Here is a 144,179-nt window from a genome sequence, read left to right on the forward strand (position 1 = left end):
CAATTAGACCTAGTTTTCCAACGTTGAGATATCAACAGTATACAATGGATCATCCCAATTGTTCTATTGATCGGTCGTATAAACCACTTTAAATAAGCAACAAATCAAAGACAATACCTAAACTCCTCGCTAATAACCCAGCTCATACCACAGCAGGCCCCTTGGTATTACGACTAACGCATGCAAGTAGGAGTGACGACTTACACATGCTGGTAGGTATTACGACTGACACATGCTGGAAGGTATTACGACGGACACATGCTGGTAGGTATTACGACTGACACATGCTGGTAGGTATTACGACTGACACATGCTGGTAGGTATTACGACTGACACATGCTGGTAGGTATTACGACGGACACATGCTGGTAGGTATTACGACTGACACATATTACGACTGACACATGCTGGAAGGTATTACGACTGACACATGCTGGTAGGTATTACGACTGGCACCTGCTAGCAGGAATTACGACTGACACATGCTGGTTGAAAAGACCGGCTGGAACGGATGGTCGGCTGGTTAGTGCCTGCAAAACTGCATGGCTGATTGCTTGTCACTGTGACCAGGATAGCGTGCAACTTTGCTCACACTATGCCTGGCTTTCAACAAGGTTCATGGCAGACATGTAGGGGGCATTTCTAAATCTGATGCATCAGTGACAGAAATTATATCGCATGGAATTCCTTACCTTACGTTCCCGAATTATTTGCATATGTTTTTGACGGGTGCCACCGGTGGGACAGGCACGCTCTCCTATTCGCGAGCACCTGGTACCATCACTATTGCATAGTGACTCATAAACATATGCTCTGTCATCGTATCGAATGCTGACAATCACTGGGTTTTCTAGTCCGAAGCCAACTGCTGTAATACTGCTCAAACAGTATCTACAGATGATATATTCACAATGGCTCAATCGACTCTGCTCTTAGCAGTGATTTCTTTTGATTATGGAAAATACTTTGTCGCTCTCATTCGATTCCATTTTATTCACGCTTTTGTGATATTGCTTGGCCTTTGATTACTGTGGCGTTAAACAACAAAACTACACGCAACGTGTGATATTGATATTCATAACTTGAGCAGTTGAGGAACCTGTCAAAAAAGGCGTTACGCATATAATCAAACAATGGTTTTGAGTATGGTTAAAGTACGTCAACGTATAATGATAACCTCATACAATGCGTCAACCAACTCCTTCAACGAAACGGCCGTGCGCTCTCCCTCTCTCTGTCCACGAACGAATGAATGAATGAATGAACGAATGAATTAATAACCCTGCCTTGACCTGTATTCGTTACATCATGACGTGTCCATTTGATGTGTGAGGAAAGTTAATCATGGACAGTTACAACTTCATTGTAAGCCTAGGAGTCCCATTCGGCTCCCCGGAGCCTGTGACTGCTGGACTACCGTCTTTCAGCTCAGTATAGATGCACGTTGGTCGGCAGGCGCTAGGGTTACAGATATCTTGTAGTTCATTTCCTACAGTAGTGTGTGCTTGTGTCGATATATTTTATATGAAAACAAGCATGTACATGTTTACGTCGCAAATTCACCAAATGATGATACATTTTCCAAATACATGTTCAAATAGAATGCATATTATTGGACATTCCGTCTAATCTGGGATGGAAGAATTAAACACCTTTACCTGCTAAACAACGGCAGATCTTGAATGTGTCTTGAACTGAAATTATGGGCCAAGGAACGAGTTTTGGTTTCGTGTTTAGCATTTAAACACGTGTTTTCCCCCACTGTAATTACATTCCCAACGTGATGAAATGTAAACCGTACAAGACCTGACCCAAATAACGCTGTAGGAGTTGAAACGTTAAACTTCATCCCAGTATCCCAGGTTGGTTTGGTTCCAGACTCATTAAGATCCGCCATTGGTCTGTAGGGTTGTACCACAACGAATACTCAGTGTAAGAGTATACTGTATCTGTCATAGAAATAAGGAGACAGAATCGCGTGAGTTGGCCTATAAAATTGTAACAAATCTGCCCACATCGTGGAATGTCAGCCTCTACGTGTAGATATACACGGTGACGTTCAAGACGAGTAGTGTATATTTCCAAAATAAAAGTTAATATTCTTTTGATGACTTATTTTTTGTAAATTCGGTAACTATTGCAGAGAACCAGACAATGTATAGTTTTAGTCACGAAGGTACTCATGGTAGGATCCATACTCAAGCGTTCCGCGATCCAATGGTGTTGCATAACCTTCAAGGAAGGATCACTGGAACGATCCCTCCCCAGCCAAGTTGGATTGGACACGCGTTAGACAGGTGTAGCGGCGAAGGTCTCCACTGGGCGGATGAATGGGTATTTGGAATTCGGTTTACCAGTGGTAAGAATGTGTCTGTTCGTCTTCACTGAATTTGACTGCATCACGCTTGTTTCCTTTTTATGTCCAAACTCAAACCCTAAGACGTTTGATATCGATGGGATTTACTTGTCTAGGTTTGTGTGTGTATGTTCGTGTGTGTACGTTCATCCAATGTTGTTTTTCAGTAGGAAACGTCAGTGTAGTGTTAGGTCTGTTTGTGATGGTGTTTCAGTTTGTATGTGATGATTGCTTTTAAATCATAGAAACATGAAACACTGATAATGATTGTGCACATGGTGGACCATATGTAAGACATATGAACACATGGTCGTTCGACTGGAGCAGATGGTTGGCAGACTATCACCTATCAAAATTATTAATGTTTTCCATTGTTTAACATTTACATTGTATTTACCATATCCAAACCCAATGTTTGCATATGCTTAACTCTTAGATTTAAAGAAATATTTCCATTTACATTTTCAGCAGACTCCAAATATTTAATATACTGAATTTTAATTAATATTTAGATTGTACTCTTCATTCATAGTCTCAGGCACTGCCGATGTATTAGTACAGAATATGACTGTGTAATTTATGCAGTAATCAATAGACCGTTTCATTAACAAGAAGTGCTACCATGGACATCTAAAACACGGATTGTTGTTTTTAATTCAAGGATGATGAATTCAGGTTCCCCTGTATGTTTCTAGGAAAGTCGCAGTTGAAAACAGCTTGAATACATTCTTATAATAAGTTCGGTTAATAGGTCATAAATGTATACTGTAGTATAATCCTTCCACACATGGCCATGCTATATTCATCCAATCCCTCACCAGATTTCTCACAAAACATCCTCCTGGATACTGACACATTAAACCTTGTTGGTTAAGTGTACATAGCTTAGGTCACGGGTAGCTTTGCCCTTGTGAAGAGTGGAACGGATGCCTGCACATTCGAGCTCAAAACTAGGACCCTTGTAATAGACACCGCCTTGGACATTAACGCTGGATTCAGAGGCTCGTGGCATCTCAAAGGGTAGCATTCCGTTATTGATATTCGTATATGAGGCTTCCCTTTCTTAATGTACACCTACAGATTGTAGACAGGTACAAATATACGCACCGTAAATCCAGCTTTTGAGGTATTCAGAAGGAGGATTGACTGAAATGTAAAACGTAAACGATATGGCCAGCCTCGGTTAGCCTAAAACAGATTCTATTTGGCGTTAAGGGCAAAACAGCTCTAAAATGACATAAACGGATTACTAAGAACAACCAGACGGAACATATTCTGAAACAGAACTTTTCCTGTTTAGGCCTATTCGCTACGGTCCCTCTGTCTCGTTACGATTCTAAAGGTTCTTACCAATGACACTTTATATCTTTAATATACTGGATCACATGCAACACTGGTCAACATACTTTAGTCTTTCTCTTAATATATCACTAACAGGTAAACGGAGTATTTTACTAACGGAAAAATGAGGTCATAAACAACACCGAAAAATGTCCAAGCAAAAATACCTTCCTTTACATTGAACTTAACTTTATGTACATTCCACTGTTGTTCTGTGTACCTTTCAACACTCTGGATACACTTTCCATTTACGGCAAAAGACGTACTGGAAATTTGATCTAAGGTCAAGCAGGGATTTACAGTACCAGCTGAAACACGAACAACTTCCGGTTATTGAGTGAGGTTCTTGAAAAAGAGCAGAATGTATGGTCTGATCTTCTTAAAGGTTCATCATATATACATCATGGGTTTAAATAGGTCGAGGTAAAGAAGGTAGTTTATACGAAATATTGAACGACTCTTCTGTTCAATATCATTGTTATTGATGTAACTGCACTGATAGCAAAAATCAGTGCTAGAAAATGTTAGTCAATGGGATATTGTTTAATCTGACGATTTTATGTGTCGTTTGTAAATGAAAAGATGTTAAAGAAAAGCATTGCTGTTGACAGCGTAGATATTTTGGTCATTTGTTGTGTAGTGCCGGTCTCAGAATCATCCCTGTCATTTGACATCGGCCTGTAAACAGTGAAATCTGGAACAGACAATCCAGTGATTAAAATCATAAATCTTGATCAATGAATTTGTGTTAGTAGTCATTTCATGAGTTACTCATCAGTATTCCAACTTAGTGATGACGGTCTGAGCATGATGGAGTTTGAATCTGACAATCCAGTAACTGACATCATAAATATCAATGTAAGCAAGCGTGCTTGACCACCCAATCACCTCAGTCGCCTTTTAAGAAAACAAATTCATGGGCCGTACATACCGACGCCCTAAATCATCATCATCATCAGCAGCAGCAGCAGCAGCAACATCAACAACAGCATCGGCGGCATTGTCACCATTGTTTATGGAGAAACTAGCATTAACTTAATTTTCAGTCAAAAACCAAAGCATTGTTGTAACAATAACCGAAATGACGTTTACAACATCATGACATATGTCTTAATTTGTCGGCATGATAAAATTTCATTTTGTGCACAAAAAGAGAGTTTCACGAGATCTTGCTCATTTTACGGAAAGTCTGCAGTTTTATCATTTATAGAAACACGTTTTGCTACCGTGAAATTGTATCCAGTCCGCTTTTGTGAGAGGAATGTGTCACTCTTAAAAGAAAACCCGATCTGATTCGGACATCAAGTGTACCACCCACAGCTCACAAGAGTCTACTGTGTAACTTTTAAGACCGCTTCAATCCTGTGTTTGTGATGAAAATAGCTGGGCTGGCTGTTTTTGTTTCAGCCTATGATTTGTGTCGTAAGCATTAATCTGCACCTCGTGGCTTGGCCACAAGTGACAGTTACACTTGATATGACATCGTAACGTGATGCTCGCGTCGCTAACCATGTCAGTTGTGTTGAGAATTAAAGGCGATCTTGGATGCTATATCAAAACTGTGCACGCAGCACCGGGAAAGGGCAAGAGAGATCTGCGCATATTAGCCCCATCACCACTCAATTTGATTAGTGCGATATATGAATTTGTTCGGACAGACTGATAATTAGCTGTTACCTTGACCATAGATGGTAAAGTGTTTCTTTAAGTAAAAACGGCAAAACCTATTCTATAAATCACGTGTACGTCTAAAGCAGAATCCATCGTCCGATTCTGAATATGATATGAACATGTGTTTATAGCGACCATACCAGGTATGTGTAAAACGATGAGCGTATCCTGTCTCACCACATGCCTCAAATACACGTGCATTTGCCAACTGCATAGTCAGAACTATCAACGAACACTATCCTATAGACCCTCTTCAAAGACTATTATCTAGGTTTAGGTTTATTGTCGTTCGCCATGAAGCATACCATGTATTTTGCAGTCTTAAAAGACATTGTCGCGTTAGTATTTCATGTCAGTATATGTCTATAATACCCCTTGCTTATTTCCATAATTGAATACATTGTTGGCATGCTTGTCTCAAAATGGAATTTCGGGTAGGATATTCACGATAACCGCCCTGTGGCCTTTCGAAGGAATTCCGAATCAGTGTAGGTGTCTGGTACCCCATGCTTGTCTCCCCTTTAATCCAAAGTCATTAATACCCCATGCTTGGTTTTATGTAGATCCGGCTTTCACTCAGAACAGTCCGGCTTCCAAGCATATTAGGGTACCCTCCAGCCTCTACTTGCCTCATTGTCGGTCAGTGTTAGACAATGCTTGCCTACCCTTGAATTCCGGTCCAGAATTGGCCTTATAGCTGTACATGTCTGGCGTAACAACCAATTCAAATATAACCGATGGCACCGTACCATCGTAACGTACGTAGTGACGTGAACCATTCCTCATTCCCGTATCAAAAACCGATCATACTGACTCACTCCGGGGTGAGATTAGTTGGGTTAATTGAGGCGTTTTATACACTTGCTCTGAATGCTCCCAGTTACACAACGATGGTTTACGGTTTTTACGTGGATGTAAGTAGGCTGTTGTTGTTGATGTTATTCTTAGATGAAAGCCAAGTTGTCAGTCATCTGTTAACCTACAACATGCACCTTTTCGGTTGCGTTGTACGTCTCCAGCCAGTCGTTATTGTGTCACATAGTCCCGTAAACTGCTGAAAAAGAAGGGTAGAAAATAACCATCTTTGATCAGCCGATCGTGATTACGTTTTGTTAGGTGAGCTACAGAGCCTCCAGTGCTGTTCCGCATATGTCAGCTATAAATCACTGGTCCCTGTGTTGGGGGATTAACCGTGCATCCGATCGTAGGTTATACATGTATTTCTTGTGGCATGGTTCCTCCTTGTAAGGCATCCGACAGTCGTGTCACATGAAACGTACTGACCCCCCATGACGACATCAGATTGAAATGTCATGTTTCGAAGAAACAACCTCTGCGTCTTTCAATAGATTGCCGTCTCCTGCTTTTTAACACATATTTCTTTTTTAAAAAAGGCTCGGGGCAACGATCTCTACATTATTCACAAAGGCATTAGGCATAAAATACATACATACGTACGTACGTATGTACGTACGTACGTAGACACACACACACACACACACACACACACACACACATACATACATACATACATACATACATACATACATACATACATACATACATACATACATACATACATACATACATACATACATACATACATACATACATACATACATACATATTATATCCTTAAGCCTTTGATACTCTATGAGCTTGCCGCGAGTGAGTAGCTTTTTCGATCGCTTCCAAAGATGTGCAGGCACGATTTGTAATACCAACCCACCGACATTAGGATATAATACCGCAGTTTGACACGAATACCCCCGCAGAAACAGTACATTGGCTCCAAATCAGACTGTTCTTGTTTCATCACCGATATTTTTAGCATCAGGCAGGGTAACAACAAGCACTATTTTGAACGGTGTGACACGGACGTGATTGCACGAACAATAGTGTTCCTATAACTAAAGACGCTCTATCTACTATATAACGCTAGTGTAGACAAATAAGAATCGATGAATGCCTCTTCTACTGTATGCCAGCCTATGCAGGCAGTCAGGATCGCCGTTCATGTTGTCAACAGATGTTTCTATCCTCACTTATTTTATGACAGTAATGACATTGGTAAGATGCCGCGGCGCACAACTGCATTCATTCACTTACTTCACTCATCTATACTCCTATCAGTGGTTATCTTCATGACTTGAAGCATGAAAGTGTTTATTACAAGTATTATTCCAGACAATATGACAGTATAAGCATCCTGTTACCTATATAGGTACATACAGCATGGCAATGGGGCACGGTTTAGAAAAGTTGTGGGACACTCCTCTTGAGACCACATGTTTGCATTAGATATATAGGCCAGATAGAAGCACAGCTAAAACGTCACTCATGACCAGACTAATTGATAATCAGAAAAATATCTTTGTAACTTAAAGGGGTTAGGAAGTTCCCATCAGAACAAAACGTATGTGTAAATCTTTACAGTCATGCAGGTTTGCTTTCATGCATGCTCAGGCAGGTCCACATGTATATTTTTAATGTTTTGGTTCAAAGACCTTTTATCCCTTTTTGTTCACTATTTGTGGTTGTTCAGTGGTTAAAGCGTTCTCTCGTCACTTCTATTCACACAATACAATGTGTGTAGTTTATACCCGGTGTTCCACGCCGTCATTTAACCGGAATATTGCTAAAACGGCGTAAAATCATACTCATTCACTGATGATTTAAACACCGCTTCCTAATACGTTACGTTTGTTAACACTTACGGCGTCTTTAATGACGTACAGATGGACTAGAATGTCAGTAATAGGCCTGTATTGGGTTACACCTAAATATGGTTGTACAACTGCCATGTCATTTGCGTGTTTGCTCTAGAACCCGGATGTATGTTTGGGTGGCAATATTCGATCGCCTGATTTTCACCTGTTTGAGACTTACTAAGGTCAAACCATTTGTTTATTTCGAATTTCCGGAGAACTGGATCAGAATTATTTCCGTTCGTCGTTTCTATTTTCTATGTGTTTATTCTTTCTTGTGTACCTGTGATTTACAAATCTGGTAGTTAACACGTGCCTTTTGGTGATTTTTTATCTTATTTTAATTGCTTTATTGCGCTTCCCTGACATTTATTTCCTGAAACTGGTCAGTCTTGTGTTGAACTAATCATTACGTCTTTGGTGGTTTGGGATATTTACAAGTAGTTTTTACGTGTAACGAAAAGACGCGTTGGATTAGCAGACAGACAGACAGTACTTTATTACCTTTAAAGGAATTCGTTTTTTATCACAGAACTTGATATAAATACAAATGAAAAGGAACTTAAAACATAAAATTACTGAAAACATAAAAGGAGATACATATGTGCTTAAATTAAATGAATACGATGATAGAACAAGATGATGGATGTTCAAGACTTGTTTACTCTTGTAATACTTTGAGGACATTCCAGGTCGTTAGGTCTTGGAGATTGGCACTGTGAAGCGGCGGTACGAGGGTAAAAGCTTATACTCTTGATTTAAAAAATGTGTTGAGTCATTAATGAGATTTTTCAGAAGTTGAAAGTACTTGCCGCTCATAGAGAAGTGAAAGGTTATCTAAATTAACCTCAGCTATTTTACTAGGTACTGTGATCTTAAGTTTATATGTTATTTATGTTATCTTTTGACTGAAAGCGACTTCAACTAGCACCGAGAAGAAATAGTGAGCATATTCGAAATAAAACTGATTATAATCAATAAATTCATAGTAAAAGCATGTCATCCTGTCAATTAATGTTTCATGGGGAGTATAGTTACGCATATTTGAGCTGATTTGTGTAATCAGGCATCGCAACCAGGAAACCAAAGCCTGGCGTGTTCCGTAAACAAGCAACAGAAGTGCGATATATGGAGTCAAATGGCGCTGAATCATGTTTTTTCCCCCGTGCATGATGTATCCATTGCTTCGCCTTCTAAGAATATGAGAAATGCTGACGCCTAGTTTGGGAGCATGTCATTGTACTGTCACTGCGCCCTGACTCCGTTTATAGGGCAATGTCTGGCACATGTGCTCTTCTGAAGAGACGAGGTATTGAAAATACCTTCGAAGTGTCCGATGAGGAGAGTGTTTAAAAATAATCTGATCACTTGTCCATATCTGTAAAGAATGTCATCATGTCTCGTGTCTTTTATAATCATTACCAAAAGCAAAACGTATTTCATTCGAAGACATTTCTTTACGTCTGAGTGAGGGGTATGTAATGAATGGATCGGATTCAGACTAGAACCTGATACCTCTAACACATCTATACGAGATAAAGTTTGTATAGACGAGACTAATGAGATTCCTATCGTATGACAGGACAGAAAACAGCTACGCGTTTGTAATTGAAATCTTTGTACAAGGTGATTATATGCTTCTGTTAGACATGTATGTATTCCGATTGATACACAAACACATTCTTTCGAGCTTATTTTATTAATGTGTTTATATGTACCGTGCACCTCTATAGCAGTTGCATTGGGTGAATATTATATCTGTTACAGTTAAGATGGGACCTGCTTGTGTACGCCCGTGCGTGTAATGTGTGTGCATGTATGCATGCGCGTGAATGTATGTGAAAGTGCCTGTGTGTGTATGTTTGTGTCTGCGTGTGGATATGTTTGTATGCGCATGTATTTGTGTGTATGTGTATGTTTGCGCGCGTGTGTGTGTTTGTCTCCATTATATACATGTGGTACGAAACAGATGAAAGGCCATGCGTTTTCTTCACTTCCATGTCCGAAACACAAGAGAAGTCTAAAGGAGCAAGAATGTACCAAGAATGCCCCGTCACTGACCCAATTCTTCTGAGGACGTTGTCCCGTTGGGGCAAACAACACTTTTATCTCTTTAACGATTCTGTTTGGTTTAAAGCACCATAAAGCACCGGAAAATATAGAATGGAGATGATCTGTTCCGATCTCCAGGACGCGGCAGTAGAAGTGTTAATGGTCTGACCCTGCCTATGGGGTCGCGGTTTCCGCCTGATCTCCTATCCGGCTGTATAGTAAAGCGGCCGTGAAAGTAGTCTACAGGTTTAAGGTGAGTGATAAGGGCGTATCGGGTGGACTGTCTGACAGCGTCCCCGCACCGTGAAGGATACAGTTTAGTTTAAGATCATATCGAAAACGTTCACATTAATGTGAGCTGCTACTCCATAGTGCTGGATTGGTCAACCACAGAGCATTTTCGCCAACCCCGTATTATCTGTACTGGGTCAGGTAAAGCCGGTAGGGATAAAGGCTGATCTGATATCAGTGTCAACAACTATCGTACTAAGTTGATTGTCAGGCCCACATGGTACCGACCTGAGTACTTTTCCTTTACTCCTATGTGAGAGTATGGTTTGCCGCAGCCGTTAGCAAATATTCCAGCAGTATCAGGTGATATCAGAAATTGGTTTCTTACATCGTACCTGTCAGGGGAATCCAAAACAGGTGTTTGTCTGGTTGGTTGTTTGACTCCGCAACATTCCAGCTGTATGGTGGCTGTCTGTGTATAATCTAGTCTGGAGATGAAAATCCACAGATCAACGTCATTGACATCATTCTACGCACACGTTCTTCGGCGTAAAAATCGCTGGACTAACTAGGCTAGGCATCCGTCAACTATTAGGTGGATGTTGCGTTCCTTTCAAAGAATATCCCCTCATAATTCTTTGGTAACTGGTTTGCTCGAAAATCTCCAGTTCGATTCCCCACAGGGATTCGCGAGTAATCTGTGTTCGATGTCCTCACCTTGATCTTACGGGGATATCATTGAAACGGCATAAACCTACATTAACTCACCCATTCAAGAAAAAATGACCAATTATAATATATTTCATATTACGTTTCAATATACAACCCAGTGGTAAACGTGAGAGGGCTCTAGTTTCTACTCAAAATAGTTAATCAAAACAACATGTCACTCGTAAAATGTATTTGATTCTGAAACGAAATACAGGAAGATAAACAGCTTCTTTCGAGGTGACAAGTGTAACTTTATACAACTATCAAAGCATCTTTAAGTCACTGAGGACAGTATCACATAAATGTGAAAAAACCTCTTGGATTCAGACTTAACTCACGCATATGTTAGTTACTATCGTGATATCTTAATGACAACGCACCTGCTCTGGCATGCATAAGTAAGGAAGTCGGGTCTGTTTGCGGGAAACCAAAACTGTCTTGATGCTCGCAGAATATATAGTAGTTGTAGTTGTTTGTGACCTGAGCATTTATTAACAGCGGCGCGATATATGTACTACATAGACGTATTTGCCATTGAATATTTATTAGCTGTAGTATTTTTGTCTGGAGACTTAGTACGTGTCTGTACTATGTGGGTAGGGTAGTGTGAAATATTGACGAAACGTACCTGCTTCAGTCTGTGATAATATCAGCATCCCAGTGATCAACCTCATGAGCATCGATCTACGCCATTTGGATGCAATAACATGTATGTGGTACAGAGTATGACATTAACAATCGCTGTGTGGTGCTGTGTGTGATATCCACAAGCTCTACGAGGTGCAGTAAGTGATATCCACAACCTCAATAAGGTCCAGTGTATAAGATCCACGATCTCTATGAGGTCCAGTCTGTGATATTCACAATCTCTCTGAGGTGCATTGAGTGATATCCACAACCTCTATGTGATGTACAAAGTGATGTCCACAACCTCTATGAGGTCGAGTCTGATATTCACAATCTCTTTGAGGTGCAGTGAGTGATATCACAACCTCTCTGAGGTCCAGTGTGTGATATCCACTTCTATGAGGTGCACTGGGTGATATCCACAACCTCTATGAGGTGCATTGAGTGATATCCACAACTTCAATGAGGTGCAATGAGTGATATTCAGAGCTTCTATGAGGTCCAGTGTGTGATATCCACAACCTCTGTGTGGTGCACTGAGTAATATCCACAACCTCTCTGAGGTGCAGTGAGTGATATCCACAACCTCTATGTGATATAGTGAGTGATATCCACAACCTCTTGGGCTCTCTTAGATGCAGTGAGTGACATCCACAATCTCTATGAGGTCCAGTGTGTGATATCCACAACCTCTCTGAGGTGCATTGAGTGATATCCACAACCTCTCTGAGGTGCATTGAGTGGTATCCACAACCTCTCTGAGGTGCATTGAGTGGTATCCACAACCTCTCTGAGGTGCAGTGAGTGGTATACACAACCTCTATGAGGTGCAGTGAGTGATATTCACAATTTCAATGAAGTGCACTGAGTGATATCCACATTCTCTATCTCATGCAATACGAACATGGATAATATAAGAACTAATATCCGTTTCTCAGAGCACTATTTGCTATGGTTCTCACATCACTCATTCTCTACCCTGAGACCAAAATATATTTTGTTTTCAAACTCTCAGATGAGTTACTGTTTGATAAGGATTCACAGACGCATGCTTATGACATAGTATGTTTTGAAAAGAGCTGGAGGCGGCTTTTTTACCATTGGAATCACACGTAGATCCAAAAACAAGTTCAATGCTCACAAACACACTGAAAGATATCGAATGTAAATGCTGTCTGAGTATTACCAAAGATAAAGCAGTCACTTGATCGGGAAATATATGACTTGAAAGGATGAAACCCTGATTATGCAATTTATGCTCTAGTTACTCAGTATTCAAATGAGTCCATCACGAGGTATGTTACCAGAGCTGGTTGCTAAAAATACGTTCATCGAGGATAAAAAGAGAACGTAGTGATAGTCTTACTAGAACTTCCTAGCCAATGAGATGAACGGGGTGATGACAATGGCATTTTCCTTTCAAACAAAACTTTGAAAAAAAATTGTGATCCATGTATCTCCATATCTGGACACTTCAAATGACGATCTAATAATGTATGTACCTTCGATTTAAATCGGCAGTTGCAAAAGACCCTGATTCATTGCTTTAAAAATACTTTTTTGTGTATCACAACATCTACCTCCTTGTTCTCAAACGCCTATACTACTGTAAACACTAAACACGTGTGAAAGGTATAACCCATTAAGATCGCCCCACCACTCCCCATTATAGCTACTATATTGCTGAGCGTGGTGTTAAAGAACATACAACAAGGATATGAAAGGTTTACTGAAGCATCCACCCGAACTACGGTTCTACCGGACTCAAGGGGATGTTTACTTCGGTTGTGCGCTTTGCGACTAAGACACCAAGTGCCCCCCAAAATCCAGCTCGTTATATCGGTCAGGGTGCCGTTGTATAAAACAACTTTAGTACTAAGACTATCTTAAGTCTATGTTAAGCTACGGCAATTACTGTTACCTTTGCGCTGAGATCGTCTTGAACAAGGGCACTCAGTTTTCTGTGTGTGATCGGTACAATCGTACTGTACCTGAGCACCAGTTTTGTGTATCAAGTTTCACAATAATGCTTCATAGCCAACGAGTACGGTAATTTGTGGTTATACAAAACCACGACGGTGGCCATGCTGATCACAGAAGCCCGATCCACAAAATTTCTTATCTAAAGTTTTCGCTTGGTGCATGCTGTGCAGAGTCCTGTGTGTGGCAGTAATTAGAATATGGTTGATTCCCACTGGTGTGTATCAGTGCACGGGCATCTGATCCAAAGTACAGTACTTAAATGGCGTTTGGTAGTCTAGCGTCAGTGGAAGGAACCGGAAACTGACTAATCACTACAGGTGTTACAATTTAAAGCGATGTAAAGCGAGCAAGCAATATTTCATTATGAACTTGGTCCGTTGCATAAAGCTATCTAAACGGAGCGTAACTCCCATGTTTAAATACAGGCTTACTACTCTAGTAGTGTTAGGATCGCTTTGCGCAAAGGGGTGCAGGTGGTTAAATATAATAACATATAATGATACCCAGGAGAAAATTTAACTTGATGATCCATTGAACAAATATTGGTGTCAATTTTATGATTGGATCTCTAAAACTAAGTGATCAGGCAGATGTGGACGAAAACACATTTAGGATTAGCATGTTCAGTTCTCAACTCGTATAGAAACTAGGCAGACAGCGTTCATGTGTATTGTTCATGAGTCCTCCTAACTTAGCCCTCGTCCCCTAATGCGATCGTAGAGCTAGGACTGTCGTAAACCTATCTTACAAAAGCGATCGTAGGGCTAGGACTGTCGTAAACCTATCTCATTAAAGCGATCGTAGGGCTAGGACTGTCGTAAACCTATCTTACAAAAGCGATCGTAGGGCTAGGACTGTCGTAAACCTATCTCATTAAAGCGATCGTAGGGCTAGGACTGTCGTAAACCTATCTTACAAAAGCGATCGTAGGGCTAGGACTGTCGTAAACCTATCTCATTAAAGCGATCGTAGGGCTAGGACTGTCGTAAAGCTATCTCATTAAAGCGATCGTAGGGCTAGGACTGTCGTAAACCTATCTTACAAAAGCGATCGTAGGGCTACAACTGTCGCAAACCTATCTCATTAAAGCGATCGTAAGGCTAGGACTGTCGTAAACCTATCTTACAAAAGCGATCGTAGGGCTAGGACTGTCGTAAACCTATCTCATTAAAGCGATCGTAGGGTTAGGACTGTCGTAAACCTATCTTACAAAAGCGATCGTAGGGCTACAACTGTCGTAAACCTATCTCATTAAAGCGATCGTAGGGCTAGGACTGTCGTAAACCTATCTCATTAAAGCGATCGTAGGGCTAGGACTGTCGTAAACCTATCTTACAAAAGCGATCGTAGGGCTACAACTGTCGTAAACCTATCTCATTAAAGCGATCGTAGGGCTAGGACTGTCGTAAACCTATCTTACAAAAGCAATCGTAGGGCTAGGACTGTCGTAAACCTATCTCATTAAAGCGATCGTAGGGCTAGGACTGTCGTAAACCTATCTCATTAAAGCGATCGTAGGGCTAGGACTGTCGTAAACCTATCTTACAAAAGCGATCGTAGGGCTAGGACTGTCGTAAACCTATCTCATTAAAGCGATCGTAGGGCTAGGACTGTCGTAAACCTATCTTACAAAAGCGATCGTAGGGCTACAACTGTCGTAAACCTATCTCATTAAAGCGATCGTAGGGCTAGGACTGTCGTAAACCTATCTCATTAAAGCGATCGTAGGGCTAGGACTGTCGTAAACCTATCTTACAAAAGCGATCGTAGGGCTACAACTGTCGTAAACCTATCTCATTAAAGCGATCGTAGGGCTAGGACTGTCGTAAACCTATCTTACAAAAGCGATCGTAGGGCTAGGACTGTCGTAAACCTATCTCATTAAAGCGATCGTAGGGCTAGGACTGTCGTAAACCTATCTCATTAAAGCGATCGTAGGGCTAGGACTGTCGTAAACCTATCTTACAAAAGCGATCGTAGGACTACAGCTGTCGTAAAATTATCTTAGAAAACGGAGATTACGATTGTCTTAGAGTTATGATATCATTGAGGTGCGATTCACAACTTTATGTCGCTGCAATGTTGCTAACCGCAACAACAAACAAATCAAGACAATTATACTACATTCACATACAGAACAATGGATCGGAGTTTACAAAGACTTTCACTAAGCGATAATTCTCGATTTGTTCCGGGACAATTCTTGTGAACTACATACTTTTGATGATAAAACATGCGAAATATGTCAGGGTACCATTTTGGCAAATTGTGACGGCAAAACTGCCCACATCATTTGTCGTGTAACCAGTTGACACCCAGACTCGTCGTATACTCAAATTCGTGTGGAAATGATACCAAGTTTCCCCATTTATTCTTCCGATGAATAATGTAAGCTAATGCAGGTGTGTTTGACACATGTCTTGGGTTACCTATGTGATTTATTGAGTCTTAGTATTCTATCTGTAGCATCTCCGCGCCTGGATGTTTCTGTATCGTATGACAAGCTTTACATACATCCAAGTTATTCCGTTTAAGAACTAGCAAGTGTAATGCCAGTCAGTGCAGGCGTTCACCCTGTTGTTTTGGTGAACTAAAAAATCTTGAATGACCAGTGCCACCGGTATCTTATATAGACATACTGTTTCAAACATTTGGTTGGGTTGTGTCATTACAGAGATTCTTACTCACTTACTCACTCGACCATTCACTTACTCCTGTACTCACTAACCCATCCTTTTGCTTAGTCACCCCTTTGCTAACTCACTCGGTCATGACTTTAGTGCATATTCACCGCTGTGATATATGCAGTTTGCAAGTGCATTTCAGAAGATTTTCCCCATGTAATTGAAAAACAAGTGTTTTTGTATCCATAACAAAGTGTAGTTATCCATCCATGGCCTTGCAGTGCCGCATATTCCAGGCCAATGATATCCATTCTAAACGTTTCTATAAATATTGGTCATATTAATAAATGGAATTAATTAATTAATTAATTAGTTAATTAATAATAATAATTGATTAATTAATTAATAGCTAACATAGTTTTCACTGATTTACTTAATATTTTCCATTGAATAGTTGTACCTATTCTTTGTTATGGCTTTGAAATGTAAGGAATATGTCACTCTAAAATAACAGAGGCAGTGGAAATTAAATTTTGTAGACAATACTTTAGGGTATAAAACTACATCAAACGATATGGTTCTTGGACAGTTTCAGGCACTCATTACAGCACGAGTCACGAGTAATCAGATTTTGGTGCAGACTCATACATACGCCACAAAATAGACCTCCCCATCAATGTTATTTAATGTTAAAATCACTGGATAGCTTAGGCTATAATACCTGGGTAACAAAAGTTAGACACATCCTGTTTCAATATGGATTTGGTTATGCTTGGCTAAGCCAAGAAATTGGAAGTCAGGAATATTTTGTCTTCCTTTGCAGGCTAAGGCTGGGTGACAGGCTTGTTTCTCGTCAGTTAATGAATCTCCTAAATGTACATTTTACAAGGTGTTCAAAACTTTGTTAACTGGTGAAAGATAATTGTGTTGTGAAGTCTCTAGCAATTTACGAACTGCTATACGAAGGTTTAGATGCAGTGATTTCAATACGGCTGTTGAATGTGGCAGGTTTCATGGAATTGAAAACAACAAAACGCTAAGAAATGAATATTTGTAATGCCTATGACCTACTTAGAACGAAATATGTAACAATGTTCACTAAAGAACCACTTACTCATTACTCTGTCGTGAATCATTTGCAAAGCAAGAATGATACTGTTATATACTAGGCACATAAAGAAACTATGCATGCAACAATTTTAAATCTACATTTATCAAACCTGTGTAGACACATAAGGATTTAGGAGATTAGTGACATGTATCCAACGTGCATGCACGAGCCACATTCCGTGGCGTCAGTGGTTTCGTCCTTGAGACGTGCAATACGTTGTTGCACGTGCATTCCGGGGAAAAAGAAACAGCAAATGCACGCCACACAATACTGTCACTTTGGTAAGCCCAACCAATACCCTTTCGATCGTTCAAAAATAAACGGCTATTGATACACATAGCATGCCAGGGGTAACGACAGCACAACGTCATGAGTCCACTTGGATGATCCGTGGGGGAATGTCTCGACGACAAGTGGCTGCACATTTCCACTGCCACCGGAACACCCATTTCTGCACCATTTTGGCGAGACGCTACCTAAACACAAATGACGTCTTCGATCGGCCAAGTTCTGGACGCCAAGACAAGACAGATGGATAAAGGTGACCCATCTTCGCCTCAGGTTTCAGACTGCATTAATGACTTCCTGGACCATCCCAGGACTTCGCCGTATTCACTCCAACACAGTTCGACAACGTTTACGTCATCAGACCACGACGTCCCGCGATACGACCGTTCCTGACACAACGTCATCGACAAGCTCGCCGAATGTGATGCCGAAATCATGTCTGCGGATCCTTTTTGGTGGAGAAATGTTGATTTTACAGATGAATCCACGTTTAACATTTCCCATAGTGTTGGACGTCAACGTGCCTATAGACGCTTGGGAGAACGGTATGCACAGGTTTGTGTCTTGGATAGGAATCGCTTTGGTGGTGGTTCCGTGTTGATTTGGGATGGAATAACAGCACCCCAAAGAACAAAGATTGTTCAGGGCAACTTAATTGGTGTGGGCTACAGGGATCAGTCTTCGACCTGTGTCAATTCCTTTTCTGCAACGTCATGGCCGTGGGTTAACATTCAGGGCAATGCCTGCCCTCATACGACAAGGGTTGCTATGGATTTCTTGCAAGACTACAACGTTGACTTACCACCTTGGTCTGCTGTTCTCAATGCCGATGATAGACATACCCGTTATTGAGCTTGTGACATGGTCGTTTGACTCCTGTCCCACTTGCGAACTCTTGACGACTTTTCAATTGAAATTCTCCCGACTTGTCATGGTCTCGAGATCCCTCCATTAAAGTTTATATGTACCTTTGACATTGTTATCGTACTTATCAACTGGGTTAATATTTTGACAATGTACAGTTTCTTTATTTGGCTAGTATACTATGTGCAGAAATTGATAAACTCTAAGATATGGAGCTGCAGAGTTGTTTTGTGCATACCCTACATATGTCAGTCTCATTGTATTATGGGCGAAGGCCTCTCTACTGAATAATACTGTCTGTCTGTCTCTTTCTGTTAATACATGCAGTCAGATGGATAGGAATATTTCACGCCGTTGTGTTTAAAACAAAATCGAAGATAAATTATGAAAGCGATATCCCATGTCCAATTCCATTTTAAAAGGCAGCAAAATATCTAGACTCTATGATAATTCTATATTAGGGTCCCGAAACGCAATGTTAATCACAAAGGATCAAAGCCACGAAATCGTCCCCTCAGCAAAATAATCTTTCGCTTACATATTCTGGAATGTCTTTAACGCTAATGAATACGAATCACCCATACTTCACGTCTTTCGAAACGTTGCAAAAGCTTTGGATCGACACTCAGAAAATTCCTGGTTACATTCCTCAAATAAATCCAAGACCATTCTTGACGTTCCCAGACATGCTGGTTGGAATGCTACAAATTGCTGAGCACACTCAACTCACTTGGTCGCAAAAAATGCTACTTTCTTTGCCTTCAGTGTATAAACTACTCTTTTGACATTTGGCTGCCTTATCATACCTGTATCATCGTTGCCTAGATCTTGAGAAGACATACTGAAAGGCTGATAAGTCACTAGGTCAGTAGAAAGCCACGCCATTAATTGGTCGTTGTCCTACAAACACCGGTTTGCACTGGTGCCAAGATAGAATTTCTACAGGTTTTTCCTGTTGATGTCACGTGATATTTTTGCCATGGGTTCAGTTGCGACGGCCTAACATGAGTGAAGATGCTTGGGTTTTTCGGGGTTTTTTTGTATTTGTTGTTGATGTATAAAATGAAATCAACGAAATCTGTGTATACCTGTCATGTTCCATTCGTCGGAATCAGCGTGTTGAATGTTATTGGAGTACAACAGCTATTGTAGTTTGCCAAGCATTTAATGCGAAATTACAATTTACATTGAATAAAATGGTTTCGGTAGGTGATGTAGATTTAGAAAAGGACATACGCGCTGAGGTTTTGTTTTGTCGCAGGTGAATTTGTTTTGTAATATCTTTCAGCTATTAACCATGAGGTATTTGTATCATACGTAGTTTATAAATATAGACAGCATTTTCATTTTAAAGAAATAAACACCTTTTCATTGTTGAGCTAGGCTAACTATAGATGTAACCGCGCTATGTCGCAAATGTAAAGTTTAAGGATGCTAAATTCCTATATACACGTAATATACTCTAATACACGCAGTATACTTAACAAAATAATAAACTTGGTCCTTCTTAGATTAAATACGCATGACGCCGTGAATAATGCGCGAGGTTATCTTTAAAAAGTACGTGACCATGCATGCCTTTGTATGGTGATACGATGCTAGTTCTCTCCTAGCAGAAGAAGGGCGATGGGGTAGTTTAGTAGTTAAAGCATTCGCTCGTCATCCGCATTCGATTCTAACATGGGTTTAATGTCTGAAGCCTATTTCTGGCGACCCTGTCGTAATATTGCTGTAATATTGCTAAAAGTTGCTTAAACCCAACTCACTCACCAACTCACACAAGACGTGGAACAGTAGAGCAATAGTTTTAATGAACCATGCGATTATGGACAAAGATTCTCTCATTTCCGTTCTTTTCTCGTTAATATTAACTCATGTGATTTTTTCCAAAATTCATTTCGCCAGACCTGATACATTTTGATGATGTATTTCGATAGTTCAATAACGTGTCAATACTGTATGATCTTGCGGCGTTGTCGTGAGTTAACGCATGAACACTGTGACTACACTACCGCCAACACTTCTGCTTCCACTCCCTAGGTCGTAAACATGGACGTAGTATTATATCTTCATAGACATAACGCCCTCATAAATACCAATTTGATTCCAGCACAAACCATAACGAAGACCTTTTATACAGCGGGATTGTGTATCAGTTTTATCAAGTCTGCATGATGTAAGGTGTTTACAGTGTAGTGGCCAGCCAATCATTTGTGTCCCTGGACACCAAACACCTCTATGGAATGCTAATACTGAAACTACGGTAAGGTAGAACTTTAAGATAACAACAAAATCAGGATCAGTCTTTGGTACTGACTGAAGGAATATAATTTCCAAAAACAGATATGTAAAGCATTCAATTCTAAGATGACATTAAGGGCGGTGAGGTAGGTCAGTGGATAAAGCGTACGCTCGTCACGCCTACACCCTGATTCGATTCCCGGATTCGATACAATATGTGAAGCCTATATCTGATACTCCCCGCCTTCATATTGCTGAAATAATGATAACAGCGGCGTAAAACTAAATTCACCCGCTCACTAAATATGTTTGGCCCCCCAAAAAAACTATTTGACGTAAATGCGGTGCCGTATCGTAGAGGTTATAGCGTTTAAGACCAGAAAGACTCGGGTTCGACTCAATCCCCACATGGGTACCATGTGCGAAGCCTATTACTGGTGTCCCGCGCCGTAATATTGATGGAATATCACGAAGAGCGGCGTAAAACTAAACTCGCTCACTGAAAAGATGTTAAAGAACACATATACGACTATAGGTACATATGTCCAGGCCGTGAATGTGGAAGAAAATTGACTATTGGTGCATTTTTATGCCTCTGGTTCTATCAACTATCCAGCAACGTCGCATTGAAGGATAAACAAGTTAAATCCACAGAGCTACTCTGGTCTCGCTGACATTAAAGCTGATCAATTGCTAAGTAGATATTCTATTCTACATTGAAGATCAAAGTAACTTGATGACACTTTAGTAGTCATTTGAGTAGTATACTCATCAAAGTTTAGACTCGTGTAAATGTAGCCACTTACTTCTATCAGCTGTTAAAAATTAGATTTTGCGAAATTTTCCTTACAGTTTTAAAGGTACTGTTTACACATGAACTGATATATTGTTAGACAAATTCGTAACGTTGGAACGTTTGTTGTTCCGAGTTCAGTCATTGTCGGTAAGATTTCAAATTGACATTTTTAATCATCAATACTTAAAGGTCACATGCAACAAAAAAAATAAAACATAATTCAAACACATTTATCACCTATTCATGACATATATTATACATTGCTGCTTTAAAAAAAACCCAAATAAACAAAATTATAAGCGTACAATCGCGATTCAAAAGTGCAATATTTTGTACTTGGGCTTACTTCCCCCGAAACGAAGACCTCGGGAGACCGAACCCAGTCATAGTGGGTGGATGTGCACTCAAGTGTAACGACGGCTTCCGATTGGCTGTTTCATTTGCTGATATGCTGAGGGTTCATTGTGTGTACAGAAAGATGATCTGTTTCATGGGCATTTTAGAAGTATAGCGAGTCACGAGAAAGTAAGATTCTCTATGATTAACAACTTCTTTTTGTGTACTTGATGCGTCGTTTCAGTATTGATTCATATACTGTTGTCAAACAAAATCACATACACTAAAAGAAGTCGTAATCCATGAAGAATGTATATAGAGATGGTGGGTTTTGAAAATACATGTCTGAATTTGCGTTCATGTCAGTAGAGATGGTAAACTACTGCGTGGCTGGAATCTGTCCAAGTACAAAGCAGGACTTGAAATTGACAAGAATTTGCACCAGTTTCCGTCAGATGCAGTCATCCGAAAAAAGTGAATGTAGTTTGTTTGCAAACCACAGACATAAGAAACATGTCATGTGTATCACACGTGCCTAATTACATAATGTGGCAGAGACGGGACTCGGGTGCACGAGTCATAAATCAACTTATTTTCTTTATGTCGTTTAGTCTGATAGGTGTTAAGTTCAAATTACACGTGGTCAGTGATTGAAGCTGTGTACTGCATGTTGTCTTTAGCAGACAGGCAGGCAGACATATAGGTGTGAATAAACCAGACACTGAGCTTTCTCTGTGACAGAGACTGCTTACCACAATCAACAAGTTGTTTACGTAACGAATAGATTATTTAATTGTTTGTGTACACAACCAAGATTAGAGTACTGCTCACGACCTCAGACTCTGGGCATGCATACTGTTTCAAGCTCCGTGAACCTATTCACTGCGCATGCGTTATGGACGCAGCGCAGCACAGCTGTTGAAACCAGTTTTCCCCCAGCGCTGGGGGGAATTTAGTGAAACGTTCAAACTCCGATTTCGCAGGCTTTTTTTCATCGCGTTTTTTTTCAACTTAATAGGTTGAATTGGCATTTTTTATGATTTGTTTCCGTAAGTGCATACCGATAGGTACCAGAATCTGTAAAGTTGTGTTTTACTTTGCATGTGACCTTTAAATACGAGTGTCAGACAGTTACAAGTCACGACAGGTGACACGACAGTGTAATCCGAAGGTCAATAACGTCTTTGGCCTCGTTGAGCTTTGACAACAGCGTTGCATCGTCTGTACATGGAGTGGATGAGATGGTTGATGAACGCCACAGGAACTGGCGCCCAGACTCGCCCTGAGAGGGTTCATCTGTAGTTGGTCTTGGTCGCTCATCATTGAGCCTCCTCTGAATCACGTCCCACAAGTGTTCTATCGAGTTAAAGTCTGGACTGAGGGAAGGCCATTGAAGAGTTTGTATGTCTTGTTGACGTAGAATGATGAAACATATCTGGCAAAATTTTTGGTAGGGTAACGTTTCTTTTGCGGTTCAGTATATTTATAAATAACATCATGAGCTAACTGACGGGAAGCAACAGTCGTGTTAGACGTCAGGTGTCGATAGGGGTCGACAAGTCAGTATTTATGAGCTTTTTTTAAACTAGACGGTGAACGACCGCTGACGAATAATGACATGTAGATTACTCGGTCTGAATATCTGTGTGTATAACACGTTACGTAACGGTTCAACGGTTACAGGGGACATATGTTAAAAACAATTATTCACTAGCTTTTATCAGTTTATCTCATTTGTGACGACGCCTAGGGTGTTAAGTGCTACATATCGCACGGGCGTTAGTTACACAGACAAACCGTAGAGACGCTGGGATGGTCTCGATCCAAAAAGGTTTGAAGCAAAAACTTCTTTTTATGTTAAATGACCCCTCGGGAACGGGTTTGCTTCTTATCTGATCAAATCCCGCTAACTGCATCACATGATACCGTTGCAAGTGTGACAGTGTCGAGAGTGCGCTGCAAACTGTCAAGCATCCATAAACACGCTGGGATAAAAAAAAGAAAAAAGAAACCAATACGGCTAACGCGAAGAGATTAATCAACTTGAATTTTTACGTGTGTGGTATCGAAGGTGCTCCTGCCATGAACTGTCTCACAGGCCCCGTTTAACAGAAGGATACATGTTGCAAAATATACTTTTAATCCGTCTGTACTGTGTATTACAGACTGAGCAGACAAGCCTGAAATCTCGTCGGTCAATGAAAGCAATACATAACATACAAAAACTGAGGCGAAGTCACGTCGAGATAATGTCTTAACACTAAAGGTATGAATAGTCCTGAAGATACGTCATGACTAGGACTGTGTCCTACTACCCAGGTTACATACTCAAGTCTGTTTTGAGGTCACGCACAATACCCGGGTTATGTGCTGTTTGGAGGTCACGCAAAACACCCAGGTTATATACTGTTTGGAGGTCACGCAAAATACTCAGATTATATACTGTTTGGAGGTCACGCAAAATACCCAAGTTATACACTGTTTTGAGGTCGCGCAAAACACCCGGGTTATATACTGTTTTGAGGTCGCGCAAAACACCCGGGTTATATACTGTTTTGAGGTCACGCACAACACCCAGGTTATATATTGTTTTGAGGTCACGCAAAACACCCTGGTTATATACTGTTTTGAGGTCACGCAAAATACCCAGGTTATACACTGTTTTGAGGTCACGCAAAATACCCTGGTTATATACTGTTTTGAGGTCACGCCTGGGCTCCTAACACCGAATTTATATACCGTTTTGAGGACACGTCATCCATATTTCGTAATACCAAGAGTATACTGTTTTCAGGACACACAGAGGTTGTCTCCTAATAGCCGTGGTATATACATTGTTTTAGGTCACGTCATTGTTATGTCGTAATACCCCGGTATACTGTTTTGGGGTCACGCAAGAGTTATCTTCTTGCTATTTAATAACCACAGTATACTCGGAGACGGTGGTGTCGTAACGGGAAAACAGGCCACGGCAGAGGTACATCTAGGCTACTCGCATGACAGAATGAACACACATCGAGGATGCGGCGGTGTTTCCATGTCACTCATGTTATGCCCCTCTCAGGCCAGAACCAGCCTCTTTGAAATGTGGATGGAATGTTGATAAAAGTAACTAGTTACAGTGTGTGAGAATGATTTTAAGTAGCAACTATTTTGAATTAGTATGATTTTGCAACGCTTTTAGCAATGTTCCAGCAATATCACAAAAGGGGACACCAGAAATGGGCTCCACACAATTTATCAATGTGGGGAATCGAACCCGGATCTTCGGCGTAGTGAGCGAACGCTTTTATCACTGAGCTAGCCCACAGCCTCTCTAAAGGGGTTACAAGTAAGGGGAGACGTTTCTCATCTAAATACATGACACCTATGTATTATGTTTCGGCACAGATGTAGAACAGGTTACGCTTAAACGAAATCTGATCTCTTAATTTCATCAAAATCCATGGCATGGATCGCTTAAACTCATATGAATTTATAAACCAACTGCACACAGAAACATCCATCACGTCATTGAACAGACATACAGGTAAATGAATGTGTACATACTTAATACTACGTAATTGTGTACAGTTTATGAAAGTACGTGTACTGAGTTCATTTAACATTTCGTCCTCACAAATACACCTTACAAACGCTCTTGGAATGACGATAAATGACCTAACTCTTCTGCACGTGTCAAGTTGCAGAAATAAATTAATTGACTTCGTCTCTCGACATCAACACTATTCACAATGATTCCCTCAATTCGTTGAACAAACAGATCCGGCAGTATAGGGTGATCATGTCACTTAACGCTCTGGATTCAAAACAGATAAGCACTTACGAAATGTAATAGAACTGGCAGAGGTTTATTGTCTGTTTTTCGTTTCTTTTCTTTGTTTGCCCTGTTGTCACCCTTGTGGCCATAAAACCTACAGTTTTAATAGGGGATTAGATTTCACTAAGGGCGGCCTGGTAGCCTAGAGGTTAAAGCGTTTGTTCGTAACGACGAAGGTGCTGGTTCGATTCCCCACATGGGTACAATGTATAAAGCCAACATCTTAAGTGCCCTACTATGATAGCACTGGAATATTGCTAAAGGCGGAGTAGAACAAGCTCACTGCTTGATTTCACTGAAATATGAGAACCTTTTTGAGAAATTTGTAAGATACGTTCTTATTTGTATTCTTGTTATCAAACAGTTCACTTTAAACGTCTGAAATTTTACAAACACAACAGTTTTTGTCGATCTCTGAAATGTATTGATGTAGTCATGTATCACAGACACTTCACTGCCCATATACCAACAGTGAAGATTAAGCCATGATGGAGCATCTAAAAACATTGCACTTTTTTTTTTGGTGTTGTTGTTTTTCGGCTAAGGTCTTTCCCCAAACGTGCTTCTACACATTAAAGTACAGAAATCAGTCATTATCTTCGTGTTTTATGTTTAGATATATGTTTGCGTTGGGTCTCATAGGTGGGACAGGATACGTTCACCTAATCTCGAACATCTGACATCACTATTTGATAGTGATTTAAAGACACATACTTATGACATTGATGCGAATAGTACTTTGTGCTGCTTTTCTTGCATTGTTTGCTTTCTGCATGACAATAGGTCGAAGTTCGAGATACATGAAATATTTGATAATCGGTGCTTCACATTATTCGAGGTGTATGACACTGAATACAATACTGAAAAATGCAGATGCTACCTATACGAGATCATATGTGTATATACTGAGGCAACGAATATGTGAAAATAGAGAAATATTAAAACTGCATGTGTGCTGCTATGTTCGATGAGAAAATACTCCAAATCCACAAAGTAAGAATTATGGGTAGAATTGGTCGCTGCAACGTACTTTAGCTGTGAGAACCTAATCTGTCTGTTGTCAAACTACCCCTTGAATGGATCATACTTCACAAATTCGATTAGCGGACCACTTCCATGTCTGATGCAGATTCCATTATCTAAAAACCGCCCACAAGTTAGGACGCTAAATGGACATTGTGTCTCATGTGTTCACTCCACTGTTATTTCTTTTTACTTTCTTTGTGGAGAAACAAATCACAACACCTCGACGTACCTTTATCGTTTTCATCGGTATATCTGTGCAAAATGTGACACTACCCTTAATAGATTTCTGGGCAACCTACAATTTTACCGTAAATCTCAAGGCCATGAATTCATTCTTGCGTGTTATATATCGGTTCGCCATTTCACGCTGCCCACTTGACCTGAGAGTGGACAGTGTCCACTTGATTTATGTCGGCGGACAGACTGGACTACATTCTCTGAGCCTTCCCTATTGTCATCCATCAGCCCCTTGATCCCGTGGCAATTATTTCAGCGACTTATTTATCCTGCAGGGAGACAGTCTTTATGCGATGTATGTGATGCAGGTATGCTTTTTTCAATCATCCTGATTTTGACTGATCTTGTGTACATGTATCTGTTTTGTAAAAAGATTCATGTCTTCATGGCAAGTTGCTGCACGTATACTGTGTTGCGTGTTCAATCTGTGCCTCGTGTGGACAAATGTTGTCTATTTATAATCGCTCCTGTATGCAAAAAGGTATACGATTTGATGTTTGATTTGACTTAAACAAGACGTAGTGTTGTACTGCTGAGAAATTTGATATGGGTGGCATACATTTAGTTTCTAGTGTTGCAGCGACTGTTTCAAGCTTAGTTACGTTTTATAACGCTTGATAGTATCTTTGTTGTCAGGAGCTGTTGCCATTCGCGTGGTTAGAGATGTGCCTCCTTATACCCAAACCTTTGTGTTTGGTGGGCACGATGTTTTGAGAAATTCATTGATGTTCTCCATTCTGAAAGCGGTCGAAGCGTCATGCGGCAATTTTCAAGAATAATTTTGGTCTTTATCAAACCATGGTTGTCGAAAGAGGCGGCTAAAGGGATCTGGTGGTCATACTCGTTAACTAAGTTGATGCATAAAATCGTAGCCAAAATACATTGATGGATGCTCATGATTTCAATAACTGGCTCGTCGGAGCGATCATTTAGAGATCGACGGTCATGTAGATGGGAAATCTTTGTTCAGGTGCCAGTTTGTAAGCGATCTTTAACGTCATGACAGTCTAAAGTCTATATCCATGAACGCTCAAGTTCAAGACTTACACATGAGAAACTTCAGACATGAGAGTGAGCTTAGATTTACGCCGCACTCAGCAGTAATCCAGCTACATGGCGGCGGCCTGTAAATAATCGAATCTGGACCAGACAATCGAGTGATCAACAGCATGGGCATTAATCTACACTCAACCAGGTGAGCAAAACCTGACCAACCGACCCCGTTAGTCACCTGTTACGACGAAGAGATGAAGGGAGCTTCTCCTTATATACCACTTTCGTGAATCAACATTGAAACTCGCGAGGACAGGTGCATTGCTGACAAACCTGTTCTCCCACGATCAGTGAATCAAGGTTGATTAGAGACTACATCTGGCCAGTTGTCTCGACTTTCGTCATTTCTACATCTGTGACCAGTGATAAACCTTGTGGCCATCAAATATTTAACTTTGTAAGATATATAAATGCACGTTTTCTTTATACAGCAAAGGGATAAACAATTATCATTGCAAAATATTGCCTTTTTGGCTTTTAATGTGTTTAATGAGATTTTTTGTTTGTTTTTTTTCTATGAAATATAAACTAAACAGGAAATCCTTAGTCAACGATCAAAACTAAAATGCTTACGTCTGTAAGCAAATTGCATCTTTTATGGAGGTTAACGTTAATTAATATCGTGCACAGTAAATTCGGAGCACAACAATCGGTTTTTTCCTTTACAAACACCTGATGTCATCACCGATTTTACTTTCCACTGCACTTTTCATTTTATGCCCACAGGAGTTTGCTTCAGTGTATGATCGAGATTGGGTATTTCCAAACGTTGTGGTTTTGCATCGTACCCAGGATCCTAGCGTTCGACAATGATGAATGAATGTAAGCGTGACGATGATTTGTTAACAGTGCATCAAGCCCATTTAATGTCCACGTTTGACAGGTGTCCAAGGTCCCACTGAAGACTCATTTGCTACAAATTACAAACACTACACAGCGGACCATATCAAGTGTCCAAATATTTCATCAACAATTACAATTATCATCCAACCTTATAAAGCCCCATACCCAGTTGTCCAAGACTCATCAGCAACTAAACACAATCCCAATACAACTGTACCATCATAATGGTAAACATATTCCATGGACCGCGAAAAGAATTCCATTCACCCATTATTAAATGTGTCAAAAGATATCACCGTGCACTGACCTCAGAATTCGTTGTTGATTCATAGGGGCATAAGCACCGACCTTCATCCCCTCCCAGACCCTCCCCAAGAAGAGGTATCACTTACGCACTACTCGACCTGAAACTCAACCCGATCCTCAGACCGTAACGCAAGACGACACAAGAGATACATCAGACTCTACCACCTTCCAGTACTGCCACTACAACCAATCAGATTACCCTGGCATTGTTCGAGTTAAATGTTTGGTGTAATGGAGTAAACAAAAGACAATGACTAGAGGGAACGTGAAAACATCCACATTATAGTAGATATTATACACACGGTCTGACAGTCCAATCAGAATTGTGGGTAATAGCAAAGTCTTGGTATCGTGGGCTGTACTGAAGGAAAGGAGTACTGCTGTTGTGTTGGGTCATTTCTCTCACCATGAGATCAGTGAGCGGCTTTGCAACACATTTAAGTTTCTTCGATGAAGAAATACTCTTTGACGTGGAACATGAAGAGAATCATCAGTCTGGACAGGTAGGCCAAATGACTGTCATCACAATGTCAATAATTTATCCACAGGACACTTGTCCTGTTATGCAGTTGTCGTGATAAAGACTGTGTCTCTAACGCTTCCGAGACGAGTGAGCCTTCATACATATAATCGCTCTCTAGCATTAACACCTTTAACTTGTGTACCCTAATGACCAAATGTCATTGAAGATAGCCTCGTTGTAAGCCACAAACAAGAAGGTTATCATTGTTGTTAAAGTCACAGCCGATGTTATTGCACATTTACATTTTCTTTAAAACTGGAACTTGGTTGTGTTAATTGGTCAGTTAACGTCAATGACATGTCCCCGCAGTTCGGAATGTGTGTGTCAGTGTGTCAGTATGTCCATTCTTTTTATTGCCTATTTTGCCTAATAGAATCTGTTTCGTTGTATAACCGAGGTAGGTTATATCTTGAAGCTGGCGTTGTTGCTTCATTGGATTATATACTGTAACAACTAACAGACTTCAGTGTTTCCTCATTATAAAGCATGCATACACTGTCCGTGCAGTGGTGGAAACGCGAATGCAATAAATGACATCAACAGTCGCAATAACAAAATTCCTCATTATAAAGCATGTATGCACTTGTCCGTGCAATGGTGTAAACGCAAAGGCAATAAATGACATCTTCATTCGCAATAACAAAGCAGTGTCGTCATTTTCATGTTAGATTCTTCGACCACTGCACATTCTGAGAAAATGAGGTGAAACGTATTATGCATGCAACGAGAGAATTTATTAAGTATTATCTTTTCCGAACCATCTCAGACTGTGTCTGCGAATAAAAGTGACTTTCAAGTTAAAGTCATCCCCTGGCCATGCTCACATCATGCAACCACACCATTTACCTCACTTCGCAAAATATTTTTAGGTCAAACTTAAATATCTAGACGTTGTTAATTCGTAACCTGTTTCTTTCTGTCGTCGTTGCACAGATGTCCAGGGACGAGATTCCTTGGTATCTCGGGATTCGAGACATCTGAAGGATATAGGCTATGGAGGTGAATGTGGCGTTTTGGGCCGGGTGATCTTAGAAGCCTTTTACTCTGTTCAAGAGTTTGATAGATGATGTCAAGAGTGGCTGTTGTCTGTTGTGCCGACTGTATAGATACACCTTTAGTAGATATCTCTGTTGCATGTGTCCTCCAAGCCCCCACCTCCTTTTGAGTAAACAAATTAGACATGACCTAAAAAACGCCATTCCAGAACACAGTAAATGACTGTCCTGTGTGCTAACTGTCCTAACAAGCCTCGTTTCTTGTTATCAAACTTTAATATATGTAAATTCAAGTGTGTTTTTCATAATCATTGGAGAGCTGCACTTGATGGTTGAAAGATAAGTGTCTTTTAAAAAACACATTTCAGTATTTGCACGCGTGGAGATGAGATTCATAAATATATGACGAAGTGCACATACAGTTTGACTGGCCATTGTAGTTGTTTATACCACATTCTGATTTAACTTGATATGCTTAAACAGGTGACTGTGAGATGTCGTAGTTTGTGCGGTTAGGAAGGGAGGCTAGATAGGGGACTGGCAAGCAAGATTTATGTTTTCCGTGTTATATAAGGAACCACAGAGCCAGCCGTCTCTATTGTGTATAATTAAACGTATATGGTCTGATTCCCAATGGAGAATCTATTTGGCTACGAGGATGTGTTGACGATCAGACTAACAAGGAGGGCAGATACAGCACACTTGGTATCGTCCGTTTACGTACGCAGCCTTGGGGTATCGTTTACCGTACACACAGTTGCTGGAAGAGTACGATATGTAGCAATAGTACTTTATCCTGATTCATGTATGTTGGGCATCGGCGAATGAGGGCTTGCGTTTTTAAAAATGCCCCTAACGATATAGGAGGTTGAATTCTTATCGTAGAAAATATTAGCTGCTAGCAAAGGTGTTAGAATATAAGTTCATACATAACGCTTTGGATTACCTTTCTTTCACAACCCCACGTTTCATATTTACTGAGGATAGATAAAGCTGACAAGTATTTACCTAGTCTAACGGGTCACGTCACTGGTATTACAAAACAATGGCTGACATGAAAACTGTTAACATTGCGCGTCCTCACATAGTAACAATAAGAGACCGATAATGCAACGCGTTGTGACACATTTACACGTTTTGGGAATTGTCAGATTATTTGAAATCTGACCAGATTATTTAAAAGTGGTATTGTCTTCAAACTGGGCTCATCACAATCCGACTGCGCATTATTCTGAGGAATCCATACTGGATTCTTTAGTTTCAGTACTTCACGTGACTAATATATTACACAACACAGTGGACATTGCGACTCTCATATAAATGTCACGATATATAGAGAATCTCACTCGAGTGTATTTTACGATATCAAACATATCACCACGAGTTGACAAAAGTGACAAAAATCCGAGACTTGCCGAGATATAATGTCGTACTTATTCTACCAACAGTACCAAAGCTTTCTCAAAAGTAATAGGCCATAATGTTATACGGACATTTACGAAGGTGTCGGCGGGTGTCATCGTGAAAGTATTACGAGATTACGTGTGTGACGGTTTATATGCCGCAGGAGTATAAACTTCAATCATGCATTGTGGTTTACGAAGGTGTCAATGGAAGCCATAATGAAAATATGGCGAGATTAAGTACTCAATGGTTAATTAGCCGAACGAATTGGAATGTTTGACTTCAATCGTGCATTGTGGTTTACGAAGGTGTCGGTGGATGTGATAGTGAAAATATGACGAGATTACGTATGTAATGGTAATTAACCAAACTGACCAAAATTTCGGTGACGTATTTTAGCTAACTGTTGAAGTCGGATGTCCCCTTTACCCTTAATGCAGCGAGTGCGTGTTGGATTGGGGGACCAGCATGCCTGTATCCCCACTTACACATTGTTTAGGTTAGGGCGTTATCTCTGCACTTGACATACTTTGTACATGGACGCTGATAAACTATTAGAATATAACTAACATGAATCTCCAAAATGAACATGTATTGTGAGTTAGGGCTGTACACAACAACGCCCCTGTGATTGAAAGGTGCCTTTATATACCATGTCGCGACTGACAATGATCTAGGGCTTAATACGATTTCAATATTGAGTCTCAATACAATTGGAATATTAAGATGAATTGGGAGGACTAGTTCAAAAGTATACAGATTTGTATGGGGGTAGGGGATGGGGGTGGGGGTTGGGAGGAGAGGGAGTATATTTTCTTGCACACTGGAATATCAGCTGACAGAAGTGTGAGTAGATTTTGCATTAGTTTTAGTGTACAAAATGTACAAATACTGTGCACATTTCTAAGGATCCTTTGAACACGCACGCACGCGCGCGCGCGGACACACACACACACATATAGATATATATATATGTTGTGTGCGACATATATATCCATTTGAAGACCTTAAAGAGTCAATATGTAACTAGACAAATGAAATTGTATATATTTCGATAATAAGAACCCGTATTTACATGCATGTGACTCAATGCGGTGTGTCTGTCGTCGACTGTAATATTTATCTGACTCTATGTACCTTTAAAGATAGCTTATCAGCTCAGTTGCCTACCAACGCCAATATCGACAGAGCGATTGTGTCCCATCTTTCATAGACGCGAGAAAGCATCATTTAGGATCTGTTTTCACGTGATCCATTTATATATTCACCATTGTTTTCCTGTTGAAATAGTCTCCATATAATCGAGTCTGTTATACTCTAACGATAACGCTGAATATTTATAAAAAAGAATGAATGTTGTAATATGGCATAAAGGTTATGGTATTTGTTCAATAAATACTAAACCGGTAGTGAACTGTACTGTGAGTATTTGTTTTGTTATATCATATCGAATGACATAACAGCACAACTATCAAAACTACAAAATCGCCATGCTATCGGATCCTCGACGGAATTCATAGTCATTTTGCTTGTTTACCACGTAAAAGTAAACATAAAGTGCATTAAATCGTACGTTTATTTCAACATAAAGTCAAATAATGAAGAACACAAAGTAACGAAACTTCTAATAACCTTTACCCGACTGGGATAAACAGCTTGAGATAGAATAATCTTTGAATAAGGCAGGCAGATAAGAGAAAGCTGGGAACGTAGTAGAGAGCTCGCTGACAGCGGGACAAGGCGTGTCGGGACTGGGTGTTCTTAGATGGTAGGACAGTCTTCACAGCTACTGCGAAAGATGGGGTACTTCTCTGAAGATGAAGACGTTTTTGAGTCGGATAATCCTTTCTTGGTAAGAACGTTTTCAGTCAGACATAACTACTGTGTTGGTAACGATGAAATGAAAGTAAGGTTGTGCTGTCGGTTTGAAACAAGCAGCGTTAGAAAGAATGTATGATAAATGTGTGGCTGTAATGTCATGAGTACAATTAATGTTGAAACGTTTTACCTGGAGTACATTGACGGTAGTGTTGATTATGTTACATATAGATGGTTGTATGGTTTGATCAACATATTGTTCTACCTCAGTTATCTGTTGACCAAGATTAATTTATGTGATACCATAAGGAAATGTTCAAGAGTTTGAAAAGGAGTTTGATTTTGACCATCTGCCCGAGTAAACGAATAGACAATTAAAGTTTGATTACTAATTGTAGGCTCAATTATCTGGCCATTGTTTGAATTGATTCCAAACCACCAAATGCATGAAGTAGGAGGCGACTGAAGAATTAGGTGATCACTCTCTCTTGCTGACCTGATTAATTGTGTGTCAGTGTAACCTGTGATGTAGATAACACTGTCACAATATCAATCACTGGGTTTGTATAACGGGTTATTTACAGGTGAAATCTTTGTGTGGGGTTAAACATCAGCCATATTTTATGTTGTAATGGTAGACACTTGTTGGTTTAATCCACGTTTACCTTTCATGGATAGTTTAGGTTCATGGAATTACTGTTCTGCTCTGCACGGGGTACTGTTGCTGATAATGTGGTCTTGTTTCACTTAGGTAAACATACCGCCTTCAGTGAGTGAGTCTCATCAGCTGTTTTGCAAAAGTGATTCCAGTCGCATGGGGGCGGTGGGGTAGCCAGGTGGTTAAAGCGTTCGCTTGTCACGCCGAAGACTTGATTTCTATTCCCCACATGGGTATAATGTGTGCAGTCCATTTCTGGTGTCCCCTGCCGTAATATTGCTGGATTATTGCTAAAAACGTCGTAAAACCAAACTCATTGACTCGAGCATTCCAGTAGTATGTTCATCAAAACTTACGATTTCCTTAAGTATGATCAGAGAATACTGAATCAAGACCTGTATGTCTACTCAGTTCAAGCCTGACTTTTATAGCATTGCTTTTACGACATATACATGTGTCATCTTGGTTCAGTACCGAGGGTCATATTATACGATTAGTTTTCCGGTTCCGGTGTCCAAAGAACATGAATTGCATCTCAAAGAGACGCCTGTCCCGCGTGTACGCGTTTTGTTGTCATACGTAAGTCAGAGCTGCACCCATCAAGGCAACCTTTGATTGTGGCTAAGAAACAGACAGTTGAACACGAAAAGGGAATGAAAAAGGCGAAATGTGTGTTTGACACGGTTGGGAGTGTTTTAGATCTTACTTTTACAGTATTTCTCCGACCTTTTCAGCCAAAAAACTTTTGATAACGTTCGTAATTGTTTAGGCTGATCCAGATTTCAAGAGTATACTTCAATATGGTCATCTTAACGTTTCACCAACGATTGCAGGTTTAGTCAGAACACTGCCTTGTGACGTTATGATTACACATTTCGACAGTTTTCTCAGTATTTACAGGACAGGTCATTTGTAATGGTTCTCGGGTTTCTTAGTCCCGTGTGGCAAATATTTGTGTTCACAGTGCTCGATTTGTGATAAGAAGCGAAGCCCATGTCAAATAAAAGGAACGCATTAAAGATTCTAAAGTTCACAAGTCAGGGTAATAAACCTACTGTGACATGAACACTATTTCATTCCGAAATTGCTGCGCAGTGTTAAAAAGGATTTTTTTCTTTGTTTACATTTCAAATAAGCGCAGTCTTTCGAGCACAGCATTCGTTTTCATACCCACCATCTTTCGTTTCGCTTTTTCTAGGCAGTTGGTATTGGTGACAAAGACTATTTGTAATTTGATTCTAAGATGTGTGGGGAATTGAATAATCCATTTGTCGCAGCTGACAATGAAATATACGTGATGTAATAGGCGTCTCAATACCGGCCTTCTCGGAACGTGATTTTGTAAACACTGCCCAATATGGCGGAAAGCGCACTTCGGCGTTCGTGTAAGTGTATTTTCGAATACATCGGTGACGTTTCAGAATTATCATTATTGGTTACATGAAAACTTGAAATCAGTGATCATTAATATCTTATTTTGGAAATCCAATACTCACAGTATTTATGCGATATTCGCATTTCAAAACATACATAAATAACGCTCTGAATCGCGATTTGGTATAGTGTGAAAATGGCGACATTTACGATGGAGCCTATTTTGAAAGGTACCTTTAAGCCCTTTAGCTTCGTCTGAGATAAAAGTGGATGGTTTAAAAAAACGGAATTTTCCACAGGATTCAAAACTGTGAAGTATATATATATGTGTGGTATATATAGAATTTTATTGGACTTGAAAGTGAGGGGTGAAGAGGAAGGACATATATGTCCTGTGGCATCCGATGACGTCAGGTATGATCTTCAGAATGTGAAGACACCAACCCGGTCATAGGACGTGACTAACGACCGGGGTAAACTAAACTTAATTGCAATGTAAGCCAAAGGTGTTACGGAGCGATATGAGAGCAATGACCCTGTGGTATGATTGTTCATGATATGAAACTGTGGCAAGGAGACGTTCACCCATGCGCTGTCTTCTGTAACAGGTTTGGTGTTACTCATCGAGTCTAACACAGCACAGAAACACAACACTCTTTATCACTTGGGTATAAAGCCGGCGATAGCATCATCAGTGATGTTGTAAGATTAGTATAATAAATTGATTAATGACCAGAACGACGAGATGTCACGTTCGAGAGGCCACGGGTAGAACCTGATTTCAGATGGGGCGGCATATCTGGTTATTTGACTGGGTAATGATGGCTGTTGAGCCTTCTTTACACCCGGCCATTCAGTCAGAAATGTTTATGGCTGTCTTGGTATGGAAGGACTAGACTTAATAATGTGATGACGTGTAGGTGTCGGTTTGAAGAGATCCAACGATATCTCAGTCTTGCGGCGTACTAAGTAGTTGGACAGGTTCAATCACCTCGTGCGTGAACACACCAGGGTGATTCAAGAGCATGTTTATCACTCGTCTTGGAAAGTACGTCAGAAGCAAATGCTTAAATATAGAGCATGGGTATTTGAAAGTAGCATTATGTAGGTTTAGGCTTTCAAACAAATTTTTCTTGGATAATTATTACTTTTTTGTTTCTTCAGTTGGGATTTTTACCTGAAGTACCGATCTTATATTGGTCCGTTTCGTGAGTCAGTCTTCATTATCTCTTACGCTGTAGTGATTACGAGACTGAGTGTTCATAGGATAAACGACGGTGTTCTAGTGTGGGATATTTCTGGAAAGTGCTATTGCTTTGTCTATTCATCTAATGCTATCATAAAGATGGTATTTCAGTTTCAAACAAGCGTATCCCAGCTGTAATAATATCCTATAAAAAACTATTAATAATCCTAGAACGATTCTAGCAAACCGCTTCTTGTGATATGAAGATTATGAACTTTTATGGATATTTTACAACTTCCTTATTGATTCGCAGCAACGCTCAAAGCTATTTGGATGCACTTTCATGTTTTTGTTTTTTAAAAAAAATCCCGTCGACACTGGAGACAAACCTTTCTCAATTTTTCTTTGGTTATGCGAAGCAAATAATATCGGTGATATGAAAGAATCCCTGAAAATCAATGAGGACATCAGGTGCTCGTGACACCAGACACCGTGATATGCAGGCATGTCTTTGAATGTATGAAGGTATTGATGCACCGTAACGAGAATCAGCAGAATTTCGTCATTAAGACAAGCGTGTCGGTCGTTCACCTCAGACAAGAACTGGTTTTCATGGATAAAACAGCAGAGAACCAAGCCCATATCTCATGTTCCAGAATTAAGTAATGTGGTGCGAATTACAGGAGTATAATCTAAGTCTTTTAGGTCTCGGCAAACATTTTGGGCCAAGAGTGTTGTGAATCCGAGTAATTAATACTTTGCCAGGTGTGGATTGTAAGGCACTGGCAGGATACAACAATGTTGAAATATATACTTATATAGCCAGATGTAACGTCAAACCGTTCTATATTTAGCTTGTGCAGTGCAAACGTAACATCGCTGCATCAGCGATTTACTCCATATTGCTTTCTCGGCATGTCATATTCATCAAACACACTAATGTCATCTGAAATAGTACGCAGTAGGGTGGCTACATCGTGTCGACCGAAGGATTCTATTCGTAACGTCCACTTACGTACAAAGGACTTTACTTGCCATTGCAGTTCGCTGTGGAGAGGAACGCCCCAGATTGTGTTCGAATACAGTTTTCCAACACCATCCCCTGTTCCTGGGTTTCAAACGGCCAAGAGCTGCATCAGTTTGGCCTTCCTTCCCACGTTAGTTAGTTTTAGTTTAGTTATACGCCGCTCTTAGCAATATTCCAGCAATACCACGGCGGACACCAGATATGGGCTCCACCCCTTGTGTCCATGTGCGGAGTCGAACTCAGGTCCTCGGCGTGACAAGCGAACGTTTTAACCACCAGGCTACCCCACCGTCCCATTTCACACATTAAGCTGAAACACCGTGTCACAGATGAAAAACTGTTCAGACTGGAGTTACGATAAACTCATTATATTCATACAGTCAGAAAATTCAAATGTACATTCTGGTCTAAAGTGTTTTCATAATCGGCAACGAGTCACTGAGGCCATTCACAATTCTAACTACAGACGTTTAACAATAATTTGACCTAAGTTGTGTAACCAAGACGTTCCCGTAGAATTAGATGCAAAAAATCCAGGGTATTGTTACTAATAGTCATATTAGGCTAAAGAAAAAGAGTGAAATGTTTCTCGAGCATCGGCACGTCACTGTTAATTGTGCGCGTAACATTTTTTATTGACATTAAATAAAATAATTTTGACTTGGCCGCGTCCCAATCATCAAATTTGTCTACTACAAGAATGACCGTCTGCAAGGACGAGTGTGATTGAATCTTCAACTCATTAACACGTGCTAAACTTCCCAAGCAGTATTTCTAAGTGAAAAAAAATGTGTTCCCCCGGTCACTTTTTTCTTTTAAAAAGTCCTACCGCTCTCGTCACTTTTGAAGAAAATGCACCAGTAAAAAAAATAAAAAATAATTTCTTTTTATGCAGTCTCAGTGGTCAAGAGCTATTTCATAGCAGAACCAACAACGAAGTCATCTAATCAAATATAAACACTTAGGTAAGTTGGCAGTCTTGGTTTTATTAGTATGTCAGCCGGCTTACAGAAGCAGTCAGGTTGGTGGGGTAGCCTAGTGGTTAAACCGCCGAAGACTCCGGTCCGAGTTTGCTCATGGGTGTCTTGTGTGAAGTCCATTTCTTGTGTCCTCCGCCGTGTTCACTCTTACCACATTTTGCGATTTAGAATATAATATCTTTTTCAGGCAAACATTTACAATGATGCCTGATGCAGAGAGATGAAATGACTTTTAACAACTCATATAAAAAGAGAATTTACAATGATTTACTTTGCTTGAATAATGTTTACGAAAATAATTGATATTTCTATAACGACGCGCTATATTGCATATCACGCAGTGTTATATTGTGAAATAAAAAAGGTGTAATTATGTCATTTATTCGAACTTTAATACATAACTAAAATTACCACATCAAAACAATGGCATTTTTTAAACAAGAAAGTGTCTATCCAATATTTTAACCATAAAAATAGACTTGTAACAAACATATTAAATCTCCAGCTGGACAGCTAATCTTTACCCAGCCTACTACACCGTCACAAAATAATGCGAACCTGATATTCATCAACCAGTAACAGATCACCCACCTTCGCCATTCACAAGCGGGAGGCTGTGGCCATATATCAAAGGGTGAACAATGGTTATATAATCTATACCAGCGGGCTTTAAACCAGGGGTATGTTGAAGAGCTCCGTAGAATCTCGCTACTGATGGTATCGTGTTTGTTGACAGAGGTTTAGCTTGGGGTCACTAACATAAGGATCCCCTAGTAAACTTTCTATCTATTGAAAGACAAGAAAATGTCTAGTGGAAATATTTATTGTAAAAAAAATGTTTTATAACTTAAATATTTAATATTAATGAATGGTTAAACATTTGAACACCAATTTTCCTATTTTGTAGTTATTGGTTGATTATTTCTGCATGTGAAGTTTCTTACTTTGTCTGCTAGGGACTCTGTTAATAACATGTATGATAGCTAACTTGAGTTAACTTGACGTGCAATCAGCAAAATCACGCATTGTCACAAAGTGATTCTTTTGCATTTCGTTCTTTAAACACAAGGTTTGGGCTCTGTGAATAACTGCTGTTGCTGTTTTGTACAGAGAGCATCTTAATCCTAGAGAATGTGGCGTATATCGTTATATGAACTCGCCTTCACCTGTCACTCGAATATACTCGGTAATAGTATTTACAGTAGTCTCATCTTTGATTTGATTGGTTGGTTTGTCGAAGAAAGCCACACTCAGCAATATCCCAGGCTTATGACGGCAGTCTGTAAATAATCGAGTCTGTGTTAGACAATCCTACGAATAACAGAATGAGCATCGCCCTACGCAATTGGGATACGATGTCAACCAAGTCAGCGAGGCTGACTGCACGATCCCGTTACTCGCCTCTTACGATAAACGTGGGTTATGAAGAACAAGTCTAACCCAGATTTTTACGTATCTCTCATCTCTGAGCAGATAACAGTTGAACATTTGACATGAGGGGCACTTTCAGGACAAACATGTTCTGTATAAAATGTTTGGCGAATTCACAAACGAGAATCAACATGGATGTCAAAATTACCTTTTGAATCTGCTTGACCATTATTCCAATGTTTGCAAAAAATTGGACGGTATCTTCAAGGTAACGTACCGAAGAGCTTGAAATAGCATTGCTATCGATCGTTGACCCCTATTTTGACTGAACGACCCCTGACCTGAATAACCTTCCATTCTTGACAAAAAATTCGTATCATTGCATATGACGTGTATACTAGACTAAATATCTGTGCATGTGAACTGTAGGTTCCACTGTACATACTGCTTAGAAAATGGTCATTTAATGCATTGCTCAACGATCAGTTTTATCCATATTTCTGAAGGGTTCTTACAGTCAAGAGCCAAGTGCTTGAGTAAGTGCACATATACTGTTGGATTCTAGAGGGTTTGACAGACCACTTGTAACGACGACATTTATAAACACAAGTGAGCGTACTGAGTGATCGAATTTGGAGTGTAAATTGCACAGTAAGCCACTTAATGGTCTTGGGGAGCGTTTCAAGCCAATTATTCATTATCAGTTGTTGGGAAGAACACTTCGCTTAGTCCCGAAACGTAGCTTGTCCTACAAATCCCAACCGATGTCAAGAGCTTGGAGGAGATTTTGAAATATTGGCAAAAAATTGTCTTGTTAGATAAGAGAATTTGGGAAATTTACGAAGGTGTCCTGTTATCATCTTATCGTAAAATGGTGGTCTGAGTTACACTCACAGGGACGGGCTGGTTCGAGCGCTCAGTTGTTTCCCGAAAATAAGATACAAACTCGATATAACTATATAGCCATATAATGAGTGGGAACGCAACTTAGGTACGCAATAGAACATGATTTGTAAATGGTTTAATACCGTTTTCAAGTATATTCCAGCAGTATTTCACCCTAGGGACACCTGGCTTCATTTTCCCAAAATTGAACAGGAGAAATGTGACTCTTTGGTATTTGAAGCTTTATAGATTTGAGGATATTTCCTGAAAATCGTATATTCATATAGATTTGTGTGTGTTTGGTGATCTTTTTGTTTGTAAGTTTCACCTTCAAATGTGATATGCAAACATTTTATTGACTTCAGGGTCCAATTCCACCCTCTGTAGTATGCCCCCCTTCTAAGGGGTCCGTTGGCGATGCCGCTCAGGTGAAGGTGAAGAGGAAATGCGGACGTCCCAGGAACCCCATCCCTCGCCACAAACGGGAGTCTCACATCAACGCCGAACACCGGCGAAGGGGAAAAATACAGGTGAGAACTGGATGTTGTACACTGTCGTATCCTGATCGCCCAATGAGCTCACGCTTGGATCGTTGTTCTCATTGTCAACCACAGGTTTGCTTTGTTGCATTATTTGTATTTGAGATCTAGCTGCAGTAGTTTTTTAATTACGACGTAAAACAACAGGGTTCCACTCACTTCATTGCTGACAAGCACGATACCACTTCAGCAAGTTAAGACAATTCGAAATAGAGAAATTACAGTTATAATTTTGTTAACAGAATGGTTTCCAGACGTTAAAGAACATTGTCCCCAAGAATGGCGAAACGTCGGTGGGAAGAGACAGCAAGTCAGATATTCTGTTCAAAGGTAATTCCATACCGTTGTTCTAGCATCACGCCTACCAATACGCCTGTAACTTAGTCGCCCGTGGTCTAATGGACAGGAGAGAGGGGAAGGTCGATAGGTCGAATCCCATTTGTCATGCTTCTTGTTGCCTTGTCTGGCACCCGACGTTTACGTTTAAATCAAGTACTGATCGATGCGAAAATAGTATGTTGTGTATGACTAAGTTATCGATCATACATAGTATCACAGTGGTTTGGAACTACGAAACCAGCACTAGTTTCAAGTGGTACGAAGAGCCACGCACGTCGCTAGATATGTGCAACAATCTTGAACTCAGCGTTAATTATCGTTTTACCCTACCTTTTGCAGTAGAACAATTACCACGCTAACTTGTGCCGTGTGTTTGCTTGGTCGACGTTGAAGTGTGTAATTTCTACGTTACTGCATTTACAGCATTAAATGTAAGTTATATGATCTATATTTGATGTCATCTGCAGCTGCTGAGCACAGCCGGAAGGTGAAGGCCGAGTGCGAGGAACAGAAGGCGATGATCACAGCTCTGCGGCAGGAAATGGATATCCTCAATGCTGAGATTGAGTAAGTATTCTTCTGACTATATCATGGTGAACTGAAGATAGAGTAGTCTGTGTCGATCGTTTTCACTCACTAGACTGAAAGTCAGCTGCACTCTTGTCATGGCGAACCTTACGTCGTCTGATCAGCATTAAGTAAACTTACGCCGTGGCGAATCATACGTCGTCTGGGTAGCATCATGAACTTATGCTTTGACGAATCTTACGTCGTCTGTTCAGCATTAAGTAAACTTACGCCGTGGCGAATCATACGTCGTCTGTGTAGCATCATGAACTTATGCCTTGACGAATCTTACTTCGTCTGTTCAGCATTAAGTAAACTTACGTGGTGGCAAATTTTACGTCCTCTGTAATTTGATGTGTAAATTTCCAACATCAGTCCAGAAACCACACGACCCATGAAGCCTAATCCTTGTATGACATTGATGACTCCATATAGCTGGAATATTCCTGAGTGCGGTGTTGAACTACAAACCAACCAACCAATCAAATCCAAGATATGCCCCAGTTACCATCCTTTGTCATTGCTATACCCATACACACGACCTTCCTGAATGACATTCCTAAACGTCCACGCCCTATATTAAGGCATTTTACACCCACACAACCCTGATACGCCATGATATAAGCTTTCATCAATTCGTTAACTTCATGTATATTTGCTGCTGCAGAGCATATCAAGCCTTTATGCCCGACGGGAACCTGTTCGAGCCACCTCAAGTGAACATGGAAGAGCGACTTAGTGAATACATCCAGAGTCGAACCCGAGACAGTTGGAAGTTCTGGATTGTATCCTTTCATTCATCACATTTCCCGAGTAGATAAGCGGTAGATTTTCACCCCGAACTAAGACAGCCCCATAGTAGTCAGTTACGGTGTGTGTTTTATTAACCCCAACCATAAGCACGATGGTATTTAACAGGGTTGGTTTGGGGAAAGGTATTTGTGACTAGTATTTCAAGGCTTACCCTCAACAGATTAAAAGTGATTTGATATGGGGATTTTACGAGGGCGTTTGTTACTGAATGTGATGGGTGTTGTAAATGTGTAAGCAGATACGGCCAACACACGACCTACAGCTGTGCGGCTTGTCCCCATCGTCTGGTAATGTAAATACGACAACGACCAGGTGTAAACCGAAACTTTTTCAACATGTCAAAGATGATGAGAATACATCCATTTCTAAACACTTAAACGGTAAAAGTAATTTAGCATGTAAGTGTCCCACATTGTTGAAAATTCAGAGGATGTATGCAATGATTTAACGTGTAGGCCTTCAGATCTGTGAAAGTACATTCTGTTGGGTGTATGTATCTTAATGTCTCACTTTGTGGAACCTTACCTAGATAACCGAACAACGTTATGTGAATACCCCGCTTATGAATTGTTGTGATTGTAACATTACCCTATTCAACTGTATTCACATAATGGGAAAACATAATGGACGACTCATCGAAAAGAGTCTGTCCTAAATTTGCCTCTGTTCAAGTCGTAGTAACTGAATTGCTGACAGGGAGTGTAAGTTGTAACAAATGACCTGCCTTACTTTCTTTCTTTATTTATGTTTGGTCAACTATAGACTACAGAACTGACCAAATAAACTTTCCTGAACTCTCTCAGTTCAGCTTCATAAGCCGTCCCCTCTTCGAATCCTACAACCGTCTGGTTTCAACAACAACCACGGAAGGTTTTCTGAGCTCAGTCATGGATTGGGCCGCCTCCAACTTGTCTCTAGCTAGTCTTAGATCAGGTCAGTAGATGGGTCCCTTGTCCACCAGGGCCTAGATTTTTTAAGCTCTCACAGTGTTAAGGTAGTCGTAAGTTAATGTTGATGTATGTATGTTACTTACGGCTATCATAGCGCTAAGAGGGCTTCGAAAGTCTAGGCCTGTAAGTTGAATCGAATACTTTACTGCATAGAGGGTTCTCTTCTGGAGTCTGAGATCTGAATCTACTACATGTATGTTCGAAAGATTATTTCTGATCTTCCTCATCATGTCATTGCTTGACAAATTGCCAGAGTATTTACCCAAATCGTCAGTCACTGTGTGCATCGATGTCGGGTTCTGGGTGTCAATAAACATTCTATATCATTGTCCCCAACTTGGTGTTCTTGGCCAAGACTTGGCGGGATGCCGTTATGCAGCCAAAATAATGGTGCATGCAGGCGTGCAAACATTCATTATTTCGAAAAAGAGTGTCTTCTGCAGTTGCATTTCATCGCTGACATGTCCGTCTGACTCCGTAACACAGTTTAACTTAAGTAATCATTTTATGGGAAAGTCTTTATCCATCTCGCAATCAACTACTCGCAGAACTTCTGCAAATGTGGAGTTTCAGAATTCGCACGGTGCCATAATGATTATGACGAAAGAATAATTAAGTGAATGCTATTCCTTCTTCTTATTCTTTATCCGACGTTCCAGAGATAATTCTTGGCCCACCGTTCAGGTGAATGAGCGAATTAGCTCTGAAATATGACAAAAAGAATAAAAAGGAGTTGTTATCCTTAAAATCATGTTAGTCTAATTTCAAGATGTTTTTCTGAGAAATCAAAAATATTCCACACAATAAGATATAGAAAACATATTACGATGCATACACATTTTACTTAGATGAGAAACCGACAAAGAAATTATAAATAGAATAAGGTTCCCCATGGGCCAGCATGACATGTTGTGATTTATGAAATTTGTAAAATTGTTCAGGCAATCATTCCACACAAGTATGTTTTCATCTTACAACACTACCTGTTTTGACATCAAGGAAAGCCTAGATATGACTGATAATTTGAAATGAACCACAGAAAACCTCTTATTTTCCTATTGCAAAACATTTTAATATCACTGAATAACGACATTTCAAGTCATTGTATCTTTAAGTCTAGTATGTTCCTAATGGCCACTTGGTCTAAAATGCTGTTGTTATTTCACAGTGGTGTTAGGCTCACTCCGGTCGATCAGTACCCAGACCTCCATCATGAACGAACCTCTCAGCCTCCCTCAGGAAGCTCTCCACCAAACCACAGGACTTTCACTGGATCCAGCTTTCCTCCAGTCAACTGTAGATCTTCTAGACAAGGACTTCTCACTCTCAGATCCTCTGTTCAAAGACTTGGCACTGCCAGAGCCAACCTACACAGCTCTATGATGGAAAGAAGCCTTATATGATGTGTGTAAAATATTCTGTATGGACACACAGTTGCTGACTGACAATCTGTCTGCTATGCAAAAGCGGATGTGTGCTACTCGGGGCAAAGAAATGCCTAGACAGATGATTCATAAGGCTGTTGTACTTGAAGAAGTAGGTGAGGCGACACAAGATCAGTTGAATGAAAGAACCAAAGGTGTAACATGTTCACAAATACTTGGTTACTTTCTAGTTTGGTTGTATGTTCAAACAAGAAATGCCTACTGATCACTTCCATGCATAACTTCATTTTGTGTGCATTTTTTTGATTGGTGTTTGCACAACTCAAAATGGGAAGCAAGATCAGAGATGCTGCAGATCTTGCTTCCAAATCTTTCGAATTTCGCATGATATAAAATCGTTCAGAGCTTTTATTTTTCCTCATTTAGAGAACATGTTCTAATGCTTAGGTTTCAGTGATTTCAGAAATGATGTAGAGAATAACATCCCTTGTAAGCAAATGCATTGTGACACTTCATGAGTCAACATTAAAACTCCAGCGGTTTCGTAACAACTTTGTTAGATCAGTCAACTGGCATCATCACTGATTTTCAGACACCCATTTGTATGATTGTTACCGCTATTGTTCTTTGATGCCTTATTCAGGAGACTACAAGAATATCTACTTCTGAAATTGATCTTTTATAAACACTTAAGACATGTGTTAAGATCCCAGATGAATCCTTGAAAGTATTTTATCAAGAATCAACGTTTGTTTGAGAAGGCTCCACTGTTGACAACAGTCAACTTCTTTGTGTGCCAATTTTAGAAGTTGGAGAGTCAGATATAGACACAGTTTATGGATGAACAACTTCTTTAATAGGTAATGTGACATTTTGATGCAGATTCTTGTACCATGGCTTGAAACCTCATAAGGAACTTGTTCATTCATCAAATTTGTCTTTATCGGCTTCACCTTACTTGGTAAAGATTAAGAAGGATCTCTTTTGTCACAAGGTTGACACCTTCAGAAATGTCACATTTACAGTTTGGATGTCTAAAATCCTGTGGTATTTTGTAGAGGGTTGATTTCTATTTGGAAGTAGAAACCTGGGTACTGTGTTTATGAAAGTATAACCTACCTACAAATGCTCATGTTACCATGACTAATGCCCTCCGATATTCCTCCAAGGTACTACTGCTTCTGTCTGCTCAATAGATTCCTTATAGACATTTACAGATGTTACATAATAAACATGATCATACATTTATCTGGATACAATCAACACATCTTGCTCCAAATTACCATATTTATGAAATAAATTTTAAAATCGTATCCTGTGTAACTATTTTGACTGAACACTTTTGGTATAGCGCACAAAACTCAATTCAAGATAAAGAGACCAAAACCAATTCTCAATTGAATGTTTGTGTTTTGTTGCAAGTAGTTATAGTGCTACCTTCTCGATTGCCTGAACTCTGCTTATTTAATTTCGTAAGTCAGCAAGCCTGACCATCCGATCTCATTAGTCACCTCTCATGACAAGCATTGGACGCTGAAGACCAATTCTAACATGAATCTTCATAGAACAATGCCATTTAATTGACAAGTGATTAACAAATTAATATATCAGGTGCAATTTTCAAATCAGAGAATTTCACAACAATACGTAGCAATGATTTAAGACTTTTCACAAAGATTAATGAGCTCTACAGATTTATAACCATTGTTGGGAAATAACAGAAACAGCCATTTTAGATTTGCTAAGAAACTGACCTTTTGTGCACTTGTTTATAGTGACATCACATATTAAATCTCTCATACTTTGCCACTTTTAAGAAAATCTTGATGAGTATATTTATGTGATGTACCCACGCTTACACTCATTCGGTGTTTACCAAGTGAACCTGACCCTTCCCTCTCAAATGATACCCTGCTCTTAATTGCAACTTTTCCATGCATATCATTTGTTGTTTCAAAGGTATTAACAGAATTCCTCATTCTTTGGCTATACAGAAGACTATCTACACACCCTGTACAGTACACATATACATAATAGAATTATTACCAAAGAAATCCACACATTAACGTTTATGTATCTAGATAGAGCTGTATAGTTTACACAAACCGGTTTCAAGACATTTTCAATTGTGCTATTAAGTTTTATTTCTTGAATCACAGGCTTATTTACATGTAAAACATGATAAATCAAGCCTCAAAAATAGGAAATCAATTTTCTTTACAAAGTATGATGTAAAGAGAGGCATATGGTATCCAGTTTACTTTTACCCCATTTTTGAAGCAACATCATTCCTTGCCAATTTGCTTAAATCACATGTAATTTTCTCAATTGGAAGATTACATATTTTTATGCTAATTTTATTGTAGATAGGGAATAGGAACATAGGTGGTGACTGAAATTGATCAAATTCAGAATCATCCTTCATGACATAATACCATCACAGAATATTTCACCTCTAAAAGTGCAAAGCATTGTTATTTGATCTCAGTTACTGGGAAAGCAATTTGATACCCAACATATGTGTAGAGCACCTAGTGTTTGAATTCATGTACAGATTCATGAAATGAAAAGAATTATATTTCAAACATATCACTATTTTCCATTCTCTTGCCCATGTTTTTGGTTTCCACATGTGATATTGCACCACCATTGTTATCTTGTATCAAGCAGGTTCTTGTGCATATAAAATGTAAATTTGAGCTTTGATATGTCTGTGATCAAAGAGGATACGTGACCTGCACATTTCTCAAGTACCTCAGTTTCTAATTAAAAGGCCATATTTTAAACAGTTTGCCCAATTGTATGCCTTGATGACGTTATAATTATATTTCAAATTCATTCTTTCAGTTTGTAAACCTTTCAATCTTCACATGATTTTGTGCTGCTTTTAGCAATATTCCAGTAATATCACTGAAGAGAACACCAGAACTGGGTTTCGCACATTTGAAAAACATGTGGGGAATTGAACCTGGGTCTTCAGCTTGACAGACAAACACTTTAACCATTAGGCTACCCACTGTCCAAATATAACTTGAACCAAGAATTTTACTGTGAGTTTTAAGGCTCTCACTGAAAAGACATTAAACACCAAAAATACATCCATGGAGACCATACTGGAATTAAACCCAGCATGATTAACTGATGATTTTCCCACTAGGCTACCCACTGCCCCATATGAAGTGAAAATATAGAATGCTTCTACCCTCTGCCCCAGTTAGAAAACTTTTGTCAAGTCTGAGGAGGATTACACTGATCCTGCAGAGGTTTCCCTAGCACGCTTATCTACATATGACATACCTATGTCACCTGGTGAATTGTTTGTAGGACAGAAATGCACTCAATATGCCTTTCCCAGCATTGCTTTTCATTGCTTTATATTACAAATATGATGAATTGCTCACATTATATACTGAGGAAAATTAGGGATCACATGAAAAAACATGTGTTCCATATTTTGTTTCCAGGTTTCTTCACAAGCTATGATCCCTTATTTGTTTCTGTCAGTATATTTCAACATAATACATGGTGTAAATATTTATCAAAATTATTCACCTGTGCAATTTAATCAATATATAGATTGAATTTTTTTAAAAATATGATTCATTATTACAAACCATCACAGTAATGTTTATTATGAGAGACTGTTGGGTGAGGATAGTATTTCTTATCAGGTATCTTTTACACAGTCATCAATTCCCTTTGACATATTTCCATGTTCCCAATCTTTGGTGCAAGTTGTCAAACCCGTGACATAATTATCATTGCAGAATCTCGATACATTTCCAGCCACCATCTTGTGAACACCGCACAAGTTGGTTGGTCATTCTGTAGAGCCATTCTTATGTCGTGGGTGGGGGTGTGGAGGGGCAGTCTAAATAAACTTAGTCTCAGTGTATTTCGTTACACTACACCACTGAGTCTAAAAAAACCTAGTAGAAGGTCGTGTCAGGTGACCTTTGAGCTACCAATGACCGTCCAATCAAACGTGAGACATCTGCTATTATTTAGGGATCCGAGGGACTTACAAAATATTCAGGTCACTGACACAGATCTCTCCACAAACAAAAATCTGCATATAACACAGTTATTTGACCTGCAGTATGTACACTTTAGGGTTTCTGTTGACATGGTTACCATTAGCTAATATTTCAGCAAGATAGCATCCATGAATATTGCCCAAAACACTATTTTCAGCGACTGTTTATTCACCGTTGTCATGGTTGTACATACGCCGTGTGCATCACCTGGAAGTGAGTGTATGCTAAATAGCATTCGGAATCGTGCGGGTATGAACCTTTTCGAGATAAAAAGTTCAAAAGATATGTGCAAATGTGCACTTTTGAGATTTGGTAAGTTGTGTTCTGATTGGTTAGTCTCAAAGGTTCCCTTACGCGACCTCCCATATGGTTTTGTTAGACTCAGTAGTGGAGTGTAATGAAAAGTACTGAAAATAAGTTTACTTAGACTGTGTTGGAGGGTGAGTCAATTACACATCACAACAGACTTTGTTCACATCACAAACTACGTATCTTGTATGACAATGGCCACAATCAAATTCACACATGTAAATATTTCATAAAACAATAATTTGTCACGGCTAAACTCATGACATGTGATAAATGTGTCAATATAATGGTTTACAGACATTTTTATAGGCTTATGAAAAGTCCAGCTTGTATAACCCTGTATCTATCTGCTAGTAGTTTTAATGTTACAGTCATCACATTGTGATATCATCATACCATGTTTGATTGTTACTGATACTTTCAACCACTAGTTTGTCTAGCTCTGATTATTAAAAGTCTGACAAAGTTGAAATGCTGGACATTGCAGCTTACAGTTCTCTAACAACTGCAAACAAGCTTGTACTTGATCTTTGTGTCCTCAGGTGAAATCAATACTGTGATAGGCTAATGTTTTTTTGGCTCATGAAATACAAGCCCATTTAACTTTTGGATTTTACAGTGATCAGTGAGTGTCAACTCTGTCCCATTGTTTGTGATTGCATCATACCATGTTGGGCTGTTGCTTATGCTTTTGACCACTAGTTTTATTTAAGGGCTTATGAAGTTGAAATGCTGGACTTAAACTTTTGTAACAAATGCAACCAAATTCTTAAAATTGTGCTTCATCATGTGAAATCAGCTTTTGTTATTTGTTCAACAAAATTATGCTATTTAACATGAAAACTGTTTCATGGTACAGTTTCATCATGAACAAAACATGTTGTTCATGTGTGGATGTATACCTTTCATTGTCAGAGAATATAGGGCTGTCTATTCCTAACTAACAGTTTTCACATCTAACAGACTGTTGGCCATATATATCAGTTTCATGTCACAGATGATATATTATGATGCTCACAATTTCAGGGAAAATCTGGAAAAGTCACAAAAACATTTTGATAGTATTCAATATATTTTACATAAATTATGTACAAATGTACATAAAAGATTTATATTTACATTACTATATATATTACATTAACATATCTTCATGATCATTTACATACAGATATATATCTAAATATCTTCCTATACAAAGAAATCACCCATGACTGCAAACAGTGGTGCAGATGCTTAGGCCATCTATCTTGTTATGTATATTTGATATGAATTCCATTGTTTTATTGAGAATAAAACATTTTATTAATACATCTATTTCATGTTGTGTTATGTATGAGGCACTCTATCTGTTGATCATTAGTGGCATACTGTCCGCTATGAACATATTCATATGCTGTTACCATATGGCAATGAAACCATTCTCTACACAGTGAAATCTCATCAGTTCAGACATCCTGATTTAAGGAATGGTCTGAATAACTACCTGCCTGTTATGTTTGCTTGCTTGTTTTTTGCAACATATGTCATATTTGGGATTTCACTTTCTTAGTAAAGTACAAATTCTAGTACTTTTTTCGGTTGAGTCCCATCCGGGATTCGAACCCGCACCCTCAGAGTCAGGCACCTAATCGCCAGCACACAAAGTCAGCTACCTAGCCCGCCTAGCCCGCTCAGCCACCGCGACTTCCACAAAAAATGAAAGTCGGACAACTGGTAGTCTAGACTGCATACTTTGTGTACCCCTCTGATGAGTGTAAATTGGCACGGCTCCCACGGCCGAAAGCTATGATTACACGATGCCATTTAGAAAGTGGTCAAATGCAACATATGTCATATTTGGGATTTCACTTTCTTAGTAAAGTACAAATTCTAGTACTTTTTTCGGTTGAGTCCCATCCGGGATTCGAACCCGCACCCTCAGAGTCAGGCACCTAATCGCCAGCACACAAAGTCAGCCGCCTAGCCCGCTCAGCCACCGCGACTGCCACAAAAAATGAAAGTCGGACAACTGGTAGTCTAGACTGCGTACTTTGTGTACCCCTCTGATGAGTGTAAATTGGCGGCTGACTTTGTGTGCTGGCGATTAGGTGCCTGACTCTGAGGGTGCGGGTTCGAATCCCGGATGGGACTCAACCGAAAAAAGTACTAGAATTTGTACTTTACTAAGAAAGTGAAATCCCAAATATGACATATGTTGCATTTGACCACTTTCTAAATGGCATCGTGTAATCATGCTTGTTTTTTAAACACCACATTCAGAAATAATCCAGCTGTAAAATCAAATCTGGACTAGAAAATCCAGTGATCAACAGCATGAACATTCAACTATGCAATTGGGATACAATGACATGAATCAAACAAGTGAGCAAAGCTGATCATCTAAGTAAACTTAGGCTCAGTATTATTCATTTCACTGTTATGAGTCTAACAAACCCTTGTTGAAGGTGATATCAGCTAATCTTTGATCAACTTGTGACTGTCCAATCAAACACAAGATGACCAAAAGGATTTCATAAATCAGACAACGGTTATACTGTTTAAGGTTTGGTGGGACATACAAAATTGATTTTCTCTTCCTGACACTGATTGATAGACACAGACAGACACATACAGACACCCCCCCACACACACAGACACACACAGATACAGACAGACAGACAGACACACACACACATGCACACTGTAGACACCCTACAAGTGCAAAGTCATTTTACACCACAGTATTTTTGTATACCTCTGTAAAAATCTGGATCCACTTCTACTCACTGATCAAATATGTGTAGTCTATTTGTCCCAAACTAAAGATAACTTGACTTCCAACATACACCAGAAGTCCAACATACGTTTTTTTTCAATGAGAAACATTTCAGAAATGTTAGTTTGAACGTAAGCACATAAAAGATTGACTGATTGCAAAGTCCACTGAATGTCCACCTTCTTTAATTTCATTCACATTGTTCGGTTTCAATGAGGCTGAAATAAGAGCTACTCATGCAGGTACCTAATCCACATGGCACCAATCATGACATCACAGACAACAATTACACATACACACAATAAGCCTCTATTTGTTTCTTTGGAGGAAATGCACACAATTAAGGCTAATCCTCACATAGAAATTTTCTATTTCTGTAACACCAACATTTGTCATTGTATATTGAGACCATCAAAAACAAAGACCTGAAAGAATACGCTTCTGTTTTCCTGTAATTAAAGTCGTAAAAAGTGTCAAGGTTTCTAATGCAAAATCAAGTGTAGAAAACGAGTCACTTATGCTCTAAAACATGCGTGTTGTTTTTTCACTATGGATGTCATGGCAATTTTATTGCACAATGTACCCACGAAAATCACGCAAATCATCTTCAGTGTGATGAGTGACGCTTTAAGCATTGGGATACCCTCCATCCAGTGAAAACTAAGCATAGCATAAACATGTCACCAAATTAATCATGACTAAAGCTTTACACCACTTTTAGTAATATTAGACATAAAACAGTGGGGAACTCCTAAAACTTGCTTTACACATTGTGCCCTTGTGGGAATCAAACCCAGGTCTTCAACTTTATGAATGGACACTTTAACCATTAAGACACTGTCTGGTGAAAACATAGCTAATCATAAATATGTCTTCAAAAATATTCATAAATAACGAGTGTGTCATGTCTCACACCACTTACTGTCATTTCAGCTTTATCACAGTGGGTGACACATTATACCTTTGTGGGATTCGAACCCGGGTGTTCACCATGATGAGCGGACACTTTAATCATGAGGATACCCCATCAACCAATGATGACAGAGCACACTTTATCATAAACATGTCTCCCAAAATATTCATGAATAATGAGTCAGATATGTTAGTAATCCCAACATCATGAATTGGTACCACCATCAACAGGCTTCACACATTGTTCCCTTAAGGGGAATCAAACATGAATCTTTGACATGACAAGTGAACACATTAACCATTAAGCTACACACCATGATCTAGCTCCATTAATGATTGATAAACTGGTCATTCACTATATATTAATCATTAGGAAAGGATCTCCAAACATCTCCCCAGAACAATGCATCCTCTTCTTAAGTAAATTATGTCCATGTCTTCCACTGACGGGCAGTGGGATTGCCTAGTGGTCAGAGTGTTTGCTCTCACACTGAAGACCCATGTTCAGTTCTACATGTGGGTACAATATGTGAAGCCCATTTCTGGTGTCCTTGATGTTGCAGGAATATTGCCAATTATGGCACAGAACTGAACTCACTAATCTGACAGGTTACTGCACTGCACTTTCGCAAACTACACTTTTAACACATTGTTTCTGTTTTTCAAATAAATATTCGTAAATTCTGGCAGATAGCAACAGATCTAAATCTTTTCAAAGATATGTATGGATGAAGAAGATAGGAGCATACAGATATCAAGTTTGGTATGTTGGCAAAACACTGAATGTTTCACGCCGATTCACAGTAGTGAGGCCTTGTGATCGCAACAGTGAGACACTTGGTGATCACAGCAGTCAGGCAGCGATAGGTTTGATCTATTCACAATAATGTTTGAACAATAAAACCAGTGTCTAGATAACTCACATCTAGATTACTGGTCGTTCGGGACATAATTGCACATGCGAAAGAAACTATATAAGCCTGCCTGTTCATGAATACATAATATGTTTTATATTTCTCCTAAATTTGTTTAAAGGACTTTCCAATCAATTATTGGTGACAACATGATAGATCATATAATTTGCTTGGTCTTGGATCAGGGTATTAAGTTTTGTTGTTGTGAGTAATTCTCAACTCTGTGGAGAGTATGCAACACAAACAATAACATTAACTTTTATACCATGTACATGTCACAAGGGTAGGTGCGGTAGACCGGTGGTCAAAGCGTTCAATCGTCATGCCGAAGTCCCAGGTTCAATTCCCCATATGGGTTTAATGTGTGAAACCCATTTCTGGTGTCCCCGCTGTGATAATTGCTGGAATATCTGCTGTGTTACATTTGACCACCTTTCTTAATGGAGTTGTGTATTCCTATCTGTCAACCCTTCAATGATGGGTGACCAGAGGCATAATTATTTTAAACCATAATATGATTAACTTTCTTTGCTGTGCCTTTTAATGCCGCATTTAGCAACATTCCTGCTACATGAAGGCAGTTCACTCCCCTCTGGAGAAAAAAACCTGTGCCACATGTGCTGTAGTCAAGGACAAGACCAGATTTGGTAGGTTAGTTTGTTGTTTAAAGCTGCAATGGGCAATATTCCAGCTATGTCGCGTCAGTCTGTAAATAAGTAAATGTTATTTTGACATCACAATGAGCAATATTCCAGCTATATGACAGCAGTGTCTGTAAATAATTGTGTCTGGACCACACATTCAAATGATCAACAGCATGAGCATCAATCTACACAAAAGGGATACGATAACATGCGCCAACAGAGTTAGCAAATCTGACAACCTGATCCTGTTAGCTGCTTCTTAGGACAAGCATGGGAAGCTAAAGATCAGATATAACCCAGATCAAAAACTCATAGGAGTGAAGTAGCTGCCTATGAGACAAGAATGTCAGCAGTGGTATTACTTACCAACTTCATCTACCAGACAACCATTCACTGTTGGGTGAACCAATGCACATTTTGAACAATCGCTTTCCCAGGGAGACACCATATGTGGCACATGTGTGTTACATGTGCTCTCTTAAAGGACAAAACAAAAAAACTGGACTCTCAGGAGTGAAGGAAAATGCCAAATCCCAGTCTGATATTACTGTTGAACTTTATAAACATCTGTTCTAAGATCTAAAATTACTTGACTTGCTCATTACAGACAGAAAACAGGAGTGAAGACATGGTACATCAATGCCAATGTCAACATGAGTCATCAGACAATCACAAATCACACCAGCCACAACAAATGAGAAAGAACAAATCATCTGACAATTAGTGAGTGAGTGAGAGAGTGAGTGAGTTTAGTTTTATGCCGCTTTTAGCAATAGCAAGCACTTGTTATTGCATCAGGCTTGCTGTTTGAAATATTTGCAGGCAGTAAATTATCTGTCTTTTCTTACAACTGGAATCTTTTCCCATAACTGTTTTCTTTATTTTTCTTTATTAATGTTCAGGAATCATCCATGATCCATCATGCTACAACTTACAGTTTCACCTCCTGGTGTTTCAGTGTTTTACGTGTAGGAAAGTCAACACCAGTCTTTAGCAAAGACACACATCTCTGTGTGTCATGGGCCTTGCTAATTGATCTTGTAGAAGTCATATGTGAAAATGCCTACAATGTAGTCTATTTTGCTTTTATTGTTTTTACTTTAACAAATTCTGCCTGCAGATTCTATTCCGGGCTTGTAAAGGTTTTAATGGCAAACAAAAGCATTGCAAACACTGATCTTAAGTGGTTTTGTCTCACAGATAAGATTCTCATAATCACGTACAAAATATGAGCTTGACCACTGGGATAGTAAGATTTATATTATAAAAAGCCCTCTGCAGAATTAAACCATCTCAGGTGGGCAGTAGTTTCCTACACTCGACTTAGTCAAAATCCTTTCCAAGGAAATCAGGAAAAATAGAAATGCCCAAAATCTTAAAACAGCAAATGGCACTACTTTGGGATATGTTTGATATACCTGCCAAATTTTATTGAATGAAATTGAACAGTGTTTTAGTTGTGCTCTGGAAACTAGGTTCACCTTTCCCTTCTGAGCAATCTCGCCATTATATCCTGGGAGATCAAATAGTTTCAGTTGTACTGATATTCAACTATAATCATTCACAACTGACAGATCTCTGATAAAAAATTTCAACTTTGTATGGTTGTAATGAGTGATAGTAAAATTTAAGATATATAGGATACTAAATGACCTTCCATATAATATTATTTGTCTAATCATTTGGCATCAAATGAGTGAAAGCAAGTTTGATACTAAAACTTTCAGGAGTTTAATGAAAATGGTATTTCGCAGAAACGAGTTTAGTATGATACTTGGTACTTTGTACCAATATGCAGTTAAGTACCAAAAGTCTGGTACTTTTGATAGCAATTCCAAATACAGCATACCATGCAGTGTGATGAATTTGACTACTTTCTCAATGGCATTAAGCATTCATTGCTTTGAGCCAGGGCATCTGTGCCAATTTTCACTTGTCAGAGAGGTACACAAAGTCTGTGATCCAGATTAACAGTTGTCTGACATTCATTTTTGTGTAACTGTTATTATTATTCCAGCTAACTGAGTAAATAACTTAAGATTATGAGTATTCCTGTCTGTAACATTATTTCATAGCTAATCTCATATAATTTTCAGCGCTACCCTTATGTATGTATATCTGTTAAGGCTTAAGAAGTGTATATGGGTCAAAAACAATCTAAAAAAAATCAATAATGTTTTAAGTACAATAAATAAAAAAAAAAACCCAAAACAACAGGAGTTTATTTTTTGAGCAGGGAAAATAAATTTTTGCTTTTCTGATTCTTGAAAAAATACGACCCACAGATCCATAAAACAAAAAATATAATGGTCTGGCTTTAAGGATCTGTAAAATCAGCTTGCCTAATCCATATCACATAGGAAGTAGTAAATTTCAGTGCAATACTACAATCGAAAACTGACCTGAAAACGTTAAATCATGCAACTAACACTAGCCTCAGATATTATTCTGTCACATGACAGATGTGTACCTGGCACATGACAACTTAGTATGTACCTGACAACTATCTTCGTGTCACATGACATTCACATGACAACTGACAACGATCTACCCATCACATGACAACTCTCTACCTGTCAAATGACAACTATCTACCTGTCACATAACTACACTGATTTTGTCTGCAAGAAGCGAGATGTTGAGAATGGGAAATAACACAGATCTTTCTTGAATAATAACTAACTGAGACTGAAAATATATGAATGAATTTCAGTCTAAGAGATGATAACTGACCACTTTTATAGCACTGAACTCCATGTCCCTGAGACATGCTCTAAATGCATACAAATGAATGAACAGTATTGCCCTGGATAACTCAAGCTGCCTGTTTCATGAGTTATATCACTGGGTACCCATTTTCTGATGGAAGAACAGAAGCCAGTTGAACAAACTCACTTTCCAAAGTCCCCAAAACTCTCAGGAGTCAAGCTGTCAAGCATGGCCACCCATCCAGGGACTCTCCGTGAGCAACATTACATATGACTTGTGAGCTCTGCTACATGCACAAGACCACCCACCACTATCACAAGCTTGAGGAGATGGTTGCATGAAATCATGGCCCTTCAGACCCAGCACCTTCAGTAATCTGATCAATATTGAACTTGTGGACTAGCAGGGAACGATGGGGTAGCATAGCAGTGAAAGCATCACTCATCACGCTGAAGACCTGGGTTCGATTCCCCACAAATATGCAATGTGTGAAGCCCATTTCTAGTGTACCCCACTATGACAATTGATAGAATATAGCTAAAAGCGTCGGAAAACTAAATTCACTCACTTTGTTTTTCCATTATGACCTCACTAAGGCTATACTTGAGATATAAGATTTGTATAACAAATGTACTTTTCAGATAAGGACAAGCAACTTCTTTAATCAGACGGAGCAACATTTTGATACAGATACTTACGTCAGAGTCAAGCAAATATCGTTCTCAGTGATACAAGAATCTGTTTATATACCTGAATAAAGAAGCTGTTTATCCATAAAGTTTGTCTTTATCAGACAATCCAACATCTAAAAATGCCACTCAAAAGTTATTTGTCAATCAGTAAATCACCCAACAACGATAATCATTCCATCCTACAAGCTGGGGACAGTAAAGTAAGACATCAACGGCGACCTTGAGGTTCAAATATCTCTGTCGTGGCGACCTTGAAGTTTGAATATCTCTGTAGTCATGCATCTCACATACGACCTGTCACAGTCTATCATGTTTATCATTTCCACTTCTTTGGAGAGAGGTGGATGTTATCAGGGGCATTCCTCACAGCTATAATCTAGTTAGCTTGGTAACAAATATCATGCTTAGATTTTCAGTGAGTTAGCTATCACTGTCAATCAGGTTCATGCTGTACAGCTATAGCCTACCTATATTTACAAGGGTATCAGTTTGGTCTAATTAGTTTGCTTTCCAGAATCCAAAAAGGGCAGAGAGACAGAATTACAAAATGGCTACATCTATTCAAAAAACGAATGCAAAGACAGATTTCCAAGTATTATGTTAGTCATTCATACATATGATTCTTAAGGCTCAAAGGGTAAATGTATTTCACTAAACGTAAAGAAATAAAAACTAAAACGAACCAAATAACTATTGTTTCAAGTGACTTGGTGAGTGAAGGGGTCTAGTTTCACAACCCACTTAGCAATAATTCAACTATATGGTGGTACAGTATTACAAGTGGTATAGTATCACAACTGTATGGGTGTATAGTATTAAGTAGGGGAGGGGTCAAATAAGAAGGGCTGGGTGCAGCACCCTCCTAGAAAAGAGAAACACTAATACTACCACTTTGAACAAGAGTCATCGGAGATGACATATACTCCCTGTCTCTCACATATATGAAAGGACAAATCATCTGACAGTTACTTGATGTCTTTTTAGAGAATTAAGTTTGAATCGTGTCTGTGGAAATCATGAAAAATATGTATGTCATATATCTGTAAATAGCAAAATGTCTCATATACCTGCCAAGATGTACTGAAAGATTTTATAAGAAGTTTTTGAGTTGTGCTCCAGAAACAAAAGCCCATCCCTCCCTTTTGAGACTAAGTCCAAATCATTGCCAAGATGTACTGGAAGATATTAAGAAGTTTTCGAGTTGTGCTCCGGAAATGAAGCCCATCCCTCCCTTTTGAGACTAAGTCTGAATCATTTCAATGGAAACTGGAAAAAATAAAAACGACAAAAATCCGCAAATAGCAAACGGCACCACCTTGGGGTCTGCCTCACACATTTGCAAAGTTTTGCTGAGAGATTTTAAGAAGGTTTTGAGTTGTGCTCCAGAAAAAAAGCCTATCGATCCCTTTTGAGATTAAGTCTGAATCGTTTCCATGGAAATAGCAAAAGGTACCACTCTTGAGGCTACCTCACACATTTGCCATTTTTGCTGAAAGATACTAAGAAGTTTTCAAGTTGGGCTCCAGAAACGAAGCCAATCCCTCCATTTTGAGACCAAGTCCGAATCATTTCCATGGAAACCAAAATAATAATAAATCACAAAAACCTGTAAGTGACCAAAAGGCACCACTTTGGGGTCTGCCACACATATCTGCCAAGTTTTGCTGAGAGATATTAAGAAGTTTTCTAGTTGTACTCCAGAAACAAAACAAACCTCTTACTTTTGAGACGAAGTCTGAAATGTTTCCATGGAAACCGAGAAAAAAAATAAATCACAAAAACCTGTAAACAGCAAAAAGCACCACTTAAGGCTCTGATTGATATATCTACCAACTTTTGCAGAAAAATATTGAACGTTTTTTGAGTTATGCTCTGGAAAAAAGCACACCCCTCCCATTAAACTAAGACCAAACAATCAATGGAAAAACAAAACAAAATAAATAAATAAAAATGCCCCAAATCTGTAAATAGCAAAAGGCACAACCATAGGTTCAGTTTATTATATCTTCCAGTTTTGGTCTAAAAATATTGAATGTTTTCTTAGTTATACTCCGGAAGCAAAATATTATGGGTGGGTAGGCGGGTGGGCGAGCAGGCGGGCAGGCAGGTAGGCAGGCAGGCAGGCAGGCAGGCAGATAGACAGATGAGGCGTTGACTATATCAATATTTGATAACAATATTTGAGTACTGGTAATATCATGACATGTTCACTTGATGTTGAAGGGAAGACTGTGGCAATGCAGTCTTAGATGTTTACCACGGGGAACAAGGCCCCTCAAGGCAAATAGAGGATTCTTAAGGAAGCCTCAGTGATAAAACTCTTTTAAATGCAGTTTTTGAGTCAAAAAGTCTGTTCACGCCAAAATGACGTGAAAATACATGACGATCCTATTTATATTTTTCCAAGTCTGTTTGAATGTATAACATCACAATGTTTTTTGTGGAATATTTGCAGACTTTGTTCAAGATATTAAAGTTCCCTTAGAAAAAGTCAGAATATTCCTCGAGTACCATATATACATGTAGTGAGTGAATTTACTTTTACACCACTTTTTATAGCAATATTCATATATATCATGACAGTGGACACCAGAAATGAGCCTAACACATTGTGCCTATGTGGAGAATTGAACCCGGCCTTTGTTGTGAGGAGCAATGCGCTAACCATTAGACTGGTTCTCACTGCCCCGAATATCATATATAGAACGTTTAATTGTTAACTGTATAAATTTAATTCCAGGCAGTAGAGTAGACAAGTATGCAACATAGTATGTGAGGCGATAGAGTCTACTAACGCCTACAGGGAATTTACGCCTACAGTCTTAAATCAACAATTTGCACTGCCTCTATCTTTCACTGAAGTGTTAGTTCTCACTTCATTGTGCACTAATGCGTTCAGGGAATACAAAACACAGACTTTTAATTGATATTTCAAAAGATCTAATCATATTACTTCCACTTCTTCACACCAAATTACATTTCATTACACAGTATTGAATTATTACCTGACATTATATTCTATAGCATATATTGCATCATTAATCAACATGAATTATTTACACATGTACAAATATGCAAACATAAATATACATTTCTGTTAACAATCAAAATATACATTTCTGTTAACAATCACTGTCACTGAAGCTGTCTGCGTCATTTACGCCACCTTAATTAAATGCCAGCAGCTGAGAGGAACTCCATGGGGGTCTTGATTCCAGTATTCATTTGGTCCTCAGTCTCTTAAGTCTCTGGTTGATCTCTTACGGGGTGGGGGATGAGCGCTATGTGATATCTGCACTAACTTGTTCCTTTCAGTTTTCTCCAATTTCTGCAGCACTTTCACCATGGCGAAAATGTTAGGGTGAGCTCTCTGCACTTGTTGAGGTGGGAATGCCAACCCTTGAGATGGTCATTTGTCCTCGGGCTTCAGGTTTTGTGGTGCTTCCATAATCTGACCCAGTACATGGCATGGTCATCCACCCAGGTGCTGGCGACATAGTCATGGAAGGCACACTTCTGTGCAATGGCAGGGACATAGTCCATGTTCTCGATCAAGGTGTCCTGAACCATGGCCACTGGAAGAAGGGGATGTGCTGCTGGTCTTCGTACCCAACTGCTGACTTCAGGACGCTGCTGGTAGACTTCATTAAAGCTGAGAGTCTGAACCTTCCTCCAGAGAGCCTAAGTGCAGGGGAAGTAGCAGCCACGGATGTAACAGTTGGGGAAGACGGTCTCAACAGTATTGATGGCGGTGATTTCAAAATCAGTCTGGATGACATCAAGCTGAAGGGGGTGATCCTGTTGCCTGCTACAGTGGTGCACTTACCAAGACAGCCTCCATGAACACACTTCCAGTGTATGCAGATCTCTTTTTGAGTCTGTATCTGTAGCCATCTAGTAGTATCTGCTGTTCTCCTTTCTGTGATGTGAAGTACACGACTTTCTTTGGGTTTGCCATGGTTAGCACAGAAGACTTTGGTTACAAGCATTTCAAAGCAATACATTTCCTTCTCCACAAGAAAAAATCTCTCTCAATAATTTAAACGTGTGGACCTCACTTTGTTTTATCCCTCAATATGTTTCTATTCTCCAACTGTGTGAGATTAAGCATAGCCTCTGCTAATTGCTCTTTCCCTCTACCCCTTAATCCATTTGTAGACATTAGTGCACACTGACGGGTACAGTCCACTGGTGTGCAGGTATGCACATTGCTGTCACAAAAAAACTTTGTATCTATTTTCCCTGTAGACATTAGTAGACCAATCCTGTGAGGCAATCAAACTGTGATTGTATGAAACAACAAGTAACATGGCGTCAATAGAAGTTACTAGCTTCCATTGTCAATCATGACAAAGAACATCAACTGACGCTGGAGACTGAACAGTAAGGACTGATCAGCTTTCAGTTATTTCTGAGACTTGCATGACAGCAGCCAATCAAGACAAAGAACATCAACCGGGGACAGAGGCTGAACCTCAAGAACCAATCACCCTTCAGACATTCCTTAGACTTGCATGACAGCAGCCACTTACGACAAAAACAAGAAGTGGAGCTAGAGGATGCACAGCACGGACAAATCAGCTTTCAGACATTTCTGAGATTTTCAAGACAGCAGCTGCCAGTTTCTCATACTCTTCCAGATAATTGTAAACGTGTGCAGATATCCTCACATACAGATGGCCTTGGATTGCCTTGATTGGCACCTGAAAGTCAAAACAAGAGTTTGGAAAGGGATCAAGAAAAGCATATGATATGTGGTATGCAGTAGAAGTCAGTCTATGCTGAATTTAGCTAAAGACTCCGAAAAATATCCTTGCTGATGTGTTCTACAAGTGTCCTTGATGCTGTGAGCCACAAATATTCAATTTTGAGTTACGTTCGCAACCCTGTCTCAATGATACTTTAGAACCTATGTCTGAGATGTGTTCTACAACCTAAGTCTGAGATGTGTTCTACAACCTATGTCTGAGATGTCTTCAGCAACCTATGTCTGAGATGTGTTCCACAACTTGTGTCTGAGATGTGTTCAACAACCTATGTCTGAGATGTGTTCTACAACTGATGTCTGAGATGTCTTCTGCAACCTAAGTCTGAGATGTGTTCTACAACCTATGTCTGAGATGTGTTCCACAACTTGTGTCTGAGATGTGTTCTACAGCCAATGTCAGAGATATGTTCCACAAGTTAAGTCTGAGATGTGTTCTACAACCTATGTCTAAGATGTGCTCTACAACCTATGTCTGAGATGTGTTCCACAGCCTATGTTTGAGATGTGTTCCACAAGTATGTCTGAATTGTGTTCCTCAACCTATGTCTGAGATGAGTTCCACAAGTTTGTTTGAATTGTGTTCTACAATCTATGTCTGAATTGTGTTCTACCTGCTATGTCTGAGATGTGTTCCACAACCTATGTCTGAGATGTGTTCTACAACAAACCTCAATGTTGTTTTCAACAACCTACCTCTATGTGATGTTTATGGAAGAGTATGTTCTGCACATGCTCTGCATGAGTGTATGTAAGCCTTTCACAATTTTTGAAGATCTGCAGGTCTGGTAACTCTATAAGGGCCATAGAACCTATGAGAAAAAACAAGACAAGGAATCAGACACACATTAATGGAAGTACATTTCTGGTTGCAAATATTTGAGCTTTTTTAATTTAAATATAATATGATGTTACATTAGCTTAGTCAGGGAGTCTGAGGGACTTTGGACAGATTTCTAACAGGTTCTAATCGACTGTAAATGTCACCATATGATTTTGAATGTCCAATATTGAATACCAAGACCTATTTTATATGAAAGAAATATTCTGCAACCAAAGCATCTGTAAACCAGGAAATAATAATTACTACAGTTAGTAATTATAGTAATTATAGTTTATAATACTTTAAGTCCCATTTTCAAAATGTCTTAGTCCTACCAAACATAGAGAGAGGAGCTGCCAGATCTGTTGCCCAGGTTTTAGTCAGCAGGTTAGCTGAAACAATAGCAGGCACTGAAGCATATCAGGACAAGCTGATGTACAGCTGTCAACAAAGACCAATGTCACAGGACAGAGAATTAAAGTAGAACAAAATGTCCAGTAAAATGACGCTTGTGAGCAATTCCTTCCAATACATTGTACAGTTGTAAAATATTTTGATTACAGATATACCTAATCTTTGATTTCTTAGCATGGCTATTACTAATGTATTATGATCTTTAATTAGCAAATTAATGATTACTATTGAGTTTATTATGTTGTATAAAGGTGTAAATAATTGTGGAATCCTTGATTATAAAAATGTCATACTTCCATAACATACCAGCACCTGTGACTGTGTATCCAAATCGGTGACACTTATTGACCTAACTTTACCCGTGACCAGCGTCCACCTACCTGCTCCTCTGATCAGCTTGTACATGTAGGTTTGTATTCTCTCCTCACCCACAGTCTTCCAGAAGTCCAGCAGGGTGTGCAGAGACAAGAATGGGCTATAGTCATGCAACCCTGAAAAAACACAAACACATTATCCACAGCGATCTGATTAGCCAGTCAATCTCTTGTACAGTCGCTGACTGACATGTACATGCTTAACTTGCCACCTCAAATACATTGCCCATGATAAACTTTTTTGAACTGGTGTTTCACACTGTTTCTAGCAATATTCCAACAATATCATGGCGGGGTACGACAGAAATGGGCTTCAGACATTGTACCCATGTGGGGAATCGAACCTTGGTCATCATATGAACTTGACGTACTGAATATTTACTTGAGAGATAATGTACAGTTAACTCCTAATGTAAATCTAAAGTGTGCTTCTCACTATTTGTTAGGTCGTCTCTTGTTTTCCTAGAATAACCACATCTGAGGTTTTTGTTTTGGAGGGACAGGTTTTACTTTTTGCTGGAAAGACCACTTCCCAGGCTTTACTTTTCGTTAGTAAGACTGCTTCCCAGGTTTTACGAACATCAACATTCAAATGATATATGAGTGTTTGAACTCACAATACAAATGTATTCTCCAACTGGGATTGAAACCACAAATCTCAGATCCATAGGCACACGCTCTACGGTACGGCCACCGGGGCGACGAAAGAGGTGGGGTTAAATTATCTACTTATAGTCATTAAATTGATTTTGCGCACGCTTCAGTTATTGTTATGTAGCTTCATTAAACGATCATCTACATTGTAATTACCCATTATTGAAGGTATATATGTTAGGGAAGACACTTCTCGGTTTTGGTAGACAATATAAAACCATCCGCCCCTCTGGATTTCCCTCCTCATCTGGTTTTACATTGTCTACCAATCCTCAGAGGCGTGTTTTCTCCTATACATATAAATTACATTTACAAGATGGTCTGATCAACAAGGGCAATAATTCTACTAAAATGAAAATTCTTTATAACAATAAGTGCAACATTTGATAAGACTGTAAATGTGTACACTGAAATGTTGCATTGACAGAAATATCAAAGCTGTATGTCCACAGATTAGTTAGTTAGTTAGTTGTATAACAATCTGAGCAGATATGAGCCAGGATTTGTCTCCATCTTGTCATACTTGTTGTATATGGATGTTGATCAAGGATAAGATGACATAACTAAATCAGTGAGTCTGGTCATCAAAACCTGAAAGTGTACAATAATTGATGCTGAACTGCAATATAAAATTGTGACTGAATGATGACTATAATTTAAATAATTTGTGGATATTAACGTATCAAACATCGTAAACAGTAGATCTTCTGTTCCTCAGTAGCAATGTCTCACTTTAACATTGTTATGGCCAGTTTCCAGTTTCCAGTTTCCAGCTGGGTTGGAACCTGGTATGATGTGTGTTTCTAATATATACCCTTCCAAAAAAGTAGGGGAAGTGTATTTTGAATGTACGATTGTCAAACTTTGGAGATATATGGGACTGAATCAATATTGCTACAATAATAATGTATGTTTTGAGAATGCATCACCACATGGATTTCATTCAAAGCAAAGCTGTTCGTTCAGTTATCTCCCTTGTTAGGTGTCTGGAGTATGACATGAACATTTCAGGTTTACAGTTTTCAGTCAATAGTGTCTGATTTTACCCTGAAAATCCTGACCATGCACAGATGCAAGAAAATTATAGGAAAAAATGGTCTAGAGTGATTTGGCGACCTGCCTGCTAAACGTCAACATTCATAATGACATCCCATGCACGTGTAGGAGGCTCCCACGTTGTGCATGTGCTTCCCATGCATTGTGTTTGCATGTGGTGATAACATGAAATGATGCTGCATACACAAGATGAATGCAATTGTAATGTTCATCAATGGGTTTTCTTTCTACTAGACTTCAAAGTTCAGGTTCCCAGACTTTTTTTGAACGGTATAGCATGGAGTTTCAGGAGAATGTTTAATAGTGTCAAATAGACAAAAGTGTGTTTGCAAAACCCACAGGCATAGATGAGGTGGAGAATGGGGACTCAATGGATTCAAAGAGCTTACAGTCAAAGGGAGATAACTAATAATACTGGCAGTAACAGAGAAAGTTAAACACTGCAAAGAGTTGGGGAAATTATCATGTTACTAGTTGAATGAACAAGTCATGCTGTATGGACTATGCTACAATCTTTCGCTGACACGAGTGAAAGATGTAAAAACAACACATGCTTTGTCCATTTAGCCTACTGGACACATCCTCGGTATCTCCAGGGTATATGTTCCGATAAGTCTCCACTATACCCTGGATGCATCTACGGGTCTGCCCGATAATTTTATTACCTCCCTTTGCTGCCTTCACATTCTCACAATAGCCAATCAGCGAGGCCACCGTTATAACCGAGCTTGCCAGTGTCAACAAAGGTAGCGGTCGCAAAGGTTTGCTCACAGTGCAACTCAGATTTGGGGGAAATCATACAGACATATTTTAAAGGTCCGAAACCAAAAAAAAATACATGTGTATATGCAAAAACTCCTTCTACCTCTTTCAGAGAACCTCTGCATGGTTTGTTTTCGCAAGCTTAAGCAGTTAGATAATTTAAAAAGTGAGTGAGTTCTGATTGGTTCACTCAACTTCCCAGCGTAGACACCAGCTTGAATAAAAAGCCAGCCAAGGGAGGTAATAAATTTATCGAGCTGAGCCGTGGATGCATCCAGGGTATAGTGGAAACTTGTACCCTGTAGATATCAAGGATGTACTGGACAAAGCTGGATATGAGAACATGGCAGATACTGCTTGAAGTGCGATAAAATCTCTGTATATAATCTATGTTAATGGGCCATACTAGTGTGAGTGAGTGAGTATGATTTTACGCCACATTCAGCAATATTCCAGCGATATCATGGTGGGGGACACCAGATATGGGATTCACACATTGTATCGATGAGTGGACACTTTAATCATTCTGCTACCCCACCAGGATGGTCATGCTGGAATGGATGTTAGTTGGCAAGTTGATTGGTGAGATGATTGTATTGGTGAGTGGGTTTTACTCAACTTCAGTTGGTTCAGTAATACACTTCAAGCATAAAATGGAATTGAGGTATTGAACCCATGTCTTTGATGTGCCAGCAGTCTAAAAATATGGCTACATTACAATCCCTGACGTTTGTTTACTGTATTTTGGGTTTAAATCAATGTCAAAGCAACATTCCAGGTGTGTAACAGCAGTATGTCAATAATCCAATCTGGACCAGACAATCCAATGATTGACATCATGAACATGTGACCATACAATCGATGGCAGGCCATCAACCCTGCTGCTTAGTGTGAAATGTTTAGTTGCCTCTTATGACAAGTATAGGCTGCTGTGGGCCTAAGCTGTAGCCAGTAATCCTAATAATATTAAACTAGGCAACACCTTCAATTTCCCACCTGCCCATATGAACTCAGAGTTGAACCCAGACCCAAATCCATGGGAGATGACCAGGGGCCTCGTAGATTCTTGGTAGTTTCTGGCAACATAGAGGAAGGCTGCTCCTTTGGGGCTACAAAACCACTTGTGGGCATTGGAGACATAGAAGTCGGCCTGGAGGGTCCGGAGACTAAGAGGGATGGAGCCCAGAGCATGAGCACCATCTACCAGCACAGGAACATTTCTGTAGCAGAACACATGCCAAAGGTCAGAATTCCTGATGAATCTGAGTGAGTGAGTGAGTGAGAGTGAGTGAGTGAGTGAGTGAGTGAGTGAGTGAGTGAGTGAGTGAGTGAGTGAGAGTGAGTGAGTGAGTGAGTGAGTGAGTGAGTGAGTGAGTGAGTGAGTGAGTGAGTGAGTGAGTGAGTGAGTGAGTGAGTGAGAAGGTGGGTAAGTGAGTGAATGAGCGGGTGATTGAGAGAGCAGGTGAGTGAGTGTGTCAGGTGAGTGAGTGTGTATGGTTTTACGTCGCATTTATGATATTCCAGCAATATCATGTCATCAACTTGATGAAGGAACAGAACATGAGTTTTAGGTATGACAAACAAATACTCTAATCATTAAGCTACCCTACCACTGACATCTAAACAAAAAAACCAAAACAACATTGATTAAAGGAAGACATAAATAAATCTTCCCTCTGTAACTATCTGTAGACTCTGTTCACCCACCTCTGGTGACAGATCTGTATGATGTCTGCCAGTGGGGTGATGTAAGGCGTGTTACTTGGGATGTGGTCAAATATAGCCAGCTTTGTCTTGCTCCCATCCAAGTTATCCTTTACCAAGTCAGTCAGCTGAAATCAATACAAATATAACATAATCATTTCTCCACTATTGAAAAGTCTTCAATGGTTATCATTACATGAAATATTGAGTTCCTGCTCTCTAAATCAGCACCTCCACCATTTCCAACCTAAGAAACCGAAATAAAACTTACAAAAAAATCTAAAGGCACCAGTTCACTCATTCTCTTCCCACAGAGGTTACTCCTGTTATATCTTCCTGCGTAACCTCTGTTCTAATACGACCCTTTTATGGTGTGAGTGTTCAAGACTCGTGATTGGAGGCATTCATATTTAGTTGTGTAATCAGAGACATTGTTTCAAGTTGATCATTCGCAAGATCCTGGTAATTTCCGAATGCATCTTGAAAACTTGCCACTACCAGTTTTTGTTACTACAAACACATCCTGGCGAGTGATCCCTGCACTCTCTATTGCCAGTTCCTGATTTTCAGTTAAACATGAAATACCAAATCTTTCCTTCGCACGTTGATGAACCGACTCCATATTGGAGCTAAGTCTATTTAACGCGTGTTCTGAGTGGATAGTAACAAGGGAGATAATTCCTGTTGCAATTTTTTGCTGCAAGGTGATTTCTCGATGACCAGGAAATATGGCCCTATTAGAACAGAGGTTACGCAGGAAGATATGACAGAAGTAACCTCTGTGGGAAGAGAATGCAGTTCACTAAGACCATTTGACCTATCTGTGAGCCAGGTTTGATGTCAAGAAATATGTTGATACACTGCAACGTTACCTGCTGGGGTCCACTTAGAGGGAGAGTGACCTCGACCTCTGACACCACAGCTCCTGTCTCCACACATACTTGCCGCATCAGCTTTTTCACAGCTCCTAGAGGAGATTAGAGACAGTATACCCAGGTGAGTGAGTGAGTGAGTGAGTGAGTGAGTGAGTGAGTGAGTGAGTGAGTGAGTGAGTGAGTGAGTGAGTTTAGTTTTGCGCTGCACTCACTATATAGTGGCGGTCTGTAAATAATCGAGTCTGGACCAGACAATCCAATGATCAACAGCATGAGCGCAAATGGAACTGATGACATGTGTCATCCAAGTTAGCGAGCCTGACTACCTGATCCCATTACAACAAGCAGAGTCACCTTTTATGGCAAGCATGGGTTGCTGAAGGCCTACTGGACCCCGGATCTTCATGGTTCCTCAGGTGTTAGGGATTGATTGGTTGATTGATTGGTTGGTTGGTTGGTTGATTGGTTGGTTGGTTGGTAAGTAGTAGTGTAAACAGTTGACAAACCCATAAACATTCATATCCACTTAACAACAAAAATGTTCGAAGCAGTTTGCCTTTATTATATTATTTATTTATTCTTATTCTCCTTCTTTGAAAGTGGGTGAGTGAGTGATTGGGTGAGTGAGTGGGTGAGTCAGTTCAGTATCACATTCATGAATAATCAAGCACTATCAAATTCCCCTGCGAATAGTCAAGCCTGAATGAAACAAACTACAAGTTTAGAATTACACGCCCTTCAGTAATATTTCAGCAATATCATGGACGGGGACATCAAAAATGGGCTTCACACATTGTACCCACAAGGGGAATCTATTACTCGTGCCTTTGGCATGACATGAGAAGTCTTTGAACTACTAAGCCACCTCACTGACCCATGGTGTGCTGACACACAATCAGTCACAATGCCTGACCTCTGATCACCATTTTAAGACAAATCGGAAATTACTGAAAACCTGTCTGACCACACTGTCTCACCATAGGTGTTGGAGAACATAAAGATGACGTCACCGGGTTTGAACTTGAAGCTCCTGATGACACTGTTGATGCCGGTCGTAGCGTTTGTCATCAACACCATGTCTCTTGGGTCACAATCTAGGGAAATGTCAGTTCTATGAGCATCAGTTTCTGTAGGAATGCTCTTTGTGAAAACAAAACATACATTTACTCAAATCACCAGCATGGAGCAACTCATTCAAACAAATTGTCTCATTTATCTTTTCCGCATTTTTTATCAATAATTGTATCTTGTGATTTTCAATGAAATATATTTCGATTTCACTTCTGACATTGCGCATGCAAAATGGTGTTTCAATAAATGAGAGGCAGTCCTTGATTATTTAAAATATCACACAGTCCATATGCTTTAAAAGATATCATTGGATTTGAATAAAACATTGCAAATGCCGGAAATGTGCTAGAAAATCTGAAGCAAATTTGATATGAAAGGAAATTTAAAGAGAAGTATGATGGAAAGGCACCATTTGGAAATCAAGACGGAAAAGATTGTTTGATCGGCATTCTAGAAGTTGTTGAGTCAGTATTGAAACCGAACTTCATGGATGACAACTTCTTGTTGAAGATGGAGAAGTAGAACAAGTGAGATGGGTAAAGAAGTTCAGTACTGACCCACAAACTTGGCCAGCCTTCTTGTGACGTACACAAGGTGAGGTAGCAGCTCTCTGTCATAGAAGCTCAGAGGCTGGGACTCTGTATAGTTCTGCCAGTCCTGGAGGGAAATAACACACAACTCAAGACAGATGAAACTCAACAGACAGCCACAATGTGTTCTGAGGTAAAACCCTTCATATGAAACATCTGAACTTGGCAAGAAGTAAGACACAGTTCAGACAGCTGAAACTCTAAAGGCAGTCATAATATCTCAGCTGAAGTCTTCTATTTTCAAGCTATAAACATGACTCAGAGATTTCCTCTTGGTCTGAGTAAACAAACTGCAATATGGATGAAACAATAGTAATGTAAGCACTCTGCAATATTCCTAACTTTTGGAACAGAAGCTCTAACAGTCTGCACTGTCAGGTTTTTCACACACCTTAACCATGGTTCATATTTTGCCTGCAATGGATCTATGGCACCTGTAAAGTTTCTATAACCTCATTTCAGTGTGGTTAGCATGCAGCGTGCAGCAGTACCATTATCGCATGATTCTATGGGGGCCATAGTCTCTGGTCTGGAGGCCAAACATATGGATGGATCGCACAAACACACCATGTTTCGCTGGTCACAGAGAAGCATGCTTTTTCACGTGCGAGCAGACCACGTGATCTTGACCACATGGGACACTGACGAATCGATCAGTGTGTTGTACAGGATTGTTTGAGTAAGGTGACTGTTCATCACGATTGTATTAGCTTGTCCAGGTAGGATGCAGTTATATAGTTATATAGAATTTTGAACAGACAGTTCATTAAATTAGAAGTAGCCCATATGTAGCTGTAACAGTGCAGCAATCTTGGAATACTAATAGATAGTATAGATAATAGAATTTAAAGTTTCATATTAAGTTTCTTTCCCCATTATAAGAGATTCACATTTAGTTCCCCATGTTTGTTGGTTAGATTATTTCATACAGTTATAGCCAAGAGAATCATGTTTTGTTCCCCAAATAGTACACACAACTTTTCAATTCCACTGCGCATCAGTCTCTATGACTGGGTCAGTCAGCAAAGTTTAACAAATCTGTTACACTCCAAAGCCCGTAGTCTGTAGGTGGCATCCCACTGGCACCACATGGAAGGGTGCTGAAGATGCAGTAAACGCATGATATTTCAGTTTAACAAGATCACACTGCAACTGCACTATCACCGTACGATCTCCCCTAATCCCGCCAGTAGCTGCATATGATCTCCATAAGATCTCAATATGATTTCTATGCAGCCTCCATGCAGGTTTACCACAGCAAGTCCATAACGAAATTGCACAATGTCTTAAGACAATGTGAATCCAAATGTTGCAGCCAGCGTTTGTCAGAGATACCTAAAACATTCTATGAAAATCATAGGCTACTTTATTGTACGGTAACCGTGATCCAGGTCTTATTCATTTGTTTGTCAGTTAATGCTGCTCTCTCCAATATTCCATCTGCATGATAGCAGACAACCAAGTGATGAACGTTATGAGCATAGCTTCATGCTGTAGGGGTAGGACAACAAGCAATCTCACCTATCTGACCACATAGTCTTTTCAATTCACCAAAACAGTGAAGATCCAGGTTAGAATTGATCTAAGTAAGTCATGTTTGTTGTATGAGGTGATTAACGGGATCAGAAGGTCAGACTCGCTGGCTCTGTTGACATGTCATCATATCCAAATCTCAAGGATCAATGCTCATGCTGTTGATCTCTGGATAGTCTGGTCCTGACTCAATTATCTACAGACTGCCACCATTCAGCTGGAATATTGCTGAGTGAGGCGTAACACTTTACCCACTCACTGTTCACAAAAGAAAGATAAGTCAGTTTACCTGGGTGGCAACTAAGGCCTCTTTCAAAACACATCCAAAAGCACCATGATTCAGGAATGTGCAGGTTTCCTAAAAGAAATATCTTTTCATATAATAAGTCACAAATAATCTAAGAACAGTTCTCAACAGCATGTTCTTCTGTACAATGATTGATATCTTAAGTCAGGAATAACAAACTCTCTGACACACACTGCTGGAGATGCCATTTTATGTGATATTGTTTGTTGATGAAAACGAGAATTTGGACTCTGCCCTACAGAATTGTGTCCATTGGACTGGATTCGATGATCATGAGAGTGACTTTGATCTGATAATTATGCTTATTTTGTCCACGACCCATACTCCTCGGTTTCTCCACAGAGGTAAATATCCAAAATCTGTAATTCTTTAGGATGTCCTCCAGTATTTAAGTCACATGTTTTGTAATAACTGAATTACTGTTCAACACAACTCACACTCACACTCACACATTCATCTCTCTATCAAGGATACCAAATACATCATGGTGGGGTAGCCTTGTAGTTAAAGCATTCACTCGTCACACCGAAGACCTGGGTTCGATTCCCTACATCAGTACATGGGGTACAATGTGTTAAGCCCATTGCTGGTGTCCCCTAACATGAAATTGCTAAAATCTTGCTAAATGCTAAATGTGGTGTAAAACTATATTCACTCATTGTAATGCTCTTGGAACTGCAAATGCAAACAGATATGTCAGTTCATAGTACAACAATCTGAATTACCCCAAGAAGGAAGTGCTTGTCTCTTGTGTCCTTGCCAAATTGTAACTCATCCCATTGGAAAAGCAGTTCTGGATAAGTGACCTGCAGCTGCGGTGGCTGGTACAGTTCCTGAGATCAAACAACATACAGGGTGTAAGACAAGCAATATACATTTAAAGACACACTATGTACAAAATCATGTTCAAAATCTGTTGTACAAGATATACAATATACAAGATTACTGTATACAAGATATGCTGTGCAAGACATTATGTTACTGCATCGATTTATACATTTCGGACATAGCAACATGCATATGGAAGTACCTTTCAAGTGATCAAGAAGTGATAAGGCCTGATTAGTTTCATTTCTTTCTTTACGGATCCAAATTTCTTCAAGAAAAATAAAAAAATAAAAATTCTTTTTCTTCACAAAAATAAAATCCTAATGTTTTAAATCGCCTAAAATGAAAACTTACAGAAATATAATAATATTATTTTTATTGTATTTTTGCCCCATATACACTTCATAAACAAGCATTGTCACTGAGGTGAGATAATCCCCCGCCACAAATTATCAAATCTGACACAAAAAGTAATGAAAGTGAAGTTCGTAATTTCAGACAAAGTTAAATGTCAGCAAGAAGACAATGTCATCAGTGGTACACCAGTTCACCACCAACTATGTTTGGTGAAGAAATATTGGACAGTTTTAAAGATCTGCACCAGAAAAGGCAAATGTACACAGATGCATACAAGCAGAGATGGAGTCCATAAAAATATCTCTGTCACAATGGTATTAGAGCTTGCTTGACTCACAGAAGTTAAGAGTCATTTAACTGTAGGCAGTTTCTGTCAATCCATAATTGCTGAAGATTAATAATCAGAATACTTAATGATCTTCAGTTTAATGCCAGTTTCATTAAACTCATGATAGATTTAGTATAAAAGTCGCTTTTGCTCCTTTCATGCCAAATCATTATAAGTTGTTTAATAAAAATGGCATGACACAGAAGGTTGTTTAGACTAAGATTCAGTTCGATTCACTGAAAATCAAATCTGACATCTCAGTTTTGATTTTCAATAACCATTATCACAATTTCGATTCGATATTTGAATATCTATTAAAATTATTTCCTAACAGCAAAAGCATAATTTTGACTCCAACTTGACCATTTTCGTGCACTAAAGTAAGAGCAAACTTGACTGACTGATGCCAGGCTCATTATCCAATGAAAATTGTTGTTGGTAGACATTGCCAAGTTGACAACGAATTTCATGCTGCATCATTTCCATTCTTGCTTTCTCAGTCAAATCTTGGAAAATGTTTTCAGTGTGGCATGTTTTGGTTTATAAACCCTGAGAGTTAAATGAAATCTGATATTTCACTAGTATGAAGATCTGAATCGAAAATGATTGAATCGAGGGTCCAATATTGGAAATCAAATCGAACCGACTCCTGATCTGGGTGAATCGTTGCAGCCCTATTGTATAGCATCCTTATCTAACTGTCTCTATAATTTTAATGTGTGAACAATGTATTTGCAAACCATGGCACAACACTTTACATTCTTACCTCAGGAATGTTGATCAGCTCTTGCACATTAGAAGCATGGAAGGAACCGAAGTCTCGTCTATTTATTTGCTCCATTGGTTCCAAGATGAAGGATCACTGAAAATGAGAATTTCAACAAACTTCATCAAGAGCCATGCATACCTTGGCTGTCTATCTGTAATCACAGATGTACTATACACATCAATGATTGCATGGATTAGCAAAAAAATGTTAACATCATTCCAGTCTTATCAAAGATGGCTGTAAAGAACTGAGTCCATGTGCACTAAGTTTCATCCATTTCAAATCACAAATAGTCAAATTATTGATTATAACTTTAGAAGATTTATATGGAACAACCTGGACCTTAAAAGAGTCATACAATTTATCCTCAAATGTAAAGCAGTTGTAAGCAATTTTGTAACAGGTCTGAAGTTGTACACATCTAATAAGTGGTTATGAAAATCAGTTGTACAAATTAGAGGTACCCTTGGTCTACAGCATGATTCCCATGTCTTCCCATGCTTCACAAATAATAACTCTGCCATAAACGTTTGACCAAACTCAGCCTTTTGACAATCAAGACTGGACCAATAATAAAAGCATGTGCAACAACCTTAGTAAGCTTGACCTTGAATTCACCCCGAAAGACAGAGGAAGCTACTGTACAATACATCATGAACAGGATGCATGGGGCAGACAAACATTGACTTGTCACCCCTTGAGGTATATAACATTAACAACAAAACACAGACACCTGAAGTCCCAAAGCAGAAACTCCAAAATGACTTTAAAATATTTCTCAAACTCTTCTTTCATGCTTTCATACCCCAAGTGTAATATCAACTGAATTTGTTGAAAAATATCTCAACGACCAAAGGAGTCAGCTGAATATATTCCCAAAGATGTGAAACATATGTGCAGCTTTAAGGATTAACACTAGTTAGGTACACAGATATACATTCATAATTACATGTCTCAAAACTGATAGAAGCACACGTACAATCACCACAACAAGCCCACAATTAAGATTGTCAGAGAAATGCTTCATTGGACCAGTGAGAGCCTTTATGTCAAAAACCACACTGGTGTGTATTTGAATCTCTTATGTCAATCACAAGATTTTTATCAAAAACTTCACATTTCTGTTAGCTACATTCTTTCAACTTTCTATATCACGATACATATTTTTAATGATTTTTTGAAACAATAACATAAATGCCATGAAGGATTTAAGTATTTGGGATTATTTATATCGAAGCACATGTTCTGATTGGTTTGTCGCATTTTAACACATAACAGTTTAGCACTGAGTGGGGGGACAAGTCTTCCCCTAGGTTACCGAAAGGAGAGAGTGGTGATGAATTCTTCTGCTCTTGAAAAGAGCACTATCCTCAGTTTCAGCAAAATCCAAATTGTCATGAAAACCACAGCTAGATAGAATAGAAAAGAAAATTAAAAAATTCACTTCTTGACATTTGACAAAACCAGATTTGGGATCACAGTTAATTATTGATATGGCACTGACTTGTAAAAAGGGAGCGTCAAATTGTAAAAAAAAATATTATAGGTAAGAGTCTGCTCATAACCCCCACCTAAGATGTATTCCATTTACTAGGATTATTTCAGCGATATAGCGTTAGGTTTAATGTTAGGTTTTAGGATTAGATTTAGAGTTTGGGTTCAGGGTTTTGATTTAGGCTTTTTATAAAAAAAACCCAGGCCAATATTCTTTGGCATAGAATGATTACAAACAACTACAGGGGTTACAATACTTGTGAAAATCTTTAAATTTTTTTAAAAGTTGATGCAACCTAAACTTTTATAGTCTATTTCAAGATTTTACGAGAAACTTATAACAATGAGTAAATAGTCTCTAAATACGTCGTAACTGAAGCAACGCAAAATCAACGGCGAATATATAGAGGATATTAGATGAGAGGCCATACAATGTTTACGACACGAGTGCCTAAATGTTGGTTTTTCTTGAGTGAGAGCGAGGGATATACTGATATTTACTCACGAGTGTTGTAAACATAGTATGTTATGTGCAGTATGTGACGTTTTTGCCTAGTCTTGCAATTTACATTACACCAGATTGTTTCACAATATTTCCTTACCGAGTGAGTCTGTTTTTTTTGTCTCCAACCTGACGTTAACATATAACCGTCATTTCGGTTTAGTTCAGTATGAGCTACATACACACGAAATGAATTGAACTAACCAGCTGATAGTCAACATCAATGTCACGTCGTGGGAAAGAACATGTGTTTACAGAACGAGCTGATCAATGTGTTTGTTTACAAGAGTTTTCGTAAACGAAAATACATATTTTTTAGGTATATTTGGTTTGATAAATTAACATTTTACAGTTTAAATGTATGTTTTTACTTAATTATGAAGAATAATGCCGGAATGTCTCACGAAATTTGTAATACGAAAGTAATTAATAATATGATGTGCAAAGCTAGTCCCGGAAGTTGTATGTCAGCTGTGTCGTGGAGGCGGTGCAGCTATATTATTGATAAGTGCAATGCCAACTTACGCACAGAATTAAAATGGCTTGAAACAGATCAACGCTCACTCACAGCAAATTCACAATTGAATATGTTTGCATTGAAAGACAAAACTGTCACTCCTGAAACATCGATTCCATTTTGTCTCAACGTGTTCAGCAATGCGCGACGCATTGTAGAGAGAGCTATTAAAACTGGCAGCTGGTTTGGTTTTTTGTGCTGATGGTTTGATTCCGAGCTGGAAATTATTAGACTCAAATTTGCAACGCTGGACTGACTATAACATAAAAGGTACTGAGTGTCACATTGTACTCGACTTTTCTGTCATTTTGTGATCTGGATCAGAGACTATATACCGATATATATGGTATATGGTCCCTGTCTGGATAGACCAGAAGAGATTAAGTGTAGCTTATAGATAATGGTGTTTGCAATATCACACACCCGACAACCTTTGACCCAGGCTTTCCACAATATGATACAGAATATAATAAGGGACATACTTCTGGAGATTTATGCTCAAGGGTGGGTGACATATTATCTTCTCCATATCCAGATCACGCATTGTGACATTCAGCTAAGTCGTGGATGTCAGTGTTTTACAGATGCCCATGATTAGCCAGTCTCTCACACAGAATGTTGCATGTTTAGAGCCTGTATCATTATAACCAGACAGGATGCCAAAACAGAAACCTGGACAGCTTGTAAGAGTTAAACATGGTTGACTACGTATAAATTTTATATTTTTCATGTTCATCATAATATGCTCCTTGTTTAACTCTATCTTGTCTTGTCTTGTCTTGCTGTGGAAAAGGAAATTAGAAGACCCTTATGCATGATTGAGAGAAGTCAGTCAATATCCAGTTTATTTGCCAGTCAGCATAAATTATATGGTGTATTTAAAAGACAACCTGGATAGCTGCAGTGAGTTTGTCGAAAGTTAAAGATATGCTTATAGATAACAAAATTTCAACTGTTTGGAGAACTGTTGTTTTTATGATGTTATTACTAAGTTATTACCAATATGACAAATAAACCTCTGAAGTAAAGTATGAGCCATTTAATATGTCTAATGACAACCCCCAAATGCTAAGAAATTTCGCTCAGATTCAGGCTGGACAAGACCAACTGGACCATGGTCAGAGAGCAAAAGTCAGTCTCTAATGTTCATGTAAGATTAAGAGTTTCCTCACTGTCAATTTCATTTTGTTTCAGAAAAGCATGATTGGAGCCGAGTATGCTCAATTTACCTCGTACATTCCAAGTGAGAACCTACCTCCGGACCCTGACAAGCGGTTCTTGCCATCGTATCTTTTACCTACATTTCATGTCCCTCAACCATGGGCGAGCAAGACAAACAGAGCAGGTTTTCAGGAGGATTTCATCATCGTGGCTGAGTTTTCAGAAATAGAGGGCCCCAAACCAGTGGTACTGTTTATAACAAACACGCTTTTGATAAACTGACAGATATAAGAAACGTTTTTGTTGTCCTTGATAATTACTGTGTATTCTACATATTTAAAATTCATATGTGTTGCGCCGTGGAAATAAACATTTGCAGAGCTGTTTCATAAATGTAACTGGAAACCTCATCATCTAACTTTTGAAACTAGTGTTTGGCCTAAACATGGAATTAAACATGATAGCTTTTACCAGTGATTTATTTACAGAGGACTAAACAAGATTCTCTTAAAGTGATTAAAGTGAACTATGAAATAAAATGCTAAACACCACTAATTGTCTCATGATGAAACACTACAGTGCTCCATTACAAGCGCAACAATCTATTCGTATGCCACAATAGCCAAATGAACCTATAACTCTTAACAATTAATTCAGCTCTGCTACAACAGAACAGGACAAATGGGGAACGAATGAATAGCAATGAAATGGACCATTGTTTCATTTACCACCATCTTATGACCCCAAACTACTTGACTACCCAAACTATTTCACATGCACTCATAACTGTCTGCGGGTGTATTCAGGGGATACGAGTTTGCACTGGGTGTGTTTGAGCATGTGTATTAAATGAAAAACCAAAATGTCATCCGAACACTATGATTACAACAAACTAAAATCAGTAAACCTTTGGGTTTGTTATATGTCTTCTGTTCGCCTTTTTTTGACTATGTCAGATCAGAATCACAATTCACTGAGAAAATCAGCATTGTCTGTTTGGAATGTATGTTGCCAGACAACATGTAGACTGATGCAGATGTCAGAGTCCAGATTTGAATATACTGGTCTTCAGCAGTGCATGCTTGTTGTAAGAGGCAATTATTGGGATCAGGTGGTCAGGCTCACTTAACTGTTTGACACATGTCATAATATCCCAGATGTGTAGACTGATGCTTATGCTGTTGATCCTTGGGTTGTCTGATCTTGATTATTTATCACTGATCTGGGATATTGCTGCATGTGGTGATAAGCATCAAACAAACAATTGTCATTGTTTTCTAACCGTGTGCAGTGAAGATGACTTGACAATGTACTCAAATATGGCAAGATAAATAAATGTGTCTCTTTGTAAGTGCAATCATGGCACTCTTACAAGAAGTCCACTAGTTTCAGGCTCCCATTATCTGCATTTTTAACAGCATCCCAGATAATGTAGGAACACAGCTCGTACAACCCTTTAATGTAAATAGCATGTTAATGAATAGTTGAGGATGGACTTAAGGTATATACATTCAGAGTGATAGTGACCTATTATGATCCAGGTTAGAATTCATCCTATGCTTCAACAACCTATGCTTGTCATAGGAGGCGGCTAATGGAATTGGGTGGTCGAGCTCTCTAAGTTGGTTGACATTTGACATTGTGCCCCAGTTGCGTAGATTTATGCTCATGCTGTTGATCACTGGATTGTTGTATTCAAATTTGATTGTTTACAGACTGCCACCAAATAGCTAGAACAGCTGCACTGTGCTGTGTGTTTCATTAAACAGCAAACAAAAAACTGTACTATGATTACAGTTTACATCTATGGATTCTAACATGTGTAGGAGTATAACAGGAAATTGATGGACTGTGCGTGATAATATTTAATAATGCATCTCACCATTTTCTTGACAGATGGTTATACCCAAACATGGAGGGGGAGACTTTGACCAAAACACATTTTCTGTAAAGATCATGGCTGTTGACCACCAAACGAATTCTGTGTAAGTATCAGATAATCATCATGATCATAGTGTTGTACATGACTAAGAAATGTAAGTCATGATAAAAACACACTGCATTTAATTATACTGTAGCTGGATACGATAATGTAGACATATCTTTCTGGTACAATTTGTTGTCATTTCAAATGAAAGACCATGATTTATAACTTATAAACACCATGAAAGTAATACAGGAGACTATTATGGATGACAACTTCTTTAATTCTTTTAACACGATGTTTCAAGGCTAATTCTTGCCCCTTCGTCAGGTGGATAATGAGCATAGGTAACATTGCAGAATATACAGGTATACATGAAGCCAGAGAGGTAAGATGTATATACAAGTACATAAATGTAGTTAGGTATGTACAATCACAGAGGAGAGATGAAAAGGAGGAATGTTTTAACAGTACATGTTACCTCACCAACTTCTAAATGCCGTTGAAGAATTTTACCATGAAAGTAAATATTCTGAACTAGTAATTATTGTATTTTTAAAAATTATTGGCTTGAGAGTATCTTGCAAATAATGCTTATGCATTACGGATAACACTTGCCATATATGGAATGTAAATGATTGCTTCATACATGAAAAAACTGTTGCACACAGTGTTGTCGATCTTTGCCGAAATGGTCTCAATTACAAGTTGTGTTATTGGATACTAGTACAGTCATCCCTGGCCATAGCGCGGGCCTTGTGGTCCACGGAAGACCCCCCCTGCATTATTAGACACCGCGTTATTGTACCTTTTACATAATGTGGAACAAAGGCCGAGTTAGATCGTATATTCCAAGGACATAACAAAAATGCTGTTTCGTGAATTGGGTCCAGTAAAAAATATATTGTATCGTTGAATGTGAAAATAAACAATGCATCACAGCAAACATTGTAAGTACTCGTCGTAACTCGACTGATAGCATGTCTTGTCTTTCATAAGATACTACTACGATGTTGGTATGATTATTATTGAGAAAATCCTGCATATTTTAAGCATGTGAAACACAATGGATATGTACGATAAACACTGTCAGTTGCTACCCGCACTGAATTTCACTAGTTTATGTAAGTTATAATAGCACAGCAGCGAATTTGTTGATGAGCTATTTTCGATTTTGTGAAGGGGTGTGATCGCAGTACAACCTATTTATGGGAGCCATGGATTAACCCATGGTTTAACCGAATCCGCGGTATCGCCAAGCGCATTGTTGCGAGGGATGACTGTATTTGTAAAGAGCGTTCCATGGAACATAACTCCATGGGTTTTGCCTGAAATGAAGTTTGGTTGGTAGAGGGCAAGAGAGTCTGTTTAATGCTGTAATTGAATTTAACATTGCTTTGATTCATTTTGTTTTTTTTTAATTTGATAGTGTAATCTTAATGCATACTTTTTTACCAAATAAATTTTATGGTAGCTTTGTTGGGGCTGATAGCTAGTATTAATGAGAGAAATACAATACTGATTTTTAGAGAAGTGTGGCATGATAGTGTCTCCTTAGGTGTGTGTTTGTTTGTTATATCCCAAAACATTCAGCATTAATTTAAAACCACCATTATTTTTAATAGTACATATGTTCATTTAATTTTGGTGTAAATGGTGTAAATCCAACTCGGGTCCATGCAGGTAGCAAAGGTACTGTACGTGCCCATGGTCCTCAGTGCAGTATCTGCCGTTAGTTGTTGGCGATCTATAGCCTATTTTTATACTGTATGATCCTCTGAAGTTAAACTGTTTCAAATTTCATTCCTAGTTTTAAGTATATGTCTGTGATAATCTAGTTGTTTTACTGTCCTTTGTTTACAAGTGTTTATGATTTTTTTTTAGTCATTGTAAATCTGTGCCTTGTTTTAGTCAGGATATGGCTGTAATATTGCTGATGTGACTTAAAGCCTTAACTCATTCACTCACTTTGAATTTACAAGGTTGCGTCAACCATTGATGCAGTGCTACTGGGCCCTATCTAAGTTTGTTATCTGCTGTTGTTAAAACTACTTAGTTTATTGTTTGCCAGTTAACTGCTCAGTGCTGATTAAATGCCTGACCTGCCATATTTTGTTTTTTGTTGATATTGAACAATCACAGTTGATGTCTTGATGAAAGTTCCATACTGAAGTTGACTCCCCAAAACATGTCCATGATTCCCTCTCATGACACCAGGGAGTCATGACAATTTTCATGCCAAGGGCAAACGCTGTGGAAAGGAACAATTAGGTACCAATGAGCACAGAAACACTGCCATTGAAAAGTGGCCTCTCTCTTTCAGTGGTTTCAGCATATCAGAGGACACACAGGTTGTTATCTCAGAAGACAAAGATGGTGTCTACAGCTTTGTGAGTGTCTCCTGCAGGAAATTGTTAAAGATGTCACTTGAACAAGTTTGGTCCTCTTATAAGCTCATTGGGTTCATTAAGGAAAAGTATTTATTGAATAACTTACAAAGACAGTATGATGGAATGTTTGTTGAGTAATTTCTTTTGAACCAAGCCATGACCAAAATAACAAGGTCAAGGCAATTCATACCTTCAACATTCAGTCACCAAAGGCAGATAACCCCTAAACAATGAACAATATACAGGGCTTATTGTGGATTAAAGGCATATACTCCTGTATGTGAAAGCTGTTAAGTGTTGGGCACATATAGGCCTTTTATAGTTTTAAGACCCAAGGCTGCCCTGAAACCTATATATCTATATATCTATATTGTATATCTACTTACAATATATAGGCATAATCATTTCCTGTAAAATTGTTTGAAATTATTTTACCAATTTCCTAGCCTATTGTAATATAGATAATCTTCAATACTCATAAAGTTTTGATGTGTCTTTATTAGGGTTAATTTTAGTGCGACATGATTGAAACAACAGTATTGATTAAATATGAGTTTAACATGTTTAAGCTTTATGAAGGATACACAATGCAATTTTTACAGGTTCACCATTTTGTATTGTATGACAATGAAGCTCGTGGCTTTGTACGTCCTTTCTGCATGGCCTATGTGACTAGTGAGAGAAGGTAGTGTCTTCTGAAAGTTTCATTTTGTCCTATACTCCTTTTCAATTCTTATGTGTGATTATCAAACAGTCTTTCTGCGACATCTCACCATTTGAACACTGAAAGAAGCTTGACTGCCCTTTCTAATTTTTTAATCTAAATGAAGGATTCAGAGTTCATTGACATGAAATGGGTTAATTTGAATACAAAATTAATATGATTGCTAGAAAATATTGATTTTAAAGAAGAGCACAAAGACAGAAGACAAATTAACTATTTTGTGTGTTTTGCCTGAAGCAGTTGTCAGAAACAAAGGGTAAACAAAATATTCACAGCAATGCATTGGCATGGTTGTCAAAGGGATTGTCAGGTCTTCACGCAGAGGGATTGTCAGGTCCTCATGCAGAGGGATTGTCAGATCTTCATGCAGAGGAATATCAAAGTAAAAGATGTGAAGATGTTATAATTTTTATCAAATACACTTGTTTCCAAATTACATTCAAATAGCAGAAGGAATTCCAATGGTGTCCCTGCCAGCAGAATACGAATTCTAAAATATGGAAAGTCTGTTCAGTGACACTCATTAGAAATACAAACTGTACTCTGATGTTTATTGTGAAATTATTTGTGATAATGACGAAAGATCCTCTCAATGAAATTGTTTGTTTATGGACAAGGGGAGATAATATTGTGATTTCAAACGGTTTCCATGAATTACCTCCCTTTAGCCATGCAGTGTTTATGATACACTGTCCAGAAATGCTGAAAACATTCTGCATAAGTGTAACGATTGCATCTTATTAAGAAAATTTCATATTGAGATATAATCCCTTAGATTTCATTTTTGATGCTGATTTATAGAAACTCTACTTTGTTGTATCGTGTGCACATTGTTTATCCTTTTATACCATCAATTTTAGAAAAATCATGACCTTCTATGAAGAGCTTTCAGCACAGTTCCGAAAGGTGAGCGTCATGTTTTATATAATTCTCATAATATAATCTGTCTGTCATAGTAATTGAATAACCTTCACCCTTGAAAGTAGTTAAAATGATATTTCTTACATCAGGGTAATGGGGTAGCCTAGTGGTTTAAGGTGTTCATTTGCCAGTCCAAAGACTGGGTTTGATTCCCCACATGGGTACAATGTGTGAAGCCCATTCTGGGTGTTCCCTGCCATGATGTTGGTGGAATATTGCTGAAATCTGCATAAAACCAAACAGTCTCACTCACTCACTTACTAGCTCATTGTTCGATTTCAGTGGTTTTTCCATTTAACCAATGAACTTCCATATTTTTCTGTGTAAGCTTCTGACTAATGCTGAAAGTCACATATTACTATGAGTGTTCTCATTCTCAATTGCAGGCTGCTCGATTTTTGAAGTACGGAAACAGAATGGTCTTTGTGCGCGACCTTGACAGATACCTCAGTGACCTTGACTTTACAAAAGGTAATGTTCGTATATTATCCATTTAAGCAGGTACTTTAAATATGAAGAAGGTTTTTGTCTTGGGGAAAATTTTCAAAAAGTAAGCTTTTCGTACCATGGTTAAGATCATTAAATGCACCACCATATGTACCGTAGCATTGCATGATGTGTATATATACTTAAGGAAAAAAATAAGTGAACATTCTGAAAGGACAAGTATTCCTTTATTTTTTTCCAAGGTTTCCTTATGAGCTTTGTATCGCATAGCTTGTGGAGAAACTTGGAAAAGAAGGCGAACACTTTTGCTTTCATGTGACCGCTTATTTTTTCAAAACCCACAGTATATGTTCTGTTTCACTTAACAAAGTGAATTAATATAGCAAAAACATATATGTTCTTAATGAGGAATGTTTTGTATCAAGTGATAAACTATTTTTTTGAGGACATTGTATGTACCATGATGAAGGAAACTGTATGTATCATGATAAAGGACATTGTATGTGCCATGATAAAGAACATTATATGTATCATGATAAAGTACATTTTAACTTATGTACCATGATAAGGAACAGTATATGCACTGTGTGCAATAAGAACATAACATACTTTGATAGCAAACAGTACATTACATGACCAAGAGCATATGTACAGGTCATTTGAGGATGAAGAAAACGGCACAACCAGAATCTGACTCAGGTGATGAAGAAAGGAAGAATGCAGAGGAGGAGACATATCAGGATCTGCAGAATATTCGAGCATCAATGGACGAGGTGAAGGAAATCCTAATTACACTTCGCCCTCTTCTGGTGAGAAATCATTTGATGATCGTGTCAGTGAATTCTTATTGAGAAATTATTAAAAAAAACACCTTCAAGTGGCTTCATTTTTCTCTTTTTTTATGCTTGGGAATTGTTCTAACAAATCATCAAAACTATGCTAAAGAAGACTTGCTGTATTGTTACCATGTATGTGGATAGCGTTTGGTGGAATGTTGCCCAGTTTCTCACTTTCATCAAGTCTAACTCTCATTAGATCATTTTTACCAATTCTTTGCTTGTGGTCCATGATTCCCAGATTGTCTTGTTGCTAATTGTATGGGATGAATACTACAGACTGAATATATAAGATTCAAGGTTCAGTGCTGCAGCCAGACTAGCAGATAATAAAAATTAGAGAAACAGATACTATAACTGCTCCAAGTATACAATGTTGGCACAGGTTTGTAACAGCATTGTGTGAGTGAGTGAGTTTAGTTATATGTCGCTTTTAGCAATATTCCAGCAATGTCATGGTGGGGAGCGCCAGAAACGGGCTTCACACATTCTACCCATGTGGGGAGTCAAACCCGGTCTCCAGGTTGATCAGCAAATGCCTTAACTACAAGGCTACCTCACCGCCCCAAGGACATTGTTTGTTTTGAATAATACAACCAATATAGCAAAAACTGTAGGCTATCACTAAAATGGTTTTAACATTGTATCCAAATGCCATGTAAATGAAGGGACCATTTAAACATTGTGTGTAGGTGAAGGAATAATCATTGATAATCATTTGGAGATTCTTCTCAAAAAGAGAAAAATGCCCAGGATGCCATTGTACAAAACAGCCTTAACGCTAAGACTGTGCTAAGACTGTCTTAAGTCTATGTTAAGGTATGGGAGTTCCGATCAAGGTTGTTTTGTACAACATCACCCTGGTATTGAGAATCTAATAACACCACACTCACTGCATATCAAGCTGGTCTCAGAACGGCATGATAAGGGGAAACACAGTCAGATATTGAGAAATTCCTAATATCACAGTCTATATGTGTCAAGGTTCCAAAAGTGATCTTGGCACTAAGATGATTGAAACTCCCATCCCTTAGCGTAGATTTATGACTGTTTTAGTAACATGCTGCTTTGTACCATAGCTCCTATGTCAGTGTGTGGAGGTTCCCAACATCATTTGTTAACAGCATGGTTGCCATGGTTACAGGAATGACACTGATGTGTTGAGAAACTCCTAACACCACTCTTGCTACATATCGAAGTATGGAGCCAATATTTCCAATTATCCTTTGAAACAGCCAGAATGGAATCACCAGACCTTTAAGCAACACTTTTTCATACGAAATGGACGCATTTTAAACAAAATCTGGTTGCAGCACGTGTAAAAATTGTCTTTCAACATATTTCATACATTTTCACCTTTGCTGTGGTACTTGCCCATGCAGATATCTGCTCCATGTATTTATGGATCTATGTATGTGTGTCGGAAAAGCAGAACAGACGATATTAATATTCCATCTATCTTTATCCAGCATGTTTCTATGCTTTGTGTTCTTGCTGAGAATTAATGTATGCTGTGCGTATGTTTCATTGCAGGCTGGTTCACATTACCGAGTTAGTACCTGCCCTTACTGTACCTGTCTCACAACACTCCTAACCTGCTATGCTAATTTTAGTTAGGGGTTGAAACATATTGTTTGCAGTTATCTGAATGGCATTTAGATGTGCAACTTGTAATGGATCTATTTTATGGATGTTAACTTCTTCTTTATCGTTGTGTTCCTCATTTTATCAAAAAAAGTTCTATAAAATTCTGCGTTATCTTTTTCAGTGCTATGTTTTGGTATCATTATCTTGCTGATTCACGTTTTCATTTGAATTTCAAATTTACTGCCAACATCCATTCATGAATATTTTTCACCCCTGATATCTGTATCTAACCTTACATGTTCCTTAGGATATCCACCACGACACTGGAATAATGCTTCCTGATTAGTCTAAATCAAATCCATGGTAACAAGTAACTGGAAGTGTCATTTTGCTTGTGAGAAGATATCTGAGATATTTTGGGGGTAAATTTGTTCAATTCAGATTCTTGTGTTAGCTCGTGGTGTTTTGAATCAGATTTCTCAAGGCCTTTGAAGTTTCGGGCTAGAATTGATCCTCAGTAACTCATACTTGTCGTAAGAGATGATCGTGTGGTCAGGCTTGCTACTTGCCACATGTCTTCATATCCCAGTTACATAGGTTGATGCCTTTGCAGTTGATCAAGGGATTGTCTGGTCCAGATTCTTTTATTTACAGACTGACACCATATAGCTTGAATACTGCTGAATGTGGTGTCAAACTAAAAGCTCTCACTCAAGTCTTGGATGCAAACATTTTCACAAAACATCCAATATTTATCCGATGTCATACTCATGTCTTATAAATTTTGTACCTTGTTTGAACCAATCAGAGTCAAGCAATTTTTCAGTGTCATGGTAGAATTAGAAAGTACTTTTATGTACATTCTGTTCACCTTTAAGTTCTCTTTAGTATTCCTTGAGTTTATGCTTCATATTATTAAACTGTTTTCACATGAATTCTCATCACCATAACCACATTGCCTAACAATTCTGACATTTCATACCTGCACAAACTGTTACTAAAATAATGAGATAGAAAATTTGTGTAATCACCTTTCATGACCGATGAAATGTATGTGTGTATTGTGCAAGTCTCCCCCACGCCCAAAGGTGACGTGTGATGCGTATTTATCTAGGTCATAAGTTTTTGTGAATTCTAAATCATGATTGTCTCAGAGAGTGAGTAGTTTCATGTACTATGTAGTTTCAGTTTTCAGTGTCCCCAGTTTGGATTTAAGGGTCTGAAAGATACCAGGTCGTTACGGATATATAGGTTTTTTGGCAAGGTCACAGGCCCCACTACGTGTCATCATAGTTGATTAATGGTTGTTTGTTTGTTGTTTACAACAAGCAATATTCAGGCTGGATGACACTGGCTCGTATATTACCAATCAGTCAGAGATGCCAACCCATACAATTTTATCGTATTCGTTATGAAAAAACAACACAAAGTATGTTTTTGTGACTGCAGTGGCAGTAAAAATATATGAGTTTAAAATAAAAAATTATTAAATTTAGTCATGAAATAGCATACATACCATAACCAAACAATAAATTTCAGCCACATTTTATTCACTTTAAAACTATATGTGGATACTTGCTTCTGATTTAGGTGAGTACAATGTTAATAACATAGTCTTTGGCTGTATAAATAATTTTGTTATTTAATATGAAATGTTTTTGGAAAAGTTAAAACAAATTTTGCACAAACATACTAATTTTTGCATCAGTTTTTTAACTAATGTTAATTGGGCTGAATTAGGGTTAACATCTCTGAACCAGTGATTGATACAATGAGCCCAGACACACATCGTCAAGGCACAGTGACATAAATCAACCAGGTCACTGACCCTGATGACCTGGTCAAGTTTAGTTATTGAATCTTGAGGTTTCCCAGTAACATTGCATCCCAGATATGAGGTTTCCTGAGCGGTTGAAAATTGTACTTATTGTCTGTTTGCTGTGAAAATGTACAGATGAATTTCAGTCTGGACAAAGAAGTGAATCAAATTAAGTGGAATTAAGATAGCAAATCCTCATAATTCTACTTTGCCAACTGAACATGTAAATCTCAGAATTTTATTCAACTTAAAATTAAAATTGTTAAAGAAAAGATCATAGATTTCAATCGCTATTATTGGTTTGTATTACAATGTGGTAGATGCAGTAGATACAAGAGATAAACAAATCCACGTGTGTTGACATTGACCAACCCTACTTGTTCTTTGTGGCTCATATAATGCACATACCCCAGCGTAAAACCGGTAATAGGGATGTGATCTTATGATCGTTTGTAAACAAGAAATGATAAAATTACGAGAGTTAAATATCATTTTGGAAAGGTAAATTTATGAGGATTCACAGTCTTAATTTGCATATATTTGATATGTACCTTTTTGTGAAATTCACAATATGTTTTCACTGCAAACAGACTATAAACTTTATGTTGCATTATTTGGCATGTGTTTTGTGTTGCAGAATCAATCCCAGATTGATTGTGCTCACTGATTCTGCATCTAAATTTCACTGTGCGTGTTTGTGTGTTTGTGTGTTTTGCAGTGAGTGTTTTGGTGAAGGTTTGATTAGTGATTATTGATGTGTGTTGTAAATGCTTGTTATACGTTCTGTGACGTATGTTTGTTTGCCGTTCTTTGTTCTTTAAGCTATGGGAAGATGTGACTTCTGAGATTGTCAAGTCAAAATCTGTACCCATTTTATTCCTCAAAATGAATATATCTGTAAATATGATATCATATTATCGGATATCATCTGTAAATGTCATCATTTCCTATTCAAATATCATTTAATGAATTATCACTTATAATCATATATCATTTGCACTGTGATATCATGCACAGTAGGATATCATTTGTAAGTGTGATATCATGCAAAATATTATACTGCCTTGTCAACCTGATACGCATTAGTGTGCAAGATGATGGGATATCATCTGCAGACATGATACATTTTATATTATCTGACCGTGAGATGGGATAGCATTAGTAAATGTGATATCACACCATGTGACACATGGTGTGATATCATTGTATATATGAGATGCAATGGGAAATTATCTGTAAACATTATATAAGATCTTATCTCTACATGCAAGATTGGATATCTTTTGTAAATGTGACGTCACACAGTGTGAAACATGATTTGTTTTCATCTGTATATATGAGATACAAAATGGATATCTACATAAACGTGATACAAGATATCTTTAAATGTGAGACAGTATCATCTATAAACAAGACATGAGGTCTTATCTCTAAATGTGATGGCTGATGGCACCTGTAAATGTGATATCACACAATGTGACACATGATGGAATATCATCTGCAAATGTGATATCAGTTCCAACAATAACAGAATATCAACTAGGACAAGGTCTGGACGAGGGTCCGTCTGACTACGAAGTTGACCTATGAATTGCAATCTAACTCAAAAACAAAAAAACATGAAAGTCAAAAATAGTCAGTGATCAACTCTGTGAGGTTTTTGGAGATATTTTTTCCTGAAAAGAAAAAAGTTGCTTAACAAACTATCAATAAAGTATTGACACAGTTCACTGTTTGATACAAGAGAGGAATACAGAGAAATGGACAACCAGGTGTTCGAGCAGCACAAGCACAAGTGCCGGGAAAGTTACATATTCATAGTCAAAGCAAAGGAGTTTATTTGTAATGAGGCCAAGGACCCATATACAAAATATGCCATATATATAGTTGACAAGAGTATACAGGTGCAGACTAGAGTGTTTCTAAATACATATTTCTTTTTATATATGCATGGTAAATATAATACTGTACACGTTTGATTATATTCTCCTGAGATGTACATAATAGACTTACAAATTTATGGATAGAAGGAAATTTCCAAAAGTGTTCCGGAAGAAAGTTATTTGGATTTCATTGTACAAGTGCCATATAAGTATGAAATGGTACTCGTCCTCTACAGCGGAGTTACAAATGAAACATAGATGTAAACCCGGTTCGATTGATTGCCACCTACCTTCGTTATAACGTAATCGCAAGATGTTGCATGTGAATTTTATGTAAGTAGAGCGTTTTTTCTGATATGATATGCAGGTATCTTTCTGGTTCATATATGAATGTATATTCTCTGTACATTGCATATCTAGAGCTGTTATAAAAAGTGGAAGTCCAGCTTTGAAAAAAGTCATTTATCAGCGCATACTCATTAACTTGTGCTGTGCCGTCTCCAATTTTTCTCATACACCTTGCGCTCCTTTCCCCTTCAGTCCTCCGTCATAATAAGCAGTGAACTGTGTCAATAATTGGTCGAGACTGCAGCTCATCAGTCCGCTTTTGAGCCAAACAAACTATAGGGTGTTTAACTATAACCACTATCTCCTCCATCTATGAATAAACACAACTGATTTATATTGTGATTACGCGATGCCATTTTAGAAAGTGGTCAGATGCAACATGTCATATTTGGGATTTCACTTTCTTAGTAAAGTACAAATTCTAGTACTTTTTCCTTGTGGAAGTCACGGTGGCTGAGCGGGCTAGGCAGCTGACTTTGTGTGATGGCAATTAGGTGCCTGACGTGGGTGCGGGTTTGAATCCCGGATGGGACTCAACCCCAAAAGTACTAGAATTTGTACTTTACTAAGAAAGTGAAATCCCAAACATGACATACCTTGATTTATATTGCTTTCACTTTTTTAACCAACAAGTCAAGAATCTGTAACCATGTCATTTAACTCTAATAAGTTTATTCTTAAGCTTACAGAAAGTTAAAACTAGCTATAGATATAGAATGTTGAGATCCTAAAAACGTTTAAGAGATTTAGTGCAAAACGTTCTGAAAGATTCAACATAATTCAAGTTTCTGTTGATGAATTACTGACAAAAAAAGCATCTCTCTGAACATGATTTAGAATCAGGTCATGAATAAGAAATGATTTTGATCATTGTGTTTGAAGTAAAACTTTGTAGCTTATAGCTTATCAAAGATATTATTGATGACCACAGTTTTCATATTGATAAAGTGATATAACTTTTCCCATTGGCAATGTTTCTGAGTGTCAAGTTTTTATTAAATACAAAGTCAGAAAATGGAATATATTACATATCAAATTCAGCTGCTGTCAATTTCCATCCAGCTTCAGTCAATTTTGGCATTTCATTCAGTATGCTTAATAGCCTTTTTAATTTAATTTAATTTAGAAATTCATGAAAATGTTGCTTGTGTGTTTCAGAATGACCGTCGAGTTGAATGTCGGTTCCAAACCCTGGAAGACCGAGCTTTCCATCAGAAGCTGAAGGCTGAGACAACCAATGTGGATACGTTAAGTCTGGAGGAGAATGCATTCTCAGGGGAAAAGGCCAGTGCTACTTTCAGATGTAAGATTTGCTGCCAAGGAGCTTGATGTTTGTGCTCTTGATATTCATTTCAGATAGGTTTACAAAGACGGGGATTGCATGCAGCCATGTTCAATTTTGCTTAAATCAGGGTGGAGCCATACTCAAAACATCAGAAATGGGTTCAACCATGAAGCTTGAGGAACATTGTAGCAAGCGCTTTAACCACTTGGCTACCTGGGCCCAGTTGTTCAAAACTTGGTTATTTTTACACTCAGCTAACTCTTAACCAGCAGGTTAAAGATAACTGGGTTTTGAGAAACGCTTTTAACATTTGGTTAACTTTAACGGCCGGTTAGGAGGATTTAACCAGTGGTTAAAAAGATAACCGAGTTTTGAACAACCAGGCACTGACCTTCATGCTACCAGGTATTGGCCTCTTCCAACTCATGGTCTGGGTTTGATTTGGCGTGTGACTTTTTGTTACAAAGTTGCCTTTCTTGGAATATATGTATGAACTTATGGATAACACTTTCTTTTATTTCATGGGTGCAAGTGCAATGAAGTAATTATCCATCCAGAAAGTTTTTCCATGTTATACTTCCCAACTTCTATAATGGCACTCCAAGAAATTGTCTTTCTTTTCCATGAAGAGAATCTTTACCGAGTGAGATGCACAAACATTTCACAGCTTAGGGTGTGTATACTCCCTAAGGAGCTGAGAATGAAATTCGATCACAAAGTGCTCTGGCGATAAATAGTATGGCAACAGCACAGGTCACACTGTTTACAGTTTTTCTTCAATTGTGTTTTAAGGCGGATCCTTCAATGGTGCAGCCGACACAACCCTCTCATTATTCCAGGGTCATCGTGCTTACACTGTAAGTACCATATAAAAATCTCCAGGTTCATTAAATCTGGGAAAACAGAGGAAGATTACGAACAACTGTATATATTTTTTATTTAAGAAATGGTTTTTGGCTAATGTACATAAAAAGTTTTTTTGAATTGTTCATTTTGATGAAGTAATCTTCATGAAAAGTTTTTACAAATTTGAATTCTCTTTTTTATGTTTGACATAAAGGTATTTTGTCTGTAGTTAGACATCATGAAATTTAAAATCGATGATGTTATTTGATGAGCATGACCATGATAAGAAAGATTTGAAAGCCATGTTCAAATTTAGCACATACAAACACATAAACCAATAGGTTAGCTGCCTTCTGACATGCTGAGAGGGGATCACATCTATACTCATATTCATGATTATTAGATTATAGTCTTGACATGTTTAAGCTAATTGTTACTAAATGCATGTTTTCATAATTACCTGAATTAACCCTCAAGACATATACATACAAAATCCATTTTGGCAAAAACATGGCATTATATCAAGGGTGTCATTATAACCTTGGGTATTATAAGCAGGGTGCACTCTATGTTTAATTTCATCACTTGTAGCCGAAGATCGTTTCCCCGAACAGAAGAAAGAAGTTTGACAGTGCTTTGAGGGGTATGCATGAGTTGTGTTCCTGGGGTGCCAAGGAGGGGCTGAAGAAACTCAGGTGCATCCAAGAGGTAATTCCACACAAATAATTCTCCAAGTGCATGCCCAGGTGATACTAATCAAATAATTTCTATTTGTCAGAAAAATGATATCTGTACAGGGGCCAGATACAGGTATTTGAGGGGGGGGGAGGAGGGGAGATGCACACTCTTGAGAAGGGGAGGGGAGGATGCACATTTTCACGAGGGTTTCAATGGTCGTTATCCTCCTGGCATGTAATGTGGCATGTAATATAGTCGACGCCTCGCCTCATCTGTCCGTCCGTCCATAATCATTTTGTTTCTGGAGCATAACTCAGAGGCCGTTCAATATTTTTAGACCAAGCTTGATAGATATAATGATCTCAACCTATACTTGTGCCTTTTGCTATTTACAGAGTTTGGGCATCTTATTTTTTTTTTTTTTTTTTTTCCATGGAACATTTTGGTGCTAGTCTAATAGTGGGGCGGGCTTCGTTTCCGGAGCATAACTCAAAAACCGTTCTATATTTTTCTGCAAAACTTGGTAGAAATATGTGGCAGACCATAAAGTGGTGCCTTTTGCTATTTACAGGTTTTTATGATGTATTATTTTCTCGGTTCCATGAACACGTTGCTGACTTAGTTTCCGGAGCACAATACGAAAACCATTTCATATCTTTCAAAAGATCTTGGCAGATATACGAGACAGATCTTGAAATGGTGACTTTTTGATTAAAGATATATGGCATTTATATTTTTCATGAATTCCATCTAAACAAGTTCAGACTTGGTCTAAAACCAAAATAAGTAACTGTCAGATGATTTGTCCTTTCAAATATGTGGGGGCCGGGGGGATATGTCATCTTCTGATGACTCTTGGTTTCCATGGAAACGTTTCAGACTTAGTCTCAAAATGAAGGGATGGGCTCCATTTCTGGAGCAGACCTCAAAAACAATTCAATATTTTTCTGCAAATCTTGGTAGATATATCAATCAGAGCCTAAAGTGGTGCCTTTTGTTATTTCCAGGTTTTTGTCATTTATTATTTTCTCATTTTCCATGGAAACGTTTTTGACTTACTCTCAAAAGTGAGAGGTGTGTTTCATTTCCGGAGCAGAACTCGAAAAACTTCTTAATATCTGTTGGTAAAACTTGGCAGATATGTGTGGCAGACCCCAAAGTGGTGCCGTTTGCTATGTACAGGTTTTTGTGATTTATTATTTTCTTGGTTTCCATGGAAACGTTTCAGACTTAGTCTCAAAATAGCGGGATGGGCTTCGTTCCCAGAGCACAACTCGAAAACCATTTCATATCTTTTAACAGATCTTGGCAGATATATGAGACAGATTTTGAAATTGTCACTTTGCTGATTATAGATATATGCCATTTATAATTTTCATGAATTCCATGGAAACAATTTAAACTTAGTCTAAAAAGACAATGAGTAACTGTCAGATGATTTGTCCTTTCAAACATGTTGGGGCCGGGGGGATATGTCATCTTCTGATGACTCTCGTTTGATAAACTTTCAGGACAAAAGGCAGTATGGATGTGTGTGTGTGCACCCCAGCACAAAACCCATCCACTCCAATCCGCCATGCACATGCAGGTTGGCAGGATATTTAAAGTGCTAATTGAAATGCCACGATTACGAAGTCCTACTTGTGTGGTTAATTGTTTAATGATTGAATTCAAACCACAGACAAGGACTTTTATGACAGTTATGACAACAAGGACTTGTTCACAGAAGAAACTTCTCTCCAACCCTTGGCTCTCCCAGAACATTACCAAGACCATGTGCACTGCATTGTTACTTGGCAATCAGTAAATTATTGCCCAAACAGGGCCTCCATGATACCAACAGAGACCTGGGGTTTAAGACAGTACCAGGATTCATTGTCTTCTTGGAAGAAACTGCTGAAAACTCATTCAGCTTCAGAAATTTTCAGATCTTTCAAGAGGGCCTTTTTTCACAAGTACTTAGTTGTTGTACTATTCCTGATTGAATGTTACAAATGTTTGCTATACATTTGACACAGCTCCTATTTCCACCATGATAAAGCATGAATCTGGTAAAGAGTTATGCACCTTTAATGCTGAAGGGACAGCAATAACTGAATAATCTCTTGTCATCAGAAACATTTATTCTTGGGGCTAGCAGAGCAGCTCTTAAACATTAAGGCTGTGAATCTAGATGGATCCATGTTGTCATGTCCCCATGCTATGGCATGTCATTTCTTTATTCATCTAACTGTTGTACATTGAAAACGTTAAGCCATTCTCTTGTTCTTTCAGCACTATAAAAGAGAGACAATGATTTTGGAACTGGAGAGAAGCGAATCCAACCTTCTCGGTGAGTGTTCCCATGGTAACGAATTCATCTGGTCATTAAAATAACGGTTCTCTAATGCAATGGCATTATGATATTGAATCTCTTGATTTCATGACATTCATTATCCTCATTAGCAGAATAAAATGGAAATTTAACTAAATATTTGTTCAGATAATGTTGATGTAAAGTGTCAGACATATGATATGATATGGTGATGTGATTATATTCAGTATGGTCACAATGTCAAATGTCAACGTTGTCATATTTCTATATATGGTTGACTACTGTTCCAAGGTATTGGAGATATTGTATGTACAGTGCCCATCAGTAAACTTATTCAGCACTGGAAATTTATATCAATCCTTAAGTCCAAATCTGACTGAAAACCATGCCGGCCCACAGCTTTTGTTTTCTGCAGGTCTTAATGGCCGACAGCGTTTTCATCCCCAATAAATGATATATTCATTTCTGAACATTCTTGTTCAGACTTTTTAGAAGACTTGGATCTTGGCATGGATGCTGACTCTGTTGTAAATGAAGATTAGACAGTCACTGCAGTTAAATTAAACTTTTTAACTTAGTTGTTATGTTTTTTGTTTGCTGTCTGTTCTGTTGAAGACCTGTGTCTTGTATGGCCTGTTCCAGACCCGCCTGGATCGCTGATGACCTGTGGACAGTGTGTGACCTCCAACTTTCTTACCGGGATCTCCATGTAAGTGTTCAGAGGTCACCTGCCGTTGATCTGACCTTGACCTCAGGTGGCACAAAATGTGACATCGGCCGTAGATCACTCAAGATTTTACTTGAGCTGGAAAGGCTAAAATATCATATCTCCAAGGTTTACAGAGGTCTTCAAGTTTCTTCATTTTTTGGTACTGTTTTCTGATCCACATGACTGTGTAACGGTAATTATGAAATCAAGATTTGTATGTGTAAATGGATTTCCACTAATGAAGTATTGCTGTTGCAGGCGTGGTCTAGACCTGTCGTCCAGTCTAGCAGATGCAAGTCTGTCTACACCAGGGTCAGATATCATGAAGAGGTGGCCTTCGGTGTGTATGCTCTTAGTAACCATAGCAACTGTGATTTTGTAGCAGAAGACCTCAGTGTTCATGATAGTTTCATCAAGGCTCGATTTAAGCATTTAGAACTTGCGCCAGTGCGACCAGAAACTGCCAAATGTAACTGGGATTGGTGATCATCTTTATCACTTCCAGCGGTTCACATAGTTGCTCACAGAGTTGTGACGATTAATTGATACGCAAGTTATCACGATTCAAGAGCTGCATGATACGATACATCGATACGATTGTCGTGTATCGATTCAACACGATACTTACATACTTTGCAGTCTACGAAAACACCGTCTCCCCTTCTATTTAGATTTTCGTGGAAAATATTGCCATGGACCTGTTCCGACTGAGATACTTTTCACAAATATATTTTGTTATCTGTGCAAAAAAGCCAGTTGTGCCAATGTTGATCCCTGCTGTTCCATTTTTTTTGAAAACACTACTTTACTGACACATGCTAAACATTTTTAATAAAATGTCTTTCATGATAATGTATTTTATTTTTCTTGGGAGAAGAATACCTTCCCTGAAATGATAACATAACAGCACATTACTTCCAGTACTTTTATTATTCTGTATACAAGGACAAAATAACGTGATACGTATCATATCGTATGTATCAGACTACCAGTATCGTGATATGTATCGTATCATGGCATGGGCGTATCGTCACAACTCTAGTTGCTCATGATATCAATCACTGAAGTGTCAGGTCCCAACTTAAGTTTTAATGGGCTACCTTCAGCTTCTACAGTTTAAATGTGCCATTTACACCAAATACACACTGTCACACTCATTATGCTTGTCTCCCACTTTCACCAGATTTAACAACTTTTAGGTTTGCCAGTATGTGTGAGATCTCTAACAGCTGTTTTGTCTATTTTGTTTCAGAGTGACACACTAGATAGCTTTAAGTCAGTCGGGTCATTTGTGTCTCTTCAAGACGACGATGGGGATATCACGTCTGTAGGATCAGATGGAAATACAAGGTGAATAATACTAAAACAGTTATTTTGTATCATCTTTACAGCACAACGCAAACATCATAACCTGAAAATTAGCAGTACAAGTTACCTATGAGTCAGGTAATCAGATTAAGACGACTTGTTTAAAGGTGAAGATGTTTTATGTAAAGTGTGACACCACATTAGCATCAGGGCATAAGAAGCATGAAAAAGCAACTGTCCTGTGGGCGAGTGAGGGAGTGATATTTTTACAGCATTTCTGCATTAATCAAGCAGTATCATGTCATGGACATGGCTGCACGCATTATGTTGATGTGGAGAATCGAACCTGTGTCATTGGTGTGACGAGTGACCACTCTAACGACAGGACTACCCCACTGCCCCAGTTCCACTGCACAAATACTGCTATCAACATGCCAAAGGAGAGATAACCGGAAACAAAGAGTTAGTGTGCTTAATTTTACCTGCATTCAGCAATTATCCAGCTACGTAGCAGAGGTCTGTAAATAATCAAGTCTGGACCATACAATCCAGTGATCAACAGCATGAGCATTGAACTGCAGAATTGGGAACTGATGACATGTGTCAACCAAGTCAGGAAGCCTGACCACCTGATTCTGTTAGTTGCCTCTTACGACAAGCATATCTCCAAAAACTGCAAAGTATATTTTTTAAATGAAGAAGTAAGTATCTCTTTGGATACACTCCTATCATATCTGTTAATGTTCATTCATCTGATCATTCTGGAAACAATACCACGAAGGAGTCCCATTCGTTGCCTCTTACATCAAACATAGGCGTTTTTTAGGGCAAGCGTGGGTTGCTGAAGACCTATTCTCTCCTGAAAAAAACATGATTCTGACAGTGTGCTGCCAAACTGAAAAAAGTAGTCAGTGCTTTTGTTACATCATGAAGATATTTAATATGTTTTTCAAACACAAAACACAAATGTTGAAATCTTTACCTGTATTGTGTGTGCCTCTTCTCTGTTGGAAGTTACCACTAATTCTTTTGTTGTATAGTGGACAGTGCAGCTAGTTATGATAGTGTCTGTAACTCAACACGGATGCCTTTGTCAGTGGTCAACTTATGGTCTGCGGGTCTCACCTTCCTTTGCTCACACACTTTGGTCAATAGATGTACAGCAAAATTTGTATATCTTGTAGTCAATGGTTCTCTCACCCTTCTCCCAAAGTGTGGTATGTAGATGAGCCGAACAATCGGTATATCTTGTGATTAATGGGTCTCACACCAGCTTTTCTCACACAGTGTGGTCTGAGATGGACCAGACAGTTGATATGTCTTGTGGTCAGTGGGTCTCTCACCACCTCACAGAGTGTGGTCAGTAGATGTCCAACACACTTCAGATGTCTTCTGGTCTCTCACCTGGCCTGTGCACAGTGTGGTCAGTAGATTTCCAACAGCCAGTAGGTCTTGTGGACAGTGGGACCTCTTGCAAGCCTCATGCCCTCTAGCCTGCAGATGGACTGACAACTCAGCTAATACACACTTTGTCCACCATGTAAGTGAGGCTGGAGGAAGTGAAGACAATGTCATGCTGAGGACTAATGTTTACATCACAGCATGTGTTTATGTCCTGCTGAGATCACCTTTTGGTGGAAGGACGTGATCATAAGGTTTTCAGAATTATGTTTTCAAAAAATGTATTCTTTCAAAATTCTTTTATCCTTTATTAATGTGACAATAGGAAAGAAATGTTTGTTCTGGTTTTTGGAATTACAGAGTTCAAAGAGGCAGGAACATTTGAAGTCGTGCTTTACTTGATTGAGTTTTATATGTTTAATGTCTTTGTGTTTTGTATGTTTAATGTCTTTGTGGTTGACTGCCTGGCTATAGTTTGTATATCCTTGATATCGCAAGGGTAGATGTTCTGATAAATCTCATCTCTACCCAGAATGCCTCTATGGCTCGGGGCTATGGATATTACCTCCCTTGGCAGACCTTTTGTCCAATCAGGTATCTACGCTGTTAAGTTGAGCATACCAATCACAGCTCACTTTTGCTTCTTAAATTATTAACTGATTGAACTTGGTAACACAACTGATGCAGAGGTACTCTGAAAGAGGTAGAAGGAGTTCTTGCATATTTTTTTTAAAGTTTTGTACCTGTCAATTTGTATGATTTGCCCCCAATTCAGAGTCATACTGAAAAACAAACCTTTGCAATGGTGACCGCCATCTTTGTTGACACTGGCAAGCTCGGTTGTAATGTCCACTTATAATTAGCTGATTGGCTACTGTGAGAATGCGGAGCCAGCAAAGGGAGGTAATAAAATTATCAAGCTGAGATGTAGATGCAACCATGGTATAGTGGAGATATATCAGAACGTATACTCTGGAGATATCGACTATGTAGTTTGTAAGTTTGGCACCAAAAGTCCACTTGTTTGAAACTGTGCTGTTCACCTCAGTAAGTAGTGTACCTGGACCATAAGTGGATCTAAAGGATCCCATGAATGGGCCTGGTTGGATCCTTTGCTCGGTAACAGCTTACATAACCCTGTGGGTTTCAAATCCTGTCTCTTGGGATTCACATTTTGTTCATGAAGTTTCATGCCCTGTTTCTTCATGTTCACCTGCTATCTCTTTTCCCATGGGTTTCATGTCTAGTCCTTTGGGTTTGACAACGTGTTCTGTCTGTTTCATGCCTTGTTTCATGTTCACATCCGATCTCTTTTCCCATGAGTTTCATGTCTAGTCCCCATTCTCGTTATCTCTAGGGTACACTTTCCAATAAGTCTTCACTATACCATGGATGCATCTCACTGGCTCACCCTGATAAATTTATTACCTCTCTTGGTTGGCTTTTTATCCAATCAGGGTGGTCTAGTCCCTTTGGTTTCACAACTTGTCCTGTCTGCCTCCTTAGGTTTCATGCCTTGTTTCATGTTCACATCCTATTCCTTTTCCCTTGGTTTTCATGTCTTATCCCTAGGGTGTCATCCTATTTTCTTTATCTTTTCTTCGGTTTCAGGTCCTGGTCTTTAGCTTTCATCAGCGTTACAGATAACTTTCTGGGTCATTTGAGTTATGTCCTTGCTTGTGTTCATTTCAGTACAGTATCACCAAATATGTGTACATTTATACCCCAAACTGTGTTGGGTATTTTGTCATTTTCCATAAATTGTAACAATAAAATAAAATTTAAATGTTAAGATGATAAGAAAGACTGCAGGTTGCCTATTTGATGTGTTAATATGGAGTCTCTCAATATACCTCAGTTATTTTATCTATGCACCTTTTCGCAAGCTAAGATTTGACATGTTATTGTGTACACATAATAGATCAAATATATTGAATATGTACAAGCGTACTTGTACAATAAACTTCATAAGAATTGAGCTTTGACATAAATATTTACATAATTTACACTGATTCGCAGCTTATCTGAACCACTGTTTTATGTCCTGTCTTTTCGGCTTCACACCCTGTCTCTCGGGTATCAAATTTTGTTCATCTTTGCAGGACACTCAGGTAGCCTGGTGGATAAAGTGTTTGCTTGTCAAATTTAAGAACTAGGATCAATTCCCCACAAGGGTACAATGTGTGAAGTCCATGTGTGGTGTACCCCACCCTGATATTGCTTTAATATTGCTAAAAGCAGCGTGAGACTACACTCACTCACTCACTCATTCTAGACTTGTGACTGTCCAACAGCTAAGATAGTTTTGATGAACAAAGACCAAGGACTGATCTTTGTGGCTAATGATATTTAACAGAGAGTAGTGCATTCACAGAAACTTTGCAACAACATTTGGGACTATATTGCCAAATTTTGTAGCCAGTACCGAAAGATTTGGTACTTTGGGAAGTTTGGACAGGCAACATGACTTTTCACTTGAAATTGTTCTATTCAGGTGAACTGTACTTACTATTGTCTTGTTTGGAATGATCTTGTTCACTCACCTTATCTTGACCTTATGTGTTACAGTATGGAGCTCAGCAATCAGCAGTCTTCATTTCCTCCCTCCCCAATCACCTCACCAACCAAGTCCCCCTTCCATCGCCTGGGCAGCAGTTGTGAGAGTGAATCCACCAGTAGCATCTATCAAACAGATGAAGCTTCCAGCACAGCATCCCCATCCCGACCACCCTCAGTACCACAAACACCAAGTTCATCATTCCCATCTCAACAACCATTCATCCCCCAGACGCTCAGCCCAGGATCTCAACCACTCTCCAGTGTACAAACAGCCAACATGGCGTCCACACTACAGACTTCTAATCTACCCCGCACTGATCGCCCACCCAACACAGCTGACCTCAGGTCATCTCAGATGGTCTCAGCTACTTCCCCATCGGACCAAGCCATGGACAAGGATCAGACTGTTACCCCTGGCATTTTTCGTGAGGATCATGGAGCCTCGGTAGAGACAGTGACTGACGGGGAGAGTTCCACCACTGGTCAGCAGAGGATGATGTTGCGACAAGTCAGTGGGGACACTTCGTGTTCTGAACATTCCATTTCTCCATCTCGGTTCGTGCAGTACACAGATAAACAGGCAGAGATGCAGTGTTTCTCATCTCTGGATCATCCGCCCGACTTACAGTCAGCCAACAAGTACATGGGGTCAAGCCAGGAGGATACGTCAGGTAGGAATATGTATGGGCTAAGACAGATCTGTCTCTGATATGTATTTTGGCATAGATCTGGAATAATGCTTTGATTTGAAAGTTCTATTGAAATGTGAGCTATTCAAAGTAATGAAACTGCTGAATCAAAAGGTTTACTGTATTTTTTTTAACATAAAATATAATAAATGGTAACAGACAAGCATTCACAATTGCAAGTTACTGTCTATAGAAACTATCTTGCAAATGTAATAGTAAGTCAACACAGTTCCCCAGTGGAACAGCATCAAGCTGAGTTTCCTAATGGAAACCTACATTACCCAGTATCCGCTAGGTTTGGAAGAATTGGAATTGTTATTTTTGCTATGATTGTTTCAATGAACTGAAATTATGTGGAAACTCGTAATGACAGTTTCAGTCACACAAACATGACAGAAACCAAGACTTGTTAGTTTCACTTTTGTAAACTCTGCCGAAACTCTTATTGCCTGTTTGACGGATACTGAAACTGGTGGAAACCTACATTACCCGGTATCAACTAGGTTTGGAAGTGGTGGAAACAAAGTTATTTTTGCTATGATTGTTTCAATGAACTGAAACTAAGTGGAAAGTCGTAATGACAGTTTCAGCCACAGAAACATGACGGAAACCAAGACTTGTTTGTTTCACTTTTGTAAACTATACAGAAACTCTTATTGTCTGTTTGACGGATACTGAAACTGGTGGAAATCTACATTATCCAGTACCAATTAGGTTTCCACAAAAACGGAAAGTAAGTTGTTTTTGCTGTGTGAGAGAGTAAATATTGTTTTATGCTATTTTGGACAATATTTCAACACACATATTAATCAGTATGTCTTCAGTATGTTATTGGCGGATGCTTTAAGTTTAACCATCAGGCTACCCCCTGCCCCATTAACACACTCGCAATCCTGTAATAACAGAATTAAAACAAATGTTTTGAGCATTCTTTAAAACAGTCAGTTTTGACAAAGGTATGTGCAGGTATAACATGCAGTTTATGACCCCTGAATTGTAAGAGATGTGTCAACAAATAAACATGTCAGGAACCCGTGAAGGTCCCGGGGTAGAATAGGCCTTCAGCAACCCATGCTTGCCATAAAAGGCGACTCAGCTTGTCATAAGAGGCGACTAACGGGATCGGGTGGTCAGGCTTGCTGACTTGGCTGACACATGTCATCAGTTCCCAATTGCGCAGATCGATGCTCATGTTGTTGATCACTGGATTGTCTGGTCCAGACTCGATTATTTACAGACTGCCGCCATATAGCTATTGCTGAGTGCGGCGTAAAACTAAACTCACTCACTCAATCACATGTCAGGATGTAGGCTACCCTTTGTTTTAGCAGGATTATTCTTAGAAACATTCACTAACCAAAATGAATTTTGACAACCCTTGAGTGGGCAGATACATGAAACTGTTTCATGTTTTTGTATATCTCATACCTTTTTATGCAGTCAACTTATGCATGTAGATCAGATGCCATATACATCTGTTATGGAATGTATTCTATACTAATTCTCCTAAGAGTAATGCAATACTGGTTCGTGTGTCTGCAGGTGATACTCTCCCCAGCACCAGCAGTGGAGAAGACACCGGACCCACATCAGCCTGCTCCACGCCACCTTCCAGGTGAGTACGTCTGAAGACATTATATTTGTCCAAAGACCTATTTAGGTATTTTGTTTAGGTGAGCACTCAGCAGTATTCCAGCTATATGACGGTGGTGTGTAACTAATCAAACCTGAACCAGACCATGCAGTGATCAACAGCATGAACATCAGTGAATGATGACATGAGTCAGCCAGGTCTGCAAGTCTGACCACCAGGTCCCATTAGTTGCCTCTTGTGACAGGCATGGTTTTCTGAAGACCAGTTTTAAGCTGTATAGAGATGTGTAATAGATACATACTCCACCCCATGGGACAGTGGGGCTCACAATGTGCACCTTACAAATCATGTCATTGTAATTGATATTACCGAAACCATGGATATTGTGATTTGTCAAAGGAAGTTGCTAACTGTTGCTAACAGTGTCTAACTTGACAGAAATACGAAGGGAGTTGAGTATGTGTAAGGACGGTTATGTGTGGTCACCAGATTGACTGTCACTGACCTGCTCATAATGGTTGTGTGCCCTCTGGATGGACTCTGCTATCACCCACTGATGTTGTTTTCTTGTTGTATGCTGGTCTGGTTGTCTGGTAACCCCTGATGGACATCCATGCCTCTGATCTTAACAAACTAATCCAAACTTTCCAAATACTCAGACAAGTATTTTCCACAGGAAACCCAAGGCAGGGTTGTATAGTCTAGGAGACCTGATGGAGAAGCTTGGTCCAGGCATACCAGGTGAGTTGATGACCTCTCCCTACCTCTAGTACCCATCCCCATCTATAGCACCTATCTCCATCTCGAGGAAGTTCACACAGTGTAGTATGTTTCTCTATCTTCATACATCTGAAGTTACCGAGTGCCCTTTGCCATCAGTAGTGACACATTCTTTCCGTGGTACTGTTCTGTACCTGCAATTTTTCTCTCTGCCCATAGAACTTCTTAATATTGTTATTGTTGAATGTGATGCTAAGCAAGACCTGAAGCACCCATGCTCCTATTTCACTTTCAGGATATGGTATTCTTGATGTACTACTCTCCTGCAACAACTTACAACACATACTGTACAGCTTGCTGATTGGTCGAACAGTCCTTGTTGTTGGCTCGCCTAGACTAGAAGGGGAGGTTACCAGGATAGTCACAGCTTTGGCTCTGTTCCTGCCAGACCATCGGAGGTAAATGACCACTGCCCAGCTGCTCAGAACGATCCAAGTATAGGAGTTACGATCACTTAAGTGCTAAGATCACTTTGTGCAACTGGGACCAGACCTTTCATTATGGGCAAATACATATATATGATATGGCATGGATTGTTCATTTTCAGTTTTGCAGGTTGGGTTTTTTTTAATCAAGATGAGATTTTAGGTCACAATATGTTATATTTTGAACAACGAGATCAACAAAACTTTAAGGCAAAACTGTCATCATTTTCCTCACTATATAATTGTATGTACTTCCTCATCTCAAGAAGCTGTATACCCCACAGGGAGTTGAGAATTAAAATTGAGAGCATACTGATCTGCTCTCTGGGCAAATTTATGGAGGGATCAAGTGCTCAAATTTGGTTGTTGTCTTTTAGTACCATGGCACTCCATGCAGTATCCAAGCTGATAATATATTTGGACAAGAGAGACACTTTGTAATATTTCCCAAGTAGACAGACAAAATTAAAGTGCAGTATTTCAGAGATAGGTGATGAGGTTCTTTTAAACACCTAAACCTTGTGCCACTCACAGAACTGTCATCTAGATAACCATGCAGTGTTACCATGGTAACAGCACAGTCCCACTCAGTGTGAGATAAAAGGGTCCACTGTTCATAGCTTTGTTTCAGGGTGATTAGTTAGTCGAACTCTCAAGCGTTCAAGTGTAATAATATGCTTTGAAACTGTACTGCCACAGGATAGATCAGTTATTTTTCATGTTACATAAAAGAGCCAGTTCATAATTTACCAATGAAGTATATTGTTTAGTTTTCTCTGTGTTTAATAGGTACTGTATCTATGGTAACCCTGATCTGTCTTGTTGATTCAGGAAGCACCCATCTATGATAGAATGGCTGTCTAAACCCTTCAGACTGACAGATCTGGCTCGTACAAAGCTGGCTGGTGTGTGTCGCCCAGAGAAACGGCCTCTGGAGTCGGTGGTGCCAAGTGTTGTCAAGGTAACACACAACCTCAGTAATCCATATAGTGGAGTTATTTCCCTTGGCATATAGCTTTCTGTGGAACAAAACCAATACTATCAGTGAGATCACAGTGTCTTGCTGAAAATAGGTGATTGAAATTATCACAGTGCATAGTGTTTATGTGATCAGTAAACATTTGATTCATCTGCAGAATGTTGAAAAATTCTTTCATAAAAGTGAAGATGGTTGAGTCCACAGTGACTTTAACCTAGTGTTGTTTTTCTGTCTTTATTTTGTAATTTCCATAGCTGTTTACATTTTCAGTGTTAAATTTAAGCTTTGCTTTTCAGAAATATTCCTCTGTAATTGACGTTGACAGACAAGGCATTCTGGCACCGAAATACCAGGTAATACCTTCATGCTGAAATAGCTGAATTCTGTAAATTCTGACAATTTTTTATTTTGAAGTGATATGTACAGTTATTTGGAATAAATTTGTGCATTGACTATTCTTCATTAGTTCATTCATCAAGTTGATAGTGTTTTGAAATATCTTAACATTTCATCGTACAAGTTTTGAAATCTGAGCATAGCTTCATGAAGTTTTCAGGAAAAATTCAAAACCTACTTTAAACCACTTTATAATGTTACTTAATGTTAGGAATAATTTCAGTTCAAATTTGACAAGCAATGGCAATGACCGAACCATTGACCCCATTTTCCGAACCAGCTTGGTGATTCTCTAAGACATTCACTGATGGAATGTTGATATATGCCGTCTAAGATTTTAACACCGAAAAGTTGACTTGAAAGGGCAGGGATGAAAAACAGACTTTGATATGGCAAATTGTCATGCCGAAGCCCATTTCCGGGGTCTCCTGCCATGATCTACCTTGACTCACTCACTCACGCACACATGCACCCACACACGCACTCACTCACACATGTACTTACTCACTGTCTCACCCACCTGTCACAAAATTGAACATTTGGACCTTTATGTATAGGTATTATTCAGGGCTTTAGAAGAGGTTCATCACACCTTTTCAGACTCTTTTGAAATATTGTGACAGACTCGAAATATTATATATGAAATATGTTTTTAACTATGTGCCTGCATCTGGGATGTGAAAGTTTTATTGCAGGGTAATCTTCTAACAGCATTGATAAGCAAGAAGAAAGTTTTCAATACAGACACAGAATTTGTAGCCTACATCCATTGGTGAGTAGAAATGTCCTTACTTCCTGCTGTCTTTGAGTGAGTGTGTTTAGTTTTACGCCACTTTTAGCAATATTCCAACAATATATCAGCAAGAGACACCAGAAGTGGTCTTAATGCATTATCTAGCTTCATGTAAGAATGTCGAGTTTTGATTGGTCCATGTAACTCAGATAAAATACCATGTACATCCATCACGATCCACCAGCGGGAGTATAAAAGTCGTATACTCCCGCTACGAAAGTCATATCACCCCACTACGCCTTGGTGACGACGCGAAGTGAGAAAAGCGTGCATCAACAAACCTTTAGTAACGTGCAGTGCATTGAGGTCAAACGATCAGCTGGTGTCAACAGCATGGCAGCAAGTCAATTCGATGCATGTTGTTTTGTTTTGATTTAGTGAAAACATTCAGCTAGATAAATGCGTTATCACATCGTATTTCGGGAAATACAGGATTTTATCAGTCCCTCGGGACTGATAAAACCCAGTATTTCCCTCGACACAATGTAATAACTTGTATTGAACCATGTGGGTAAACGAACCTGTGACTTTGGCATGATGAGCGAACGAATTAACCACTAGAGTACTCCATGGTCCATGCTTTGTTGTATACTGAGTAATATTCATGAGATACTTTAGCCATGCGGGTGCAGTAATCTGAGTTATGTCCCTTGGTCGTGCCAGAATTGTAGTTTGATTCCTGGTTTGCTCTGATAATGATTCTGGGTTTGTTTGCACCCAAGTCTACATGAGGAATTCTTTATATTGGTTGTGCTTAGTCCCAGTTTGATCCAATAATGTTTCTATCTGGTCAGTACCATACAGCAAAATAGTCTAGGTCCAGAACCTTTGTAACTTCAACCTGTGAAGGCCCGGGGTAGAATAGGCCTTCAGCAACCCATGGTGGCCATAAATGTGACTATGCTTGTCGTAAGAGGCAACTAACAGGATCAGATGGTTAGGCTTGCTGACTTGGTTGGCACATCTCTTCAGTGCCCAGTTGCACAGATCGATGATCATGCTGTTGATCACTGGATTGTCTGGTCCAGACTTGATTATTTACAGACTGCCGCCATATAGCTGTTATATTGTTGGGTGCAGCGTAAAACTAAACTCACTCACCTTCGTAACTTCACGCTTTTCTCTCACAGTAAGCTATGCAGTGATATGAATGAGGTGTTGTTGAAAACAGTTAAATTCAACGTACTCAAGCTCATTATGAATGTCATGGAAATAATTTATGCATCATTTTAGCAGGTGAAAAGAGCCATTCCTGCAGCTTTTTCACTTGTTGCCCTCCTGGATAATTTCTGTATTACATGAACCATTAAGCAAAAATGAGACGAATGTGAGATATTAGGTAGGTCTATAAAGTGAATATAGTGTGAATGGGGTCTGTTACATGCTGACTAGACAAGTGTTCAGTCAGTCCTTACAGATCGGATTTTACTGTCATTTCAGTACAATATACAGTGAATGATAACATGTGTTATACCATAACTAGAGAATTACAGGGGGAGGGTGGGGGGGTAGTAGAGAGGGATGGAGGGATATAGTGGTAATGTATTTTGTCTGACGTAATGTTTGTGAGTGTTGTCATGTTTGTTAGAGATAGTGTTGTCATGTATATTTTATCATGAATGTTTATGGCTGTTGCTGCAGCTGGTTGATGGAGCTGTCATCCAAGGCCTTCATCTTCTACCACTCCTTCTGTCTGGGCACCGCGGGCATCATGTAGTAAGTCCTCCATCTTCTTCGAGTATATAGAGCAACCATCCTGCTGAATCTCTTTGCTTGGTAGAGTAGCTTTTTGATTCTGTCCAGGTTTGCCAATGCAGTTGGTTTCAGTGACTTCAAGTTACTGGACATCTGCTCTTGTAGTTCGGCAGTAGTCATTCTTTCTGGTACTCATCACCTCCCAGATTCTTTATGCATAATTATGATACAATGTTTTGTCTGCAACAAGCCTTTATTTAATCATTCATATTAAGTATTCATGAGTCTGACCCTTTTGTTACGTTTCTGTGACAAGTCCAGGCCCCGATTTCTCGAAACAAACTTAAGTTTTTACTCAAGTTTCAAACTGAGTTTGAAACTGCTTTATTTTTAACTCAAATGCATTTTTTAAAATAGAAATGCTCAAACACCTTAAGCAATATATTCACAAAACTCAAACTGTCTACTGTTATTGAGTTTTATATCAATTTCAGTACATTCTGGGAAATGTATTTTTTCAAATTTGAGAAAAAACTTGAGCTTAAGTCAAAACTTAAGTTTGTTTCGAGAAATCGGGGCCAGATTACTTCCCCCCATACCTGACCCCTATTATTTACCTAACCCAACCAATGTACCCACTAGATGTGGGTAAAATGTTTTTAACAGGTTGTTTTTCAAGTGACCCACGAAGATCTGGGCTAAAATTGGTCATCATCATCATCATCATCCCATGCTTGTCATAAAAGGCGACTTGCAGGTCTGGAGGTCAATCTTTGCTGACGTGTGTCATCGTATTACAGTTGCATTGATTGATGCTCATGCCGTCGATCACTGGATTTTGTGGTCTAGGGCTTGATTATACACAGACCACTGTCATATAGCTGTAATATTGTTGTGTTGGGCATTAGACAACAATCATTCAATTATTCAGTTAATTTGTACCAGTGCCCTGTCTGAAATCTTATTTGAGTACTCTTATGATATTAGCTGACGATTCATAAACTTAAGTTAACTGAAGATTATTTTACTCAAACACAAGACAAGTCATGGATCTGTGTATAGCAGAAAAAAAATGCAATCATGGAGTTCTATTGTAATTTCATGAGACAGTATATCATCTGGCCTAGCATAGGTCCGAATATTCCTCCTCAAGTTACAGATCCTAGCCCTATAGGGTGACAAATCATTGTGATATTTGTAGTTTAATAATAATATTAATAATAATAATTGCCATTTTTACCGCACATTTCCATGCTCAAAGCGCTAACACATGAATACCGCAGATAACCCAAGCTAGGAGGTTATTAGTTACACGACTTACCCTACCGACTTCCTGCTGGGTGAACACAGGAGATAACGAACAAACTCACCTGCCTCACAAACTCACATCATGACTCACATGTGCTTTGTTGTGAGGCAGGACTGAAGTCTTAGAAACTCTGAGGAGTCAAGCTGCCGAACACTGCCACCCATCCAAGGAGTGTGAACACTCACTTAAAGTTGCTTAACTTTACCTTGTATCACAACCATCTCATTAATATGCATAACAAGGCTGTGTAAACTCCCAACAGTGACCAGAACCTGCAGAGACAGAAGGAGCAGTACCAAAGCACTGTGAGGAGCTTCATAGCCAAGCTGGGGGTCACCGATGATGATATTCATATAGTAGAGGTAAGTAACACTAAAGGGCTCAGCCTTTTATGAATTGTAGCATACTGGATGTGGGCTTTGTAGAAAAGAAGAATGTAATTCATCATGGGATCTTCATCAGCAACAAGATGAAAGAAGAAGAATCCTTTTTATGGATAGACATTTTCTTTATTGTCTATCCATAAACATTGTTTTTCTGAAGCAAGCCATCTTCTTAATGCCATTTAGAGATGGAAGATGGAAGGAAGTCATCGAGAGGTAGAATCCCTGCACACTTTATTTGAAATTCTATGAGGTTTTTTCTTATTGAACATGGAAACTACATCAGTACCCCTGTTGATCAACAGTCATAGAAGTGATGATTTCATCTTTGTATGTTGGTTGTTTGGTTGGTTGTTTTTTTCAAAGCCACTCTTTGCTGTGTAGAGAGAAAGCTGCATGTAAATGATTTAGTCTGGACCAGACAAACCAGGACCCATTTCACAAAGATCTCGTCAGCCTAAGATTACATAACATTTCTTGAAGCATTTTACTTTGTATGTTACAGTATAGGAGGTGCAATTGCTATGAGAAAAGGACAAGGTATGATAAGGGTGGTTTTTGGCCCACTAACAGAATTGGCTGAAAACATGTTATTTGTTTAGAGACAAGTTAGCTTTGCATAAAATGCTGTATTTTATATGTTCTGAGGTGTAATTTTACTGCAGAGGGGGCCCAAATGGGTTTTATCAGTTCCCATGAAAAATAACACAAAGTCTGAAATATCAGTGTGCCATAATGGCTTATTTACAACTGTTATTTTATTTACATACAAATTACCGCAGTTTACATGATGTTAATTAAAGCTTGTTTCACCAGTGTTGTAACATAGATTACCAAACTTACGAAAAAAATTACAATATTTGGATTTGATGTGAAACAGTTTAATTAAACATTGTAGACTTGATAAACAAACTTTGAAAAAAAGAAAGAAAAGTTACATGGATTTGAACTTGCATGTCTGATAACAAAAAATACTGACAGTCCACTGTTGCAACCATTAGGCTACATATTCCTTTGCCGCCCACTGTGAATTTAAGCTTATATATTACACTTTACAACTATGTATGACTTGACGGCTGCTTGTGTTCGTCATCTGCTAGACCTTGATACAATGTTCTTACTCTAGCTAAAAAAAAATCCTTTTCATAAATATGTCATTGGAAACATCAACGTACATAAGGTCTTGGAAAATCCATATGTTTATACATGGCAATCCTGTTGAATGACAGTGTTATTTAGGCAGTGACAGGCGACTCAAAGGTGTTTGATACACAGATGATAGAAAAACTATGATCAAATTCTTACATAAGAACAAAGATTCTCACTTTTACAGTACTGCTTGATCATATTTTGAAAATCTTCAGACATCTTCTTACTTTTCTAGACCAACAACCCCAAACTAATGTTTACCTCTCATAAATCAGCCTTGTGAGTGCCTTATGATATTGAAAATGTTTTATAAAGATGTTTGCTATGTGTATTTTAGAGGACAAAACTATTCAAAATATAATGTATCATGGCACAGATGTGTAAATGTGATGGACTGTTTTTAAAGATGTTAGTTTATGTCAATGTTTATTTTTTGAGATGTTGTATGGGGCAATTTCATAAACCGAAAAAATGTACTTTTTTTAAGATTTTGATGTGAGCAAAAGCGTGACCCACCACAATTTTTTAGGTGTGCATTCTAATTTACTCTCTTCATATGTGGTGAAAAAATTGGGATGGGTCACGCTTTTGCTCACACTTTTCTACCACTCTGAAAATCAGAAAATGTAGGTTTCTAGAAGATATTGTAAAATATGTTAACTTTGAGGTCTTCAAAGAGGAAAACTAACAACACTAAAAACATAAAAATGCAATTGGAGGTAACTTCAACAATTAGTTTAGCTCCTTTTATGCTAAAATTATTGTGCTGTAAAATTTTGATAATCATGACATGTTGTGGGCCAATAAGGGCCTCTATCATACCTTGTCCTTTACGGGATTATGAGAGCTTTGTGAAAGGGATTTTGGCGATGTTACACAAAGACACCTCATCTGACTACCTGATTCATCAAATTCAGAGCTTACATTTGTTTTTTTATTGTTTAAAGTCACACTCAGCAATATCTGAGGTATGTGGGTGTCTGTAGATAATCAAGTTTGGATTAGACGATCCACTGATTGACATCATGAGCATCGATCTACACAACTGGGATATTGTGATATGTGTCAACCCAGTCAGTGAGTCTGACTGCCCAATCTCCTTAGTCTTCTAGTACAAGTATGGTTACAGAAGGCTAATTCTAACATACAGTACAGTGTTTGTAATACATTGTAAACCAAAAGTTACTGTGTTCTGTAATCTGATTGGTTGAAAAACATGATCAAATGGTATTAGATTCCCGGAAACTGCAAGACTATTCACTGCGTATTTACACGTAAACAATTGTTTTGTTGTGTCATCAACAGTGGTGACGTCATTCAAATCATATTGTGACGTAAAGTTAGAATGACGTCACAAATGAGCAACTCCAGATGCTACCATGGGAACCAGCTGAAACGGCCTGCTGATGACACTTTACTGCTGTACTCATACTCGATGTAAACGAGTGCAGACAGTAAAACCCCTTTGGTTTACTTTTTTGTTTACAATGTCGATAAACATCATGTGTTGGCCAATTTCCGGGTGTTATTGAGTATTTGAAGCACGGGAATATTTCATTTGAAACCTCCGGCTGACGCCGTCGGTTCCAAATGCATTCCCGTGCTTCAAATACTCCATCTCCTAATAAGAACAGTTCCAGCTTGTTTTACGTATCAACTGCTGCAATAGGTGTAACTTGTTTGAGGTTAGAAAAACAAGGTTGTCAGAATACCATGTCCTCTGCTCTCATCCAAGGACAGTAACTTAAGATTTTCTAGGATGTTTGTGATATTGGATTTCTTTGCTACTGGTTGAATTGAAGCATGTCTTTGGCTGTGTTATTTGTGTCATGTCAGCTAGTGGGGTGAATTATTTTTACTCTTCTTTTAGCAATGTTCCAGCAATATCATTGTGGGGACAAGAGAAATGGGCTTTACACATTGTGCCCAAGTGAGGAATCAAACCCAAGTTTTCTGCATCACAAGTGAATGCTTTACCAGTAGGCTACTCCACCACCGTGACAGACTGTGGGCTCTCCCTTTAGTAACAGCATTCTCTCATCATTCTTAAGACCAACTCTTGGTTCACGGAGTACAGCATGTAAAGGCCATTTTTGCTAGAGTATTGTGGTTAAGATTAAAGCACTGTAAAACCATATCTACTCAATCTGTCAGTCTGTCTGTCACACACTCATTCAAAGAAAATGTATATCTGTAAACCCAGCCTTCATTTCTTGACCTTATTTCCGACTATAAGGAGGCCTTTAGGATGTATATTTGCCAGATTCATCAGTCGTAGACTCAGATTGCTTTTAGTCATGGAAATAACACTCGAATCATATATCACATTTAATAAACTGGATGATATTGGAGTCCCATTAATGTCGCTGTTCAGGTTTATGTATGGATGTCTTCTCAACGAAATAATATGAGACAAATAATATCGGATCGACTTGACATTTTCTGTATAACTTACAGAAGCAACGAACAACATACAGTGGAAGCTGTCAATACCAACATCTGTCCAATCCGGCAAGTTGTCTACACCAGCATACAAACTCAGCCCCATCCATGGGTTGTACAGTTACCCTCAGCTCTACAATCCAGCACTGTGTGTAAACCGCATTATTCCTTCAGTCCCGATCAGTGCCGGTTTAGACTGCTTCCTCTGTATAAGTGTTTGCATCAACATTCTTCCTATATTTGGCTGCTCTTAAGGAAATGTTTACAATGAAAGTAAAGCAAATCTGATGAAGTGGTGTAACTATGTGTGCAGTCGGGGTGTTTTTTGTTTTGTTCTTAGTTGAAAAATGCAAAGCTAAAATCATGATAGCATGGTTGAAGCAAAAGCAAAAGAAAATTAAATGGCAGAAAAGAAATTTTGAGAAATTACATATTATTAAGTAGGGGTGGTGGGGAAGCCAAGCAGTTACAATGTTTGCTTGCCACATCAAAAAGCAGGGTTTGATTCCTTGATACTGCTGGAATATTGTTAAAAGAGTCCTTCGTGGTATTGTTTCCAGAATGATCAGATAAATGAACATTGATAGATATGATAGGAGTGTATCCAAAGAGATACTTACTTTTTCATTTAATAAATGTACTTTGCATTTTTGTGCTTGTCATAAGAGGCAACTAACAGAATTAGGTGGTCAGGCTTGCTGACTTTGTTGACACGTCATCAGTTCTCAATTTTGCAGATTGATGTTAATGTTGTTGATCACTGGATTGTCTGGTCCACACTCAATTATTTACAGACCATCGCTATATAGCTCTAATATTGCTGAATGCGGCATAAAATTCAACTCGGTCACTCACTCATTTTGTGGAGATGTAGCGAATGTGGAGTCTGAGTCACAATTCATACCATTATAGGATCAGGTGATTAATCTCATTGACCTGGTTGCTCATTACGTCAATCAGGCTTGATTGGCTAAGGCTAATGCAGTTCTGAAGGGACAACAGGTCAGAAAAAGGCCTTCTCAACCTGTGTTGTTCAGAAGATGTGACTAAATCAGTTGCTTCAGACTGTCTGGAGATTAGTCTCTAGGACGTTGCTGCTTTCATGTTGCTTTCATGTTGCTTTCATGTCTTCATGATGATGTGGTGCTTTTGATATCAATCATTGGATTGTCTGGTCCAGTACTGGTCCTTCTCAACCTCTGTTGATAAAAAATTTAACTAAATCAGGTAGATCATTCGGGATCAGTCTGGATCAGTCGTTCAATTTGGCTTTCATGTCTGTGTATCTGGCTTTCATATCTCGTTCTTTACAAGAAGATTGTCTGGCCCAGTCCAGGTCCTTCTCAGCCTCTGTTGATCAAAGACGTGACTAAATCAGATAGATCATTTGGGATCAGTCTGGATCAGCTGATCAGTCTGACTTTCATGTCTGTGTATCAGGATTTCATGTCTCTTATTCACAAGAGGATTATCTGGTCCAGACTCAGTCAATACTGACTGACATCATACAACTGTTTTATTGTTGTCTGGAGATGAAGAGAAAATGTGCTTGTTACACAAGAAACAGAAGATACTCTATATTTGCCCTGTGCAACTTTCATCTTTATGATTGCTGTGATTGGATGTGAATATGTCAGCAGCAGTTTCATAAAGTTAGATTAAAAGATATTCTTTCCTTTGAAATGCCTTGGATTTTCTGCCCAATCACGTTAAAGTATTCACTCTTTGACAGGAAGACAACTTTGTATGATATCAGCTAGGTCTTTGTGGGACATTGTCTGTGGCTTCTGACCTTTATTAATATTTTTTTTGCTCCTGAACATTTCCTTAGATGTCAGTATTTAAGTAAAGGTTTCAGATCCTTCTCTTGCAAAATACTGAAGTGATATATGCTTAGAGGGGTGCCAAGCCTTACTTCTAATGGTAGTCGTTAGTGCCCAAAGTGTATCTGAATTTGACCACTGTCTCCCTGTTCATGTAACTATGTATCACATGAATATGATATCAGGTAAATATCCTTCACGGCCATTTGTGAGGTGGTGATGTAGACTAACGGATAAAGCATTTGCTCGTCATGCTAAAGACATGGGTTCGATTCCCCACATGGGTACCACTCTTATCAGTGGTCAAGGTCATCCATTAGGTCATGGCCAAAGATGTTTGTTTAAGTGATAACTCATTAAGTCTTTCCATACGTCGTAACATTTTCACAGCTGCACGTATATCCTAAGGACGTGATATTATGACCAGTCAGCTACAACCCTTGCATGCAACCAGATGTTTGTAACCGTAGCCTCTGAATTTGAAGGACAAGATATAATGACGGATTTTTCACAATGTTTTTCCGTATGGGAGGATGTGATAGTTTGCCTACTCATACTAAATATATTTCACAGGTCTGCATCCTCGTCCTCTGATACAATACATATACTTCGTGTTCAGTGTATTTTGGGAGGATTTACTTGATTATCTCCCCTGGTCAAAACCATGTGCTATATGACCTTGACATTTGGTGACCACACAGTGTAGAATGGCTGGTCATCAAAAAAATTACATAGGACTGCAAGCGAAGTTCTATCTTGCACGTTAGCTGTTACGATGGTTGACATTTTTTTTTTGATTGTTAGTAATGTTCATTGAATGTTGACTGTTTTAATAACAGATAACACACATTTTATCGTTCTTTGGATGTCATGAAGCTATAAACCTAAGTAATGACAAAAATCTACTGAAATATGGTTCTTCGTCCACTATAGTGTAGTCACTGGATTGAAAGAAAGTGTCACAAGTATAAGTGAATAAAGATGTCTTGAAAAAAGTTCAGTTCATATGAATTTTGATGTTAAGCTAGTCATGAATGGTTCATGTCAACTGTTGCAAACATGGATACATGATATCATGTCCCTTGTATGTGTCACATTGCCAAAAATGGATTTGTATTGAAGGGTTGTGACCCTTCAGACATAATATCTCGTCCTTTGAATGGAAAGGGTTAAGGATGACTTAATGTTTGAGAATTTTTCTTTCAAGGCCACTTCAAAGCTAGATGAACACAGACTAGTTTTTACTGAGATAATAGTGTGAAGATTTTGAATGTGTGGACAGGATACATTCACAGTAATCTCTTTGCAGTATTTGGCTGAGATAGTGAAGATGTCGGAGATTGAACCGCATGTACGACTGACACAAGTTGGAGGTAAGTCCTAAAGACAATTTAAATATTTTTACATTTACAGAGAAATGGAAGTGCTGTGATACTAAGTCTGTTCTTAATGTGTTACATGTGCATCAGCTTACAAGAGTGTTTCCTGCAAACTTTGAGCTGACTGACTGTTCAGGCATAATGGAAATACACATGTACTTGAAACTGCAATTACTCATAACATTCAGTCACTCATGGAATTATGATTTAACTTCATTTCAGTCATTCATGTTCATTGATGACATCTTCCTTTCAAAATCTCATATTTGAAATCAGTGTTGCAATATAATATAGATTATGAAATATATTTTTGTATTGTTCTGTTTTTAGGTGGTGTTGCTAGACCAATCACTCTCAATTACCTCCCTTGCCAGATGCAACCTCTGAGGTTCTGAGGTTACTGCATCAGATGCATTGCTGTCTTCTTGATGCATCAGTGGGATCTAGATGCATTTCTCCATACACCCAAGTCATGATCAGTGTCTAATTCTGTTGCTGATGCATTTAAGGGGAGTGAACTCTCAGTGATGGATTCAAGGGGAGTGAACTCTCAGTGATGGATTCAAGGGGGAGTGAACTCTCAGTGATGGATTCAAGGGTAGTGAATTCTCAGTGATGGATTCAAGGGGAGTGAACCCTCAGTGATTGATTCAAGGGGAGTGAACTCTCAGTGATGGATTCAAGGGGAGTGAACTCTCAGTGATGGATTCAAGGGGAGTGAACCCTCAGTGATGGATACCACCTTTGGCAATGTCGTCTGACTCAGGGACTTGTTGATTGTATAGTGCAATAGAGACTGGGTGCAGAGTGGATCCCTCATCTCCTACAGGGCAGGACTTAGCCCTGTGTGTTGCTTGTCACAGAGTCTTGGTTTGAATCCTGAAATGGTTTTAAATTGGGCGAAAATCCTTTGCACTCCAAAAAACATGCTGTGATAAATATTGTATTGCGATTTCAGTGTCTATGCTTTTGTGGACAGCACAAACTTAACATGATATACATTCCTTCAAGATTGGTGCAAGCTGCAAAGATCCAGCTATATGAACAGGCTTTTGAAAATCAAGGCTGTTTTCAGCATACTGGAGACAGAATATTGTGTAAGGACGGTGTATGAACTTACAGATAAGTAAGGCATAACTGACCTTGACAGCTAATGTGTTGAAACATAATGTGTCAAGGTCAAGATCAAATATGTAAGGTCTCTACCATTCCTGTCAGAGGCTACCATTAAAAGGTCACAAAATACTGCCTACCTGGTGACACTTAGATCAAACTCATGGTGGTGCTAGGTAGAATGTTACTGCAAAACACGTGTAGAACATATCAAATTTTCTATTCAGGGTTTACTGGTCACTGGGGCTGCAACAAATCACCCAGAACTTGATTTGATTCAATTTTTGATATTGGAACTTGATTCAATCATTTTCGTTCCAATTCACCATACAAGTAAAAACATCAGATTTCATTTAAATCTTGGAGTGAGCATTTTTAGTATGAAATCCACTGTCAACTTGACATTGTCTATCAACAACACTTCTTACTGGTTAATAAGCCTGGCGTCAAATCATGTTAGCAATTGAAACGGCTCCAGTTGGGGTGAAAATTACGTTCTGTCTGTGTGGAAATAATTAAATATTTTTTCAAATATCAGGTCGAAATTGGGATAATGGTTATCAAAAATCGAAAGGAAGATGTCAGATTCAATTTTCATTGAATCTAACCAAATTAGTGCAACCCTACTAGTACCTACTGTAAGAAACTGATCACGGGAAGAAGGATGGGGATCAGTCTAAGGACTGTATCATTTTTGGCTCCCTTCTTCTCTTTGTTTTACTTGTTCATTTATCATGAAGACAAAAAGATGAGCATGGTGTCATCTGATCAGGATATGATCATTCATCAGTGTATTTAGCAGGTGGTGGGGGGAGGGGATTAAAAGGAAAATGTAGCTGCGAATCAGTTACCATATTATGACTTGCAATTTAGTTGTATTTTTAGTGATCACACCATTCAAGTGATCTGAGAACTTGGTTAATTTTACTGCTTTTTGACCCGTTTCAGGTATTTAGTCACTGAACATAGTCCTGATAATCTGCACCCCTATGTCTGGACTTGAACTCAGGCTTTATGAATATATACGCGCATATGCTTAAGAACAATTGTTGATCGTTGATCAAATGTTATTGATGGTATTATTGATCATGTCATTAGTGGTGATGTCTTGAATGATTATTGCCTTTTGTGATGATGTTATTTGGTCACAAGAGAGTAATATTAGTGAAAAGATCTCTAAGTTATCAAAGAAATGTAGTTATCAGTGTCTGGTGGCAAATCACTGCTTTGTGTGTTTTACATTATTAACTTGCTAGAATATACATAGTTTGCAAACATCTAATAATATGAAAATGGATGGGTGTGGTGGATGGATTGATGGGTGGGTGATGGATGGATGGATGAGTGGATGATAGGTGGATGGATGGATGGATGGGTGCTTGAGTGGGTGATAGGTGGGTGGATGGATGAAGGATGGGTGGAAGGATGGATGATGGATGGATGGATGAGTGGGTGATGGATGGATGGAAGGAAGGATGGATGGCTGGGTGGATTCTTGGGTGGGTGGATAGATGGATGGATGGATGATAGAAGGATGGCTGGGTGGAAGATGGATGGCTGGGTGGACAAATGGATAGATAGAAGGATGGCTGGGTGGATGATGGATGGATGGCTGGGTGGATTGATAGACGGATGGATGGCTGGGTGGATGGATGAAAGGATGGCTAGGTGGATTGATGGATGAGTGGATGGATGGCTGGTTGGATGGATTAATTTTGTGCATATATCGTGTATGTTTCTATTTTGTGTGTGTAAATATTTTGTATTTACATCCTGTACGTAAGTAGTTGGTAAACACATCAAAGCAGCTTCCATTTGGCAATCCTTGGAATTTGAATTTAAATGAGCCAAATGCCGCCAATCTGACGCCTTTAAAAAAGTGAGAAATAATGAGCTGCATGTGTTCAAAAGCACTTCATAGGATAGACAAAAAGTGTTATCCTGCTAATGGACAGTGACAAGGATCACATTACCAAGCTAAAACATATATGCATACCCTTTTCTTCCATGTTTTCGTCAGTGGTGAACCGGCTATATCTACACTGATACAGAAATATGATCAGATTGGAAGTATTTAATATTCATTTCGGGGGTCAAGATTTTCATTCCCATTATTTTCGGGGATCAGATGTATTTTTTAAGGAAACTTTGTTTAAAAATGTTGTTTGAAGCAATGCTTCTGATTTTGGATAGCCATTTTTAATTAATATGTCATCTCTGTCAGTGAATCAGTTGCTCATTAGCATTCTCATCTCCATAGGAAGTATACAACATACGGCTACAACAATGACTAATACATTAACTAATTAATGTTAATACAAGTGGAATCAGAAGACACAAGGTATGATTCAAGATTCATTCTTTACCATTGATCTAAGGTTACCTAAGTAACTTACGACCACCCCCCACCCCCTAGTCTAGTCTTGTCTAGCCCAGCCCAACCCGACCCGACCCAGCCCAGCCCAGCCCAGCCCAGCCCAGTCCAGTTTGGATATATTACTTCCTCTTGCAGTGGGATATTGTATGTATTTCAGACAATGGGACCAAACAGCATTTGATTAATGAATAGCAAGATACATCTTTATGATGTAATGCTTGAACAGAGTATGTGAGAGGGGTTTTGATATAGAGATGACATACAAGGGAGACAACTGATTAACGGTATTTTAATAGGTCATCACAATAGGACCATCAGTTACTGAAGTATTTTAAAATGCTGTGGTTGTCATATGTGCCAGTGATGAGGATTGTTGATTGGTGCTTGTGCTTTCATCCACTGGCTTGTATGCTTGTAGACATATAGGGTTCGAGTAACAGATGACACAGTATTTTGCTTTAACTGGGTCATGCGTTTTCAGATACGAAACTACCAGTATTCAGTTTACCACCAGTCTTCAACTAGAGTTATCTGACTTTGAAACACAAACTACTGATAATGCGCTTATGCAGGTGGTTCATTTCATTTGTCAAAGTTCTGGTTTTTGTGTGATGAGTTGTTTCTCATAGACATTACATGAACCTGGCATAGTGGTGTGAATTTCATCTGTCTCTGCCATACCCATGCTTTTGTTATCCCTTGAAGTGATAAATCTTGGAGACTTACGCAACCTAACCTTTCTTCTCACATTAATCTGACACTCTATGATATATCTGAAGTAATGTTGAAGCCATGTGGAAACAGCCTCAACTCACCCACTCCATAATGATATAGAGAAATAGTGCAGCATCTGCCCACATCACCAATCACATCAACAGGCTGACATTGTCACAGCCTTGAAAATTTCACAGGTATTTGGCATTCATTTGTTTGAAAACACCTGTTTTGTAATGTAAATTCTTCAGATTTCCATAGTTAATGTTTTTTGGTTAATTTGTATGTCATTTTATGATGTAGTTATTTAAGGCATAAAATATGTTTAACATATAAACTATTGAACCTAGACATGTTCCACAAAATGAGCTGCAGTAAGGACATTAAAGGTGACAAAGACCGCCTCGGTTGACCTTGAATTATTTTCACCCTTTTCCACTATTGCTTTGTGTGAGTGAGTGAGTGAGTGAGTGAGTGAGTGAGTGAGTGAGTGGGGGTTTATGCCGCAGTTAGCAATATTCCAGCAATATCATGGCAGGGGGAGAGGAGAGAAAGACTTCACACATATATTGCTTTAAACAATCCAAGTTTTATTTTTGTATATTGTAGTCATAATGACATTCCAGACAGCCATGGCCAATGATGGTTGCTTAAGCCTTATAGTGTGTTGTAGATGTGTGGGGATTTTTTTCATGAAATTCAAAATGAAATACATTCTAGCTAAAATCATACAATATGAGTTGTCTGTTGGTGCAGTTTACTGTACAGAGTTGTTTCCTTTGGGCTGGACATAAACCCCATGATAATCTGTTTTGCCCAGTGTGGGAGGGTCGAAGGCTGGCCTGGTTGTTAAAGCCTTCTCCATAGGCCCAGGTTTGAATCCCCCATAATGCCTGAAGCCCATTATAGTGTTCCCGGTTACAATAATGGTGGAATATCGCTAAACTCGGAGTAAAACAATGCTCAATTATGCCCAGTATGAACTTATGTGCAATCGAACACCTGGAAGATTGTTCAAAGCAGTGATAAAACCATTTCAGTTAGTTGAAATATATCATTGACTGTGTTTGGATAAAATGAAGTAGTGGATGAGTTTGTATGCCGTTTGTAACAGTATCACTGCTGGGGACACCAGAAATGGGCCTCAAACATTGTACCTACGTGGGGAATCAAACCAAGGTCTTTGGATTGACGAGCAAATGCTTTACCCACTAACTTACCTGTCAGAGCTCACCCGAGTCTTACTTAAAGTAGAAACTACAGTGACATCGTCTTGTCTCGTCTTCACTGAATTATCACAGACATGTAAATTACACAAGATGCATTCTGGTTCTTTGGTTGTGATGTCCAAATGACAGACATTCCCTTTAATCAGTATTGAATTTGTTTTCATATTCCATTCTGACATTTTACAAAATTTATTGACATTTTCCAGGGGTTCAAAAATCCTATCACCCGATGTCCTGGGACAAGTCAGTTTTCATTTCGGGCAATCAAATGATGGTATCATACTTTTCTGTGGGCTACTAGATAATTTCTGCATGTGGTGTCAAACTGCAAATCCCCCTCGATTTCATTCAATATCTGCTCAAAATGTAGCTATTAAATTTCACAAGTAGAGTTATCTTTCTTTGCTATTTATCACTTCTCAATATTTAGTCCACTAAACATAAACATCAAATACCACGTTGATTTTGCCTTTCATAGTTACAAGATCATGATTATGTCATGAAAATCAGGGCCAGTGGAAAATTAGTCAGGACAAGTTACTTTTTTAAAGTCACTTGCCCTGTGGCAAGTGACTTGTTAAGAATTTCTTGAACCCTTGATTTTCACCTCAGCAGTATTGCGTTTGTTTTCATAGTCCATACTGACATTCTACAAAAATGATTAACATTTTCTCATTATTATGTCTGAACTGGTGGACTGAGTTGAGGACACAATGTTTAAGGATACAATTTTGTTGCAGTGTTGCTTCCGTTTGGTGTCCCAGAAACCTATCACAATAGTTCAGAATCACAGTTTGCAGTGATCTTGTGTCTGATTGTCAGCGTGAGTTATGAGTCGTCAAGCTGTGCTGATACGTCTGAAATAGCGTTTGTTTCTTTGAATGGTGTGGAGGTAAATCCTACAGTTGTTCTCAATTACAGGATGACAGTTGTATCATGGAACCTTGTGAAGTTCTATGTCAGATTCGGTCTTCAGCACCCCATGCATGTCATAAGAGGCCACTAATGGGATCTGATGGTTGTGATCTAATTTCGTATGGTGATCCTTATGATGTTGATGACTTGATTGTCTGGTCCAGACTTGAATATTTCCAGATGGCTGCCTTTTAGCTGAAATATAGCTGTGTGCTGCATTAAACAACCAACAAAATCAGGTATCATGGATTGAGACTCTCTCTCTGGATCATGTTATGACACGTTATTTCACAGGATGACACCTTGTATCATTGGACGACACCTCAGCACAGCAGGACAATGACAATGACAACTGCTGACATGCTAAAAGTGTTTCACATGACTGACATTTGTTGTGTGAGCGTAAAGGTCCAGAATGGTTTCACTGCTTGAAGTCCCTTTGTGCCAAATACTTTGTTCTTTCGTCATCTTTAATTTTGATGTCAAGCTATGTATTTGTGCATATGGGCAGACATGAAATAAAAGAAACATTTTCAAGAGAGTTTCCCTTTCATTCTGTTCTTAACTGATTGAGAATTTAGAAGCGATGCAACTCTTTCTTGTCAACAGCGTCTTTGACACGAAGAAGAAGCATCGGGTTCCATCCATACCTAATCTGAATTGGTACCTTGTGCATGATAACGATGATGATGATGATGACGATGATGATGACGACGAAATGTTTCTATGCATTCATACGTATGTTTCGCATTTTGCCAAATCTACCCTCCCTCCATGATCAACATCACCTCAGTCCTTTCTTGACATCCAATTGACATGCTGATATTACTGAAATATTGTTGAAAGGTATCTTCATCCCCGCTTCCTCAGTCACCATCATTGTGGGCATCAGCTGTGTGTACTGGACGTAATCTAAGCAGAGTAGATAAGGCGTGTGGAACCAACTGAAGAGTCTATAAGACGTGATCAGCAGATAGCGATTACAAGACGTATGAACTACATTTTTAACCTTCATTCTCAAAGCGCAAGGGAAGTGGCCGCGAACTAGTGTTACAATTGCTGCATACATTAAATGAGAGCAAAATGATAAGGAAAGGAACCTAGCCGTTTTGTGAACTGCCACATAAGTAAACTCATTCATTAAAATTAATGATTTCATGACGTAAACTGTCTCTCATAGTACCTGATTGAAGTGTAACAGTGATTGTAGGAGTCAGTGGAATTAGCCGATGTGGGTACAAATTGCCCATCTGATAGTCAAATGATCGCATGACATTTCCGACCGACCCTGAAGCACTACCTGCGAGTTCAAGGACGCTCTCTGAGAAGACTCACGTTGTTCCTAGTCTACCAAATCACCGACGTGAAAGGGAATTACCCAACTTCAAATTGGGTGGAAATTTGAGGCAGTGATAAAGTGCATATCACTTACAATCGTGAAAATATATTGGATTGGTCAGTTAGAAGATGTCAGTAGGAACATGCAGTGACTGATTTGCTGTTTCTGGCCTTTGTCATGTTCTTGTGTGGTAAGAAATCAGGCATGAGCAAATTGAATACCCGTCAACAAGGCCATGACTGGGGTGTAAATGTTCGTATCACAAACTACACCATATGCAAATATGTATACCTGCCTATTAACTGCCGTGATATATATTAGAACCGTTCGGCGTAACCCATGGCAGCGACATTACAGTCTCACAAAGAAGCAGACAAACTAACGGATCATAAGGAACATTTTTCTAGAAATACCACAGATAGCGTGCTACTCAGATTGAAACATCTCCGAATCCTATGTTCAATACCTTGGTATACAAGCAGCGTAGACAGTGGTCATATGTTATCGGAAATCGGATTACAAGATTTCTGTGTTTGACATAAACCTTTGTCAGCCAAAACCAAAAGAAGATTACGAGTCTGTTTAGGTACAGATGTGACATCTATACTTTATTATCACTATCTCAGTTTAGTCTCAAATCGCATTAAAGTTCTGTATAAAATTCAAAAAGTTTTAATGAATACAATATTCAGACCCGATTCTATTGAACCTGACGGTATTAATCATTTGACCAAACATTTCAGTCCAGGTATTAGAAGATATTTATTTATATGAATGTGTACTTTGTTTCAAGTGAGTGGATCTTGGGTAAATGAAATTAGATGATGAATTCATTATTCTCGGAGAGTTCAGTCAAGTTGCTTAAACAATGACAACTACGGATGTTGCTGCTAATGAATATGTCTGTTTTCAACTTTGACAATGACATATACCAGATGGTTCTCAATGATCTCATGAAGAACATATGTAGTGCGTCGGGGAAGAAAGAAATCTTGAAAATATATATTTGAAAAACAATGGACATACACCATCGTCAAGGCAAACGAGACTTGGTGATTCGTTTGTTTGCTTGTTTGTTACTCAAGCATATGTTTGAGGTTTGTTTCATCAACATTCTAGAAGTTGATGAGTCAGTGTTGAAGCATACGACTTATGGGCTGCTAGTTAATGCCGCAATCCAGATAAGTGAATTATAGAGGCTGGACTAGACAATCCAATGATTGATATCATGAGCATCCACCTATGCAATTATTATACGATGAAATGCATCAATCAGGACAGCGAACCTGACCCCCTGATCTCGTGGAACGCCGTTTACGACATGTATTGATTTGTGTATATGTTTGCTGTTTAATTGTATGGTCGGCATTTTGGAAGTTGGTGTGTCAGTGTTGAAGCATCCGACTCTGTTCACTAGCGCTGCACTCCATCTGTGTGAAAGTGAGAGCCTGGACCAAACAATCCAAAACAAAGAGTCTGTTTTGCTGGCATGTGTGCATCACAATCTCCACCTTGTTTCTGGTCAAAATTCAAAATGTTTTGAAGACTACAAAAAATGCGCTAACACTATCGAAATTACCAGTATTAATCCGCGGGCCAAACATTTCCGCTACGATATTACAGGGACTTTGTTGATAAAGATGTGTATTTTGTTTCAAATGAATGAGTCTTGTGTGAATTTCATTAGATGATGGATGTATAATTTCGGGAGAGTTCAGTCAAGTTGTTTAAGCAATGACAGCTGTTGCCAAGAACAGATGTTGCTGCTAATGGATATGTCTCTTTTTAACCTTCACTATGATTGATTCGGGAAAAGGTTCTCAAATCTCAACTAGAGCAACTGTAAGACAAAGGTGACCAAAGGAACCTCGGAATCACGCATCTGGAGAACTGAAAAGATATACCAAATGCAGAATATAAGAGAAATGATTATTTGTTTGTCACATCGTTTTTTATTTAACGCATCATTCAGTAAATATACAGGTCTCTATATTCTTAACTAGGCAATCCAGTGATTTGTAGCATGAACATCGACCTAAATATATGTAACTGGGATACGATCCGATTAATCAAGAACCTGACCTCCCGATCCCGAGAGACTCCACCTACGACAAGCACTGATTGCCGAGGATCAATTCTAACCCGGATTTCACTGTAGGGAGCAAATGAAGTGACGGTGAAAGTTGTGCTGATGATAAATACTAGTATCTTAATGGTAATTTCTGAGATCATTTTCCGGTTTGTCCACCATGGTCGGCGATGCATTCGTGGCACCTAAACGACGTACAGTAGAATTCCTTGGATCCGGTGGGTGTTGGTATTGGTTGTCCATCTGGCTGAAGACCTACTTACTGGGACATTGTCTCGTCTCTAGTGTACATCATTCATTTAAGAGCATCCGGCGGAATGCCTTTGTTAAATTGAAAAGGTTGACTGATGTATGCTTGCTTTCTTTCCGAGACAAAAAGTGATGATCTTGGCACGACTTGGTCTCGCATTGCCATACGTAGATTCAAAATTGCTAGCAGGCCAATTGCAACCACGGGACGTAAGACCTTCATCAACATATTGCTGGTCAATCAACAGTCAGTGGTCGATTCGAAATAACCAGATTACTTCGCCTGTCAAGCGTAGTGCTACCAGATGGCATGGTACTACTATCCCGAAAACCGTTGTTGTAACAATAATTGTTGCACTCCATACACTTTTTGGGATTGCAGTCCACACTGGATTCGAACCCATACTGAGGCATTTTATCTGTACAGCCCCAAACCAGTGATATACCACCTTTCCACCAAGGCATCAAACAATATAGACGTCCAAGTGTACACTGTGATATTGTATCTATGGTGGATTGTATCTATGGGAATTTAGACGAGTATTCATGTTGTTCATGAATTGATTTGAAATTTGATTACGTTTGACGCTTCAATTTATCCGGGAAATTAAACTTTAGCTGCTTCAACAGAATCTTTGGCAGTCAGTTTCAAATAATCCCTCTGTACATGTGATATAATTAACCTTATAAAGTCACTCATATTCATAGCAAAACGCGAGAGCTGTTGTAGATGGCATTGCAGTGTGTCTGATGCCACATCCAGATGTACTTCAGTCGGATGACGGCCGTGTATATATAAATGGACCAGACAATCCAGTCACTGGCATACTGAGCATTCCTTTGCCTCCTACGACAAGTATGGGTTTGCTGAAGGGTAATTCTAGAGGATTAATATCATCGTTTCACAGGAGACAGCTGCTGCTGCAGATAAATACAAGCTCCTAGTCTGGTGGTTTCTGCTGGGTAGAATTATGACTCCAGTGATGCAACTCTACGTCTGAGATTAGGTCCCCAAGGCAATTTCAAGAGTATTCTTCAGTGGCATAGAGAACAGATTCTGTTTATTGCCATTACATTGTTAACTGTCGGAGCTGCAGGGCTGCACGAAGCAGATTTAATTAGTAGGTGTGTAATTACTGATTCCTCGTCTAAATACCATGTGCTATTCTGAGAATGTACATTCTGCCAATATATGTCAGGAGCATTTGAATAAAGAGGTCTGTCATCAATTTTATACTTTTCCCCAAAGTGTGGTATACTCTGAGCATTAGAACTGGCAAGCAGAACATTGTATCAAGCCAGTGTTGAAGGCAACACAGAAAGATCGTGCATATCTCGGGAAACCAGTTTACCATCTGTGGCTCCTAGTCACCAAACTGTCAAGAGGGTCAAGGATATTGAGAAATAGTGTAAATATGGATGTGTATTTTGTTTCAAATGACATGAATCTTTGTTAAATTGATTTTTTGTTGTATTTATTTTCCTCGGAGAGTTCAGTCAGGTTGTCAAGACAATGTCAGCTATTGCAGATTCCCATGGCCATTTCCAGAGTATTCCTCGTTGGCACAGAGAAGAGATCCTGTTTATTACGGCCGGTCCCCGACTGCGATGTTTAGCCAGCGGGCTAAATGAAACAGATTCAGTTAGTAGTTGTATAATTACTAATTCCAGGTCTGAATACCATGTGCTATTCTGAGAAAGTACATTCTGCCAATATATGTCAGGAGCATTTGATTAAAGACGTCTGCCATCAATTTATAGTTTTCGGCAAAGTGTGATATACTATGAGCATATGAGCATTAGAACTGGCAAGCCGAACATTGTATCAAGTCAGACGCCAAAGGAGACTTGACTGAGTGCGTGTGGAGTTTACGATGTTATTAAGTTGTCACAAAGAACGTGGCTGGCCTATTACGACAGTTCACTCATCGACTAAACCTCGTGCGGATTCAGGGTCACCATCAACCGATGCTGGTCGAGCGAAGACGCTAAGTTGATTTGGTGGTCAGGCTTGATGATTCCATGTCATCGTGTCCAAACTGAGGTATGTGTCAACCACGTCAGCTACTCTGATCACCACGTCCCGTTAGTCATCCTTCACAACAAGCAAGCGAAGACCAAATCTATCCCAGATCTTCACGGGTACCTATTCAAATTTAAAAAGCACAAAGTATTCGTTCAGGTGAACTTTAAATGTGAACTTTAAACTATAGAAATCTTAACAATGATAATATAAAATCATAAAATTATTGATGTTTGTCATGTTAATTACTGTATTGCCTGGTCCAGGGTCGGATATTTACAAACCACCACTATACAACTGGAACATTGCTGAATGCGTCGTTAAACAACGTGCACACGACTACACGAAGTCGAACGACCCGATCGAGTTTGTCGGTACGAGCCTATTGCTTCAGAAACGTTATTTACAAATCCAAAATGATTCTCTCATTCTGCATAATTTATCTAAGCCAGACAGTTACAAACTGCACATGTAACGTACACAGTTATGCGTGGAAGGGTAACTATCTGGCAACCTCACTACACTCATTCCATCTTCCCGTAATGATCCCCAAAGTTCATTCCCCTTCTAAAGCCGCACACTGACCCATTTATGTCGAGATGCGAGTTATTACATGTCGTGTTTTTAACACGTAAGTGTTCGCCCCTGTTGCTGCGATTAGTTAGAGGTTGCAAATAACCGACACTCAAAGTTTCACGTCACTCTGTCTCACCTGACTAGTATCATTTTGCGAATCTACTTTTGAGTTCGATTCTCGCGTCTTTCCTATAATTGTAAGTCGACCTTGTCGGCATCATACCAGTAGGCCAGTAGTTACAGCGTTCTTTCGTCACGTCGAAAGTCCGGGTTCGATCCCCGTCAATGACATTGCCCGAACTGCTAATGCGTGAGAAGTAAATCTTCTCAATACAACTGGTAAACATTTAAGACCTGCAGCTCTCACATCAGATACACTTAATTTGCTTTCAGAGATCCATGAAAACAGATTCACCCACTCACAAAAAGTGTAAATGTGCAAATACGTGACGAATGCCAGAAAATTGTAGAAACTTAGAAGGACCATGGTATGTGTGTGTGTGTGTGTGTGTGTGTGTGTGTGTGTGTGTGTGTGTGTGTGTGTGTGTGTGTGTGTGTGTGTGTGTGTGTGTGTGTGTGTGTGTGTGTGTGTGTGTGTGTGTGTGTGTGTGACCTACGTTGGGCTTACTGTCTCCCACGTAAGACCTACTATCTCCTACGTAGGGCTCAGTATCTCCATCCAGAGGCGGATACAACTTTTTGAGAATACGTCGGGTGCGCACTTCCTTTTCACCCAAGTTATTTGATGAAGTTCCAGATCAATGAGGGGTTGCGCACACCTGCCCCCCTACCCCACCCCCTTAGTATGTCATACTTAGGACTTATTATATCCTACGTAGGGCTTAGTATCTCACACTTAGGACTTAATATCTCCTACGCAACACTTAGTCCTACGTACCACCTAGTATCTCCTATGTTCAGCTTACTATCTCTCACGTACTACGTAGTGTCTTCTACATGGGACTTCGTATCTTTTACATGGGACTTAGTATCTTCTACGTGGGACTTACTGTCTCCTACGTAGGACTTACTGCCTCTTACGTAGGACTAATGCTCTCCTACGAAAGCCTTAATATGTCCGTTTTAAGGTTCGGATTATGAAGTATGATCATTAAGCTGAGAAATGTTTGGCTATGCAGGACATCAGAAGAACTGCAAGTCAGTGAATATTCATGACTCAAACGTTGGAGACAGTAAGTCCTGGAGACAGTAAGTAGGAGATACTAAGCGTTACGTAGTAGGAAATGGTAAGTCCGACGTAGGAGGTCATTAGAATGCTGATCAATTTGCGAAAGTTTGTCAGATATTAACCCGAGTCTTAAATATAAAATGCAACAGTTTGCAATGTCAACCATTTAGAACGAAAGTCACAACGCAGTGACGGATTTGGAAGATTATAAGTTGTGCTTTCAATTTCACTATACCACCTTTTAACCAATTATATCTATTGCACCATTCCTTGACTAAAATACAAATGATGACTTATGTTATAAATATTGATAGTCACAAAATGAACTTTTCTGTTTCTCTACACATTCAACAGGTTTTTGATCTAGACAGAAATGTTTGATATTTATTTTAAAACCACATTTTAAGATTTATACCCGAGACATACCTTATTGTACCAAAAGATTCAAACAAATTGCTACTTCTTTGTAAACAAAACTGATAAAATGACTTTATGTCTATAATTACTTTTCTAAATCGATCTTTTACATCCCAAAAGTATTGTTACACATTCTTTCCTTTAAACGCCGTCATGGGCGATGTCAGGTAAGCAAACACACTCTATTTTTATGCAAATTATTTCTGACAGGTGTTAACCATGTTTCTCGAACACCCGGTGTCAACATTTCCAGTCCTAAACGTGTTTGTTTCTGATGATTCAATATGCTCATATTGCCTGTTAGTATTTAATCCTCACAGTAAACATAATTAAAACACCAAGAAAAATTGCGTTAATAAATAACTCACAGCTGCTTGACATCATTTACACAGCGAGAAATTCATAAACTCTTATTTTAGGCCAGTAATCCAGGGATCAACAACATGGATATCAATCTACACAACTGGGATTCGATGACATGTGTCAACCCAATGAGCGAGTCTGACCACCCGATTCTGTTAGTAGCTTTAAGTCAGTTCATTTGCTTTAAAGGCTAATTCCGTCATTCTGATGTGAGAGGAGTACGCCTTAGATGTTCACCAGTGAGTGAGTGAGTTTGGTTATGCTGACAATGTCATAGGGGGGGGGGACCAGAAATAGGCATCACATTACACCTATGTGGTGATTCGAAACCAGGTCTTCAGCGTGACGTACGAACGCTTTAAATCCTGGGGTACCCCACAACCTTTTCACTATTTGTAAATATCAGGAGAATGAGTCTGATGAAGTTGAATGATAGTTATAAGAAGGACCCGGGATTCAAACCCAGACCTGCTAACTGTAACGTGTAGTTTTGGTGAATATAAAACGTCTCATGAAATAGTACTCATCACGTGACACTGTGACGTGAAGCTTTGAAGAGTCGGATAATTGTTACCTCCTAACTATCTTCAGTAACAGTGACGAATAGACGCGTGTTATAAACAAACACGAATAACCCGCATCTCGACATAAATGGGTCAGTGTGCGGCTTTAGAAGGGGAATGAACTTTGGGGATCATTACGGGAAGACGGAATGAGTGTGCTGTGGTTGCCAGATAGTTACCCTTCCGCGCATAGCTGTGTACGTAACATGTACATCTTGTAACTGTCTGGTTTAGTTAAATTATGCAGAATGATAGAATTCTGTAGGGTTTGTAAATAACGTTTCCGAAGGAATAGGCTCGTGTCGATATACATTCTCAGACAGGTGTTTCCACTGCATGGAGTACATGTATCTTGCCCGCCACATAAACACTTATGCATACATCATCACCACGACCACCCACCCAGCGATCCTATTCCACTCCCATTAATCCTTGAAACAGCGTTTCGTAATTCCTTTTTCGTGTTTAAGGCATCATTTAATATCCATGGCCAGAACTAAAAAGACAAAAATTAATTAAACGAATGAAGACCCTCCTTGATTCACTGAGTATCTGCGCCTAGAGCATGATCGTGTTCATAATGCATTTCTTCTGACTGGGACAGACACTAGCACTGATGCTCACAGGCTCCTTGGTGACTTACTTCTGTAAGAGATATCGAGAGCCCTTAAAATCCGGTCTAAAGTCCTCTATATCCTGTCCAAACCTTCTATGTGTTGATAGGCATGATACATTTCCCTTGATGTTTTCGCTCTTCCAGTTTATGCTCCTCATCACTGTATTATCTGGTCCACAATAGAGTATGTACAACTACCGCCATATGCCTGTAATGTTGCTGTGTTCTGGAATTGAAATACCAAGAAGGCAAACTGTGTGTTAAAGGGGTCTTTACGTTATGTATTGTTACGTTCATATTATTGTTAATATAATTTACATGCAGATACAGGTCAATAAAAACATGACAAAAATATGATAGGTCAAGGACTAACTCACACTCACACCTTCATTTTCATTTAGATCTTTTTCCCTCATTTCAGTCAGATTTATTTATTGATCTCGTAAGAAGTCCAAAACGTCTGGTATAAGGAAGAAAGAACACTGATATCTGTGCATGTCGTAGAATATTCATGTCAACACTTCAAAGATCTCATACCTAAACAACAAAGCCATAAGCAATGTAGACAACCCACGCCTCTCCCCCAGTAATGCCTTCGGCTCTTATCAATGGAGTTCCTGGTGCCTTGAGGATTTTGCTCTTTCATGGTCGGAAATTGTGTCCAGTTTATGACTCCGAGTTATGACTCCGAGTTATGACTCCGAGCTGCCGGGATTCCGTGACAATTTGTGTTTGCGGCGGTCAGCCATGTGAGGCATCTGTGTCCTGTACAGATCTTGACAGCACTTGCAATATAAAGGGTCGTGTTTCATAATGTTCATATTCAGTAACTATTTTAACAGAATAACCCTTCGCCTTCCAATTTATTTCATAAATAAACTGGTATCAGCTTCTCTTATTCCATACCAAATGTGGACAATTGTGTTCCCAATCAGAAATCTCTGGTAAAAGCAGTGTCGTTTGTTCAACGCCGACTTTACAATGAGCATGTATTTATTAATTATTATGAAAACATAGCAAGGATACCAGATTTATTTAGACATTTCCTCTATATGTCTACCATAAACATTTAATTTAAATGAGGCTTTGAATGTTGTGTCATTTTTCGAACCCATTATATTGACTGCACAATCATTTAAATAGTTTAACTGCATTTATCGGGACAAGCAATGAAACGTTGACAGCTCATTTATTGAAACGGTTCCACTGTGTTATTAGGACAGCGAATATTTGAAACGTGAACTGTTTTAATAAGGGCACATTTATTGCTGTATTTCTTGTTGTAGTCATCAGGACTGGGCATGATTAAAACTTCACCTCTTTGCACTGAGAGTATTTGGAAACCAAGTATTTGAACAGTTTTACTGCATCCTTAAAACAAAGAATACCTAAAAACACCAAACGTATGCACCGAGTGCCCATGTATTTTAACAGTTGGACTGGATTTATTAGAACATGAAAAACACTTTGAACTGGCGGCATATTTATTGAAACAGTTTTACCGTATCCATTAAAACTGTGAATAACTGACAGAACCAAATTCATATTATGATATGACTTACCTGATGCAGGACATGTACAGAGGTAAATGTGTAACAAATATACTTATAACAAACTGCCAGATATAACGTAAAATGTGTTTGGTCCCGTTTGCTCTGTTACAAATGTATTTTCGTCGAAATGCGATTAACTATGAAAATAACCAATTATTGTCGCGTTCCTTGTAACTAGAGCGTGGGGTATGTCAGGGTCAAGTATATCGGGGCAGGTTCTGTCTCAATCTGTCTGCATGTGTGTTACGTGAAATAGGGCTTATCTGTCACGATTTACTCGATCGTAATCCTACTTCTGCAGAGAGTGTGTCAATGGTCAATGAATAACAAATACGTCTGAGAAACCAGAGGATGATGGGAGCAGTATCTCGCATCTTTTGGACACAAATCATCAAGGCTGACCATTGGATCGACTTAGCTTCTTAACTGGACAGGCATCGGTTGATGGTGACCATGAAGCCTCAAGAGGTTTAGGCGATGGGTGAACTGTCGTAATAGGCCAACCACGTTCTTTGTGACAACTTAATAACATCGTAAACTCCACACGCACTCAGTCAAGTCTCCTTTGGCGTCTGACTTGATACAATGTTCGGCTTGCCAGTTCTAATGCTCATATGCTCATAGTATATCACACTTTGCCGAAAACTATAAATTGATGGCAGACCTCTTTATTCAAATGCTCCTGACATATATTGGCTGAATGTACTTTCTCGAGGTACTTTAGACGAGGAATTAGTAATTATACAACTACTAACTGAATCTGTTTCATTTAGCCCGCTGGCTCGGGCAGTTAACATCGCAGTCGGGGACCGGTGGTAATAAACAGGATCTGTTATCTGTGCCAACGAGGAATACTCTTGAGCTGGGCTTGAGAATCGGGTCTCAGACATATGGTTACATCATTGGGTCATACATTCTACGTAGCAGAAATTGTCAGACCAGTGGAGCTTTTGTTTATCTACAGCAAGAACTATCTCCTGTAAAATGACGACGTTAATCCTCTAGAATTACCCTTCGGCAACCCATATGAGATATTTTTGTGGTAAGGCACTTCTTTCGTTATGTTCGTTTCTCAACGAATATATGATCAGTATCTCAATGACTCTATGCAGATACATGTTCACTGTAATTTCATAAGTTCCCACCAGCAAAAATCCCTGTACGCATTACAGTCCCCACAAATCAATACATGTCGTAAGCGGAGTTCCATGGGATCTGGGGGTCAGGTTAACTGTCCTGATTTCATCCTATCCCAGTTGCCTAGGTGAATGCCCACGATGTCAACCACTGGATTGTCTGGTCCAGACTCTATACTTCACTTAGCTGGAGTGCGGCTTTAAATAACAGACCGGTATTGCTTCAATATTCACTCGACAACTTCTAGAAGGCCGATGAAACAGGCCTCAAGCGTATGCTTGAGTAACAAACAAGCAGATAAACAAATCACCAAGTCTTTTTGCCTTATATGTATATGTTCTTGATTTTTCAAACATATTTTCATAATTTCTTTGTTCACCTATTACAGTTGCACTTCATGAGATCATTGAGAATCATCTGATTATCAAGTCATTGTCAAAGTAGAAAACAGACACATTCATTAGCAGCAACATGCGGACCTGTCATTGTTTAAACAACCTGCCAGAACTCTCCTAGATTATTGAATTCATCAAATAATTTCATTTAGCCAAGATCCAGTCATCTGAAGCAAAATATACATCCATATTTACAAATTTCTTCTAATATCCTGACGGAAATATTTGGCCAAAGGATTAATACTGCTAATTTCAATAGAATCGGGTCCGAATATTGTATTCATTAAAACTTTTTGAATTTCATACAGAACTTTAATGCGATTTGAGACTAGATGGTGATAGTGATAATAAAAGTGTAGATGCCACATCTCCACCAAACCAGACTCGTAATCTTCTTTTGGTTTTGCCTGACAAAGGTTTATGTCAAACACTGAAATCTTGTAATCCGATTTCCGATAACATATGACCACTGTCTACGCGATTTGTATACGAAGGTATTGAACATAGGATTCGGAGACATTTCAGTCTGAACAGCACGCCATCTGCGGTACTTCTAGAAGAAATGTTCGTTATGACTGTAATGTCGACTGTATGGGGTCCGGTGTAACGCTGCGTGGATCTGTTAAAAACTGATCCTGACAGGAACACATGCATACCGATAATCAAAAGCATGTCTGCCAGTTGAACAATGACAACAGTTATTTTTGAACACAATTAAACGCTATTACGAAATACATCACCCAATCATAAAACGCATTTAAAGCTCTATGCAGAAATACGTACACATCATTCAGTCATGGCCACCATTGGTATCATGGCAACCCGTTCGCCCTCTCTTGGACGAATGACAACATGTGTACATTGCTTGACAGTATTTACTGTCGAATTGCAAGTAAAGTTTTCATTACGGGAAGGGAGAACTGTGTTCATTCAGTTTGTAATTTCTAAGTGTCTGCGTAAATCACACTGCAGTTTATGTACAAATATAGAGATGTTTATATGGTGTAGTCTGTGGTGCAAATATATCACTTTAGTCGTAGTCTTATCGTGTATTTATTTGCTTGGTAGCATCGGATACCACAAATCATGACTGACCCTTCACTACACAAGAATATGACAAAGACCAGAACTCAATAAACCTTGCATGTGCCTACTGACATCTTCCAACTGAACAATCCAATATATTTGCACGATTGTAAGTGACATGCACTTTGTCACTGCCTCAACTTTCCACCAAAGTTGAAATAGTGTTATTCCCTTTCACGTCGGTGATTTGGTAGACTGGTAACGACGTCAGTCTTCTCAGAGAGCGTTCTTTAACTCCCAGGTAGTGCTTCAGGTCGGTCGGAAATGTCACGCGATTATTTGACTATCAGATGCGCAATTTGTACCCACATCCGCCAATTCCACTGACTCCTGAATCATCGTTACTGTTCAATAAGGTACCAAGAGAAACAATTTCCATCATTAAATGACTGAATGAATGTGTTTACTTATGTGGCACTTTACAAAGTCGCTAGGTTCTTTCTCCTATAATTTCGCTCCCATTTAATGTATGTAGCAGCAAAGTTCACAGTCACTTCACTGGGTTCGGTATTCCAGCTGCTTCGTTAGGAGGTAGACCCAAGTACAAAATATTGAACTTTTGATTTGCGATTACACGATTATAAGTTTGTTTATTTGGGTTTTTTCACAGTCACCAGTGCACTTAATACATCATGAACAAGTGATAACTGTGTTTTAATTGTGTTTGATTTTCGTTGCATGTGACCTATAAGTAATTTGTGAACCTGTTTCATCCAACGAGTCACATCACATCTGGTCTTTCAATGAATACGTGAAACCGTGAGAGTAAGTAATTGACCTGTTGGATTCATGTTTAACATTCAGACACACTCAAGCTGCCGTGTGTTTTAGTGGCAGAGAATCTCATTTCGCTTTTAATGAAAGACGACAGTACGGAAGTAATGTCATTTCCGGGTTCTTGCTACGTTCGAGATACCGACAGTGATCGGGGAAGAAAATAGTTGTTCGAGCTGTTGTTGTTACCAGGAAGAACCCATAAAACATTTATATAGCATTTAGGATCTAAAATAAACATTCAAACTATTAATTCGTTCCGTGAAGCTTGTAATACAAGATATCTCCTCAACAACTGTGATGCATGTGTAATGTCACACAAGAACAGAATACCATCATCTGTCATCATATGACGTCATATTAAAAGAACTGCTTGTTTATTAGAATACTGATTAACTGTCTGCTCAGATATTAATGAATTTGTGTCTTAAGTGTAGAACAAAAACAATTTGTAAAGCGGCAAAAAGACATTTAGAATGAAAGACCGATTAGCGAGCGTCTAAAATACGAATGATACATACAGATGGTCAAAAATTACCTTTTCTCTTTCTTTCATTCACTCTATTTGATATAACCAAGAATATATTTAAAATTTAATCCAAATCCGCTTTTGTGTCTAATATTGTTGTAGTTTAATGTAACTAGATAAAACAATTACCACATTTCGTACAATAACGCTTAAAATAACCCTATAGCGTGTCTATAACAAGGCTTCTAAATCGAGATTTGTATTCCCTATGTATTGTTATCTACATTCTTTCAAATGTTATTTAATGCCTCCGTGTGACCTTGGGCATTACAACGCACTATATTTTGATGCAGATGTTATCCAACAATTGTGTACTGCGCAGAAAGACACATTCGTACCATTCTCGAACATCTTGTATCAGTGATCCTTTCATATATTTTTGCATCACTTGTTGCGCCTTTTCTCTCCGAACTGATCTTATTCTGTTAGACAACCACCCAGACTATTTCCTTCGTAGGTGTTTAGAATTTGCTTAAATTTGTACCTCCCACCTAGACCATAATGCAAACTATTTTTAAATTGAAAAAATACAACTAAGTTTGAATTGTTAAGATATTTATGGCGTGAGTTTTAGATATTGTTTTCACAAACCATATGCATCGTATTTATGTCTATAAGTATCGGCTTTAGTTGAATCTTGAATTACACACACACACGCACACACACACACACACGCACACACACGCACACACACGTGCGCACACACACACACACACACACACACACACACACACGACTGTGTCTGCTGTTATTGGCGGTTACCGAGCGACAATACTATAAGCAGTCATCGAACAAATGTCCTACAAACGTTTTATTCTAGAAGGAGTTAGGGGGCCGATTTTATGCACAACACTCGTCTCCCAAAGGCCGATGTCTTCATACCAGCAAATAAATCTATATTTCTGTATAGGCCAAAGGCAATTTACAGATTGCAATTCAAATTGCAGTAAAGCATATGCAAACGGCACACGGTACTGGGAAATGAAAGCTAAATATAAAAGTATTGACTGGTGACAGTATGTTGGCAGCAGGATATATGAAAAAAGAAGGACGTATGGATATGTAATTATTTTAATGAAGCTGGGTATTTAGAAAGACTATTTTCACACTTTGCGACCTATAGCCTTATTAATCTCTTTGTACGCGGATGCTGGTGCACATTACAGATCAACAGAGACTATAATGATATTAAAGGGACGTTTCTCACAACATTATTGCCTAGAGGCTGTATATGACGCCTCTAATAGTACTGAGAAATGAGAAACAAGGATATAAATATATGTGATGAACAAACTTAGTTATTTGAAAATAATGTTTTTACACTTACGTTTATGAACTAATGGCCCTACTAAATTATATGTACCCGGATGTTTGTACAGATTACAAGTCAACATTAGGACAGTGAATGCAATGATATTATGTGCACAATCCTCACAAAATTGTTGCCTGGTGACAGTATACTGAAAAACAGGAAATATCTAGTTTGTCTTAGCAGACAGTTCATATTAACCTCCTTCTTTAAAAATATGATACACAGACTTGACTAACGTAAGAATATTGTTTTCAGGCGTACTCTACGCAAATCGTACAAAACTTCAATACTGGACAACTGTCAATATTTTACATACTTTGGGCAAACCGGTACAACATGATACTAATCATCAAAATAACTGGTACAAAGGGGACATACCCTATTCGATATATCTTACTCCACCGACCTTTTCCAACCAATAACATATGAAAACAAGATCGAAATCGCGTTAAGCCTATTCTGTATCTAGCTATTTGTATCCTACAAATATAACGTTCAAATTAAAATTTTTCCGTCATATGTAGATACAATCAAGTGCCACTAACAGATGAAACCTGATATCTCCATATTAGGATATGAATGCCGTTTACTCTTCGTCTAAATTCATTTACACAGCATGTCTTACAGGATACAGTTTGAAATAACCAGACATAACCAAACCCTCATTGCCACAATACATCTCCCGTTAAAGTAACCCATATTTTAGATGAGTAAAACCAAACTCACCATTTATTATATTGATGTTGTGGATAATTTTACTTTCAGCATATTTTAAATATCTTAAATGAATCCGTTTAACAACTTGCGCCTCCATTAAAACCCCAGACTTCATGCCCACAGTTCAAAATCAGTCTAACGAGTAATTTAAAGAATTCATATTGTTGGTCAACTTGAATATAGGTTTCATTATAGTTATTCTATATAGAGCAACTAATGTTCGTTATTAGATTAGTTAGACAACGCTGTAGCTACTATTACTTAGGACATGACCGTCCACATGATGCATCGGCAGTCAATTAAGTCGTCAGTGGTCAGTCTTCACGTTGGAGTAAATTAACTCAACCCTATATGCAGCAAGTAGTTAAGAAGGAAGAACTGTGCTTTGAGAGTCTACCCTAAAATATATCTCTTGCACAGTTAAGATCACTCGGACATGCTAAAATGGAACACAGTTTTGCAGGATAACGTTTGCTTGAACTGAACATGGAAACGCGACACTTGTACAGCATGCAGGTACCTTTGTAACGTGACAGTAGTAAGTGTACCCATTTCATCATAAGAATAATTGAATGACAGACACAGACATCGATTAAATTAATGCGAAATATTTTGTCAACCATTTTCTACATACCCCATGAGTTCATACCCTACGAGCTCAAGATTTCCACGAACCAAATTCTCTTTCCAATCAAACAGATTTTGTAATTTCCTAAACATGTAATGACATTTATCTCCCACAGCAAATGTGATACATTCTACTTAGCCTGTCGTCTTCCTTTCTGTGTTCAAACAGTCCTTTAAAAACGGCAGCGCAAAAGTGCAACCTTCCCGTCCAAAACATGTTTGTTTCTGATTGATTATTCAAACACTACAAACTGCCTGTCAGCTCACATTTCGGTTTGTCGATCAATTTTTACAAAATGCTCTCTTATTTTACAGAGATACTGAGAAAAACGTCATCAGCAAGGAGAAGACGAGATGTTTGAGAGAGTTGCTTACAAATCACAAACACGGAAATACACTGTCGCTGGCGATTTGACATGAGCGTCTCTGGCATTTTAAAAAAAAGGTGTTCAAGTGATGACTGGCTTCCCACATAGAAGACCCCCAATACCTTAAATTTTTTTTTGAAAAAAATAGTGTGCCATGTCTAACTCCATATACTGATGAAGCGTCAAAGAAAGCGTGGGT

The 144,179-nt window shown here is 38.8% G+C and overlaps 3 protein-coding genes across 5 annotated transcripts; 2 read left to right on the plus strand and 1 right to left on the minus strand.

The window, feature by feature from the left end:
• Window positions 1-29,562: 29,562 nt before the first annotated feature.
• Window positions 29,563-51,697, plus strand: LOC137287289 (MLX-interacting protein-like). 2 transcript variants are annotated; one of them, XM_067819526.1, is made up of 7 exons: window positions 29,563-29,728; window positions 41,812-41,976; window positions 42,228-42,315; window positions 42,792-42,891; window positions 43,559-43,676; window positions 44,508-44,637; window positions 45,823-47,352. In XM_067819526.1, the coding sequence occupies exons 1-7, from the start codon at window positions 29,633-29,635 to the stop codon at window positions 46,035-46,037; spliced, it is 912 nt and encodes a 303-aa protein (XP_067675627.1). In that variant the 5' UTR covers window positions 29,563-29,632; the 3' UTR covers window positions 46,038-47,352. The 2 variants fall into 2 exon arrangements, with proteins under 2 accessions (XP_067675627.1, XP_067675628.1); XM_067819527.1 differs by lacking the exon at window positions 29,563-29,728 and adding an exon at window positions 33,853-33,999 and having other exon boundaries at window positions 45,823-51,697.
• A 10,027-nt stretch (window positions 51,698-61,724) lies between these two features.
• On the minus strand, window positions 61,725-78,495 carry LOC137287134 (uncharacterized). 2 transcript variants are annotated; one of them, XM_067819292.1, is made up of 13 exons: window positions 78,422-78,495; window positions 76,219-76,314; window positions 74,665-74,772; window positions 73,922-73,990; window positions 72,067-72,166; window positions 71,416-71,532; window positions 70,436-70,530; window positions 69,567-69,691; window positions 68,856-69,079; window positions 65,394-65,504; window positions 64,935-64,991; window positions 64,473-64,588; window positions 61,725-63,714 (listed from the first exon to the last, which is right to left on the minus strand). In XM_067819292.1, exons 2-13 carry the CDS (start codon window positions 76,291-76,293, stop codon window positions 63,589-63,591), a joined length of 1,323 nt encoding a protein of 440 aa, XP_067675393.1. In that variant the 5' UTR covers window positions 76,294-76,314; window positions 78,422-78,495; the 3' UTR covers window positions 61,725-63,588. The 2 variants fall into 2 exon arrangements, with proteins under 2 accessions (XP_067675393.1, XP_067675392.1); XM_067819291.1 differs by having other exon boundaries at window positions 78,318-78,464.
• Window positions 78,496-78,890: 395 nt separating this feature from the next.
• LOC137287470 (guanine nucleotide exchange protein smcr8a-like) lies at window positions 78,891-120,741 on the plus strand. Its single transcript, XM_067819781.1, has 26 exons — window positions 78,891-79,004; window positions 79,929-80,141; window positions 81,792-81,880; window positions 84,143-84,209; window positions 84,812-84,894; window positions 85,794-85,839; window positions 86,241-86,325; window positions 86,956-87,110; window positions 93,933-94,077; window positions 94,852-94,916; window positions 95,497-95,613; window positions 97,858-97,915; window positions 98,540-98,606; window positions 98,865-98,946; window positions 99,859-99,956; window positions 103,884-104,545; window positions 106,106-106,178; window positions 106,834-106,898; window positions 107,173-107,335; window positions 108,194-108,323; window positions 108,638-108,694; window positions 109,433-109,509; window positions 111,172-111,246; window positions 112,797-112,896; window positions 119,641-119,704; window positions 120,041-120,741. The coding sequence occupies exons 2-26, from the start codon at window positions 79,935-79,937 to the stop codon at window positions 120,103-120,105; spliced, it is 2,895 nt and encodes a 964-aa protein (XP_067675882.1). The 5' UTR covers window positions 78,891-79,004; window positions 79,929-79,934; the 3' UTR covers window positions 120,106-120,741.
• The last annotated feature ends 23,438 nt before the right edge of the window (window positions 120,742-144,179 follow it).

This window comes from Haliotis asinina, chromosome 6 (assembly GCF_037392515.1).
Source record: "Haliotis asinina isolate JCU_RB_2024 chromosome 6, JCU_Hal_asi_v2, whole genome shotgun sequence".
Classification (NCBI taxonomy): domain Eukaryota; kingdom Metazoa; phylum Mollusca; class Gastropoda; order Lepetellida; family Haliotidae; genus Haliotis; species Haliotis asinina.

What these genes read in the sequence shown, in the direction of transcription:
- LOC137287289 (XM_067819526.1), top strand. Translation starts at nt 29,633, where the DNA reads ATGAGATCAGTGAGCGGCTTTGCAACACATTTAAGTTTCTTCGATGAA. An exon ending in ATCCTCAATGCTGAGATTGA is followed by an intron (nt 42,892 to 43,558) that starts GTAAGTATTCTT and finishes TTGCTGCTGCAG; the next exon opens with AGCATATCAAGCCTTTATGC. An exon ending in TCTAGCTAGTCTTAGATCAG is followed by an intron (nt 44,638 to 45,822) that starts GTCAGTAGATGG and finishes GTTATTTCACAG; the next exon opens with TGGTGTTAGGCTCACTCCGG.
- LOC137287134 (XM_067819292.1), bottom strand. Translation starts at nt 76,293, where the DNA reads ATGGAGCAAATAAATAGACGAGACTTCGGTTCCTTCCATGCTTCTAAT. An exon ending in ATACAGATCTGTCACCAGAG is followed by an intron (nt 69,080 to 69,566) that starts GTGGGTGAACAG and finishes GTTCTGCTACAG; the next exon opens with AAATGTTCCTGTGCTGGTAG. An exon ending in AGCTCCTCTCTCTATGTTTG is followed by an intron (nt 64,589 to 64,934) that starts GTAGGACTAAGA and finishes TTTTTCTCATAG; the next exon opens with GTTCTATGGCCCTTATAGAG.
- LOC137287470 (XM_067819781.1), top strand. Translation starts at nt 79,935, where the DNA reads ATGATTGGAGCCGAGTATGCTCAATTTACCTCGTACATTCCAAGTGAG. An exon ending in TGACCTTGACTTTACAAAAG is followed by an intron (nt 86,326 to 86,955) that starts GTAATGTTCGTA and finishes GCATATGTACAG; the next exon opens with GTCATTTGAGGATGAAGAAA. An exon ending in TTTGTAGCCTACATCCATTG is followed by an intron (nt 109,510 to 111,171) that starts GTGAGTAGAAAT and finishes CTGTTGCTGCAG; the next exon opens with CTGGTTGATGGAGCTGTCAT.